This window comes from Bactrocera tryoni, chromosome 5 (assembly GCF_016617805.1).
Source record: "Bactrocera tryoni isolate S06 chromosome 5, CSIRO_BtryS06_freeze2, whole genome shotgun sequence".
NCBI classification, from domain to species: Eukaryota; Metazoa; Arthropoda; class Insecta; order Diptera; family Tephritidae; genus Bactrocera; species Bactrocera tryoni.
In genome coordinates this window covers 68,784,870-68,916,181 of record NC_052503.1, presented here as the reverse complement: position 1 = coordinate 68,916,181, position 131,312 = coordinate 68,784,870, and the positions used below count along the sequence as shown (strand labels likewise).

General features: G+C 35.7%; 10 protein-coding genes and 1 long non-coding RNA gene across 17 annotated transcripts in view; 6 read left to right on the top strand and 5 right to left on the bottom strand.

Moving 5' to 3' along the window:
• The window catches only part of LOC120776814 (rab11 family-interacting protein 3), a 131,148-nt gene extending 104,778 nt beyond the window's left edge, over positions 1-26,370 (bottom strand). For 3 of the 5 annotated variants that reach the window (XM_040107823.1, XM_040107825.1, XM_040107824.1), the window contains exons 1-4: positions 26,116-26,370; positions 25,790-26,042; positions 25,628-25,702; positions 23,627-23,671 (exon numbers count right to left, since the gene is read on the bottom strand). In XM_040107823.1, the coding sequence (XP_039963757.1) occupies positions 23,627-23,671; positions 25,628-25,702; positions 25,790-26,042; positions 26,116-26,230 (488 nt within the window). In that variant the 5' untranslated portion in view covers positions 26,231-26,370. The remainder of the gene's footprint in view (positions 1-23,626; positions 23,672-25,627; positions 25,703-25,789; positions 26,043-26,115) is intronic. The other 2 variants (XM_040107826.1, XM_040107827.1) reach the window with 1 other exon arrangement.
• A 33,839-nt stretch (positions 26,371-60,209) lies between these two features.
• On the bottom strand, positions 60,210-63,159 carry LOC120777617. Its single transcript, XR_005705520.1, has 2 exons — positions 62,621-63,159; positions 60,210-61,406 (listed from the first exon to the last, which is right to left on the bottom strand). It is a non-coding gene; the product is annotated as an uncharacterized LOC120777617 (long non-coding RNA).
• Positions 63,160-64,906: 1,747 nt separating this feature from the next.
• Positions 64,907-66,805, bottom strand: LOC120777611 (tryptophan--tRNA ligase, mitochondrial). The gene is made up of 4 exons (XM_040109060.1): positions 66,589-66,805; positions 66,365-66,526; positions 66,017-66,279; positions 64,907-65,958 (listed from the first exon to the last, which is right to left on the bottom strand). The coding sequence occupies exons 1-4, from the start codon at positions 66,724-66,726 to the stop codon at positions 65,040-65,042; spliced, it is 1,482 nt and encodes a 493-aa protein (XP_039964994.1). The 5' UTR covers positions 66,727-66,805; the 3' UTR covers positions 64,907-65,039.
• A 454-nt stretch (positions 66,806-67,259) lies between these two features.
• LOC120777610 (dihydrolipoyl dehydrogenase, mitochondrial) lies at positions 67,260-70,107 on the bottom strand. Its single transcript, XM_040109059.1, has 6 exons — positions 69,962-70,107; positions 69,233-69,376; positions 68,788-69,171; positions 67,937-68,725; positions 67,776-67,865; positions 67,260-67,714 (listed from the first exon to the last, which is right to left on the bottom strand). Exons 1-6 carry the CDS (start codon positions 70,001-70,003, stop codon positions 67,649-67,651), a joined length of 1,515 nt encoding a protein of 504 aa, XP_039964993.1. The 5' UTR covers positions 70,004-70,107; the 3' UTR covers positions 67,260-67,648.
• A 386-nt stretch (positions 70,108-70,493) lies between these two features.
• On the top strand, positions 70,494-72,749 carry LOC120777613 (mediator of RNA polymerase II transcription subunit 19). Its single transcript, XM_040109062.1, has 5 exons — positions 70,494-71,177; positions 71,325-71,473; positions 71,538-71,645; positions 71,708-71,819; positions 71,878-72,749. Exons 1-5 carry the CDS (start codon positions 70,967-70,969, stop codon positions 72,267-72,269), a joined length of 972 nt encoding a protein of 323 aa, XP_039964996.1. The 5' UTR covers positions 70,494-70,966; the 3' UTR covers positions 72,270-72,749.
• A 657-nt stretch (positions 72,750-73,406) lies between these two features.
• LOC120777612 (pyridoxal phosphate phosphatase-like) lies at positions 73,407-74,758 on the top strand. Its single transcript, XM_040109061.1, has 5 exons — positions 73,407-73,641; positions 73,698-73,853; positions 73,905-74,346; positions 74,408-74,595; positions 74,667-74,758. The coding sequence occupies exons 1-4, from the start codon at positions 73,431-73,433 to the stop codon at positions 74,589-74,591; spliced, it is 993 nt and encodes a 330-aa protein (XP_039964995.1). The 5' UTR covers positions 73,407-73,430; the 3' UTR covers positions 74,592-74,595; positions 74,667-74,758.
• A 348-nt stretch (positions 74,759-75,106) lies between these two features.
• On the top strand, positions 75,107-78,044 carry LOC120777616 (glycerol-3-phosphate phosphatase-like). 2 transcript variants are annotated; one of them, XM_040109064.1, is made up of 4 exons: positions 75,107-75,313; positions 75,810-76,135; positions 76,719-77,367; positions 77,431-78,044. In XM_040109064.1, the coding sequence occupies exons 2-4, from the start codon at positions 76,039-76,041 to the stop codon at positions 77,606-77,608; spliced, it is 924 nt and encodes a 307-aa protein (XP_039964998.1). In that variant the 5' UTR covers positions 75,107-75,313; positions 75,810-76,038; the 3' UTR covers positions 77,609-78,044. The 2 variants fall into 2 exon arrangements, with proteins under 2 accessions (XP_039964998.1, XP_039964999.1); XM_040109065.1 differs by lacking the exon at positions 75,107-75,313 and adding an exon at positions 75,320-75,419.
• A 97-nt stretch (positions 78,045-78,141) lies between these two features.
• Positions 78,142-79,545, top strand: LOC120777615 (glycerol-3-phosphate phosphatase-like). Its single transcript, XM_040109063.1, has 3 exons — positions 78,142-78,366; positions 78,440-79,088; positions 79,171-79,545. The coding sequence occupies exons 1-3, from the start codon at positions 78,270-78,272 to the stop codon at positions 79,346-79,348; spliced, it is 924 nt and encodes a 307-aa protein (XP_039964997.1). The 5' UTR covers positions 78,142-78,269; the 3' UTR covers positions 79,349-79,545.
• A 3,699-nt stretch (positions 79,546-83,244) lies between these two features.
• LOC120777630 (glycerol-3-phosphate phosphatase-like) lies at positions 83,245-84,865 on the top strand. The gene is made up of 3 exons (XM_040109083.1): positions 83,245-83,530; positions 83,764-84,421; positions 84,484-84,865. The coding sequence occupies exons 1-3, from the start codon at positions 83,434-83,436 to the stop codon at positions 84,656-84,658; spliced, it is 930 nt and encodes a 309-aa protein (XP_039965017.1). The 5' UTR covers positions 83,245-83,433; the 3' UTR covers positions 84,659-84,865.
• Positions 84,866-86,416: 1,551 nt separating this feature from the next.
• On the top strand, positions 86,417-87,639 carry LOC120778126 (glycerol-3-phosphate phosphatase-like). The gene is made up of 3 exons (XM_040109829.1): positions 86,417-86,556; positions 86,702-87,356; positions 87,418-87,639. The coding sequence occupies exons 1-3, from the start codon at positions 86,463-86,465 to the stop codon at positions 87,590-87,592; spliced, it is 924 nt and encodes a 307-aa protein (XP_039965763.1). The 5' UTR covers positions 86,417-86,462; the 3' UTR covers positions 87,593-87,639.
• A 2,318-nt stretch (positions 87,640-89,957) lies between these two features.
• Positions 89,958-115,680, bottom strand: LOC120777418 (gamma-aminobutyric acid receptor alpha-like). 2 transcript variants are annotated; one of them, XM_040108718.1, is made up of 7 exons: positions 114,805-115,680; positions 107,176-107,243; positions 106,385-106,605; positions 104,926-105,008; positions 94,186-94,506; positions 92,934-93,656; positions 89,958-91,209 (listed from the first exon to the last, which is right to left on the bottom strand). In XM_040108718.1, the coding sequence occupies exons 1-7, from the start codon at positions 115,274-115,276 to the stop codon at positions 90,977-90,979; spliced, it is 2,121 nt and encodes a 706-aa protein (XP_039964652.1). In that variant the 5' UTR covers positions 115,277-115,680; the 3' UTR covers positions 89,958-90,976. The 2 variants fall into 2 exon arrangements, with proteins under 2 accessions (XP_039964652.1, XP_039964651.1); XM_040108717.1 differs by having other exon boundaries at positions 94,162-94,506; positions 114,805-115,679.
• Between the last annotated feature and the right edge of the window lie 15,632 nt (positions 115,681-131,312).

Sequence of the window (131,312 nt, the reverse complement as noted above, 5' to 3'; positions counted from 1 at the left end):
TTTTTTTAAATTTTATATATTTTTACAAATTTGTCATATATTTCTATATATATTTTATTTAGTATTTTTTGTTACACAATTTTTTTATTTTTACTTTTAATGTATTTACAATTTTTAGACTTTTAAAAAATTTTTCAAAATATTTTTTTTTAATTTTGTTTTTGTTTTTAAACAATATATTTTCTTCATTTTTAAATTTTTTCTTTTTAATTGTGTTAATACATTTTCACACTTTTTATAATTTTTCAAGGTATTTTTTGTATATTTTTTATTTTTAAATACATTTTTTTTATTTATTTTTATATTTCCTATATATTTTATATATTATTTTTACTTTTTTTTGTAATTTTTTTTATTATGTAAACACATTTTTGGACATTTTATGTTATTTATATTTTATTTCTTTTTATATATAATTTTTTATTATAGTTTAATATTTTTTTGTTACATACTATTTTATATTTTTTTTTTAATGTTTTATTTTTAATATACATTTTTTAATTATGTAATTTGTTATAATTTTTTTTGTTTCGTTTTTTGATATTTTTCTCATTTTTAAATATATTTTTTTCATATTTTATATTTTTTTTTGAATATTTTTTGTTATGCTTCAATATTTTTTGTGATATATTATTTTTATTTTATTTATTTATGTCGTGTTACAATTTTAAACAATTTTATATACATATATGTACATATGTTTTGTTTTTCTATGCGCATTTTCATTTTATTTTATTTTGTTTTTATATTTAATTTTTGCTATTTTCCTTGCACATTGTTTGTCTGGCATTACATTAGTTACGCACCACAAAATTAGTTACACTTTCACGGCACGTAGCCTGACAATTAAACTAATTACGCGCGTGTTGAGGCATAAGCACTTCGTATAGGAGTGCATACATATTCTTTATTGAATTTTTATCTTTCGTTTTTGCTTCAGCAGCTTTTAGCAGCAAAAACGTTAATTTGTGGAACTTTGTTTTACTTTTATGCATTTTTTCATTGTGCTTTTATTTATGCAGTCAATTATGTGAATATATACTCGTATGTAGGTTATAAGTATATTTACACATGTACATATGTATATTTGCACATTGTACTCACTTGCACTCACAACGTGATCAAAGTAATATACATACATATGTATATACAGTTTATTCTCGCGTTTTATCTCATTTTGACAGAATGGAGTTGATATCTTTGGATATATTTATTATAGGATTATTTTGTGTGTGCATATGCATATACATATAGAATATTTACATATGTATGTTGTAATAATTGTGGTATTTTATTGTATATATGTAAATGTTTCTCTTCGTTGTGTGAATAATTCTCATTTATGCACATGCTCTTTAATTTTTTTTTATTAAATTTTATCACTTTTATTCTATTTATCGCTTTTAATTCAAATGTGATTTTTTATTGGTTTTTATTTATTAGTAATTTTTTTATTTTTTTTTTTATTTTTTATCGAATGTTGTTTATTTTTTTAATTTTTTTAATTACATTTTATCATTTGTATTTAATTTATTATTTTTAATTCTTATATAATTTTTTTTCCTCATAATTTTTTAATTTCTTTTTTTTTATATTACTTTACTTTAGTTTATATTTTATATTCTATATAATTGTGTTATATTATTTTTTTATAACGTTTTTCCGTTATTATTTTTTTATTCTTTTATCATTTTTTAAATATATTTTTTTAATAACATCTTAAATTTTTTTAATTAAGTTTTAAAATTTTTATTTTTTATTATTATTATTTTTTTTTACTTTTTCCATTTACATCAATTTCAATTTCTTTTTACTATATTTTATCACTTCTATTTTGTTTATAGTTTTTAATTTTTTAATATATTTTTTTTATTTTTTAATCATTTAGTAATATTTTTTTAATAATTTTTTTAAATTAATTTTAAATATTATTTTAATTAATATTAATAATATTAAAACAATAACTTTAATTATTGTCTAATCTTATTTTATTACTTTTACCATTTTATTTAATATTTAAATTTTATTTTTAGTATATTTGTTTTCAACAATTTCGATCATCAGCACTTTCATGTTCTGATATACAGTTATATATGTACGTACGTATATGCAATAAAGCATAGTTGACTATACTCATAAACACAGCTTCTGCCATTGTGATTACATTTCAGCTTTTTGCCACTTTTGTTCTTGTTTTCTGTCCACGCAAATGTCTGTTTTAACGCACTATAAAGCATTGTTGGTGTTACGAAGTAACACATTGTGCTGACGGTGAAATTGCGGCACGCAAGAAGGCATAAAACTTTTTCCGCTTAGAAATAACTATATTTATGTCTGCATATGCACATACATGTGTGAATGAAAGTGTGTTAACAAATTTCTATATAATTAGTTTCGCAGTTAACATATTCTTTAACAAGTTATTTTCGGTTTTTTTGTACATATTATATGTATGTACTACATATGCTCATATGTCAGTACTTTTAGGTATGTTTGAGTATGGAAATATGTACATTCGTAGAAATCAAGAGCGACCTTCAGCGCTGTTAAAGAAATTTTTTGGAACTTATGATGCATTGCTAAAGTTTGTCAAGAGAAATGAGTCAAAAAAGTAGTCCTATAAGTTTTTATATGTATATTCTTACATATCAAAACAGGTTTGTTGAAGATTCAGACCAATCTACAATAACGGCCTTTCGAAAAATTAACATGAACAAGTTGATGAAACTTTCAATAGAAAACTATCTTATTCACAAAAGTGTCAACGTTTTGGGGAAATGATCCGAAATTTTGCCCACGAACTTTTCTTTCAAAGAAGCTGCTCATTTGTCGGAATCAACGATAGTGGACGACTCTAGCACATAGCTGTCATACAAACTGACCGATCAATATCAAGTTCTAGTATGGAAAACTTTTTTATTTCACAAGATATTTTCACGAATTTCAGCACAGATCATTTTCTAAGGGAAGATCATAACTCCTGAAGAAATTTTCTCGACCAAACCACTATAGCATATAGCTGCCATACAAACTGAATGATCAAAATCAAGTTCTTTTATGGACATCATTTTTATTTGACAAGATATCTTCACGAAATTTGGCACGAATTATTGTTCAGGACTGCACTACAATATTTTAATAAATTATGCAGATCGGAGCACTATAGCGTACAACTGTCATACAAACTGATTGATCAAAACAAAGTTCTTATATGGAAAACTTTCACATTTGATGAGATATCTACATGAAATTTTGCATACATTGTTGCACAATATAACGTTATAATCTCCGTAGTAATTGTTCAGATCGTACCACTATAGCATATAGCTATCATACAAACTGAATGATCAAACTGAAGTTTTTGTATGGAAAGCTTTTTTATTTACCGAGATATCTGCACGAAATTTGGCACAAATTATTTTCTAAAGGAAGGATGTAACCCCTGAAGAAATATTCTGGATCAGATCACTATAGCATATAGCTACCATACAAATAGAACGCACAAAATCAAGCTAAATGTCGTTTTATACACTTTTATGTTATAAGAAATGCAGCTGTGAAGGGTATTAGCACCTAAGTAAATGTTTTTACTTGTTTTTGTTAATTTTTCCACAATTTTTACACGGTCTACTCCAAATCTAGTCTTTAACACCTTTGTCTTAATTTCATTTCGTCGCTCATATGTTGCTAAAGGCAGCCAAATTACTTTTATAATATTGTATAATTTTATTTCATTTTGTTTATTTTTATCACCTTTTCTTTTTGCTTTGGCTTACACACAACTAATTTTTACATTTCACAGCCGAAAATCAATTCGCAATGCAGCGGCGATGCCGATGGCAGCGCAAGAAATTGAAGCGCGACTTTCGCACATATACAAACAAACATACATACATATGTATGTGTGTGCATATGTTAGCAACAGCATATATATACATATGTATTTGCAAAAGCACTTACATATATAAGGTAAATGCAGCAGCGCGCATGGGCGTGCAAAAAACGGCAATGCAGAGGCGCCGACGCAGCGGGGTGTCAGTCATTAATGATGAGTTGCGCTTTTTTACTTCGTGTTTTTGTATTTTTGTGACTTTTTTGTTTTTTTTGTATTTTTGTAACTTTTTTTGTTTTTTTTTTGGATTTTTGTTTTTTTTTATTTTTTCTTCTTTTAGCCCGCATATGGGGTTTGTTTAATTTTTTGCTGTTTGGCTTTTTGTCGTAGTCATTAAGGCGTAACAAAACTCCACAAGAAATATTTGGCACAACTAACAATGGATTTTTATAGATGAAGAGCTGCTAAACTGTTTGCAACAAAAATTAAGTTTTGAAAATTTGGTAAATCGTTTGCAGAAACACAAAGCATGAAAAATTAAGCGAAAAATAGTTTTAAATTAAGTTTCAAAATGATTTATTGTTAATTACCTCAATTTTTATAAAAGCTTTTGATTCAAAATAAAGAGCTTTATTGTAAAATAACACAAAAATCATTGACTTTAGTTTGACTTAAGCTATAACACCCTCAACTAATAAACAAATTTCCAAACAAGAAGTTGTTTTTATATAGCGGTTTGTATGGCAGCTATATGTTATAGTAGTCCGATCTGGAAAATTTCTTTAGAGATCATAAAATTGTGTTAAAAAAATAATCTATAATTTATATAAAAACATTTTAGCAAATAGAAAATTATTTAAAGTCAAGATAAATTAAAAAAAAAAAAATTATTAAAATAATAAATAAATAAGTTAATTTTTTTTAATTTTTGCATTAATATATTTTGGTTTTAATTTTTTTGATATTTTTGGCAAATAGATATTTATAATATTTAAAGTGAATTGTAGTCAAGTTAAATTTTTTTAAATATTTGGCGTTTATAAATAAAATTTATTATTTTTATTTTTATTAAAAACTTTACTTCAAGACATTACCAGGTAATATTTTTGTTTTGGAACTTGTTTTTAAAAAAGTCGATAATATTCTATACTTTCAACACTTTTTTTATTTTATTTCTTTTGTATTTCAATATTTTTTTAATGCAAATATTGTGCATGTTTATAAATTCATTTACTTATTTTTTGTTATTAATTTTTTCCGTTTCTTTTTTTAATTTTTTTAAAATTGTATTATTTTCATATTAAAAGTTTGATGGTTTCCAAATATTTTAAACATTTTTTTCTTATTTAAAGGCAATAATTTTCTATTCAAACAACACCTTACCCTTTGTATCTAATATTGTTTATGCAAATATTATATGTATTTTTCTAAGTTCATCTATTTATTTTTTTGTTTGAAACTTTTTTTCGGTTTTAAGTTTATTATTTTTACATTAAAAGCTTAATTTTTTCATAACTTCATGATTTGTTTTTTGTATTTTATTTTTTTTCCTTTGTCTTTGAATTTTTTGTTGTTTATGCAAATTTTGTGTATTTTTTTAAGTTCATTTATATACTTTTTGTTTGAAAATAAAAAAAATTCGGTTTTAAAGAATTTTATTTTAAATTTTTTTTATTTTTATATTAAAAGTTTATTTGTTTTCGTTTTTTTTTGATTTCATTTTTATTTAAAGTCGATTATTTTCTATCTAATCAATAAATTTTCCTTTGTATTTTAATTTTTGTACAAATTTATGCCTTTTTAAAGTTTATTTATTTATTATTATTATTTTCCAAGAAATTTGTTTTAAATTTTATTTTTTTTATATTAGAAGTTCAATTGTTTCCACTATTGTTTTTTTATTTCTCTTTTAAGTGAAGTCAATAATTTTCTATCCAATTGACACTTTTTCCCTTAAATTTTAATTTTTGGTTGTTTTTTTAATGAAAATTATATAGATTTTTTAAATGTATCTAATTTGTATTAAAAAATCTTTTTGTTTTAAAAATATTTATTTTAAATTTAATAATTTTCCAGCTAATTAACACATTTTATTTTAAATAAAATTTATTTGTTTTTTTGTGATTAAAAAATTTTTTTTTCTTACATCTCTTAGTTTGATCTTGGTACATTAATTAGGTTTTACTATTTATGTTTTATTTCGGTTTCAAAGAAATATATTTTAAACTTCAAACTCGGTAATGTTTCATTGTTAAACAAACATGTTTTTTAAACTAATTATTATACATAAATTTAAATTTATATTTTTGTATAATTTTATTTTCTGTTTTTACTTTAAAGGCATTTTCATACGATTTTTTTCATATTTAAAACTTTATATAATTTATCATTAACTTTTTTGAGTTATTCATTTTAATATTTTACATTTTGTTTGCTTTTAACAATGAAAATATATTTTCAAAGCATTTAATGCAAAATTTTTCCATCATCATTCAATAATCACTATAATTTTGCACATTTTCTCGAAATTTGTATTATTTTTTAGTGTGGCTAAAAAAACGATTTATTTAATTTTTTATCAATATTTAGGAATACTTTTGTGTTATTTGTTTATTGCTAAGAAAATATTTTTATACATTTTTTTATTATTTAGAACTTTTATTTTTTTATTATTCTTAAAAAATCTAGTTTTTTCAATTTGTTTAATATTTAGAAATATTTCTTTTACAAACAATTCTTTTAATTTTTATATTATTTAGAAAAATTCTTTTAATACCACTGTTTATCATATATCATGCTTTATGGATTTATGAAAATTTACTTTCGCTTGTCATAGCGAAAAAATAAAACATAAAAGAATAACAGTTAACGCATTTACTATGCTTCCGGTTTGCACAAAATAAAAATAACATTTCAGACACTGAGGCGCGCGACAGGAAGCTAAAAAGCCGACACAACAACAACATACATTTTTGCAGACATAACAAACAAAAACTATAATAACAAAGACAATAACAACAACATTAATAGCAATAACACAAACAGACGCAGAAAATCTTATTAGACCTAATTTCGTTTTTACTTTCAGCGATTTCAGCAAAATCTTTCGTCACTAATAACTTTTCGCTGTATTTGCTTAATATTTCACGCACACAGCATTTAGGTGTAGCGTATTATATAAATAATTTGCTTTGTTTGGTTAAATTCGCAATTGATTTTGTTTATTTGCCGGCAAACTCTCACACTTTTCCGCCGCCGCGCCAAATTTCCCGCAAATCTTACACCAAACAGTTATATAAAAATATTGGTCACGTTTTGCCGCCCGCTTGAGAGTTCTACAATTCACTTATTTATTTCTTTTTTTTTTTTTGCTTTTTTCGCTACCAAAACGCTCACGACTTCGTTTACCGCGCACGTTAAACCCGCAATCCACACGCAACCATTTCGCTTTGCCGCAAACTCGACACTAAAATATGCGAACGCATTCGTTTGAGCTGAACGTTGCGAGGCGGGTTTAAGCCAACAACGCTGACACAATGAAAATAGTAGAAACAACAATAACCACATTGGCAAATAAATTAAAAGCAGTTAAAAAGCTTGAAGCTTCGAAAGCTAACTTGCTTGCTGCGTGCTGCGGTTCGTTGTGCAAGGCAACATGTTCGGAGCCGAACCGCAACGTATTGCCGGTTGGCTGGTTGACGGTCTGGTGATTTGTTTTTGTTGAATTATTGGTTATAAAAATAAATTCGACCGATATGTTTGTATTTACAATATTTTGTGTTCATAATTATTATGGGCAGCGATTTGCGGAAATGGGCAGCAGTGAGCTTAATTAGAGGGTCGCTAGGAAATTTTTTAGCAACATGCATGCAAGGTTTGCAGAGTGTGGGAGATTTTTATGGAAAAATATGGTGATTTTTTAATTATTGGCTTATATGTAACTTTTAAATATCTTTTTCTATAAACAAGTTTCCCAAACAAGGACTTGAGTTGGCCGATTAGTTCATGTGGCAGCTATTTGCTGTAGTTGTCCGATCTGAACAATATTTTAGGAGATTATGCCGGTTTTTGGATAATACTCTATGCCAAATTTCGTGAAAGTAACTTGTCAAATAAACCAGTTTGCCATACAAGGAGTTGAATTTTACTGAATTATTTGTATGACAGCCATATGCTATAGTAGTCCGATCTGAACAATATCTACCGATATATAGCTATTTTTTGAGAAATTATATATGCCAAATTTCCTGAAAGTACCTTTTCAAATAAACAAGTTTTCCATATAAGGACATGAGTTGGCCGAGTAGTTTGTATGGTAACTATATGCCATAGCTTTCCGATCTGAACAATTTTTTCGGAGATTAAAGCGATACCTTGTATTATAATTTATGCCAAATTTGGTGAAGATACCTTTTCACATAAAAAAGTTTTCCATACGAGGATATTCAACCAATAGAGCGGCCTCACCTAACGAAACTAAAAATATGTGCCCAGTTCAAAATCTCATATTTCGGAACTAATTACTACCTAGGACGTCATTTTTTGACGTATGTAGATTCCATTTAAGAAATAAAACAGAATTTTGGAATCTTTTTTGAGGTCTTCCAGCATTTTTTCATTCGATAAAACTCAATATTAAGAGTCAATTACGAGTTGTCTATGGATTTGTTGCTGCTTTAAATAAATGATATGTATGAACCGCGTAAACAAATTCACTATTTATATGGTCAGATAGGTCTAATATTCAGGCGTCTCCCATATAATATACCGAATGCGCGCAAACAAAATGAAGATATTCGCCTTTTTTCAAAGTTATAGTAACGGTAACTATAAAATCCGCGCCGATAAAACATTTCACGCCACACCTCTTATAGTTATGTTCTAATTCGAATTTAAAAAAAAAGTAATATTAAAATGTCGCATATTTCGACCTACGTTGTCAATTTTCAACTTGTCTTCGTATTGAATAAAATGTTACTCATACGCCACGTGATTAATTTTGCAACGTTGCCAATTTTCAACTCATATGACATCAAATTAGAAAAAAAAATTTACTTATACGCCGCGTACATCATTTTGCATCGCTGCCAATTTTCAACTTGTATGACTTCGAATTTAAAAAAATTTTACTCATACACCACTTGCATCATTTTGTTTTGCCTTTAACTCCATCGATTTGCTAAATTTTTTGTAAAACTCAAAAACAAAAAAATATAAAGAAAACTTTTAATTTACTAAATCTAACAAAACATACATTTTCACCTAAAAAACGATTTAATTAGAAAAATCGCAACAAATTACCATAGCCTTAAGCTCAACTAATACTAACTACATTATAAAAATTCACTTTCAGCCACTTACAAGTGTACATACGTATACATGATTTTGCAGCATCTGGCTTGATAGCGCGCCTATCATTTCAATTCATCGCGCATTCCATTTTCACAAAAAAATCATGCAAACACAAGCGGAAAAAAGTGAATCGCTCAGCTTCAACCAGCTGTTGCTACCGTTTCGAATGTTTTTTGTTTTGCCTTTCATTATTTCAGCATTAGCACGCTAAATTTTTCTCACCCACTTTCACATTACGCCGCATTGATGCATCTCCGCAGATATGGTGGAAATTTCCATATTGCGAATTGCTTTACACATAAATATGTATTGGTATGAATGCCTATAAATAACTACTGTATAAATAACTACTTTTCCGCTTTTGTTTTTCAGCGCTGTAGTATGGCTTTCTTGTTGATTGCCTCTTGATTTCTGTGTTGTGATGCTCACTTTCGTATTTCCCACTTTTTTTAATGATTTTTCAATGCGAAATTGAGTGGCATTTGTTGGCGTGTGGCTGGCAGTTCGGCACAATAAACTTTTTAGCCACTCTTAATTATATATTTTTTTGTTTCTTCTTTCTACGTTTTCATTGCATTTGGACGGTAATCTTCAGTAGCTATTTTTGTTGTTATTGCTGCGTTGCTTTTCACTACATTGTTTTTCATTTCATGCCACTACTTTTCTTTCACCACTAACACCATTTCGTTGTAGTTTTTCCGCACGGAAAAACATTTTTCTACTTAATTTTATATTTTTATACTTTTTTGTTTAGTTTTTTTTATTTATTACACTCCATTAGATACCATTTCGTTTCATTTTATGTAAAGTAATGTCACTTTGTGCTACATTATATTATGTTAAGTTATTTTACATTATTTAATAATATGTTAGAATGGGGATTTTTTGTTCTGTTATTAGTATATTTATTTCGTTTTATGTTATTTTAGTTTATTTTATTTTTTTATTTTATTTATTGATTTATTTTAATGTAGTTTAAATTTATTTAATTTAATTTAATTTAATTTAATTAAATTTTATGTAATTTAATTTATTTTAATTAATTTTATTATTATTTTATTTATTTTTTTATTATATTTATTTAATTAAGTATAATTTAATTTATTTATTTTATTTTATTTATTTTAATTTTATTTTTTTTTACTAATTATCGTTTCTTATGGGAATTTATCAGTTCCTAGTATAGCCAGTAATTGACTATTAGCTCAAAATATTTCTCTTACGCTCTCTCTCTCATTGCAAATATACACGCAGAGTGAAAACAGTTCAATAACCTCTAAAGGTTAAATTGCCTTTGCACTTAATTTACTTTCAAAATTGCACAGAACTAATACAGATCTAAGTATAACTCTTAATTAAGAATATATATTGCTAGTGAACTTATGAAACGCTTCAAAAAAGTAAAGTCGTCAAATTGAACTTGTGAAACGCTTATGTAATTAAATTCTTAAAATGAACTTGTGAAACACCGGTCAGCTCAAAGATTTTGTATTTGTGAACTTGTGAAACACCTTAAATAATTGAACTCGTAGAACTGGATTTGTGAAACAGTGGATAACTCAAAGTTTTTCTATATGTGAACTAGTGAAACACCTTAGCCAATTGAATTCGTGTATTTGAACTTGTTAAAAATTGGCTGGAGCATAACTTATGAAACACTTTAGCTAATTGAATTGGCTGGAGCATATATTTTCAATTTGTGAACTTTTGAAACACCTTGATTATTGGTTTATTATAACTGATTGGATTTTCATTTAACAACGAAACATCAAAATGATAATATGTTTGCAAGCTGAAAGCCATATTTTAAGACTATACTAGAAATGAAGTCCTTAAACAAAAATATATTTTTTAAAACTATACCTACCTCTCCTCAATAAGGAAGTTTTAGTTTTATTATCCACTCATAAGGCATGAGTAAAGTGTGATAAGAACTCTCTCTCTGTGATAAGAACGCTCTGTGATTGACTTTCGACATCGAACTGAACACAGATGGTTAAACGATCCTACATATGAATACATGGATCTCCTCAACTATGGCAATATCTATGTAAAGCAGATTTGCTTCAAAGCTATAAATAATTGCTTATGAACTTGTGAAACTATTAATTCAAATCATGAAATTGAACTTATGAAACACTTTAGCTAATTGAAATGGTTGGATCACATTTTTTCGATTTGTGAACTTGTGAAACACCTTGAATATTGGTTTAATATAACTGATTGGATTTTCATTTAACATCGATGCATAAAAATGTTTATTTGTTTACAATTTGAAAGCAAAATTTTGAGACTACAATAGAAATGTGAACTCGTGAGGCATACGTAAAGTATTAATAAAAACTCTCTGTCATTGATTTTCGATATCGAACTGAACATAGTTGAAAAACGTTCTAACATAAGATACTCCAATTTATGTGTTTTTGGCAAAAAAATGTGGAAGCTCGGTTGACTTGGTACTTAATAAATATTTTAATTTATGTACATATTCTCACGACTATAGCATCCTTTGCTCGAGTGCACACAAGAAGTTAGCTCTGGCTGGAACAAGTAGTAACAAATAATAAACAAAAAGCATTCCTTTAACCCTTGCAGTACGTTTACCCTCTATTTGCATTATTCCCACATATAAATTACAACAAATTTAAATGCCTCTGTTTCACATTTCCTAATTGCTTTCGCAATTATGCACAAATTTGCTTTATCGAAGAAAACACATGAAGAAGCCTCTGTGTGCATGAGTCATGGCAGCAAATTTTTCTCAGTTTAGGCATTATGTACGCTTTGTGCAATTTTTTTCTTTACTTATGTTATTTTTTATTGCTATCGTTCATATTTTTTACATTTTTGTCGCATAATTTCTTGCTCGTACCTGTGAAAAAGTCAGTCAAGTGTAGACAACAATGCCATGTAAGGCGGTGAGAAGTCAACGAAGATGTGCACTGGAACTCGTTTTACGTGACTGTCAAGTGTGGGAAAATTGTATTGTAGTTGTAAGCACACACAAACATACATATGTATATACGTACATACATATGTATTTTGATCTATATGTGTAAGAATATTATAGTGACGCTTGGTTGAACTTTTGTTATATTTATTTGTGTGAGTACGTGCGTGCTTTTGTAAAGATATGCAGATTTATTGGCATGCAATAATGCAAATTGCGATTATTAGCGGATTATGATTAGCTAAAGCTGCTGTATTGTAATTTATTTAATTAGAAGTAATTTATTATGTTTACTTAATTATGTATATCATTAAATTCAACTATTTCATCGTTTATTGTGGGAACGAGAGGTGGTGATAAAGACAAACAGAGACAAACAGACAAACATTGTGTTTAATTTGTTACAATAAATTATTTTATTGTATAAAATCCGCAGAAAAACTTAACTTTTTATATAAAATTTGTATCGTGCCTTTCATAGAATCATTAAAAATGAACAACGAAAAGAAAAACTAGGTCAGTTTAAGTATTGAGACTTCCCGTCCTCTGGGAGGATATCTCTCGGACTGCTGCAAGAGGATTGCGCGACCTTTGTCGACCTGCTGGATGAATGTCACTTGATCTGGGTGATAAATTCGTTCAAATCTTTCAAGTCTACAGGACCGGATGGCATCATACAAGCGCAGATGCAGCGGGCTGTCATGCATTTGGTTGTCCAAAGACTTCAGTCCCAACAGTCTTTCCTCCTTCTTACTAAAAATTCAGCAAAGACTGATGAACTAGTGGAACCATTTAGCAGGACATTATTATTGTAAAAGCAGGTCGGTGGATACTGGCCTTTATACTATCGTGTCATGGCTTGAATAAGTCATTAGGATTAAAGAATTCGCTGTCAAGATCTTCCATCATATTGAGGGAGTTTTCAGTAACGTCCCCCCGAAAGCAGTTTTTACTGCTCTGGACGATCTTGGGGTTAAATCAAACCTCAAACACCTCATTTTCAGCATTTTATGCAAAAGGGTGATTGGAACGGAATGGGGCAACGCACGTACTCGGTGAAATGTGAATAGGGGAACCCCACAAGCTGGAGTTCTCTCTCATTTTCTATGGATCACGGTCATTAACGACCTACATAAAAATCTTTAGGATCGTGGCTGCCTGCTGATTGCTTATGCAGATGATGTAGCACTCATTTTCAAAGGAAAGTTCCTGAGTAAAGTGAACGAGTTGACGCAAGGGTATCTCAGCGTCGTAAAAAATTGGTTAGTCGGAAGTGGTCTCGCCAGCAATCCAAATAAAACCGAGATGGCTCCCATTTGCGGTTTTATTTACTCAAATATACAAGTTCCTGGTAGCACCGCTGCCTCAAATGGGAGACTGTATGCGTCTGTAACCGACAGATACATTGAAATATCTAGGACTCATCCTGGATAGGAAGCTTTCATGGAAGCCGAATATCGAAGGCATTGATTTCCTTCTATTGCTGTAAAGGACACATTAGCAAAAGGTGGGGTTGCACACCCAAATTGATCCTCTGGCTTTACGATACCATAGTCAAGCCCATTATTTTCCATGGAATCTTTATGTTGTGATGGGCTCTAGAAAATACCACACTTGCAAAGAAACCCGAGAGCGTTCAACGGAGAATCTGGGTTCCTAAAATAAACTCGGAAATCTTCACACACTGTGGCTTTATATCGGATCACTTGGAACATAAAGGACACATTAGCAAAAGGTGGGGTTTCACACCCAAATTGATCCTCTGGCTCTACGATACCACAGTCAAGCCCATTATGTTCCATGGAATCTTTATGTTGTGATGAGCTCTAGAAAATACCACACTTGCAAAGAAACTCGAGAGCGTTCAACGGAGAATCTGGGTTCCTAAAATAAACTCGGAAATCTTCACACACTGTGACTTCAAATCGGATCACTTGGATCATGGAGTCGCCAAGCTGAACTCTGGCGGCTCTTTCTCTACCCATATACCGGCGAAGGAGTTGTGAGTGCGAAGAAGCCGCTGAAGGAGATGGCAGTGAGCTTCTTTACGTGTGGCTCAAAGCTTGGAGAGAAGGTTGGTGGAGAGTTTCACTGTCAGGAGCTCTCTATTAACTCCAGCTTTAGACTGACCATTGCAGTGTTTTCCAAGGCGAAGTTGCAGGCAGCAGTAGAAGGTATTATCCTACCTCTGAATGCGCTTTTAAATATGAAACACTGATTACACATTTAATACAATCACGCTGCCTATATATTTCGTTTTTTTATTTCCATAAAATAATTAATTAAGCTTTACGGCTCAATTAGCTTTAAGTTTTTTTTATTAGCCTTGACTTAGTAGGGAGTTAATAGTAGTAACTAAAAACATATATATAAGTACATATGTGAATAACAATGCATTGGTGAGCTTGCAAAAACGGATTTAGTTTTTAAGCTACTGCATTAATGCGCTTGAAAAAAAGATATATATGTATGTACAAACACACCCAACCCCAGCTGCGCATTTTTGATAGCAGTTCGGCACTGTGAATTGTATAGTTAATTAATTTTTGCCAATAATTAATAGAATTCAACAATCTTAATTAACAGAAAGTGGGTAAATATCGTTTAGATATTAGTAGTTGCCAATAGCACAAGAGCTTGCAAGCAGTCGGTGTCTTTCAAGAGAAATTTTTTTTGTATGAAAATAAAAATATTGCAAAATTTCCATAAAATTTTGGCGAACAATAAGCTTAGTTTTGAAAAATGTACAATAATCTATTTTAGTTGAAAGTAGCCATTGTCGAGATTACAAAGTTGGAATAACAAAACGTAACTTCAATCTAGAACCTACTCTTGACCTTATCAACTTAAACAATATAAAGCAAATCTGCTTTAAAAGCTATGGAGAATTGCACCGAACTTGAGCAACAGCTTAGATAATTGATTAATTGGACTTGTGAAACGCTTATGTAAATGAATTCGTATAATGAACTTGTGAAACACCGGTTAGCTCAAAGATTTTCTATTTGTGAACTGGTGAGAACCCTTAGATATTTAAATTCGTATAATTGAACTTGTGAAACAGTATTTCTATTATTGAACTTGTGAGACACCTTAAATATTTAAATTCGTATAATGGAACTTATGAAACACCGTTAGCGCAAAGATTTTCTATTTGTGAACTTGTGGGACACTTTAGATATTTACATCCGTATAATTGAACTAGTGAAACACCGGCTATCTCAAAGATTTTCTTTTTGTGAACTTGTGGGACACTTTAAAGTTCGTATAATGAACTTGTGAAACACCGGCTAGCTCAACGATTTTCTATTTGTGAACTTGTGGGACACCTTAGATATTTAAAATCGTATAATTGAACTTACGAAACACCGACTAACTCAAAGGTCTTCTATCTGTGGACTTGTGGAATATTGAAATTCGTATAATTGAACTTATAAAACACCGGTTAGATCAAAGATTTTCTATTTGTGAACTTGTGAGACACCTTAGATATTTAAATTCGTATAATTGCACTTGTGAAACACCTTAAATCATTGGTTTTATTGAAAGCTTAATAAATTTAAGATAATTTTGAATTTAATACATATTTTACTTGGACTAATGTGTCAATAAATCTGAAAATTTCACAAAATAATATATGCTTTAAAAATTTTAAGATATTGTCAACTATGTGCGACTAGTTCAATGACAACACTAAAAGAATGAACAAAAATATAAATACTTCTAAAGAATGTTTAGTAATTACAATAAAAAAGCAACATATTGCGAAGCTAAGCAACATTTAATGGAACGAAAGCTGTTTGCATGTGGTGGTCTAATGAGTAAGAAAATATGTGGTGGAGAAAAATAGCCAGAAATATGTATGTAACATGAAAAATGAGTAATGAAAAAAGAATATGGAACACATTTATCAACCGCAATTTTAAGACTTTTCTCAGCTAAGCCTAGCATGAAATAAAAGCGACGATGTGTCATTAACAAGCGCCGCAAATCTCAAGCTCAATAGCCAAAAAAATGCGAGCGACTAAGCAAAACTATGAGAAAGTAAGATATACGACTAGAAGATTAGAAAAAAGGAATGTAAATGAAAGCTTGTTTTTATGTTTCTACTATTTTAAACCACTAAAGTTCAAAAAAAAACCTCAACTAACTGTATATCGTTATTTATAGGATTCTTATTTCTGAAACCTTTTCAAGCATTTATGTATAATTAAGTAATTTACGTAATTCTTTTCCCATAAACAATAATAATAGAAGCTGCCTAGTACTTCTGCGCTTAAGTGCTAAGTCAAGATCAACGGAAAAGAAATTTAAGTTGCGCAGGTTTGACAATAGAAAATGCTAACAATTTGTGCTTGAGGCAACATAATTTGATGACACAAAATCATTACTCATCATTAGTTTCTCATTCATACAGCTCCACGATAGCAAACGATTTAATGAGGAGTTAATTATAGAAATTTATGGTAGTTTTGGCGAAGCTTTATCAATTAGGGTGCATTCAAACGATAAATCTTTTCCATTTTTCTGTTTGTCAGCTTTGCTGTTTCACAAGTTCATTTGGACGTAACTGTTCGATGGTAGGTTAAAGCTAGAAGGTTGTATAATTTTTAGAATAATTTTTCATAGAAACTTGTTTGATGCTGAAACTTTAGGTGTTCCACAAGTTCACTAACAAATATTGATTCTTCTTTGGTAGCTTTTTGCCATTAAATTCGATACCCTCTACTCGAGCTTAGATTAGGTTAGGTTAGGTTAAATCGTCGATCAAAAATGGATACCACTCGGATATCTCAGAGCACCGGTCCATTATTATATCCAAATACTCCAAAGTATTGCTAGAAAAGACTCTAAAAAACCGCCAAAACATTTTGAGCTTATCACAAATGTATTGAAATGGCAAAAAGCAATTCCAGTTATCTCGCTAGGTGCGATGAAGTTAATATCTACTAAGAGTAAGCTGTGGATCTCTGGGTTCGCAACTAGACCAGAATTATTCCTACTGTGAGTGAGCAGTTCAAAGGATCTCTGGGTTCCGAACTTGGCCAGAGTGAGCTCGTTGTAGCGCAGGAGTTATTTGTTGACCAGCGCCTACTAATATCAGAGGTTCAGCGAATTCAACGGAGACCCGTTAACAATCCAATGTAATCGAGACAAGACTGTCCTCTCTTACAAGCTTTTTGATTTTACAGTTGCCAGCGGTTTCGCGAAAACCATACGAGCAGACGAGACTTGGACTTCAAAATATATAAATTGAATTTCCCTTGACATCTACCCATATTTATAGAAACTGTTCCACAAGTGCACAGGGGAAAAAGTTTAGTGAGTTGAGATTTTATCTAAAATTTGATTAATTTTCTTGCGACGGTAACTCAAAAGCATCAAAACCGAGCTTTAAAATATAACTGAAAAGCGGCTAACAGCATAAAAATGCGTCACCGCAGCAAGAAGCCAACATAGTGCGGCACACAAGCCACATAACTTACTGCCAAACGCTAACCAACCTATCCAAGCAAACATTTCCCCGCTACCACGCAACCGTCACACTTTCATGCCATCACCAGGCCAAACAAAACAGGCAACCGCGACGGGTTTTTAAGAGCGCATGCGCGCACGTTCGCATTCCTATGTCATGACGCTGACAATGATGACGTTGTTGAAGTTGTGGTTTTGCGCTGCACCAAACCACCACATACATAACTCTTGTAATTATTGTGGTGGCAAAAGCATAGAGCCAAAAAATATGCACTACACGAAAAGCAATACAACAACAAGCGCATGCAACAGCCTGTTGAATGGCAGCTAACGCAAGCAACCAGCAACCGCCACCACCACCACCAGTTGCATGCCGCAGCGCGACAAATGCGAACCAACGAAGCGTATAAGACTTCGGCGAAAAGGTCCGTTGTTAACTGATTCTTTGGCCATTGCTCTGGCAATCGTATGCGCTTCATATAGGGGAGTCTGTTGTTGTTGCGCTCTTCCCGTTCAATCCCAACACAACCTGGCACTTGAACAAAGCGATCTATTTGTTGGCTGGCCAGCTTCAATGCATTTGCCTTCACGTACATGGGCTTCGTTTAACTGATCACCTTTATTTTTTTCTCCATATACAGTTTTCCTTGACTCTTCACACAGTTCGGATATTCTTTCGCAGTCTTGGGAACCGGTTTCGGACTACAACAGAAGTATTTGTTAAGCAAAATGAAAGCTGGTAAGTATACAGTTGGCGAAAGAACAATAAGACGCTGAAGGGCCAAGTTGTCATGGCAATGGCTTGCGAAGTCTTCTTGCCTTTTGGTCTTGTATTCTTGCTTGCTTGCGGCCCAACAGCTATTGGTCTTTTGTTGAGACGAGAAAGAGGAGTGCCATGAAATTCGCCAAGCAACTTTTAATGAGTTTGTTCTAAATTCCAATGATCTGTCCGCCGCGGGGCAAACAATGAAAAAATTGTGAACCGTAAAGACAAAAATTGATGAACTAAACGAAATTGGATCAATTCAAAAGAGCAGTGAAGCTGTAGCTCAGCGCAGGCTTAATCAAGTTAAACATTGTCAAAATTTTGTATTTTTATTTATGTTTTGTTTATACAGTTAATTTCAACGAACAGTTAGAACTTTGAGTTGACTGAGAAGAAAAAAGAAAAAAAATATTGACAGCGGATGGCAGATAGAAAACAGTTTAGCTATGCTATGAGGCAAATGCGTGCGAAACCATGATGGTCATTCGAAGACCTTTGAATATTTCTGGCACAAAAAAGCTCGCCATTACAATTCAACAGAGATTCTGAGGAACACTTCCTATTGGTATATCCTTTGACAAGTGATATTGCGATTAGTATATATTCCAGAAGGAGAATGGGGCTATGTGTAGAAGCTCACGCAAGTGAGAAAACTTCTCTGAGCGCCATTTACTTGGAAGTGTACAGAAATGATTCTTTTACATATGGCTCAAGCAGCTCTCAATTTTCGGTCTTAGACTAAGTATACTCTGGGAAGCCAAAGAACATCCGATTGGAGGCGAGCTAAAGTGAGAAGGTGAACCACCCATCCCCTGGATTGTGCGCTGGGTTTGGGACCAGCCACGTAAAAAACGTCATCAATGAAAAGGAAACAAGGATTACGATTTAAGGACATAGACCTGGAATGTCTCGTTCCTTAACTGTGAAGGTGCCGTCGCCCAGCTGGTTGATATCCTCCTGTAAATGCTGATATCACCGCCGTCCAAGAAGTGCGATGGACAAGACAAAGACTGAGACGAGCAGGTGTTTGTGGCATTTACTGCAGTGGCTATATAAAGGCGGAAAATTCGGTGTGGGATTCATGGTGAGAGAGAGACTCCGTCGCCGACTCCTGACATTCATCACGGTGGATGAACGTCTAGCCAAAACCATATCAAAGCGAAATTCTTCAACATATCGCTGAATTGTGCCCACGTCCCGAGGGAAAAGAAGGATGATGTGATCAAAGATGTCCTCTATGAGCGCTTGGAGCGCACCTATGAGAGCTGCCCTTGCCACGATAACAAAATCGTGGTACAGATACCCGACTTTAGCGCCAGGGTGGACAAAGAAGGTATCTTTGGCACAACGGTCGGTAAATTCAGCCTCCATGATGAAACATCCGCAAGTGGGTTGGGGCTGATCGATTTCGCCAGGTCTCAAAATATGGCTATATGGAATGCGGTGCTACAATTCCAGCATAGGGAATTCATCAAGCTGCCCGGCTGTCTCCAGATCGAAAAGCCACCTGCCAGATCGATCATGTTGTGATAGACGGAAGACACGTCTCCAGTGTTTTAGATGTGCGTGCGCTCCGAGGTCCTAACATTGACTCGGACCACTTTCTTGTTGCAGCCAAGATTCGCACCCGCCTTTGTGCAGCAAAAAAACCACGTCAACAAGCACAAGATAAATTCGACGTCGAGAAGCCTTAATCACAACAGACAGCCGAACGATGTTCTACTCGACGTGTATTCCCGTTCTTTGAGAGCACTCATCAGCAAAGAAACTTTGGGACGGAAATGCCGTACTTATGTACAGCTGCAATAGAAACCATTGGTTTTAGGAAAAGGCAAAAGAACAGCTCTTACGATTTGGAGCATCGTGTGGCAGTGGAGAGAAAACAGACTGCCCACCTCGCAATGTTACAATCGACCACAACACGTATGGGATGGGACTGATACCCAAAGTTGAAGAGGCAAGTGAAACGCATTTGCAGACAAAAAAGAGAGGCCGAAATGCGGCAGTACGAAGACCTTGACAAGCTGGCCGACAGGGGTAATGCTTTAAAATTTTACAAAAAAAATGCAGCTAACGGAAGGTTTTGAGACCGGGGCATACTTTTCGGTACTTGCAGTACTAATCGACCAGTCCGGGTTATATTTGATTTTGAATGCCTTAATAACTTTTATCAGAGCTCGACCCGGAGGTTTGATAGCGCCTTCTAAACGCTTTTAGAAATATAATTTTTCGCTATATGATTTCCATAAGACTATTCTAAGTCTACTTTCTCACAATAGAGACCAAACATACAGCAATAAAAAGATCTCAATTACAACCAAAAATAATCTTGAAGATATGCATATATTATGATGTCATAAAATTGAGCAGAAGCAAAATCATTAATAGAGACATTTCGAAAGTGATATCATCAGAATTGGAACCGAAGTAATTTCATTGCAAGCAGATTCAATGAAAGAAAAATAAATATATAAAAATAAATATATACATATAGTATAGATACATATGTACTATATACATACATACATACACATATGTTTTATATGTTACTAACTCTCTGTGTTACTCGTATACCAACAACAAGCACAGCACGTAGCTAATATCTTGTGTTTGTTTGTAACAGCGCCAGCTAATCACTGGCAATTAATCTGGCTCTAAGCGTTTCCGAACGCGATCTTAACGCAGACACATTGGAGTTCAAACGAAATATATGCTATTTGCTCTTTATGCGATTTTTTCTGCGCGCCGCTACACCAGCAACAACAACAATAATAGCACACATTCACCATTTATTTATGCCGTTTGCTGACTTCGATTGCGCAATGCCAATTCTCGGTCAATATATTGGCCACTAATTTAAGCCGGAAATTGCGACATGTCCATCGTTGGCCAGCAGAAATTATCGCACAAATAATTGCAAATAAGCGCAGACGAAGAGAAGGAGTGGAAACAAGAAAACTACAAAGTTGACATTTTTATTAGAGGAGCGTACATTTCTCTTGCGTTAATTGAAAAAAGCAGAAAGCGAAGGCGTAAATGTTTATGTTGTGGCTAGAAGAAAATTTATAATAAAATCAGGAGCGACGTGGTGAATTAGTTGAAGTGGGAGATGTATAAAGAGATATGTAAGATTTTATAGAAAAATAATTTTGTGAAAAAAAGAAAATATATTTTTGAGAAACAATACATTATTCTTAAGAAAGAAATAGTTTTGCAATAAAAAAAAATATGTACAAAAAAAATAATTTGTGCGAAAAAAATTTCTTATGAAGAAATAAATATGTATTTCTGTATAGAAAAAAAATATTAAAACACAAAATATTTTTATTAGGAAATAATGTTAATAACAATATATATATTTTTGTAAAGACTGTTTTTTATGAAGAAAAAAATATTTTGTGACAAAAAAATATGAAGAAAAAGTATTTTTTTAAATATATTGATAACGAAAAAAATATATTCTTGCGAGAAAAAAATCTTTTAAATATTTTATGACGAAAAAACTATTTTGTGAAGAATAAATATTATAAAAGGAGGAAAAATGTTTTTATAAAGAAAAAAAATTGTTTTGTGAAAAAAAAAATATTTTAAAATTTTCTGACAAAAAAATTATTTTGTGAAGAAAACAGATATTTTTATTAAGAAAATAAATTTATGCAGAATAAAAATACTTTGTGAAGATAAAACAGATTTATAACGAAAAATATATATTTTTGTGAAGAAAAAAAATTATATAGGGAGTAAAAAGTATATTTTTGTGAGAAAAATAATTATGTATGAAGAAAAAAATAGTTTTGTGAAAAACAAAAAATATATTTTGTGAAGAAAATAAATATTTGAATGAAAAAAAAAAATTTTTTGAGGAATAAAAATATTCTGCGAAGCTAAAATACATTTCTAACGAAAAATATATATATTTGTGTGAGAAAAAAATTTATGAGGAGAAAAATAAATGAATAAAGAAAAAAACAGTTTTATGAAGAAAAAATTTTTGCATGGCAAAAAAGTATTTTTTTGTGGAGAAAAAACTATTTTTTTGAAACAACAAAACAATTTTCTCCATTAAAATTTATAACGAATAAAAATACTATGTGAAGATAAAATATATTTATAACGAAAGAAATATGTATATTTTTGTTAGAAAAAAAATTATATAGTGAGAAAAAAATTATACAGGAAGAAAAAAATATTTTTTTAAAGAAAAAAAAATGTACTTGTTAAAAAAAAAATATTTTATGACAAGAAAAATATTCTCTGAAGAATAAAAATATGTTTATAAAGAAAAAATACACATTTTTGTGAGAAAAAATATTTTACAAAGAAAAAAATTGTTTTGTGCAAAAGATATGTCTTAATGAAGAAACAAAATTTTATGAAGAAAACACTAATTTTGTGAAAAAACAACAATTGTTAAGGAAAAATAACATATTTTTTTTGTGAAGTTTAAGTAAAGAAAATATGTTTTTTATGGAGGAAAAAATATTTTTGTCAAAAAAATATATAATTATAGTGTGAACAACTATGTTTGTGAGGGAACATACATATGTATGTATATTTTTGCAATAAAATCATTGTTAAGAAAAAGATATGCTAATAATGCAAAAATAATATTGTGAAGACAAAAATACTTTTAAGAAGAAAAAATAAATTATTGTGCAGAAAAAAATATTTTTTAAAAAAATATAGTTTTGCAAGAATAAAAACATTTTTGTAAAAAAAAATGTTTGTGAGGCAAAACAAATGTTGTGAGAAAAAAATTTATGAGACCCAAAAAAAATAAACCATAATTTTGTAAACAAAAAACAAGAGCATTACGAAATTAAGTTAGCTTTCACAGCAACAAAGACGGGCAAAATAATAAAAAAAGTTATTATTTACATTTTTAAGGCATATCGGCTATAAAAATATATGTACATATAGAACTATTGCTTAAAAGTAGGATGCAAGCAATTAAAAATATCCAGACACATATTATAGGTCCGTATATTTGCATAAATATTTAAGTGCATTTTAAGTTAATGAAGCAAAAAATGACCGCAACCAATTTTCATTCATGTCAGTGCAAAAATAATAAGAAATGTAAAATATTTTAGTGTGTACAAAAGCAAAATTGTTGAGCAAGCTATTTGCAAGTGCTAAGTGCATTATTAAGTTAAGTTGATATATAACTCATATATACTTTATTACATATATTAGTTAAGATATATGCTTAGCGTTAAAAATTGGTTTGCTTTAGTAAAATTTTGCTTACTGTCTCATGGAACCCCAACGACGATTCGTTAGGCTGTCAGGATTGCTGTAATGATAAAAACCATCAATCAGTAAAATAGCAGTACAGTTGACAGTTTGAAGAAATAGTGTTTTTCTAACGGTAAAATTTGATATTGATGTGAGATGTTCAAAATATATGAAATAATTAAAAAATTAAAGAAAAATTATGTTATTAAATGGGTACATAACACTTGAAATAGATAATATATACAATTACCATAAGCACAGGGTGCCTCATAACCACAAAAAAAAGTTATTGAAGTTGTTATCCCCCATAGTATAACAGATAAAGTAAACAACTTAACTTACAACTTAAGAAAAGTAAACAACTCAACTTACAACTTAAGCTAAATTCGAAAACTTTCAGCCAGTTCACGGTATAAAGAGCATATTGGCTACTCAAGAGAGCTCAAAAAGAGTGCGCTTTCAATTGAAATTGCTCTTGAGTATCTTTTTTATGAATGAGAATATGAGTGCAAAGATCTTGCGCGCTCTTTGCCGTCACTATTGGCGCTCTTTTGACAACAAATAGCTTATTTATGACAGAAAGTGGTATATAAATAAAGAAAAATAAACAACAAAATATATTCGTCTTTATTTTATGACCTAAACATAACTAAAATACATATTCAAATTGGAAACCAGTTTTTTGTAAAAGTAAGACAGACTGGTGGATAGGTGTATATATGTTTATTGTATATATGCTTTAACAAATAAGCGAGAAGACAAAGAGACAGACAGACAAAAGCAAAAAAAAAGCTGACTGGCATGAAAAATTAAACAATATGTAGTCATGTTTGTTTATAGGCAGGTCCTAATATGTAGGCATACATATAAACGAAGGTGATCGGCATATTAGGGAAACGACACTGACATATGACGCTATACCGAACATATATGTATATGTGTATATGTAATATATAAATATATTGCATACATATATATTTGATATTTGCATATATAGTAAACCAGTCTTTAAATTATTACGTTCGAGCTTTTGGCGAAAATTAATACACACACAGACGGCAAATAGTAAATATTGCATATAATAACTAGCTTAGAAAATGGCGAGCTGTCACTTTGACATTTATAGACATCGCTAACTAATGCAGTCGCATTAGCGAGTGAGTGAATTTCTGTGAAGTGTCTAAAATTATTGTATAGCTATTTCCATTTAAAGTCAACTAAGCAATCGGCAAACCATACATTCAGCGAGTAATTTATGACTACGCTGGCGACACTTGACAAACAAAAAGAAATAAATTGTTGGTGGATAGTTCAAATATGAAAAAAAAACAGTTAACTACGGCTCTACCGAAAATATAATACCCTTCAGAGGTGCATTTCCCATAGCATAAGCGGTTATAAAGAAATGTATCTTGATTTCGCTCAAGCAGTTTGTATGGCAGCTATATGCTATAGTGGTCTGATCTCAACAATTTTGTCGAAACTTGTGGCGTTGCCATGGATAACAATCTATGCAAAATTTCGTGAAGATATCTCGTTAAATAAAAAAGTTTTTCATACAAGGATTGTTTTTGGATTGAGCAGTTTGTATGGCAGTTATATGATATAGTCGGCCGATCCGAACGATTTCTTCAGAGCTTTAAGCATTGTCATGGGTAACAATCTCTGCAAAATTTCGTGAAGATACCTAGACAAATAAAAAAGTTTTCCCATACATGAACTCGATTTAAATCAATCAGCTTGTATGACAGCTATATGCTATAGTGGTACGATATCGGAGATTTCGACAAATGAGCAGCTCATTGGCGACAAAAGAGCGAGTGCAAAATTTCAGATCGATATCTCAAAAACTGAGGAACAAACGGACATGGTTAAGCGACTCAGCTCGTCACATTGAATAGCCTCCGACGTTTTCTTCTGTGTGTTACCGCTGCACAGGGTATAATAAAAATTGCACTAAATGACACTACAACTAACACGCTATTTCTGAATATTTCTATATATAAAAACTCACCTGGAGGAGGTGGTGGTGCGACGTAGGCTCATGCGTGCCCAATTGTCGCGCGGAATGATGCTCAGCTCGTCATCGCTAAAAATGGCATGTCGGTATGATAGAAATAAAACACAAATTAATAAATGACAACAACTTTCTTGCATGAAATTTTGGCAAACTCACTTGTTCGTTGCTGTTACAGCGTTGTCGTGTGGCGCCAGCTCCAATTCAACACCGCCAACACCACTGCCACCAGCGGCAGTGTTGCTATTATTATTATTGACAACATCGGCACCCAATAAACCGGCCGAAACGCTAGATGCAGTACGTTGATGATGATGATGATGGCGCTGATGCAGGCCGCGCACTGCGTTTTCGCCGTAACCCTCATACGATTCGCCGTCCGAGAGTGAGGAGCATTGCGATTTTGCGGCGTCTACACAAATTTACATATGAAGAAAGACAAAATGAAATATTTCAATCGAAAATTCACACTTCGTTTAGCTCACCTGTGCTGGAGGGTGGCGTTGAGGGCGTTGGACTTGAGTCACCCGGCGATTCGGCCTCGACATAAAGGAAATCTCCGTTGGGCTTGGTGCCCTTCATGCTGGGCATCGGTGCCATTTTGCTGGATTATTTATTATTGTTTATTTTTTACGGCGTGCTTTAAATATTTTGTTACTTAAAATACTTTGTGCTGTGCTAATTTCGCTAATTGTTGCTCACTGCTTGTGGGTCCAGTCTGACGGTGATTTTTTTCTTTTTAAAAAAAAGAAAAAAAGAAAAATATTATAAATTTTTTTGTGTTTCGAAATGTCAAAAAAGCAATAAAATATGATTGCTGTCGCAACAATAATATTGGAAAAGGTATTTTACAGGGTTGCAATTATTTCAATTATTGTAAAATTATTATTCTTTGATCTTATTCATTGCATTTCATAGAAAAATAATTGGCTCTTATGAAATTGTTGTATCTTCTGCTCAGTTAAGTGCTGGTTTTCAGCCACCAACCAACGATTTTCTACCACTTAACCAAGTGAAAATTGAGGTTAGGAGCTGTTCTCAAAGTCGATTTTTTCTAACGATAACAACATAATATTTTCGACACAACTCTAGTGGATCTTAATCTAATATGATCATAACCAAATATATTTTTAACGACCTGAAAAAGAAACTCAGTCTAGAAGCCGCCTGACCTTCCCAAGCGTCATCGCTTCGATCTGTGAAAAAATTCCAAGAAGATCTGATGTTTTTGAGACAAATTTTGTTCAGCGATTAGGCTCACTTTTGGCTCAATGGGTATGTAAATAAGCAAACTTGCGACATTTGGGACGAAGAGCCACCGGAAGAGATTCAAGAGCTTCCATTTCATGCAGAAAAAACATCGATGTGATTTGTGGAATGGCGGAATCATTGGAAACCCACTATTTGATGCCTGAAATTGAAGCTTGTGATCTCGGTGAAATTTGGTTTCAACAAAACGGTGGCACTTCCCACACATCGCATCAATCAATGGATTTATTGAGAGAATACTTCGGTGAGCGGATAGTTTCAGGTTTTGGGACGGTCGATTAGTCACCAAGATCGTGTGATACACCGTTATACTTTTTTCTGTGGGTATATGTAAAGTCTAAAGTCTGTGGATTCCTTAAAAAAATGTCGTACTCCTCCTTAACAAAAGAGTTCTATAGGTTAGATTAGATTAAAATTTTGATCCTAACAGGGATCTCACTTGAACAGCTTAGAACGATGGTCCGTTGTGATATCTAAAACTTCTATATAATTGTGCAGAAACTTTGAGGGTGTTCGGCAAAGCGCCTTGCGGCGGCGAATGTCAATTTCAGCTCTGTCTTCTGGTTCGTCGAAGGAGTGACTGTTGAAATATTCATACTGACAAAAGCTGGACAATTTAAAGGCGCCTGAATGTATCCACCTCAAATTCTTTCATACAACGACAAGATGAGAAATACGTATAGAGAGACTGAATTGTCAAAGGTTTAAAATGAGGCGCCAAACAGACCTCGGTGCGGAGAGGGCCCCGTCTATGTCAGCCACCAGCAGGCTGTCTCTGGCAACATTGTCTTGCTGCTGCTGCATTGTTCTGCTCTGTTCCTTGTCTGCAAATGAAATCTCAATTCATCCCTTATCTATGGTGCTCGGTGAAGAGAAATTCTATATTCTAATATTCTATAAAAGCCACCAGCAGGCTGTCTCTGGCCACAACGCTGAAGTGTTTCATCACGGCTGCACCATTTTGCTCTGTTCCTTGTCTGGATGTTTTGGGCAAAGATCTCTTCGCTTCATTTTGTGAACTAGCCGCTTTGCCCACTGGTTTCAACAGGAGTTTCTGATTGTTTCTTTTTCAGCAAACTTTTATACTCTTCCTCTATCTGGTTAAGGTGCTTTATTTACTCTTTGTCTGTTATCGGCTCAGTAGGCAGTACGATTTTTGGCAATCTTAACCAGTATAAAGACAGACCTCTGGTGCCGGTTTTTTCTCACTTGAAATAGAGTGCACAATTGTTGTAAGAATTGCGGTGCAAAAATTGTATAAGCTTTTGGAAAAACGAATTCACAATCGTTTGACGGTACTAAAATGAACTTTCCACCGATTTTGCATTACTATGTCCCACTTCTAACTCAAAATTCAACTATAAAATTCAATTACTGAAGGAACCCATACTCATATATGTATATGCATGCACTCGACCGTTTATATCTTCCAATTTCGAGCAACTTTATCCAAACAGACATTTTCAAAGGCTAATCAAGTTTAATAATGTCAAGGTTTGGAATGTTCAAAATGTGTTGCAGATAAAGAAAGGCGCACACGAAGTGGAGTACGTAACTTGAACACAAGCACAGCCACAAGCAAAGTGAATGCGATAGTAGGTAGGTAGGTGCGTACATACGTATGTGATATATCTATATTTAAATAGATTATGGGGATATACTTACAAATGTATCTGCACACAAGCTCATATGCGCTCGTACTCATAAGCAAAGTACCGAGTTTGACCCAAATGGCTTTGAATTGGAGTGGCTACTGTCACGTGAGTGTTTGTTGAAAAAAAAAACTATTGGAAATGGGACACTTAAATGCAGTCAACTGAACGGTCAAATGTGCATATGAGAATTACGCTTGGCATAGCCGATCTATTGGCATGTTAGGCTGGAGACATTTCTTGAATATGTTTATGCGCCTTGGTGAGCTTTTGGAGCATTCACGTAAAGCACGTTTCGAATGCGCATTGTGCGCTTTAGACACATGAAAAAAATGTATTTTGTCACGTGTGTATTATCTAGTATGCCGGTAGTTTATACAGTGGTGTATAAAAGTATGCAGACCATTCAAAAATTATTATAAATTCAAGCTTGATTTAAAATTTGAAATATATTTTCTGCATATGGTGTTGTAGGTGTAATAAATTCATTGAAAATATTAAATTTTCTTACACAGACACAAAATTTTCCTTAAAAAAAATTGATTTCGATTGGTCAATCGAAAAAGCTTTCCATACAAGCACTTGTTACTGATAGTTCGGTTTGTATGGCAGCTATATGCTACAGTGATTCGAGCTGAAAAATTTCGTTGCAGATGTCAGCAATACCTTAAACAACAGCCCAAGCCAAACTTCTCGAAGATAGCTCGTCAAATGTAAGATCTCTCCATAGAAGCACTTTATTTCGAACTCTCAGTTTGTATGGCAGCTATATGCTATAAATGTCCGATATCGGCAGTTACCACAAATGAGCCGCTTCTTGAAGAGAAAAAGACGTGTGCAAAATTTCATAACGATAACTCGAAAACTGAGAGACTTATATGGAGACGGACAAATGAAAATTTAATAATTTTTTTTTTTTGATTGTCCGAATTTTCATGGTTGCGACTGTTCCATGGCTAAATGTCGATATGTTTTATGTTATGTTACTTATTTCTGAAAGTATGCCTCCAAACAAACTTACATATAATAAATAAGTACCTATGTATGTATATATACATATACATTTATCTGCGCTCATTTTTCGGCTGCCCTGAATTCACCGAAGTCTAAAGTGTCTAGTGCGTTGAGGAAAAAACACGAGACAAAAGTATAAAGCTATTTATTGCAGTTACGAGTAACTTTTGTGCCAGTTTTTTTAGCGAAGAATAAGCGCAGAGGCATATCGAACTTAATCGCTTATTGATTCTTTGTTTTTGATGATAATTGCTTTGTGTTTATTGTGCTTTTGTGACTTACTTTTCATTGACCAAGCAAGTTAATTGATTATTATTTTAGGAGGAAGGAAAGTAAGGTTATAATTACTGGAAATAATGAAACAATAATTAAAGTTATAAGAATTGCTGAACTGAATACCAGAGATTAGACGCCAAAGTTAGACACTAAATATCAAGGATTGCGCATATAAACTCTAATGGTATATCTTACTTAAAAACGCCGCCTAGGGATAAGAGAAATTCCATAAAGAAAACCGAGCTGATCAATAAATAGAGAAAAAATTCCTTCAAATATGAAATAATAGATTTCAACAAGATTTCCAAAATCGAGATCAACAAAGAAAACGTCGAAAGAATACTTAGCAGTACTACGGTATTATTAGATTTGATGGACTAACATAACACATCCGGATATAAAAGTTGTAATGTGTTATAAATAACCCGAAGAAAGCGCGAAACTCCGCTATGGAGGTTTCCTTCGCAAAATGGGACACAGAACCTTGGAATAGTTTTGGAAGCATAGTGAGAGATGCTGTCAATACTTTATATGCGTGTAGGAAGATACTCAGCACAAACTGTGGGCTCTCTCCCTCTCTCATGCACTCTTACTACACAGCTATTGTAAGACCGATTCAGCTCCGCGGTGCAGTAGTATGATGGACAGACCGAAATCCACCTACCGAAGGCCACTGGAAAGGGTTCAGAGGCGCGCCGCGCCGTACATAAATGGACCTTTAAGAACAACTTCAACGGAAGCTGTTGAACTGGTACTAAACCTGCCACCTATAGACCTCTTCGCTGAAAACCGCGCAGCAAAATCGGCGGCACGACTACTGGCTGCAGGAGAATTTACACATAAAACCTTCAAGCAGAGCTCGGTGGGTAATGGCGATTTGGGAAAGAACGACTACATGACTTCACTTTTCAAGTGGGAAAAAATGTTAAAAGTAAACATAACTGTTGAAAAAGATGGAGGGCTCGAAAATAGAGGATGGAGTTGGTCCGGGTTACACTGTTCAGAGTTAGGCATAAGGCAACCTTTTAAGTTGCTGGACCACTGCAGTACATTTCAAGCTGAGGTCTTTGCGAAAGCCGCAGAGCTGGCCTCTATTGCACCTCCAACATCTACATAGACAGCCAAGCAGCAATGAAGGCAGTAACCTCGTATCCCATATCGGCCAGAAGTGTGTTGGGTAGCGGAGCAGTAGTGAAAACTGTTGCCAGAAGCAAGCACAAAGGGATCGAGAGCAATGAAATACTGGACGAGAAAACGTGATTAACATTGGAAACCTATGCATTGTCTATACGACAATCTGGACAGAAGCATGGTAAAGAAAATCAAACCCCGATTGTACCTACCTAGGTGCAAAACAGCAAAAATCATGTGCAAAGCGGAATATCGGATGTACACAAAATTTCTATTGTTACTCGATAGAAGAGACTGTAGGAACATGATCGGAATACCAGCTGGTCACGGTCTGGTGGCGACACACGCCCGCAGAATTGGGCTGACAAATCAAGAAGGCTGTAGAAAATATCTAGAGCAAGGCACCAAGGAAACAATGGTGCATCTCTTGTGCACTTGTCCCGCATTGGCAATACTACGCTGTAAGCATCTGGGATCCCCACGGTGTGATACACTGGAGGAGGTATCAATAGTGAGGTCACAGAGTCTGTTAAAATTCGCGTCAAGCGCAGGCATCCTAAAGGATGACTACTCCGCATGGACCTAGTAACCAAACTCCATCTGGTATCGCAAAGGACCAAAACTAGTCTATGCGTGGCTCACGACCTACCAGGAGGAACCGAAAAGAAAAGGAACCGAATCTGTATATGAATATAGTTCAAGTATATTTAATGAAGTAGCAATGAATTAGGAATATGGTCCGACCGGATCTCGATAAAAAGCGACACAATATATAGGACGATTTCGTAAAAAACAAGTTAGCCATGAAAGTAACACACGATCTAGTATATAAACGATACATACAATATTAGCGAGTTCGAGAAGTAAGAGACTTTGAAAACGTTATCGTAATATCTGATGAAGGAAGTCCCAGCTTCTGTGTTAATACACTTCCTATAAGTGTTATAAATTGAACAGTACTCTACCTACAAAAAAAAAATATTCCAAATAATCTAAACTACTAACAACTTTGCACAATTTTAAACGAACTCGGTAGAGTCGCTGACCCACCCACGAGTGAAAACAAATCAAGCACGAAACGACAAACTTTCTTTCACAATAATAATAATAAAAGTGAATACTTTTACTCCAAAAAATTTCGTTTCGGTGCAATGAGAAAATCAATAGCAATTATAAGATAAGACCACAAACTATGAAATCACAAATATAGCTTACTAAGTGCAGCACAATAACTGAGTCGTTCATTCACTGTCGGCGTGCAAGTGAAAGTGCCCAAGACCACTTGCAACTAAAGCAACTTATTTTTGGTGACTTTAATATTTTTTTGGGGAATTTTTGTTTGTGGGAAATCGTGTTTAGCAGTTGGAAATTGCCGGTGTGTCGCAGGTGCCCTGTAATTAGTGAAAAACGAGTTTCGCTATTTCTATTTTCTCCGAAATTTTCTTTTTTGCTTCTCACTAAAAATGTAAGCTGAAAACTAGGTATGTAGTGGCTTAGGTGATATGTTTATGTATTTAATAATTGAAATTTAATGCTTATAATAACTTCGAAATCGTAGATAATTTCGTTTATAATAGACATCAACACCAACAACAATATCAGCCTTGAAATCCAAAACAGGATCAGCCAAAAAGTGTATGGTGCAGAGACATAAACGATGACGACATCTAATGAATCGGCGTTACGAGTTTTCGAGAGAAAGGTTCTGCGGAAATATGTTCGACGTTTTCATCGACACTGCTGCCGGATGAGCATTTTATGTTGTCATCTTGGCCGAATCTGTGGAGGTACTCCCTGAAACAGTCATGGCCCGTCAAGAATTGCGTCAGATAAAAGTGTGTTTCCCCTTGTTGTCTCTCAATCCAGGCTGGTACGTTTTTAATGAGCATATGTATCCATCTTCATTTTTCGGTTGCACCCATTGTCTTTGGCACTTTTCGAGGCTCGCCTGTCTCTCCTTTTTCGCTCGTCAGCCGTTAGATATATTCACAGCTTTTGATTTTTGATAGACTCTGCTTAGCTCTGAGGCCATTAAATCCGGCGGCATAAGACCAGATATGATACTGACCGGTTCATGTGAGACCGTTTTGAACACACAGGTCACTCTAATGGCGCATAACCTGGAGGCTGACTTTGACTTATTGGCATTTTACTTTTGGCCCAGTGCAGTCCCCCATAAAGAAGCCGCATACTTCAGAGTTGATTGACTGGCTTTACTGACCGGCGCTCGCCGTGGGCAAGGTATCCTGCGCCCAATGCACTCTCCCAGACCAGGGACCGAAGTGACTGTTTACTGATACACCACGCAGCTGGCACCTCGGCAGCGCAAACTCACATCACCCTTTCCATCTTACCAGCGGAGACAGACAGCGGGTTAAAGAGGTTGCCTTTATGGCAGGGGTTCTTCTCGCCTCGGTCAATACAAGCAACCCTGTATTTTATACTTATGCTCTGTGTGAATCATAGTTCATAGAGACTTTTCGGTAACCACACTAACAAAATGAGATTTTTGTTAAGCTAATTTCATATGTAAGCTCTTAATCTTATCTCCACAAATCTCATAACTTTTTTTCTACGCCATGAAACTTCAATGCTCACAGCATCTGACCGTCAAATAATTTCAAGCGTCTAGCATGCGAAAGCATACGAGTATGAATACATAGCATTAAATCTCCTAAGCCGTCATACGCTGTGAAACCGCAACACAAAATCTTTTCTAATGCAATCTGAAGTGTGGAGCCGCAAAAACCGACGGCGCTGCAATTGCGGTCGCTCGTTGAAGGCAATTAGTGGGACCGTTTTGAAATTTGCGCATAATAAAAAGTAGCTTAATTGCAATACTGGCGATGGCGTTATGTGTGCAATAAATGAAATTATTGTAATTATGAGAAAATGCCGACTGCAGAGAAGCCATAGTCGTGCGGTAATAGAAGACACTCGGAAAAGAGCTAACGAAGATCAATTGTGCAGTGGAGTTGAAGTTGCCGTAGCAGTGCTGGTACAGCAAATAAGTGATAGCAATAAAAAAGGCTGAAAATAGTATAGTAAGTTGAAGAGCCACGGCAGTAAAAATTAAAACGTGTGCTTAGAAACAATAATTGAAAATTATAAAAATCAAATAATTGTCGATGAAAAGAGGTGGAAGGAAGTAAGTGCCACAATATCGCAAAATAAATATTAATAAAAACAAATATGGTTAATTTTTTGGAATATTAAAGATTTTCTGGAGCAAAATTGAAGTAGCGAACCGCAGCGGATACCTTTTTAGCGCTACAAGTGTTCCCAACTCAAATACAACTGTGGTGCCATTGCATGTGACATGCAATATTATTGCAGCTATTAGTAAATAAAGAATCAGCAACTATTAACAGTCAAATAAAAATAGTCATTTATGGAAAAATACCACGAAAAATGCTTTGTAAATGAAAAAAATGCAAAAAAAATGCTTTGCAAAACAAAAAGCAGCATCAGTGCACTTGCTACATTGATTGCACATGCTATGGTAAGAAAAAAAATTTACGTATACTCTCGTGTAGACACCTCATTAGGTTGCTTAAGTACCAATTTCTGCAAAATAAAATGCGTTGCACTGAAACTGTGAAGATTGACGACTTCAAGGCAGCAAAATTGTAACCGTAAGACGTAAAGACTTTGACTTGAAGCAGCAGTAGTTACACTTCTAATTACGAACTAGTTTATTTTTGAGCAATACGTATAATAGCTTTAGACTTAAAACTAGGCTGGCATCGAAAATTAATCACCATATTATTTCTGAATTATATAAAGAAATTAGAACAGCACAAATTAGATCCATACCGACTTTTCATCACAGCATTATCAGAATATATAAAGCATAAGCGAAGCTGCTACAAAATAATCAGGTTTTAATTAGAAATCAATCGGCTTACTAATATGAGTTTTCTACTGACGCACTGAAAGTCTAAGAGAGCGCATTTTGATTTTAAATAAATTGAGAACTCTCAATACTGAACACTTCAGAAGCGTTTATATGGAGGTTGCCTATTATATTTCGGGATTTGGCAATCCTAGTGTAGCAATCCGGCAACACACAACTTTATCTTAAGGTTTTGACATATACATAAGTGCTTTTTGTGTTGTTTACAGTAATTTAAAATATTCATTTCGGCCAAAATGTGGAGTTAAATGGCGAACATTTTCGCGTGATATTCTTTTTACAACTTTGGAAGTGGATTAACTCAATAGCAGGGTAGCTTTGTACTGAAATACAAATTCAGGATAAAACGCCATCAAGAAATAGTGTTTATCGATGGTATGATGAATTCAATCAAGGTCGTTGATCACTCCAAGACGAATTAATTGCGTGAAGGTCGTCCAAAATCAGTTGTTCTTCCGGAAAACTATTGATGCTGTGCGCAATCAGATATTGCAAGTTCGTCAAGTGATCTTTCGTGAGATATACATGAATAGGACCAGCATACACTCAATATTATACGAAAAAAAAATCAGTAAAAAAATTGGGGATGTTGGATTCCACACAATTTGTCATTTGGTGGAGAGATGCTCAAAAAAAGTAGTACCTAGCAAATGCTTGCTTGTTTTTGTAGAAAAACTGGTCCTTTCGCAGCCATACCATGAGAACAATACAAAACAGTCAATTCTGAGTGGTATACCACCATTTCTTTGGCAGTTGTCTTTCAAGAAATCAGGAAAGCCAACCGTTAAAGATGGAACACTCTTCACCACGACAATGCGAGCTCTCATACATCGACTGAAGCAACTTAATTTTTTTAGCACTCAAAATATCGAGTTGATGTGTCAACCGCCGTATAGTCCTTACTTGGCACCGAAGTCATAAATTTTATTTCCGTACGAAAAAAATAAACTAAGAGGTCGACCTTTTTCAAACCCTGAAGAGTCGGTTGATGCGTTCAAAACGTTATTTTGGAGACAACTCAATCAGAGTGGCAAAACGGCTACGACAATTGGTTCAAACACATGCAAAAGTGTTTAGATCTTAATGGAAATATTTCTAAAAACAATAAAGTGTTTTTCGATGATTAGTATTGGTTTCTGTTCACTAATCTCGAAGTATAAAAGGCAACCTACATACTATATAACCAACATTGATTCATATTATGGTTAGATGACGAGCTCAATTAGAATTTTGTATGGCCTTGCTCACTCTACAGTTAAAAATATACCATTTCTAAGCATAGGGTGAGTCATTGTAATATTTTTGATATCTAGGCGGAGTACAAGTATGCTCCCAATTTCCTTATAATATGGTAAATTTGACTTAATGAGAAGCATAATAAATACTTTATATACAATACTAAGACTTTACGTTATTTCTTCCAGCAGATTTTTGTTATATTTATGATAACGAGTATATATATGACTTTATTACTTTGTGAATAAAATCCGATTATATTTACTTTTATCAATAATTTTGGTTGTTCGAGTTTGTAGTTGAGTCTTTGGATAATGTAAGAGGAAGTATTGTTTAACATTAAAAATGGAAAAAATTAGCTACTTCCCCTAAACCACAACTTAAAATGCCTATGTTTATTCAGTGATGAGTCAGTGGTGAAATATATATCATAGCTATGTAGGTATATTTGACAAATGGCTTTAAAATAAGCCTTCGTTCACAATATTAAAGTCTGGGAAATTCGACGGCGGCAGTTTCTCATGTAGCGAATAAGCTGAGGCCGAAGACTATGAGGTAACAAAGCTTTGTTGTTTATATGTCCATGCTTCTTCGTTTTTTATATCAATATTAGGATAATATATATGTAATAATAACATATTTGCTAAACTACAAATGACGATTTACATTTTTTCTGCAACAAAACTATAATACCCTTCACAAGTTAATTTTTTAAAGCTTAAAAGGGTATAAAAATTAATTTTCCTGAGTTTCATCGGTTAGTGTATACGGCAGCTATATGCTAAAGTGGTCCAATCTGTACAACTTATTCGTAGATTGTAGCGCTGTCTTGGATAATAATATGTGCCACATTTCGGGAAATTATCTTCACAAATAGAAAAGTTGTCCATACAAGGGTTTGAGTTTGATCGGTTAGTTTATATGGCAGCTATATGATATAGTAGTCCGATCTGAACAATTTATTCAAAGATTACAGCGCTGCCTTGGGTAATAATCTGTGCAAAATTTCGTGAGCATTGCTTGTCAAATAAAAAAGTTTTCCAAGCATTCGAGTTTGATGGGTCAGTTCATATGGCAGCGATTTGCTATAGTTGTCCGATATCGACGGTTTTAACACATGAGCAGCTTGTTGAGGAGAAAATGACAAGTGCAAACTTCAAGATCGATATCTCAAACACTAAAGGACTAGTTTGCGTAGACGGACGGTCAGACGAGCATGGTGTTATAACTTCCTTTCCTTCCTTTTGGATGTTACAAACTTGGGGGCAAACTTGATATACCTTATTCAGGGTATAAGAACACGGCGTTAATTGATGTCTATTTTAACATTCTTTACTTTCTATAATATATAGTAGATACAAATAAGTATGTTTCTTCGATATCGATACCAAACAACAACTTTATTGTTGACTTTATGTATGCTAGAAAGTCTCATCAATATTAACCTAAAACAAATCGATGAAATTGTAGCACATAAAAACAGATAAAATCTACATTACCTTCTTAATGTAATTAGCAATGATTAAATTTGTTGCACTAAGCACCCAAGTAGCAGAGACACATAGGAAAGCAGACAGTAGCAGAATAGTGCATGAAGTTGATGAATGGTTTTGTGTCAAGTTAAAGTACAACTTCGGCGAATTCATTTAATATTTATAGCACAAAGTTGACAAGAAAAGCAACGTGCACAAAGGCAATAAAGTAAATATGTATACAGGTAAATGGATAAAGAAATCTAGTACAAATTTACTCGTATTGTGAGACACAATTACCAGACACTGCATGTGCTGGAATGCACAAGTGTCTAAAATACTAAAGAACAAGTAACAATGAGTAGAATAGGTGAGTAGTAATGTGGCATTAGAAAAGAGCGTCACACCAATGTAAATAAGCTGACAAATGTCAAAGAAATTGGATTGCAGTCAACCTGAAATGACGTGGAAGAAGTTAGTTGTGTCTGAAGTCAATGAACTGCTCAATATATAAAGCATTGTAGAGCTTTCATTTTTGAGAATTCATGTTTTCGTTGCATAGCAATTGACATTATTTAAATTAGCAGTTAATTGGTATGAAATATTTGTAAAAATAGGTACTAATTATATGATATTTTCGAAATGTGCTAGTTTCCAGCTAATAATGTAAAAGAGAATAATAGTGTAGAGAGAAGTTGATTCTTTGAATGTCTTAAAAATATTTATTGTTGAATTTACAAAGAACGAAGCTGGTCTATGAATTGCTTTTTGGTCTACCAGTTTAACCTAAATTCGTTATCAATCGTCTTTGTTCCCAGCCTTAGATTATTTCCACACATGCCAAGGTAGAGTACGTTAAAGTGAAGATTTTCTTGGCATATAGAATCGTATAAGCACAAAACTTTGGATATTTTTTCTAATAATTTTTTAGTTAGGTGTAGAATCAGAATATTTAACAAAAAAATTAGCACAAAGCAAGAGATAAACATTTCTTTCAAAAATTGTAAAAAAAAACTTCTTCCAATAATATGTCAGCTGTTTCCAATTGATTTGGAAAAGTACTTTCTGTAAGCATAATCAAGTCACACACCAAAAATAATGTAGAAATGTATTAACATAACATACTAACCTATAAATCTACCGTCAAAATAAGATGAACTGCATCTTTAAGTGCAAAAGTTTCTGATAAAAATATTTTAACTGTTGTCAAGCGATTTTGAGTAAAGTCACCAAATTACAAATATTATTGAATTACATAAATATAACAAACTAACCTATAAGGTAACCTATACCCTCAGTACAAATTGAAATAGCTGCATCTTTCTATGTTCTCATAAAAATAGATTAACTATTCTCAAACGGTCTGAAATTTTATTTTTAAGAATTTTTAGCTTAGAGTAATCGGCAGCCACAGTTTTAAAATAAGCCTTTGTTTGACAAGGCTGTTTTGAGAATCGGTGAAAAAATTTTCTCCGAAACGGCTGAACCGACCGATTTGATATTTTTACACGATCTTCATAAATATATATGTCATATTCCATCATTACCTGTTTTCATACGTTTTAAGCGGAACACTCTCTCTCACCGCCAGACATTTTGTTTCAGTGGTCATCCAGAAGATCGGCTATGGGACCAAGTGAATTGACAATTTTTCAAAATGTGGACTATTAAAGTACTTTAAGTGCTATAAATTTATATTATTCTTGCTTATTCATTAAGTAAAATGTCTTTTCAAAAACAAAAACTCCGTTTTTTTCTGACTTAAAATTGGGTATATCTAACTTCCCTTAAAGGAAAACTGCGAGTGGGGTGAAAAGCGCTGTCTAGTTGAGATGATTTTTACTGAACTGTGTAATAAGAACAAGCAGAAAATATGACATTATCTAGAGTCATCTAAGCTCTCTCCCAACAACTAATGAGGAGATTTTTATGTACCTGTTGAACCGGTATGAAGTGAGCGTGTTATTAGGGAACATTTGCTGTGAACGAGTCTTAATTTTTTTTGTTTGGTGAGCATGACATCTGTGAAACATATTCTTACAGTCATTTTACAAACAACATCATATTTTTTCATTGTGTTGTACCGAAAAGTGATGATTTGCGGAGAACTTTAATTTTTTGTTTTCATTTGAAGAAAAGTGCTGCAGAGTTGCATCGAATGCTTGTCGAGGAAAAAGGTGATCATGCTCTATCAGAAGCAACATGCCAAATATTCTTTCGACGTTTTAGTGAGAATTGAAGAACGTTAAAGATCACAAAAAAAGTTTGAAGACGCCGAACTACAAGCAATATCGGATCAATATGATACTTTGAGTCAAAAGAAAATGACAGCAATGTTAAATACTGCACACACACAATTTCAGATTGTTTGAAAGCTATGGAAATGGTCACAAAGTGTGGAAAATTTAAAATTATAAGAAAGACAAATAGAAAAACGAAAAAGCACTCGTGAAATTTTGCTTCAAAGACACGAAATAAAATCAGTTTTGCATCGAATTGTGACTGGCGATGAAAAATGGATTTATTTTAGGAATACTAAAATAGGAGAAAATCATGGATTAATCCGCGAAAACCATCAACATCGACTGCAAAAATAAATCGATTCGGTAAGTGGGCAATGCGCAATATTTGGTGGAATCAGTAAGGCGTGGTTTATTATGAGATGCAAGATACTATCAAAGTACTTGACTGACAGCTGCTAACCCACCGCCGTATTCATCTGACTTGGCCTCTACCGCATTGGTTGAATAGCACTTCGATCCCTACGGGGAAGTTAAAAATTGGCTGTCTGGTTTGTTTGCTTCAAAAGCCGAACATTTCTATTGGCACGGTATCCACAAATTGCCAGAAAGGTGGTCAAAACGTGTAAAATGTTAATACTTTTTTTCTTTCCCATTCAAAATTAGTTTTTAATTTTCACAAAAATATGCTCAATTCATACCAGTGCTCCTGGTAAGCAGAGCAGGAGGATTGACAGTACATTCTACGCAAGGATTGCTTTTAGAAAAAATAAAATTTTGGATTAAGCTACCACCACGGTACTGATAGTCAAACTTTCTAGTCACCCACATGCAGTTCTTCGAAGAAGTTGACGGTAACCTTCATATGGATATCGAAAAAAAACATTACTACATTATTTTTATATTTATATGTATACACATCACAATAAATTCATACAATAATAAAATACGCCCATAAAATCACTGCCCATCCACATTCTTTCAAATACACCCACCAAATGCCACGCTTATCAGCGACAGCTGTCAAACAAAACATATGTTTGTCAGTACATAAAATCCGAAAGATCCACCCACCAACGATGCCGGCCAGCTGTTGCGCTAAATACTACAAAAAATAGCTGTCAAGAGCATAGATTTCGTTTAAAAATCAACAAGTCCATTTCTAATGCTCCAGAGGCCTATACAGTAACAACAATAAACGAAGAACAAAGCGCACGCCAGGCAGATGGCAGTTGGCAACATGGCAAACGAATTTCAAACCTACAAGTATAGTAACAACAAGTGATGCGCTAATGCAATTAGGATTTGTAATGTACGCTGAGCAATAAATTATGGCATAGATCAAGATAATCAAGAGAGTATGTCGAGAAGCTACGCTGATGGACAGCGCGCAAAGCGCACGGCAAAGAGGCCACAAGTTCAAGTTTGCCAACGTCATTGCCGCTCTCCATGCAACGCTCGTTTCATGTGCTCCAGTGTAGTTGCTGGCGCATAAATCAGAAACATATTGAAATTGTTTAGAATTTGTGCGCATTAGAGACCGATCTTTTTATGACTTGCCGGCTCAGTTAATGATCGAAGGCTGCGGCGTGAAGATTTTCATTTATTTTCTTGTGTTTCTTGTTGTGCTTCGATTTGTAGCTCATTTGCGCCAACTGTTGCATTAACTTTTTTTTTGTTGCAGCAGCCATTAAGCAATTTGTAATTTTTCGACCATTAAATCGTTTTTTGTTTTATTTGGCTTTCTGTGCATCTAAGTGTGTTTCATGGTTTTATTAGTGAAAGGAAAATCATTTTGATTACAACGAAACAACACTCAGCCGATTGTGGCATGCAACCGCAAATTAGAAATTTAATCTCCAAGAAAGTTGAAGCACGAGGCCTTCATTTATGGATAATCAAATATAATTTTGCTTATGGATTTGGCGAAAAATAGTAAATAGATAGTAGTTCAAAAGCAGGTGAATATTAAGTTTTTAATTTTAGATATTTAAATCTAGGTAACAGCAAGAAAGATGTTAAAAATCGGTACCTAAATACCTTGGAGGGTGTATTTGGTAATTTTAAAAGCAATAAAAAAACCTTTTTTCGTCTTCAGCTCACCATTGCCCGATATGGACACGATTTCCGGGTCGTAAGCTTAGCTCCAAGACTCATTGCCAGTAAAAATACGTTTCATGACATCCTGGTAGTCGGAAAGCATTGTTTCACAGACGTTAACGCGACGTTTTTTTGAAAAAATTTAGTAATTTTGGAACCAATCGTGCTTTCACTTTTCTTAGGCCCAAATGATCTGTCACAATGGTTTCTGATTCTTTCGATATTCCAAAGAACTCTGATTGTTAGTCGTCGGTTCTCAAGCACTCAAGACTTCATTTTATTGACATGTTGACATTCTGAACGTTTCAGCCCCAGAAACTTGAAAATTTAATGGAAAAATGTTGGCGATCTTATAATTTCTTCAACCAAACATTGTAAACATTTCCGTCTTTTTTCTATTAGTTGCTGTTCCTTTATTAGCATCCACTTCAATTCTTCAACATTATCTTATGTTATAAGAATATATATGTTATGTAAACACTATATTTGATTAGTTTCACCAATACGTTTCTTCTCCTTTTCGCAATTTGCCTGTCTACTTAGCCTATAGTCCATAATTATTTACTAGAAAACCATAATTATTTTCTTCCACGTATTCTTTTTCGTTTCTACCACATTTTATACGTGATTACATAAACTCCGTACCCAAGAGTATGCTTTACTCTACACCACTTACCAATAAACGAACGTGTCTGACATAAATATTCTGACTCTAGGCAGTCGGCCACTGGCGTAACTTATTTACTCTCTAGTGGTTACCTCTTCAGTTATTAATTATGCAATTTTTCCATTACGCACATCCGCAATAAGTATCAGTCATGATAGCTTCGAAGACAGCACAGTGTGGAAATAAACATGAGCAATATATAAATTTTCTTGATTTATAATTATGCAACGGCTAATGCATGCCAATTGAGAATAATGAAAATCGAAAGATTATGGCTATTAGATAACATATTACGCTTGAGCCATAATATGGACAAATGCAAACTAAATGGAATACGTAATGAGTTATGTATTAATGCAGTACAATTTCTAACGGTGGTTTATATTTGTAGTTGGCAATGAGAAGTGAAGAGAATTAATAAGTTTGAACTCAAATTTTACAAAAAATACAATAAGTTTACAGTTTTAAAAAATGCTCTACACCTAACGTTCAAATATTCTCGTGTCTCATCCCTTATACATCTCTTATACATATGTATGAAATTAGAACCTCAATTCGTACAAACTGAAAAAAAACTTTCACTCCGACATTTAGATTATCTGTAAATCAAGACCTTTACAAACCACTTGTAAATTACAAAAGAAAAAGTCTAACAAAAATCCAGCTGTTTCCGGCAATTGTTGCACAGCACTTGAGAGCATCTCTTCGCAGCTTGTAAACACATGTAGTAGGTTATGTAAGGGCTGCACGAGAGTGCAGATCGAATTTCCAATAACTACCTGCTAGTGACATGAGCGTGTGCGATCTTTCAATATGCCCTTTATCGATATCTAATAAGTATTGGGTGCGAGTAGTAGGCATTTTCAAGTGCAATTTGATAAGAGCGCGCTACCTGCAGTGCAGAACCAGCCCTGTCTACAGTGTACAAGCATTTACGATTATCTATGTGGTGCGCATGAAGTGGCGATCCAGCTGTTTTTCGTCTCTTTAGTTTTCCTCAGAATCGCTGAAGATTTATAACTTATTTGCTATTGAGAAATTAATATTTTTTTGTTCTGCGTTTCAAACACATGTTTCCACTATAAATACATATGTACGACAACTAATTTAACAACTGTTATGTGATTTTTAATGGGATGACTTGAGTATTTGAAATTTAGGTATGTTGAGTTTGTACAAAATTATTTTTATGGAGTGTTATGCAAGTACAAACGTTAGTTTACTTTGACTATGGTTTGTTAGTCGTCTGTGATTCGTCACTGTTCGGCTAGTAACGTTCGCGCTTTGTTCTTTTGTCAAAAAAGCAAAGGTTTACAGTTGGCTTCAGTAACAAAGAGTACCCTGATTAATAATTTGAAACAAATGTATTTCGGTTTTCCAACTCTTTGATTTATGCTAATAGCTTGTTCGATTCGACACTTGTTTAGTTTAAAGCAAATCAAAATCTAAAGTATTAGGAAAGTCATTTGCAATTTTTGTGGGTATTTAAACAAAAGATACAAATTTAACAGTGATTTCCCCAAACAAATCTCAGTTCACTACTAGACTCTAGTTATAGGAATTAAGTTGAAAAGCAGCTTTTTGAAAAGTTTTTCGTGAGTTTTTTAAAGAGGTATATTATTTAATAGATAAAGAAAAATATTCTACATTTACTGAATTTGAATGTACTTTAATGATTTGTAACTCATTTGGAAACTGTTTTTAATTTTAGTTCCTATAGCCGATCTACTGGAGAACCTCCGAAAAAAGATGTCGGACGGTGAGGAAGATTTTTCTGCTTAAAACCACATCTAATCCAAATAAAATACAAAACAAATACAATGACTAGATAAATACAGATCGATCATTAATCGAGGAACTTATAAAAATTTAGGCTTTTTTAATAATTATTGGTAAAAAATTTATTTAAAATATCAAAGAAAGAATTTGTCTCAAACTTTGTATTTCTAACCAAATTTCGTGTGCGAAATCGTTGCGAATGTTGGATGCTTACGGTGATTCAGTTTTATCAAAATAACAAGCACACGAGTGATACAAAGCCTTCAAAGCCTCGAGAGATCGTTAAAGACTTGCCTCGTTGTGGGCGACCTTCGACTTCTTCAACTGATGAAAATATTAAAAAAAATGAAGGATATATGTAGTTCTTAAAAATCGTTAGGCAAGTGTTAGAGAGATGGCAACAAAGCTCGACATCTCTCACCAGTTCTTTCGAAAGATTTTGATGAATATTTTGAGTATGAAACGCGTTTTTGCTCGACTCGTTAAGGTAAAGTTGAATTTTTTCAAAAAGAGTTTACGGTCTCTTTGGACATGCTTAATCGTGCCAATTCCAATCCCACATTTATGAAGAGTATTATAACTGCCGATGAGACATATGTTTATGAGTTTGACATGCAAACAAGTCAACAATCATCGGAAAGGGAAAAAAACGAGCCGAAATCAAATAGACCACATCAAAGTCGCTTAAAAATTAAGTTGATGCTCTCTTTTTCGATAGTCGTAGTTTGGCGCATCATGAACTTGTTCCGGAGGGACAGACGGGCAATTAAGAGTTCTATTTGGCCGTGCTGAGGCGTATGTGTGAGAACATCCGTCGAAAACGTCCGGAATTGTGGAATAACAATTCATGGATTCATGGATGATAATGCACTATCGCTTTGAGTCACGATTGTGGCCGAATTTAAGGCCAAAAACGCAATGAATAACATCGATCAACTACTGTATTTACCAGATTTTACTCCGTGGGATTTTTTCTTGTTCTCCAAAGTGAAATTGCCGCTTCGTGGAATCCGTTTCAGTCGATCAAAAAGATGAAACCAAATTTGCTGAGAGAGCTGAAGGCCATCCCAAAAAGTGCTTATGGGAAGTGTTTCGAGGAATAGAAAAATCGTTGGCATAAGTGTATTACATCTAGCGGGGATTACTTTAATTAAATATTGATCATCAATGATTAAAAATTTTGCGCTTTATTTACAATTTTCGGGTACTTTTTTGTCAAAAATCTGCAAACTCTCAGAGTTGCAACTGAATTATACCACTGCAGTAGAACTAAAAAAATATATTTTGATAACTAAATTAGATATATACATATAAACATGCAAGTAAAGTATATGCTAATATAAAGAAGTATATAAAATAATTCACCGCCATGAAACAAAAAAAAAAAACAAATGAATGCCTCTCAAGAACGAAACCAAAAACAATCTGGCTCACCCTCGCTCTCAGCACCAATTCTGTAAATGAAAACATACTGTATATGTACATCTAGAATCATTAATGTAAATACAAACATGCTGTGAAATTACAAGCTCACATACAACAACAACTGTAACTGTCAACACACCAAACAATCCACCACAAAATTTCGATAACAACCCAGCCAAATATATAATTTAATCAAAATTAATGGCCGCAATCAAAGGGAATATAGAGCAATACGAAAACAAAATGAGCCGGAACACCAAAATACACAAACTAATAGTCTAACGAAACTGAAAAAGAGCAAAACTTGAGACATATTAAGAAAAACAAGCCACCAAGCTTTTAAATGAATATGGAAGAAATTTACTAACAGCGGCGCTTCGGTATTAAATATGGCGGAAATTGGGTCGGGGGAAAATATAGCTAGACACAAAAGCGAGCATTTAAATATTTCAAGTGTATAAATAAAGAAAACGACTCAATTCCGATTCTTGCAGAGAATTCTGCCATTTACACAGACTGGGCGCCTATAGAGCACCATGGATCTTAAAGTTTTTTCAAATAAGAAGCTCTTTAAAGTGGAATTGACGAACTACATATTAGTTGTTAACACAGTACGCAGCGAAACAGTGAAATAATTTCATGAGAAGCAACCTTGTAGTTTTAATTTACAACAAACGGGTCGGGAAATGGACGGTAGAGAAAGCTTTCACCAAAATGAAAGCCTTGGCAAATCTTCAGCTAAAGATTATCAGAAGTTGTCAATGAGAATATATACATTCATACTTGTAAATGTACATATACTCATACTTATAACTTAGTCTCAAAAACTGAGAGACACAAACCAGTTAAAAAAGCTTTCATCAAACTGAAAGCTTCAGCGCATCTTCAGCTAAAGCTTTTCATAATACAGCGGAGATAACATGTAACATATATACTTAGTATATAATAGTATTCACATTCGCAGAAAAAATTTACTAACCAACTTTGTCTCCAAGAAAGCAAGCACCAAACAACCAGTCGAAAGAGGCTTTCGTCAATATGAAAGCTTATAAACGTGAAAAGAATAGAATACAGTAGATTTTAATGATTATACATTATATACATATAAACCTTACATTCGTTCAGAAATAGAATCGAAAATATTTGCTCAACCAGTTCAAAAGAGCTTTCATCAGTTCGAAAGCTTAGACATATTATATAGAAAAACAACCCAACAATTTTAATGAAAATATTTACATATAATTTACATTTAAATTAAGTGAAATTATACTTCATACTGTGAGCTTTTATATATTATTTCGAGCTTTAATATTTTCTTTGTGATCACTTTTTCATCTGAGGATATATAACATGAATTTTCATAATTGCTGTGATTTTCAATATGAAGAGCTTTCACTTAAATAAGTAAATTTAAAAGCACTAAGAAACTTTGAGCTTTCGGTCATAATTACAATACAGCTATACTTATATTGAAATTAACTAATTCATTCGTAATTGTAATCGAAAAAGTTGTCTCATTATTCAAAAACCAGTTGAAAGCAGCTTTCACCAATATGAAAGCTTAGGCATGTTATTACATAGGAAAAACTATCTAGCAGATATTAATGAAAACTTATACATATAATCTTTACATTCGTTGTGAAATTTAAGCGAGAAGTCGTCTCCTAAAACAATTTATCAAAGAACACTTAGAATAGCTTTCTATAATATGAAGGCTAAGGAATTCTAATATATACACATTCATGAAATAACGATTATTCGCTCAAAAATGTTGGTAAAAACTGTTTCCTTATAAAACATATCTTCAAAAACTTATTAAAAGAAGCTTTCGTCAGTATGAAAGTTTCAGCAAGTCAAGAAGAAAAGCAAACTAGCATCCAAATTAAAAGAAAATGCATTCAATTTCCAAACAAGAAATATAAAACTTGATCCTGCATTTAACTGCCGCACTTGTCGGAGACTACTAAATTGAGTTCCATATAAGAAACTTTGTACAAACAGCTGCCGTCTTCTCCAACTTTAGTAAAAAGCGGAAATTTATATAATTCCCAAAGCACTTTTTAATTGCGACTAGACATGTTAGCAATGCTTTTTAAAACAACATGTTCACAACTTTGCAAATTGGCTTCTACACAAGAGCCTCCACAACTCCCACTCAAGATGCTGAGCACCAAAAAAGTTGTAATGAAGAAGAAGTGAAATTAAATATTTCAACTTAAGAATTCATCAAATAAACGAGCATGAGAGCGGCTATTTTGGGAAGAAAGCGCACATGGCGCACCACTGCAACAACAACAACACTAACAGTTCTGTGCCACTAGACAAATGGGCAGACAACAAGGCAGAGCGGCAATCGGGCAACACGCCAGCTACAATGGTACTTAATGACTTGCCGGCGAATGGCAGCGCGAGTGAAGCGACTAAAGACATCAAAAAAGCATAAATTCTGCGATTGTGGAGCACATAAAATTGGAAATTAAAAATACATGTAGCGGTGCAAAATTTGCTCGGGAAACTATGCCTTCGCGGCGTTTCAAAAATTTCTAGTGAGCGGGTGTCTGCGCGGCACGATGCGTGAGTGGCGGCAGGAATGTCTTGTGGCATGCGGAATGGTGTGGCATATAGAGCACAAGTGAACTGGAGTAAGCATCTGGGCGGGTAATTAAAAGGAAATAAATGCGAAAGATATGCGCAAAAGAGAAAAATATATGAATTTACTTTTGATGAAAAAGCTGTGAGTGTCAGCGGAAAATTGGAAACAAAGATTTATAGCCTACTAATTGCAACACAAAGCCTGACAGCAAGAAGACTCAAAGAAATTGGCGCAAATTGCAGAGCCACACTAATTGGTTGCCACTAAAGCGGGATTTTTTTTTTACTTTTTTTATGGCAAAAGGAATTTTTTTCGCATAAATTTTGCAACGATGAAGCAAGCTGTTTGGAAAACCAATGTCGACACAGCTGTTTTCGCTTTATGAAATATCGAAATTGCAGCGGAAATTTTACCAAATAAAAGGTGACGGCAATAACCGTTAAAATATTTAATAGCAGCAAAAACAATTGTTTGACGTTCAAAAGTTAATAACCGTGCGGCAATTCACCTATTTAGGCACGTTTGCTATGGTTTTTTTAGAAAGGGTTTTTTTTTTTTGTAAAAGTAAATTTTATTGAACTTGCTTATAATTTTTATTTCAACTCATTTGCTTAATAATATTATTTCAAATTTTCACTCACTTTTGTTTTATTTATGCGCGTTAAGACCTAGAAAATAAAACCACTTTTGCGGCTTTCGAACAATCGCCAAGGTAAACCAGTTTGTAACTTTTGTCTGTGTTAAATTGAGCCGAAATAAAAGCTGGTGAGTAATGCGGCGTTATAACCAAAAACATATACATATACATATGTATGTATATATGGTCAGACATATGAGTAGAAACAGCAAAACAGCGACAAAACTTGAGATAAACATCTGGAAATTAGCAAAGTGAGCAAAGGCGTAGACGAAGCCGTAGACAAAAGCTTGTGGTAGACAACAGCTGTTTGGCATTGAAGACTACCCACACAAATTTGATTAAGTAATCAACTAAATTGTTGAAAAAGAAATTCAGTGTAGAAGTTTATATTGAATATGTTTAATATATAATTATTTTATTTATGAAATTTTTTTTTTTTGTTAATTTCACAACACACATTAAGAAGATCATTGAAATGATGATAATAAAAGTTTTAGCAGAAGAAAGAGCTTTCATTCCTTTGAGCTTTCACATGCTATTACGAGCTTTCATATTTTCTGTGGGATATTCACATTCATTCATTCATTTATTCACTTTCATTGTGATTTTCAATATGAAGAGCTTTCACTTGTTAATTAAGTCATATCTACAATTCAATAGCATCAAAATGTTGTATTTATTTTAGAATAAAAATAAAAATTTCAAAATAAATAAATAAATTATATTTAATACAATATTATAAGCAATGTAATAACTGCGGAAAATAAAAGTACAAAATATAGCAATTAATTTCTTTGAGCTTTCACTTCTTATTGCGAGCTTTCACCTGTTTGCTTTTGTGTTCGATTTTTTTCTAAAAACATGATATATTGATATTTTCTGTTTCTTAGCTTTCACTGGTTTTTGTGAGCTTTCATGTTTTTAGAATATTTTTTCTGCTGAGAATAAAATATATTTAATTTCTCTATTATTTTTGTGAATTTCAGTATAAAGAGCTTTTACTTGCAGTAATATGTAATATATACAATTCGACAGCATAAAAAAGCTTAAGATTTTCAGTCATATTTACAATTGCTTAAAAAAAAGCTCAAAAAAATTAATAGAATAAAATAAAAATTTGTAAGGTAAACTTGAAATTTAAAAACTAAAAAGATATAGAAAGTAATACATAATTTAATTGAGCTTTCACTTTCATAGCAAGCTTTTATATTTTCTTTGGGATAATTTTTTTTTGTTTTTTTTCAGAATATTTTCGCTGTTATTGATTCTCAATATGAAGCGCTTTCACTTGATATTTCCAGCTTTCATATATTCTTTGCGCTTTTTCTTCTTTCAGTTATAGCTTCAATTGAAAAACAAAAAAAAATACTTTATGTAATACATTCACAAAATAAATGAAAATTTGATTAAGTGAAACTCTGTTTGCTCTACGAAACCGCATATATCCGTAAGGCAATACCGGCGACAACAACAACAACAAATGTGTAAGATAATGCAATCTTAAGCGCAGAAGACGCCACTTCCGTTAATATAGACACAATAAAGTTATGTTTCTGAGCCGAGCACGTACCAATTGTAATTAAAGTACAGACATACCAACAACTGTATGTAAGTAGCAGCATCTACAGTAGCTTAAAACCGCAGCTGCCACTTCCTGCACCTACAAACTCACGCGTATATTTGTAGAGCAGCGCAAAATCCACTTCATCTTTTTAGTGTCTGCATTTCTCTTTTCTTCATCGGCAAATAACATATTAGCGGCTCATTGGTTGATCGGAAAAATATCACCGAAGAGCACAATCAACAATATGTGCGAGTGTTATAATCACCGCCAAGCACGCGCAGACAGGAAGTGGCGATAAAGGATGTTAAGCATTATGTAATAAAGTAAGAAATCGATGGAAGTATTATGAAGAGACACGATACAACTTAATGGCAGGAAATAGGGAGAAAGACTCCTTTAAGATTTTTTTATTAGCCGAAACAGTTTTTTAAACCAAAAGCGAATTGTGAAGTAGTTCAATTAGGCAACTCGAAGCATATCAGATTCGCAAACAGCATTTTTCAATATCTGTAATGAATATTTAACTATACATATGTAAATTGAGATTAGGCAGTATAGCTGAAAAATGGATGCATACAAATTTTGAACATTTTGCGAATACTTTTAAGATATATTACCAACCCAAAAATAACATTTACCTAACCGGGACTAGTTCAATCACAGGGCGACGTAACACCATCTGATCAAATTTAACCCGGATTGACAACTTACACTTGTTATAAGGCGCGGCTGAGATGGCCTTCAGTGCCTACGCGAACTTTGGTTTTTTCAGTTTCAGGTAATTTTTGGTGTGCCATTTGATTGTTGTCATATTCTCACAAAACCTACATCTCATCAATACAATGAATTTAATGAAAGTAAGGTGCTCAGCTACGTTGTCAAGCATTCTTTTTTAGTCCCCGACTTCGTTTGTGCAAAACATCTTTCGGTACGAGTCTAGTATTTACACGCTTCATGCCCAAAGCATTAACTAAAATGTGTTGAGCCGATGCATAAGATATGGTGGGATTCTCTGCTATCACTTTGCGGCCGACACGACGATTTTCAAGCACTGTTTCTTGAACATTTTAGCAGAAGTGGATCGGCTGCTCGCCTGAGGCAAAGTTTAATGGCTTCCCGACCACAATATGGGCGGTGTGGGATAGATACCGAGAGTTGAAGAAGGAAGCGTTACATATATGCAGACAAAAAAAGAAAGGAGGCCGGAAAACGAGAGTATAAAGAGTTTGAGAAGCTGGCCGAATAGGGTAACGCTCGAGAATTCTATGAAAAGATGCGGCGACTAACGGAAAGTTTCAAAACCGGAGCATACTCTTGTAGGTTCCAAAGTGCTGATCTATTGGCTGATGCCAAAAGCATAAACCAATTTAATTTATTCAAAAAGCACTAAATACCAGGTAAAATCAGGTGTTATTCCCACAAACTAAAAATAACCCAGGTTAAGTTTACTATAAGATATCACACCAAGCTTCCTTCTGTGTCGCAAATAAGTCAAAAAGGCCGCCAAATAGATGTCAACTGTCACGACCACAATTCGTCAGTTTGGCAGATTAATTGCAGAGGTGAATTAATGCCACAAATCTCACATACGAAAACAGCATACGAGAGACAAACAGAATTCCTAAGCCCAAATGACAACGACTAATGATAATGCGACAGACAATGGAAGCAAGATGCATTGCAAGCAATTAAAGCCACAAATAGCAATGAAATGCACGTACAGGAATTATGCTAGACAACGAGATCGAAACAAAAAAGGACACAAAGTAACAGCAACAAAAAACCGGGAACAAACACGAAGCAATGCAGTAAAAACGTGCAGTGAAAGTAGAATAAAGCAGAAAGTAGAATTGTGCAGAAAGTAGCTAAGATACTGGTGAGACGAGTGATTTACAAAGCACGCAAGACGGTTCGACCGGCATTTTTGGACATTTGATTACTAAATATTGGATTAGGGGGCAAAGAGGAATAGTATAGCAGGGTGTATGAGGGAGAGGGCGATTGAGAGAAAGTTATTGAGTGAGAGAGAAAACGTGAGCGAGCAGAGTAGTATGTTTCTCACAAGTTTAAAGGACAGATAAAAGAAGTTGAGGGTGCGAAAAAGATAAACACGTGCAGGTGCGGCAAAGGCGCTGTATTTGTTAAAAAGCAAGTGCGATGAATTTTTTTGAAAACACATGTTACTAATCAAACTCTGGCAAGGAAATGTGAGTGCAGTTTTCATATGTACATACATACATATACATATAGCGAGTATAAAGGCAACGCCGCCTTGACTGTCTTGAAGGTGGTCGAAAGAAATTCGATAGTAAAAACGCGCCCATAAAAAGTGCTGAGGCAATAAAAACAGATAAAAGGCCGCGTACATAAATACGAGTATAAAGCGAAATTCTGCAGTGCAATGAAATTGTGCGCTTCCGCATTGTGGTTATGGAGAAGCACTCAGACATAAAAAAGGAAATGAGAGGTAGAAAAAATCACCAAGAATTTCGTATGCAACTAAACGACAGCGTCGGCAGCTAAACAAAAGCGTTTCGGAAGCGAGTGGCGGTCTTCAAAGACAATGGCAACACTAAACACTTGTAAATTACCAGCGGTGAGCGACCGAAGCGAAACGCATAGACAGACAAATGGACGGACGTACAAACGAATGGATGGCTGATTCTGATGGTTGGTTGGTTGGCTGGACTTGTGCTCGTGGGCTTTGCAAAGTATGAATGAACGCGCTGACAAGTGCAAGAGAGCCATTACCTGCGCATGCCCGAAAATTATTCAAATAAAACTGCATACCAGCAACATACATATGTACATGCGTATGTATATTTGTGAATAACAGTCTCTTAGTGGAAGGCCGTGTGTTTGAGGTACTTCAGTGCTTTAGTACTTTTCTTAGGCAAATCAAAAATGCTTAAATAAACAAACAAGCGGCGGCATGTAAGCACTCATATTATGTAGTAGCGCTTTGTTGTTGCACAATTGCCGGTTTGTTCTTGGCTCTTTGCCGCCGCATAGCGTGCTGTAAACTACAACAACAACTGCAATAATAATAAGTACATGCGCGGCAAAATCATCTTGTGTTTGTAACTGTGCCAAGGAAACGTAAATAGCAGCACACCAAAATGACTACAACAACAGCAAATAGCAACAGCAGCAACATCGTGTCTGCAAAATAAGCAGCAATTTTTGAAGTTATGACAAAAACGACAGGAAAAATAAAAGAAAAAGTTAATTTCAGCTGCAACGTAGCCATAGCACCCTTCACAGGGTATAAAAAGATCTCATCATGATATTGATGGGTCAACTTGTATATAGCTATATGCTATAGTAGTCCGATCTGTATAATATATTGGGAGATTGTAGCGCTGCCTTCAACAATAATTTATGTTAAATTTCGTGAAGTTATATTGACAAATAAAAAAGTTTTTCATAGAACAACTTGATTTTGAACGTTCAGTTTGTATGACAGCTATATGCTAGAGTGATCCGATCTGAACAATTTCTTTGTGAATTATAGCAACGCCAGAGACAATAATCTGTACCAAATTTGGTGAAGATGCTTCGCCAAATAAAAAAGTTTGTCATACAAAAACTTGATGTTGCACGATCAGTTTGTATGGCAGCTATAAGCTATAGTCGCACGATCAGAACATTCTCTTCGGAACTTGTACAAATACCTTAAATAATAATCTGTGCCAAATTTGGTGAAGATACCTTGCCAAATAAAAAAGTTTACCATATAAGAACTTGATTTTTTACGTTCAGCTTGTACAGTAGCTATATGCCTTAGTGCTCCGATCTGAACAATTTCTTCAGAAATTGTAGCAATGGCTGAGATAATAAGCTGTGCCAAATTTGGTGAAGATGCTTCGCCAAATAAAAAAGTTTGCCATACAAAAACTTGATGTTCCACGATCAGTTTGTATGGCAGCTATATGCTATAGTCGCACGATCAGAACATTATCTTCGAAAGTTGTACAAATACCTTAAATGTAATAAAAGTGCTCGTTTGCTATATACAGACAGACGGACGACTTAAATTAACTCAACTCGACAGGATGACGAAATCTCGAAATTCGCCATAACTGGAGCTTTTCAATTGGCAATAACATTCAAATTTCATACAAATTTAGTGCCATAACTCGAAGTCTCTCTAATTCACAGTTTTATTGTAAATTATTTTATTTCAAGTATGGAAGTTCAACTGTATTCATTTTAAAGGATCTCCGAAATTGTCTTCTGGATATTATAAACTCCATGCAAGCTGTTCAGGGCATACGAAAAATATTATGCAAATGTGGCAATGCGTGCAAGCTTTGAAAAAATTACAAAATTTTGTTTTTCTCTCTTTTTTGGCCACCATGCATGCTTCTATAAAAGAAGGAAATGAAAAAAGTACCGTTTTGCAAGTATCCGCCAGTTGGCAGCTCTTTGGCCATTTGTCGTTGTCTGTCGGCAAATAAAAAGCGTGTAAATATGCAGCCGCTTGCACTTTAGCAAAAATATCAAATTTCCATAATGACTATGTTGCCACCGCCACTTAAGTTGCCCAAAAGTATTTGCGCTACATACTCATGCACTTAAGCACACTCCCACTTGTTTAATTTGTAGTTGCGCACATTGCTTGGTACCTTCTGCTTTTTTAGATGGCAGCCAGCTGAAGTGCATTTCCTTGAACGTTTTGCGAATTTCAGTGGTCTCTCTTTCTTCTCTTTTCCATGCGCTGACATTCCGCCTTAGTCTGCAGTCTTCTTCATACCTTTTTTAGTCTCAACTTTGCTCTACTTGCGCGCTTCGGAGTCCCTCATATATTCTAGAATTTATGGTTATGACTCTCTTAGTGCTGTAGATTTCTTTAGAAAATGTTTTAGTGCCATGTCTTTTGTGACATTTATGCTTGAGCTGTCTGCCCTACCCTTATGTTGTCATTATGAAATTTTCTGCTGCAGCGTCGATTGTATAACAAGTGGTTCTTGGCTTGCAACGCAGCTGCAGGAAGTTGTGCTGCAGTTTGACAAGTACTTGAGTAGTTTCTCAGGAAAGTGAAGTAATGTCTTTGGTAAAATTGAAACAAAAGAATACCCTTGTAATAAAGAGTTGTCTGAAGTTTAACGATTTTAAAAATTGCTGAAGCATGTTAAGGCCACGACCTCCTAAAAATAATGTGTTGATTGTGGCTTGGAAAACACAAGAACATCCTGAAGCCTGGATCGTCAAAAAGAATCAAGTGTTGATTGTGGCTTGGAAGACTAAGCACGTCCCGAAGGCATGGTCTTCAAAAACTAAATTGTTGATTGTGGCTTGGATAACCAAGAACGTCCACACACTTGGAAGACTAAGCACGTCCTGAAGTCATGGCCCCCAAAAAATAAAGTGTAGATTATGACTGGGAAGACTAAGAACGTCTTGCGCGACCAAAAAAGTTTGAAGATGAGGATGTGGTAGCATTACAGGGTGAAGATTGCTGTCAAACACGAGAAGTACTCGCAGCATCTTTGGAAGTCACTCAAGCAGCCAAATTGGAAGACATATGAATGGAAGCCAAGAGACCGTGAATGTCGTTTGCCAAAAATGGTGCTTGAACGCTACAAAAAAGTCATGTTTGAATCAAATTCTGAACGTTAATGAAAAGTGATTTCATTAAGACCCAACGGCAAAGCCAAATATACATCACACCACGATAAGGTTCTGTACTTGTGGGATAAGAAAGACATGAGCTACTAAAGACGGTTAAAATAATAGGGAACGCTACTGACAATAACTAATCCAATTGAAGTGAGAGATTGCTGGCAACGATCTGAATTTGCGACAAGACACGAGGCAATAATTTTTCTTTATGTCTATGCTCGACCTCATGTTGCAAGACCGGTTAAAAACTATTTGGAATACAGCGGTAGGAAAGTTTTGCCACACCCGCCTTACAGACCAGACATTGTTCCTTCTGACTACCACTTATTCCAGTCGTTGCAGAACGCCGACAACGGAATAAGAACAGCATAACAAAAATTGGCTGGATACATGCATGACAGCCAAGTCAACGCAGTTCTTTTGGCATGGAATCCAAAAATTGTCACAAAGTAGGTAAAATACTATAGCTTCAGTTGGGCAATACCTAATCTGGATGATGAAATGGAAACAGTCTAAGGTTAAGTCGTAACCAAAACAGGATTCTAGCAATAATATCATAACTTGGAGCATCGAAGGCGATGAATCTGCTGTATGAAAAAAATAGGCCGAAAAAGTATTATCAAGCAAAACGAAACGACTTGGAGGAACCAAGATTGAGATTTATCGAGATTGATGTATTTAAAAAATAGGCTGTTACCGAAAAACCAGTATCAACAAGCACGAGACGACTTGGATGACCCTAAAAAGAGGTTGAACGAGACAGCTGATTCTCTATTAATATTACGGCAACGTGTTACATAATTTATGAATATTTGGATAAGCGACGAATCTCACAATTGATCAATTTACTACGCCTCAAACCAATGAGAACTATAATGTAATGCATACCGGCTGTAAGAATCTCTGAACTTCTCCTTAATTTGCCAGCCGAAGCAACTGTTTTAGCTGATGAGTGCGACACCTTACGGGCACTAAGTAACCTTTACAACAACATAGCATATGCTCCGCCACTGGCTGCCGACTTTTTCCTGTTCCCAGGCGTTAAGAAAATGCTTATACGAATGAAATTTAGCGACGATTTAGAGATAATCGCCGAGGCCGAGGCTTATTTTGAAGCAAAATCCCGATCGTATTACAAAAATATTAACGAAATATTGAAAGATCGTTTCAAGGAATATATCGTCTTCGATGAACACTATAATGAACAACCAAAACAAAGTTTTAGTGAAAAATTGTTTTTTCTTTAAAACGCCATACAAATTTTCAACTCAGGAGCCATCATATTAGCTCAAGCTCACAAGCAAAAGAGTATCTTGTAGAGGAATCAATATAAGTCAACACTGGAAGCTTGTAAAATTGAGAACGAAACGCCATGGAAACGTTATTTTTCTTCGATCAATGCACTAAAATAGTGCAGGCTTAGGAACACTTAAGCCTAAAGTAGAGTCAAACCTCGCTTCAAGGCAACTTTAAGTAAAATACTAAATTAAAATATATATGAACACTGTATAAAATCCTAACAACTTCCTTATAATGAACAACAACAAAATTTAGTGCAAGAAAACATTAATCAAAAACAAGAGAAACTATAAAAATAAAGTCTGTAGTTATAAAATTCGATATAAAAAAAATTACAAAAAAATATTAGAGAAATGTTTACTACAGGAGAATGGGTGTGAAAACTAGTATGCACGTGGAACGTAAAAAAATATATACAAATTTCATATCTTTATATACACAACAAAAGAAAACATAACCGCTATTAACAAAACGAAAAAATTAAAAAAGAAAATCACACAAACTAAAGAAAAAACGAAAAGAAAACGCTGGTGACTAGTACGAAGCCAAAAGCGAAGATCCACCGGTAAAATGACAAACATAAAACCAGCGAAAACAAGCAAGCAGTGAACAGTAGCAGCAGCAATAAGCAGCAGAAAACCGCTACCTACCAGCTTTTGGGCAACACAAACCCTAAATCACTACTAACTACCACGCCACATTTTGTATGCATGTTGCTGTGCACCGGTGTGTGACGGCACAAACCACTAACCATTACATACAAGTATTACATACATACCAACATATTAACTAACGAATAAGACAAAAACCAACACTAATAACAATAACAAAAGCGACAAGAAAAGTCATTAGAGGCGCACAACTGCCAACAGCCAACAGTCGACAAGTCGCAACGCCAAGCGCTCTTACCAATTTTAGTGGCTTACCAACAGCGCGCACTGTTTTGTTGGTGTTGCTGCTGCTGCAACTGTTATATGTTCGCGCATGTTGCCGGTTACAAATATGGCTGTGAGCCGGCGATATCGCCAATTGGTACGTACGAATACCAACGCCTTATCGCTGCCGCCAACCGCTCCACCAAGCTCAAAAACGCCTGCTCATTCAATGCACCGTGATTTACTCTCGCTATGCACGCTCCACACGCTCTTTTGGCATGGAGCACAGCAATAACAGCTCAGTTGGCAATTGCAGCGGTGCATGCTCGTGGATTACGGTTTTCCTTTGATTGCATTTGCTTCTTTTTACTTTATTTCTTTTTCTTTTTGTCTATTGAATGCTAATCTCCGAGGTGTAAGTGCATTTTGATGCTGAATTTGATTTCTCCATAAATGCTAATTTTATGTTGCGCTTATGCGCATGAAATATTGCATTTTTTCTCACACTCGTCTTCATTTCTGTATGTTTACATGTCAAGGGGTTGTGTCAGTAGAGAGAATTATATAAATTGAGCTGAAAGCAATCATATTTTCAGCACTCTATGAAAGACTTAGTTTTTGAAAACTTCTTTCGAATGCTTGATGTTTCCATCCTGATGAAAGAGCTGTAAGTTGAAGAGCTTTTCTACAACTTTTTCGAGTAGTATGCTAACAGTTACCCATAAAATACTTTCTCTTTTCATTAATCTGTATTTGGGAACTAAGAAACCCAACCTCTAAATTAAACTTCAAAAACTCTAGATGACAACTTAAACGTCTTGTATCGTATTCCAAGAACAAAACTAGAAGACGTATAGCAATTTACAATAAAACTTATTAATAAAAGCAACACTCTCTAGGAACTATTCTGAAAACGCATTAAACTTTCAGAGATGTTCCTATGAAATTTCCTTAGCTGAACCATATATGATCGAAAGATTGTGATTCATTTGTAAATATAAAATTATTACTTAAATGATTGCCAGACAAAGTGTATATCTAAAAAGAACGTATGAAAATTTCAGATCGGTCCAGCCGGACCGGAGAAATATTCCTCACAGCTCTGAAAACAACGTTTCGAGAAAATCGCGCTTAAGGTTTTGAAATTTAAAAGAAAAAAAAATGTTTTCCTTATTTTTTTAAATGTTATAATATATCTAAAACATTTTCCTAAAGTTTCAAGGCAATCGCAATAAAAGTGTCAATCTCATATACCTTTGGTTTTTCCTGAAGGGACGGCTACTTTAATATTTGATCGTATTCTTCTCGAAATTATGCTTTCAAACTCTGTGCTCATAATTTCTTAGAAACTAGTGAAAAGACTTATTGTAAAATTTCACAGTTCTTCCAAATAGGATAACCTGGTGACCTCGTGATTGATCGGAAGAATTTTTTTTCGATACTACTAATTTATTCCAGATAATTTATGATAAAGATTAGACCTAAAATCATAATCAAAAATATACATATATTTTTCCAAACAATTTTTTGAATCCTTCGTCTATTCTGCCGACCACTGCGCAATGACGTTTTTGGGCGATGTCTCCGAAAAACAGTGAACAATGGATGGATTTTCAATTTTTTTTAATGAAAAATTCACAAAATAATCAAATTTGCTTTTTGATATGCTCAAAAGTTGGAATAAATTAATTCATTTAATAACCATTTTATAAACAATGCAATGAACACAATTTTAGGTTCATAAAATGAGTTTTACGAATATGAGAAACTGACTAAAAAATGTTAATAATTGTGCATTTCACTTACCGTTCTCAAAACAAATCTGCTTCCAATCCAACTAGAAAGAATTTGTTTACACTGCTTTGCCTTTCGATCGCTTTTTTGACCGCTTGTTGCACAGGTAGTTGTTAGGTAGTCTTCCGTAAATTATGTTTGAGTCAACAGAAAACGGGTTCTGGCTATATTTTGTATAACCAAAAAAAAAACAATACACACAAAACTCGAACTTGCAACACAAAAACAAGAAATTTCAACTAGAATGCCAACGAGCACTCTTCACACACACTATATCTTTTCTGCACTCTTTCCATGAATTTGTTAGAACTTGTACACTCTTATTTCTTAGATATATCTGTATGTTTGCGAAAGTTGTGTTTGCGCTCGCTCAACGCACTTTGCTACACACTTTAATTGTAAATTATACACAGAAAATTATTTGACATTCACTGACATCGACTGCCTTTTTTTCGTTTCGGGGGCGTATTTGTATTTTATTGACGCAGATATTTTTGCACTGAAATGGAATACACTTTACACCTTTGTTATTGCAATGCACAAGTAAGCAGTAATTATAAATATATTTATGTATTTGTAAATATAAGCAGCAATATTTTATTGTTTCACGTTTTTTATCAGTAACTGGTTGATTTTCAAACCTTTTTTTTTTTGTAATTTTTGCTCGCGACACACACTGCGTTTATCCGCCAAAAAATGCGCTGGAGAAGCGCCGAGATCAACAGCTACGTAAATACTTAATATTTAAATGTTTTTGAGTGTATGTGTGCACACTGAGCAGTCCACTCGTGGCTGTTTTGAGAGTCCCAGGTTTTCGGGAGTGAGCACTCGCAAGTGCTTTGAGCGAGTGAACAGGTAGTTTTGCAATGCTTGTATACTTTATATAGTAATGTGGTTGTTGCTGTTTTATCTGCTGTGAGATTTGTTTGCTTTTAATTTGTAGTCGTTGTTTAATTATTATTTTTACTTTATTGCTGGTTTTTACGTTTTTGTTTGTTATTGTATATGTATGTATGTAGTTGTAGACGTTATTTTAGATTGCTGATTTTTTCGATGTTGTTGCGTTTTTAGTTAACTTGTTTTTGTAGCTTTTTGCCAAGTAATGTTATGTGAAGTATTTAATTTTGCTTACACTTTTAAGCGTTTGTTGTTTTTTGTTGCGCTGAGACTATATTCATTTAAAGTTTCCTTTATGTTTTATACATTTGACTATGGAAGAAAGCAAATACTTAAATATTAGACATTTGAAGTAAGCAATTTATTATAAATTCTTACATTTGTTTGAAATATGCATATAGTATACATACATATGTATGTATGTATGTAATTATTCGATTTAAGAAATTGTTTATATTCTATAACTTAAATTATTGAAAAGTTTTGAAACTTTAACTTTTGCACCAATATAGGTTAATATTTATAGAAATTTTTGAAATTTGCATTTTTAAACTATTTTTAAAGTATTTTTAGTCTCAAATTTAGTTTTTTCCTGAATAAAATTTATGGTCATTTTGAAACTACCTTTTGCCAATATATTTTTTGCTAATTATTATAGACGTTTTAGAAAATTAAATTTTTATAATAGTTTTGATTAATTTTTAAAGCATTTTTAGTCTCAAATTTAGTTTTTTCGTGAATAAAATTTATGGACATTTTTGAAAATTAGTTTTTTAAATTATTTTTTAAAGTATTTTTAGTCTCAAATTTAGTTTTTTCCTGAATAAAATTTATGGTCATTTTTGAAAATAATTTTTTTTAATATATTTTTCTTTAATTTTTTATAGACATTTTAGAAAATGAAATTTTGTATTATAGTTTTTAATAAATTTTAAAGTATTTATAGTCTCAAATTTAGTTTTTTTCGTGAATACGATTTATGAAAATTTCTGAAACTTCCTTCTTTCATTAAATTTAATTTTTATAGACATTTTAGAAAATTATATTTTCATAATAGTTTTTATTAATTTTTAGCGGTTGTATGATCTTAAAACTCATTCTATTTACTGTATGTCAGCGCAGACTTAATTTAAGCATAATCTGAGCTATACATTACAAGTGAAGAACTTGATATTTTAAATATAACAAACGTAAACTGGTTAAAAATATGTATGTAATAAAGCATTTTTCATGTTTATTATTTTATTTTTCACAAAGAAATTAACCACATGAAAATTACAGCAATTTTTTTTTAAGTCTAAACATTGTTTAACCATATTTTTACCATAATTTTCACCACATTTTTTTTTTTATTAAAACCAAACATACTTTGCTACAACTTTTATCACTATTTCATTATGCTCAAATATGCATAGCATAAAAATTCGGCTTTCACTTTACACGCACGTCTTCACACATACATACATACATATGTACATACTTGTACACTGCACTTTACTCGTTCACTTTTTTCTCGAATATCTTACCTATCATTCATTGCACTTTAATGGCCATTTTTTTCTTTTGCTTGCAACATTCGATGTACAATTTATTCAAATTTATATTATTTACAAACACACACACTACATTTACATACATATGCGCTTATATTACTTGCAAAGTAATCACCACAACTGAGTATTTGTTTAAAACATCCGATCTGTGTCTGCGCTGTTATAGATTCTGTAGCCAAACAACTAGTAAAGGCCAAATAAATAGTTTGTACAAAATCACAGACTGCACTTCGGCTCGCCCGTGTTTGTTCGCGCACACACAACAACACTTTATGATTATTATTTTACCAAAATATGTTTTTCATTTTGTGCTAAACATTTACTAGCTATTTGCCAAGTTACTTTGGTAACAACGCTTGCAGTATTTGTATTTTAATAATTTTGCTTTTACTCGTCACAGGCAGCCATTTCACAAAATCAGTTGCATTTGCCGAAAATTTACCTTTTACCTTTACTCGCGCGCGTCTGCCGACAAACCGAACACACTAAACGCATTGAGTAGTTACCGCAAACTGTGGAGCTCTCGTAGCCAACGATATTAACCATCCGGCTAATCGGGCAAGTAAACTACTAGCTGGCCATAAGTGCAAATGCACTCAATATCTGTACATGGTGGTTTTCTATGTGTTAGTGTGCCAGCCATTGAGTGGCGGATATAATTTTTCGGTTAGTAAATGCTCTTCGTAGCAAGAGGGTAGAAAGAAAGTGTGTGAGAGTAGTCAGTGGATGGTGTGAAATAAGACGACTTTATTTTGAGCTACGGCATGAAGAATGAGGGGAGATGCTATCTAAGTTGTTAACACTAAATATTAATGATAAATATATTAAAAAAGGATGCGGATGAATTGTCGGATGGATAATTTAAACTCAGCATAAAGATAATTTGTTGTGATTGAAATGATGTTTTTCGTCGATTCGCCAAAATAATTTTATTTTGCGAATTTTTAAGTACAGAAATTTGGGATTTAAAAATTGATTCTCAATTTTAATTAAACTTTTGGGATTACAAAATAAACTTTCAATTATTATATAATAAATTAAACTTCAGCTACTGATTTCAGAACTAAAAATTTAATTAAAAACTATTTTCTCTTTTAATCCCACTTTTTGGATAACAAATTAAATTTTCAATTTTTAATTCTGATTTTGAGATAAAATTACAGTTTCTTTCCGGCATTTGGATTAAAAAAATTAATTAAAAATAAATTTTTTCTACAATTTTGAGATTAGAATTTTTTTCCTTTTCTTTCCCGTATTATTGATTAAATAATTATTTTTTTCGGATGAATTTTTTTTTCATTCCGGTATTTGTGATAATTTTTTTTTATTCAGGTATTTGAATTAAATTTTTTTTCAATCCAGCATTGGAATTAAAAATTTAAATGTTTGAATTAAAGTTGTTTTTTTTTAATTAAACATTGTTTTTGTATAATAATTTATTTTTGTTTTGAGTTTAAAGTTTTTTTCATTCCGTTATTTCCAATTTAAAACTTGAAAATTATTTTCAATTAAGGTTTTTGTAATCACAAAATAACATAAAAATTATTCAAATGTTAATTCAATTATTTTTTAATGCATTATATACATATGTATTTCCTCCACGCATTAAAGTTTTTTAACCGAGTGTAGCTTGCAACTGAGCGTTGAAGTAAAGAGAATTCGTATTATTAAAGAAAGAGAGAGCCAAAACTTGTTTACTCGATGCATTCAGCATCGTGCTCTCTTTAAGAAAAACTCCATGAAATAGGCAAACCTTTAACTGCCCACTTAATTGCACAGGTAGCCATAAAATACGAGCATTTCTTAACGCTCTGCTCCAGTGCTTTCGGTGAGAAACGAGTATAACATAGTTATGCGCAAGTGAGAGTGCGCTCTACTGCAGCAAGTGCAACACAACGAGGACGTCGTTTTGGTTGGCATCTCTTGCGAGTGCAGCAGCAACAACAAAATCAGGACACAGATGCTTTATATTGGGCAATGTTAAAAAGGCGTTGTCATCTCCAAATTTGTGTTAAAAATTTGGTAGTAATATAAAAATTCTGATTTTTTTATTGAAGTTTTTTTATAGTTTACTTTTTTCTTTACAATAAAACACAATTTTTTTCAATTGCGCAAATTTATTTTCCGCATCAAAATTTAATTATAAAATAAGTTTAGAAAAAAAATTGCATTTTTTTAATTTGTTAGCTTAAAGCTTAAGTAGCAAAATTAAGCTTGCTACTTATTACTGTTCAAAACAAAAATAAGCAGAAAATAAAATAAACGCTCTAAAATAACCTAACGCACAGAAAATTTATACAATCAAACGCTCCTAAATACACACGCACGCGAAAATCTCACTCACAGCCAGTGGAACAACTTAACGGTACTAAAGAATTTGCTACATTAATACCTAAATCTTGATCTCTTTTTGTTGCTTGTCTCCCTTTACTTCATTGGCATCCATTGCCTTCTTTGGTACCAAAGCCTTCGTCGTAACCGCTAACGATGCTTCCGCTGGCTTGCTTGTCGGCGCTGCTGTTTTAATGTCCAATTTCGGCGGCACATTTAAGTCCATATCCGTGTTTGTTTGAATTTCAACACGCATTTGTTGCTTTTTCTCGACGCGCAATTGTTGTTTCGGCACTAGTGGCACCTCGACGTCGCCTATCTTTTTCGTCTCAACTACCGGCTTCTTAGCTTTCGGTATAACTTTCACCTCTTCCTTGTGTTCTAATATGGCTGGCATATTGGGTAAGGCACCCATGCCAAGCTTTTGCTTTACTTCTGCTAAAGTAGCAGCAGCGGTTTCTCGCGCTTTCTCAGCACCCATCTCTAGCAAATATACCAATTCGTTGCGCCGCAACAGCTGTTGATTGATTTTATTACGTATGGGACGCAGATGTTCGACAATCTCTTCGGCTACTATCATTTTGTATTTTCCGGTATCTATGCTCTTGGCCTCATCGCAAATTTGTTGCACACTCTTACCAGAAAGAAGTGAATGTATGCTTATTAGATTACTAACGCCCTGGCGGGTTTCAGGACTATAGTGCACGTCCGAACAAAAGTCTGTGACGGCCTTTTTGACTTTCTCTATTATGACGTCGGCATCGTCGGTTAGACTTATAACCGCTTTTGGATCAGCATCGGACTTGGACATCTTTTTGCTGGGATCACGCAGGGAACGTATGCGCGCCGCACTCTTATCACTAATGACGGCGTGACAAATCGGGAACGTATTTCCGTATTTGGTGTTGAATGTGCGTGCTAAATGTTGCGTAAGTTGTATATGCTGTATTTGGTCCTCACCAACAGGCACATGGGTTGATCTGCAAAATAGAGATTATTATCATACTTAATAATACTGTGTATTGGAGATTAATATACTTATAAAGCATGATATCCGCTGCCTGTAACACTGGATAAACAAATAAGCCCAATGGCACCTCTTTCACGGCTCGTGTCTTCTCCTTATATTGTGGCAGATGACCCAAACGTGCCATAGTTGTCATGCAGCCTAATATCCATGACAGTTCTGCATGTTCTTTCACAGCAGATTGCACAAACAATGTAGACTTTTCGGGATCAATGCCGCATGCCAACATTGCTGCAGCCATATGAAATATGTTTTCACGCAAAGTGATAGGATCCTTTAACACATTTAAGAAAAATCGTCGATATTTTAGCAAACATGTATAAATTGAGGTTAACTTTCGTAGCTGTTAAGCAACTCACTTGTGGCACTGTTAATGAGTGCATGTCGACAATGCAAAATGATACATCCTCTTTGGCATTCTGTAACTTTGTCCAATTTTGTACTGCACCAAGATAATTGCCCAAATGCAAAGCACCAGTGGGTTGTATGCCAGAAAAGACCTTTCGCGGGTATTCAGAGTTCTGCAATAAAAGTTCTTACATAACATATTTTGTGTTAATTTCCAAATATGATTATTATGTACATCTATGGTATCTTTGGTTTTATGCACTGGACGCATGGATATGCCCTTTCGCGGCTGATTTTGTAACAGCAATGTTACACTGCTTCCACGCAGTGCATCGCGTGCGGCGACACTTGACAACACCTTTAAAGAATTCATTAAGTTACACAAAAAAATAAAATATATATTTTAAATGTTTTATGCTTTTAGTTAAATAAAATTGGATTATTTTGCCAAAAGAAAAATTTCTGAACTGAAAAATTGAATTGGACAATTTTTTTTACATTGACAGTTCTGGTTGCCAACTTCATACATTATGTAAAATTGAGGAATTTCTGAGTAGCGAAGAAAAACAGTGTGAAAACAAAAACTGAAAAAGCCTGACGTAAATAGTAATTTCTTTTTAGATTACTTTTGCAGAATATATTAAACATACTATTCTTAAAAAGAATTAATATTTAGTTTAAAACCATTTACTAAACACATGTATTAAGTTACTCTTGAATAAGAGTACATTAATTTGTGAATATATGAGATATTCACCAAGCAAACATACATATATTTCCTATTCAGTAGAACAATCTTTGTCATTATTGCTGTAGCGGTATTGGTAGTTTTCCAGAATTTGGGCAGTACCGATTCCAAATTAATTCTCTACATACCTCAAGATATAGAAAATAAAACAAACCAAGTAATGGATTATCGCTGTGTTTTCCATTTTTATTTTAAAATGTTTCCTTTTCTATACTATTACCAATAAGTTTCGTAACTGGTTTCGCATATTTTGTTAAATTTTACATTGTTTACACTCATTAGACATGTTCATTGATTGAAGAATCAGTATTAGCTAAACTCATTGAGACCAAAACTATTTCGCAAACGACCGTCACAATCCGTACTGTTGAAAGGTTGGAATTAGGAGATGTAAAACTCTTCGAGCGAACACTTCCAGCGCAGAGAAATCACAACTTTTGCGACTTTTTATTACATAATAAATAAAATTTAACGAAATTGAAGGCAGAGTGAGTTTTCTAATAAATGTTAAGTGAATATTGCTTCGCTAACTTAGCGCTGATTGTGATTAGAAGTTGATGGGTTTGCCGAACGCGGCCGCAACATTCGCTTCACGCAGAGCTTCAGCGCATGTCTGTAAATGAAAATGTGTGAGCAAAATATTACAATGTTTATAAACCATTTTTCGAACTTACAGGATGAGCATGGCAGACACGAGCAACGTCCTCAGATGCGGCGCCGTATTCCATCGCTAAAACGGCTTCGTTGATCAGTTCACCAGCGCTCTGTTAAAAATAATAGCAATATCAAACATTATAGTTTCAAACTGAAATAGATTCATAAAAAATCTACTTACGGGTCCAATGATGTGTGTGCCCAAAACGCGATCGGTAGCCTTATCCGCCAACACTTTGACGAAACCATCTGTCTCGTTATTGGTCTTTGCACGCGAGTTAGCCAAGAATGGGAATTTACCAACTTTGTATTCAACACCCTCTTGCTTCAGCTGCTCCTCAGATTTGCCAACCCACGCAACTTCGGGATGTGTGTACACAACACTTGGCACACAGTTGTAGTCAATGTGCACATGACCACCAAGAATGCCCTCTACGCAAATAATGCCCTCATCTTCGGCTTTGTGTGCCAACATAGGTCCGTGAATGCAATCACCAATAGCGTAAATGTTTGGTACAACAGTTTGGAAATTGGCATTGACCGGCACGCGTCCCCTATCGTCTTTAACAATGCCAACAGCGTCAAGACCAAGGCCCTCGGTGTATGGCCGACGACCAACAGACACTAGCAAAGCATCGCAGGAAATGTCTTGTTTCTCACCAGACTTTGCATTTTCCACAGACACGGTTACGTTATTACCACTGCGCTGAGCTGCAAGCACTTTGGTTCCCAACAAGAATTTCAAACCTTGTTTTGTCAGCACTTTTTGGAAAGTTTTGGACACTTCAATATCGATGCCAGCACCGCCAATAGTTTCCATGAACTCGACAGCAATGACTTCAGCACCTAAGCGGGACCAGACAGAGCCCAACTCCAAACCGATAACGCCAGCACCAATGACAACCAATTTTTGGGGCACCTGCTTGAGTGAGAGCGCACCTGTGCTAGATACGATAACATCTTCGTCGATCTAATTATTGAAAAATACGTGAGTTTTACCAAAAACTGCAATTGGTAATTTTAAGTACTTACCTCAATACCAGGGAATGGTGTAACTTCACTGCCGGTGGCAATCATAATATTTTTCGTATTTACGGTTTCAACGCTGCCATCATCTTTAGTAACTTGCACTTGATTTGGGTTGACAATGCTGCCCAATCCAGTTAACTGTGTAACTTTGTTCTTCTTGAACAATTGGGCGATACCTCCGGTAAGCGCTTTGACAGCATTCACTTTCTGCTGCATCAGCTTGTCCAAATCCAAAGATACACTGCCACAGTTAATGCCGCGATTGGCTAAATCACCAGAATGTGCCATGTGGTAGTAATGTGAATTGTTAAGCAAAGCCTTTGAAGGAATGCAACCAACATTAAGGCAAGTGCCACCCAATGTAGGATTTTTCTCAACACTGACGGTCTGCATAAGATATAATTAAATTATTTTATTGGAATAATAAAATGATTAACGCTATACATACTTTCAATCCCAATTGGGCGGCCTTGATGGCAGCGACATAACCACCTGGACCGGAACCAATAACAACCAAATCAGCTTCATGTGTACTCGAGTAGAAGCGACCATTTAAAGCTCCCAAAATAGCGCCATTCGTACGCAAAGGCGTCTGCAATTGATAAGAATTATATGTAGAACAACAAAAACAATATAACGTGATCACGAGGTCATCACTTAAGTGACATATCCATCAACTAGGCTAAAACTAAACGGCACAGTCGAATATTGAATAATGTGTGGTGTGTGCTTACGATTTAAATGATGCTTATCAGTAAAAAATATACACATATTTTATATTCACCCGACTTTGCGGAATATGAAAGTCAAAAAAAATTGGTTGGAAATTTTCTTCAGATTTTTAAATCAATCAGCTGTTATGATAAGATTACATTTATGTGTATATGCATTTTTGCACGCCTGCGCCCGCAGTTGTGCTTCACATTTGTAATGCATTTAGTTGCAATCAATTATTTTTGCATTTCAACACCAAAAAAGAAATATTTAATAAAAAATACACCGCAAATGCATTAATTTATACAATCTTTTTAGCTGTGGCTCTGCATAGTTAATGTCCACGAACCCGTTGAATAGGTTAATTCAGATGAATTGCATAACCACAAAAAAATTCCACTAAACCAGTAAGAATCCCACGTTCACATTCACTTTTTCATGAAATTTTTTTGGATAATCTCACCTTAATGGCTGCTGCCATGGCATTACGGAGAGTACACTGCATTTTGTAAAGGCTTTTGTTATTTTATTATCTTAACTAAATGGCTGAGATATAATTTCTACTTCTACTCGCGAACAAGAAATTCCTCCGGTGACAGGCGAATAAATTGTCGAAATATTTGGCAGCGAAGTGACGTAAAAAGCGAGATGTCAAAATGTAAAGTGAATGTCAAATGAGAAATTGCAAAAATGTTTGAGTTGGCAATAATTTGATTGTTTTAAATCAACGTTTCAGATAACAAAAAAAATGTTAAAATGTTATTTTTGTTATTTTTATAATACTATTTATGCACAAATATTAGAAATATTTAATGTGTATGCAATTTTAAAAATTATTTATGAGATATCTGCACATTCGTTAACTTTAGCCAGTACACAAACCTTTTGCTTTCTTTTCAATCTTCAACATTTTTCTACACACGTTAATTTGTCTTTTCTGCCAATTTTTATCCCACTTTTGACAGCTTTAAAGTTGGTCTGACATTCGCATTTGGTCAGTCTTAAGATGGCGATAAAATCGAAATCTTCTGTGTATTTTTCGCAAATTTAAATTTCATTATTTATGTTCAAAAACACGTAAAACGTACATATAAATACGTAAATATTGTTATTAAGTTGACTGGAAAACAAATATTACACCGAAGGCGCAGAAAAAGTGGCCTTGGAAGTAAATTCAGTGCAGCAAAATTTACCGTCGCAGCAGAGCTAAATGCTCAAGTTGGCAAACGCTATGCAGACGAAGCAACACTAGCAGTACGGGGAAATTGTAACGGCAGACAATTTTTTAGTGCAATTCGGAATAAAATAATTTGTAAAGTCCTTGGTGTTGAAACACGCAAATTAACCTTTATTGTGTGCGAGTGTGCGTGTTGGGAGTAAAAATTACACATATTGGATGAAGAATTTCTCGCCCCATCTTGTATTACACCGATGAAGTGGTAGCACTACCTTCTATATAAAAGCCAGCATGATGAACAATTATAGCAACATGATGATTGGCGATCAATTTCGCAAAATGGAAAGTACAACATATTCCCCAAAGTCATCACCACACGGTGGCCGATCACCTGTGGTGTCGAGGCAGGATTCATCGGGCACACTTAAGACTACGATATCGCTTGGCAAAACGCCAACGATTATACAGACAGGACCTTTTTACTTATGGAAAGAACCACCAGGTGTGTACCATTAGCTTATGCAAAGTTAGATACAACGAATGTATGGTTTATAATATTTAAGTAACGAGCATATTTAAACTTACTTTACAACTAAGATATCATTTATGATTATCAAGTAACAAGGAATATTTGAATTTACTTATCTAGGCAAAGGCGAATTGACGGGTGATAAAGACTTAATGACCGAATATGGTTTGCATCACACACTAACTAAGTTTAAGGATAAAAAAGTAAAAGAATCGCTAGCATCGTTTCTACCCAACCTACCTGGCATTTACGACACCACAAGCAATCTGGTTAGTACTAAGTTGTACATAGAATATGATTATTGTGATTTATAAAATGCCCCTTGTAATGCAGGAAAACAGCACACTGCGTAGTGTTATTGAAAAACCGCCGATTGTGGGCAAGGAATTAGTGCCATTAACTGCCGTACAATTAGCCGGTTTCCGCCTGCATCCTGGACCTGTGAGTACTTTAAAAACACACTGCAAAAATTGCAACTATTTGACATTGTGTTCTTTTTCTAGCTACCTGAACAGTATCGTGCGCTGAATACGACGCCCGCACGTAAACACAAAAATAAGCATAAAAAGCACAAACACAAAGACGGCGCTGTGCCACAAGAAACATCACTCATGGGTAAGAATTACAACGCTACGTTATACTAACACACGTTTAACTCTCTGGTTGCTTACAGATTCCGCTGGACTGGAGACCTACGAGCGTAAACATAAAAAACAAAAACGCCATGAAGACGATAAAGAGCGTAAGAAACGGAAAAAGGAGAAAAAACGTAAAAAGAAAAGCCACAGTCCAGAGCCCTCAGCCGCAGGATCCGTGGCAGGTGGCAGTGGCAGCGGCGGCGGCGGTACAGGTGTTGGTGTGAGTGGTGGCAGTGTGGGTGGCGTTACAATGGGTGGCATACCGCCAATGGTTGGGGGTAGTGGTAATGCGGGTACAGTAGGCAGCGGTGTAAATGTTATGCCCGGCACAGTGGTAGCTATGCAACAGCCAGTGCAACAACAACAAATGACACCAGCGCCGATGCTAAATGACATGGGCACGATATCACAGCAATTAATGCTGTAGGGATGTGACAAAATGCACTCGTGGTGCAAAAGTGAATGCAGCAACAAAAAGTAATGAAAATGTGAATCAAAAAGAAAACAAAATAAAAGCGTCGCGCTGAAACTTAATATTGCAAGAGACAACACAAACACACATTTTGTATCCTCACACAATTAGCAAACTAATATATGCAAACAACAACAAACTCAGCAAATGTTTATTTTGCAAATTGCAATTTTCTTATGTAGATTTAGAAACTGTAACTTAATGATTAGTTTAATTTTAATGTAATTTTGTTTTTCAATACACAATTTCCAATTCAAATAATTTATTCTAATCAAAAAAAAAAGTTGTGTATAAACAAACAGCTAGTAAATATTATTTTATTTAAAAAGTGTGACCGCATAATTAGTTTAGTGCCGTAGTCGTTCAATGAGTAATTATCTATGGATGTGTGATTAAGCAAGCATTAATAATAAAATATTTACAATTTAATATTGACACCATAATTTTCTAAAATAAATAAGTTTGGAATTTTGCATATTTGTAAATTTGAATACGACGACTTCCAAATACAAAAAAAATTGAGAGAATTTTTGATCGCATATTGATGGGTATGTGTTGAAAAGTAAAATCAATTGCAATTTTCATTTGAATAAACTTTTTATTTTATTGTGATAACGATTGAAAAATTGCACATGCATGGATAATTTGGAAAGCAAGCGACTGGTAATTTGTAAATTTAAGAGCATGAAAACCACCATTGTGTCAAGAGCGCTGCACAGCAGCACTATTGGGCCAAAATTTTACATACATACATATGAAAAACGATATACATACATATATAAATATTTACAAAACATTTTAATTAAAATTACCGTTAGTTTATTTTAATTTAGTTTAGTATAAAATGACGTTTTTCTTTTTAGGGAGTTTAATACAAAATAATACTTTAGCAATTAATAAGAAGTACTAAGAAAATAAAAAAAATAAAAATGTATGAAAGTAACTTTAGTGACGAAAAATTAAAATAAAAGTAAACAAATGAAGTTACAAAAAGCGCAATTTCAATATTAAAAAAATAGAAATTATTTTACATGAAAAAATTGAAAAAAATTTTATAATTTTTAAAACAATATTTATTATTTTCAAAACAACATTATTGATGTTGGTTTTATTATTATGAGTTTTCTATACCGTTTCGCTGATCTTATTGGCCGTCTAAAAATCTGTCAAAATTTGCATTCAGATACGAGCAAACCTTTCTCAAGGCAAACTGAAAACGCAGCTAAGAAAATAGCCAGAAAACAATGCACAAATTTATTGCTTCAACCAGCAACGGAGGTGAGGTCTTGGTTAAATTCATTCAATACGATCATAGCAGACGGCGAAGGTAAATTTCAAATAGTTATAGCCATTAATTGAACTGTAAACAAAATTTACTTTCAGGTGTTCTCTGGATCTACGACAAACCAATACCGGGTGCAATTGATGCTCTAAACCAATTGAAAGCAAGCGGAAAGCAAATCTATGTTTGTACAAACAATTCCACACAAACGCGTCAACAACATACTTTTAAAGCAGAACGTTTGGGTCTCAATATACGTGAAAATGAGGTGCTTTGTACGGCGCATGCAACAGCGCAATATTTAAAAGATTTGCAATTTCTTAAATATGCTTATGTTATTGGCGCTGAAGCGCTCACCACAGAATTGGATGCGGCTGGTATAGTTTTACATAATGACAGCGGGCCAGACATAATGCATGAAACTGTTGCAAAGTTTGCTACCGAATTCCGAAAGGAAGCGAATGTGGGTGCAGTCATTGTTGGTTATGACACGCATTTCAGCTTTTGTAAGTTGGCTAAAGCTGCGACTTATTTGAAAAATCCGGATTGCTTATTTCTTGCCACCAATGTGGATGCAAGTTCATATACAGGTGATATGATGTTACCGGGCACAGGTAGTTTTGTTGCGGCTATTGAGTATTGCACCGGTCGAAAGGCGTTCGTTATTGGGAAACCTAGTGCAAATATGTGCATGCAATACATCGAAACCGGCCTTATACAACCTGCAAATACTCTAATGATGGGCGATAAGTATGTGTTTTTAATTTTTTGTACTGATTATATTTTTTTTACATAATTAATATACGTTTAGTTACCAAACGGATATGCCATTTGGACACAATCTTGGCTTTCAAACACTGCTCGTTGGTACGGGCACACATACGTGGAGTGATGTGCTGCACTTGAAGAAGTTGAACGGTAATTTGGCAAAGCATTTTATGCCAGATGCATATATACCGAAATTTTCCGATTTGAATTACTTCCTGCGCCGCTAAAGTGGTAACTGCAAAGTGTCATAAATAATCGCAAAATATCCGCTTTCATCGATTAACGATTACATTTATTTATAGCCAATTTGCCAAATAATTTGTTTAGAGAAAAGTGATGGGAAGCAAAAACTTATAAATCACAAGAAACGCAATGTCATTAAATACCAGAGAAGAGAGCGCTGTTAAATTTTAGCGGAGTATACGTCACTGTGAGCAATTTAACAATCTACAAATTTAAAACAAAACTATATGTATTTTTTTGTAAGAAAATATAAAAATAGTGAAATTAACTTGCGTAATAAAAAGTTTCCTTTTCACTTTACTACAAATCAAAACGTAATTAAATTTCCCGAAAAAAATTAATAAAATGCGAGAATTTCCACTCGTTCGCTTCTGTTTCATTTATATACCAGTGTCAGAGAATGAATAAATCAGCTGTTACACACACACCAAATACAGTTGGAAAACGATGTTAAAAGTAACAACAAAATAAATGCAATTAATTGCATTCTGCTGATTTTGCATTTCCTTTAATTATAAAAAATAAAAATTAAGTTTGTGCTCAATTTTTGTCTCTTTCTGCGCGTAAATAGTGAAATTTGATGAATGGAGCAAAGGCAAGTGGAAAAGCTGAAAACGCAAACGTCAATGTCAAACAGATACGCGGACTATTGAAGAAAACGTTTCCTTATCACTACCCGAGGGAGGTGCGCTGTACTCTTGGATGAGTAAGTTATTTTGTGAAATTCAAGAGCAACTTAGAGTTAGAAGCTAAACTCAAATAGCATTGCGTAAAGTACAGCGGCAAAGAGCAAACGTAATATACCAAAAAAGGTTAGTTCTTTGTTGTAGAGGCAAAAGTGGAGCAGACGGGGCCATACATAATTGTAGAAAATCGATAAGTGGTTTTGGCACAGCAACGCACGTGTTGAGGAGCCAGACATTGGACTGACATTGTCCCATATGTATAGTACATAAATGATTTAAGTGCAGCGCGTTATGGAGCAGGCGTGAGAGAGCCAATCACTTATGATTGCCTGACTCACCAAACATTTCGAAACCGAACCGCGCCACTTTTATCGCTGTGTTCTCTGCTAATTGCTATTGGTGTGTTCTGCTTCTTCAAACGTGATCGTGAATGGCAAAAGAGCAAAATAAAATTTATACATTATTTTTTCTCAAAAAAAAAAAAGCTAAAGCAAAAAATATTTTGCCTCCCAATAGAAACTGTTTGCGGCAGATTTAGTGGTGGAAGCGAAAGTGGCGACAGTAGTAGCGGTAATATTGGCAGTCAATAGAACAGTCAACGCAGTGGATTCTACGCCTGTGGTTGTGTGCATTTAATACAGTGGACACGCAAAGTATTAATAATTGTACGTCAGTTTAGCGACGCTTATATACTAGCAATACGGGTAACAGAGGCTATAGCGTACTTAGTAAACACTATACAAATATGTACAAACAAACTTGTACGAATCTGCTGGAGCAGCCGCCGGAGAAGGTCAAGGAATGGCTGAACGGTTTCGACGCTGTCATCACCGATTGCGATGGTAAGTATATTAAAATATATAACGTATAGAACACATAAATAACGTAAGGCCGAACATAGCAAAGTGCAAAAAGTTTTGACCTTAAAGGTCACTTGGTTGACTGTTTCACAATTGCATTGCGATAAGTGTTTTGTGCGGCATATATGGATTTGCGTTGGGTACTTATAAACTATGAGGCAACATTGCGTAATTCGTATTGGTAGCGGTATCCTAAACTTTTTTTATAATGTGTGCTGCGGAAATTTTCGCGTGCGTTTTGTTGACGTACCAACAATCTATTCATATACATATGTACATATGTATGTACGTGAAATGTGTAGTGAAGCCAAATGTATGTATGTACATACTATCCACATTGATAATGTGGTCAAGGTGTCTATTAGGGCATTGACAATGTCACGGTTGCAAATTCTGAATGACAGTATACATACTGGTTAACTGGAACTAACAATCGCTTTGTGTGTGTGTATGTATTTATGCATATAAAGTTTCTTGTCTTATAAAAGTAATGAGTCGGCATTCTTCTGCAGTATGACTTTTGATTTTTATTTTACTAATTATGTACCCACTTTCTACCGCCTAGGTGTGTTATGGGTTTACAGCAATGTCATCGAAGGTGCTGTGGATACAATGAATCGTTTCAAAACGATTGGTAAAAAGATATTCTTTTGTACCAATAACTCGACTAAAACACGCCAACAGCTGCTTGAGAAATCGCACAGCATGGGCTTCGACATCACAGCCGACGGCATGATCTCTTCAGCGCATTCAACCGCTGCATACCTGAAGGCGCGCAATTTCCAGAAGAAAGTGTATGTGATAGGCGCCGGCGGTATAACAGGCGAACTGGATGCTGTGGGCATTAAGCATAGCGATGTGGGTCCCGATGTAATGACCAGCACATTGGCCGATTATCTGGCGACCAGCTTTAGCAAAGATCCCGAAATTGGCGCTGTGGTTGTGGGTTTCGATGAACACTTTAGTTTTTGCAAAATGATCAAAGCCGCTTCGTATTTGGACAATCCGGAGTGTCTGTTCATTGCAACAAATACGGATGAACGCTTTCCGATGCCCGGCATGGTGATACCCGGTTCGGGTAGTTTTGTGCGCGCAGTGCAGACATGTGCTGAACGTGAACCTTTTGTAATTGGCAAACCAAATCCAAGCATTTGTGAGTGGTTGATAAATGAGGGTACAATTGATCCGGCGCGTACACTAATGATTGGCGATCGGTGAGTGTTGCATGTGGTGTTATGTGTATTACATTTGCTGACAATACCGTTATTTGCTTTTAGCTGCAACACCGATATACTGTTGGGCTACAATTGTGGTTTCCAAACGCTGCTTGTCGGCACCGGCATACACAAGCTGAACGATGTGGAGGCGTGGAAGCAATCGGATGATCCCGAACAGAAGAAACTAATACCCGATGTCTTTTTGCCCAAATTGGGCGATTTGCTGCCATTTATGTAGTGTTAGTTTTAGACAATAACATAAATATGAAATCAATTCCCACAACAGCCGGTTATACGTTACCGGCCAAGGGCTGTAAAACAAAAAGAAGAAAACAATGTAATAACAATAGCAAGCACTAAACGAAAGCAAAAACTAAAACCGAAGCAGAAACACACAACATTGCTACAAATTTATATATATATTATACTTTACCTTTATTTGGTATTATAATTAGTAAATATTCTTTTAATATGACAACAATTTAGCTAACCTAAACTTATACGCTAACAATTTTTAATACATTTGCATGTGTACACCAAAATATTTTTTAATTATAGTTGTGTATTGATGTTATTTGCATTGCTGTCCGACAATGTTCTTTTGTACAAATGGTGTTATGAAAGGTCGAGTGTGAAAAATTGTGAATAAACTAAAAAGTTAAATAATAACAAGATTTCTAAAATAACAAATTTCATGTGATATGCGCTTATCACAAATCAGATCGAAAAGGGTTAAAGGGGCATCACGGCTCCAGACTATATACGGTGAATTTATTCCCTTATAAAAACCGTTGGAGGTTCAGAAACGTTTTAGAAACAAAAGCCGTTGCAAGTTGTAAATAAGCTTAAGCGCGCCTATTAACGTGAATTTTTCCAAGTAACAGTTTAGAAACGCAAATATGTATCAAGGAAGTTGTGTAAATCTGTTGGAGCAGCCTTTGGAGCAGGTGCGTCAATGGCTAGACAGTTTCGATACCATTATTAGTGATTGTGATGGTGAGTACAGCGCATTTGCCACACGGCCTTAAAATACACAAAACTGTAATTTAAAATATCCTTTCGACGCCAGGTGTTATTTGGCTGGGCGATAATGTGATTGAAGGCGCCGCGGAAACTATGCGCCAACTCAAACGTTTGGGCAAACAAATTTACCTATGCACGAATAATTCCACGCGTACGCGTCAACAGTTATACGAAAAAGCGCACAACATGGGTTTCGACATTAGCGCCGATCGCATTATATCCTCGTCCTACGCCACTGCCGCCTACCTAAAAGCCCGTAACTTCCAGCGCAAAGTGTACGTTATAGGCACGGCCGGCATAACGGACGAACTGAAGGCGGTGGGCATTAAGCACACTGAAGTGGGCCCAGATGTTATGTCCGGGCGGCTGACGGCATATATACAGTCCGGTTTGCGTAAGGAAACGGATATTGGCGCTGTGGTTGTGGGTTTCGATGTGCACTTCAGTTTTTGTAAAATGATTAAGGCTTCCGTGTATTTGTCGGATCCAAAGTGTCTATTTATCGCTACAAATACGGATGAACGCTTCCCAATAACTGGCATGGTGATACCCGATGCGGGCAGTATTGTGCGCACCGTGCAGACGTGTACGGCACGCGAACCGATTGTGATTGGCAAACCGAATCGCAGCATTTGTGAGTGGCTAATTAAGAATGGCAGCATTAAGCCAGCGCGTACGCTTATGATCGGCGATTGGTGAGTGGTTTCGTTGCGAGTTTGACATTTTTGTAAAATTACTCATTTTATGTGATTATTATTTTTTATTTACAATTTTTAGTTGTGGCAGTGACATAGTGCTGGGCCACAATTGCGGTTTCAAGACGTTGCTTGTCGGCACTGGTGTCAATCAGCTGAGCGATGTGCATATTTGGCAGAAATCTAGTGACCCAGAGCACAAAAAACTCATACCTGATGTTTATTTGCCGAGACTTGCCGATTTGCTGGCGCTTATTTAAACGCAACCATTAGCAAAATATGTTGTTAAAATTAATATTAATTTGTCATATTATATACTATATTTACTTTTTGCTTGCTTTTGTATGAAATTAATAGGTGAATACTATCAGCATAACTGTATAAATAATTGTAGAAACATTTTTTATGAACTCTGTATGTATATACATATATTTTATGTAACCTCAAAATATCAAAAAATGTTTATGTATGTATGTATATACACAAAATTATATATTTTTTCAATGTTGTTGAACAACAAACTATATACATACATATGTATACATACATAGACACATGTACTAGGTCTTTGGAATGCGGCTGGCTTGACATTCCGTGACTAAAAACATGTAAATCGCACAAGATTGTTGCGTGAATAATATATAATTTTAATTTATACAAAAATATGTAAATATTTGTTTAAATTTCCAGAACAAAATAATAAATTATATTGAAAACAAGTGCAAATATTTATTTTTAGCTCGGCAATTTATTAAAAATGGTATATATAAATATGGAAAATATTAAAAAATTAAATTTAATAAAATATTTTGCAAAGCAATATCTATTATATATAAAAAAGCAAAATAAACATTTTACAATCTTCTGCTTTTCCAATCACAATAAAATTATACATATGTATGTACATACATATATACATATACATACATATATATATATATGTATGCACATTTTTATATATGTAAGTTTGTATTTTTAGCATATACATATGTACATATGTATGTAAGTACGTTATAATTGATTGATTTCCTTAACTATTTATTGTGAGAAATTCGATTTTACTTAATTTTAAACAAAAATAATGTATGCACGTTTGGCTCAGGTGATTGCATCAACTAATTTCTAATCAATTAATCATTAGTACCAGCAGAAAACAGAGTAATCAGTTAAAAAAGATTAGATTTTACAATTGTTATTTTCATTTGAGAACCTTTAGGAATTTTCCCTTTTCTAGAATAATAAAAACGAGCAGCTGTAGGGGCTGGGCTGTTGTCAATCACTTTATCGCAATAAAATTAATTGACGTGTAAGATGTTTACGAGTATGTATGTATGTATATATTTATAAAATATATTTTGTTTAAAAATAAAACAAGAAAAGACCCAACCAAGTTATAATACCCTTCACGAAAAAAGTTTTCATACAAGCACTACAGTTTGATCGATCAGTTTGTATGGCTGCTATATGTTATAGTAATCCGATTTGAACAATTTTTTCAGAGATTATAGCGGTGCCTTGGAGAAAAATTCATGCCAAATTTCGTGAAAATATCTTCTAAAATAAAAAAGTTTTTCATACAAAAACTTGATTTGGATCGATCACTTTATATTGCAGCTATATGTTATAGTGGTTCGATCTGAAAAATTTATTCGGAGATTATAGCGGTGCCTTGGAGAAAAATTCATGCCAAATTTCGTGAAAATATCTTCTAAAATAAACAAGTTTTTCATACAAGAACTTGATTTTCATTGATCAGTTTGTATGGCTCCTATATGTTATAGTAATCCGATTTGAACATTTTTTTCGGAGATTATAGCGCTGCTTTGGAGAAAAATTCATGCCAAATTTCGTGAAAATATCTTGTAAAATAAAAAAGTTTTTCATACAAAAACTTGATTTGGATCGATCACTTTGTATGACAGCTATGTGTTATAGTGGTTCGTTCTGCAAATTTTATTCGGAGATTGTATAGTGGCGCTGAACAACGATACATGCCAAATTTTGTTAAGATATCTCGTTAAATAAACAAGTTTTCTATACAAGAACTTGATTTTGATCGATCAGTTTGTGTGGTGGATACCGGCGTAACCGCCAGATAGGTTACTTTCTCACAAAATCTCAAAAACTAAGGGATTAGAACGCGTATATACAGACAGACAGGTAGGCCTAACTGAATATACTTTGTTCAGGGTATAATTAGTTTTACTTATACAAATCTAGTGGGGTCTACTACGACGACAAATATATTTATTTGCAAACATATGCATATGTTTATATACATGATATTTTCTACAATACTGACTCATAATCGACTATGCAAATAAATATAAATGCATATGTCTAACGGCAAAAACTTGTTTATTCAAAAGTCGGCAGTTGCTTATCACAGAGACATGACGACAGTTTTGCATCAACTTGCGGCACCATTTCGGAATCTCACGTAGTCTACGTTCAATTTAATATTCAATTAAATATGGATCGCCAGGAATCGGTTATTAATGTAGCTTGAGTAGCTTTAATTTCTAACGCAACGCGTGGTACACATTATCATGTTATTTCTGTAGTTATAAATAATCCTCAATAATCTTAATTGGATGCTGCCGTGTGGTTAGCCCTTCGGTTGGCAAAAATCTGAGCTCAGTACGGGCACAAAGATCCAACTGTCGTAGAAACGGTGGAGAAGTGATAATGAGCCCACCGGTTTTGTATAAATAGTTTCTTACAGAGTTCCCTCCAGCATAAACAGAGATTACACAGGAAATAGGAAGCGTACACTAAACTTTGTAGGGTCCGTTCCGGATGTGCAGACCAGACCGTTTTGGGAATGTTGGTGAAGTGATAATGGATACATTAATGTCGTGTAAGGCGAGCACAGTCATCACACTTCTGTTCCTCATTAAACATAATCCACACAGATAATAAGAAACCTATACAAACTACAATTAGGGTTGTATGTCGGCAATAGCGTGCCGAATATTATCTTCCTTTTAATCGTTTCGGACAAGCGACTTCACATAGCCCCACAAAATTATTCCGGTTGTGTTAACTTTTTGAGGTTATGTAACAGACCAATGTTGCGGAGCTATATTCAAAAAAATGATTTTTTCGTCGTCTTGTTGGAACCAAAGTTCGTCTAGATCAACATCCTCCAATTTAGGCACGAAACAGTCATTAAATATGGCGTTATAGCGTTCCTCATGAATGTAGCATTATGGCTGGCATCATTTTTGATTAAATATTGATTAACGAGCCATTCAAACCAAAAGTGAGCTTCACTGCTGAAGAAAATTTCCTTTGTGAATTTCGGGATCGGCGACCATCTCTTTTTGAACTATTTTACCGAACTTGCGATATGGTTGATGATCGTTCGGCTGCAATTCTTGCTCAAATTTAATTTTTAAGCCTACAAACAAAGATCCTTCCGCCAAATTTTCCATAAAGTGGATAGGTACAGCTCTAATTGTTGGCACGGCAGCAGAACTCATGCGGGTCTTCTTTGATATTCAGCCACACAGCAGTAATAACCGGTGACCCGGTGCGCGCTGTATGGCGTGTTTGAGGATGCTAGACACTAGAGTAAAGGTGGAGCGAAACGGATCCATAGTCGCTCGAATTGCCGACTTTGCTGCGCGCTTATGTCGACCGAATATCGGACACAACGCGCGGACCGAAGCATTATTTTGGTAGTAAATTTGCACGATTTACAAAAGTTGTTCCAGTGTAAATCTGTTCATTAAACCATTTGGCAAACTTAACTGAGTATTAATCTAGTAGCGGTTGTCAAAGAGACCAACTCCGAAAAAACTATAGCTTCATGGAAAACCGCACATCTAAAAAAACAACCGTTAAATTGATAACATAAGAAAATTTCCAAACTACTTTTAAATTATTGTCATATTGGCCAACCCAAACTGTCTACTTGACATAAATTAAACTGTTTATGTTTATCAGTGTCTCTCAACTGTTTCCAGAACCGCTTGATCGGACTTTTCTTTACTTTATACAAACTACGAAAGAGAGAAATATAGATTGCGACACCAAATCTAACATTGATTATATTCTTGAGTAGTCCAATGACATAATATGCCTACTTGGATACAATGGGGGAGAGCTAGGTCTCTCTACTTTGTGTTCAAAAAGTCACAGAAGCGCCAGCTGGTCTCTCTTCGATTAGTTATCATTTCTTCTGTAACTGCTGCGGGTATTTTACGAACATTTGTGGCACGTAATTCCACGCGTGTGCTGGAGACAGTGTGTATTATCAGAAGTAAAGCCAATAAGAAAATATTTGGTTAGTTAAAAGTTATATTTAATAAATAAAAAAAAGAACGAGCAAATAGTAAAAATGCACAAAAGTCAGCCTACGAATTTGACAGAGCTAACAAAAGCCGAAATTGCTGTTTGGCTCAACAGCTTCGATACGGTGCTCACGGATTGCGATGGTGAGTGCGGATGGAAGAGTTTTTTGTTGATTTCATTATTTGCACAGCGCAAACAAAAACTGTGCGATAGTAAAAGTGCTGAGTGCTTTGTGTTGAGCGACGAAGAAGTGCTGAGTAAGCGAGAGCTTTCTGTTTGCGCTACTTGCTCTTCACAAACGTTAGCAAGCTAAAATGCTCAGTCGCATTTGATTATTTCACTTTCACTTGATAAATTTATACTCTAACACGCATAGGTGTGCTGTGGCATGAGGGCGTCGCCATAGACGGTGTACCCGAAGCTATTGCATTACTCAAATCGCTCGGCAAAGAAGTGTATTTTGCCACCAACAATGGCGTCAAAACCAGTCGTGAAATCTGGCAGACAGCCACCAAGATCGGCTACGATATAGACGAATCCCACATTTTGGCGCCTATAAAGGCTATTGCTGAGTACCTGCAGGCGCGTAATTTTCGCAAGAAAGTCTATATAGTAGGCTCGGAAGCCATAAGTAACGGTTTAGCTGCAGTGGGTATTGAAAGTTTCGGACCCGGTCCCGAAGTACTACAGGGTAAACTAAATGACTATCTGGCACAGCAAGTAGCCACACAAGGCGCTGATGATGTGGGTGCTGTTGTTGTGGGCTTCGATGAACATTTCACATTCGCAAAAATGTTGAAAGCTTCCAATTATATTTGCTCGAATTCGGAATGCCTCTTCATGACCACCAATCTCGATACGGTACATCGTTATCCCGCATTTCGTATACCTGGTACTGGTGCGCTTTTGGCCGGCTTGGAGACATGTGTTGAACGTAAAGCTTTGCAGTTTGGCAAACCGAATCCGGAGATTTGTCAGCAACTGATCAAGTCGGGGAAAGTGGTGCCGGCGCGTACGCTCATGATCGGCGATGTGTAAGTGGAGACGTAAGAAAAAATACGATTAAGTGTAGTTTGTTATAAATATACCTTTTCAGTTGCAAGGTCGATGTCTTATTTGGTCACAATTGCGGTTTCCAGACTCTGCTTGTGGGCACAGGCTATAATAGTGTGTATGAATTGAACGAGGTGCTGCAGCAGCCCATTGAAAATCCAGGTTTTATACCCGACTACTTCGTGCCTTCACTGGCTGATATAAAGAAGCTTATCTAGGAATATCGGAGAGAATATATATTTAAAACGGACTTGTTTGTTTTGATCAGAGCGTGTGTGAGAAAGTAGTCTCGGAATATTGCAGCGTCTGCTGAGAAGCGTTTGCTATTAGTGTTTATATTTCTCCTACATTTAAATGATTTGACTTTCGCTGAAATTATCCAGGTTATGAAAGAAATAATAAAGACTTTCTCTATTATGGAAGTGAACGAGTATTAAGATAAATAAAGTTTTTTAATTGTAGTTACGAAAAGGTGATCCATTTCGAAGTTCCCTACTTTTTTAAAGAAAAAACACAGAAACTTCAAATTAAATGATAATGTTTATTATCATTCGAAAGAACATTCTTTTAAGATTCTTCTTCTTTACTGGCGTAGACACCGCTTACGCGGTTATAGCCGGATTAACAATAGCGCGCCAGCCGTTTCTACTTTTTGCTATGTGGCGCCAATTAGAGATTCCAAACGAAGCCACGTCCTTCCACATCTGGTCTTTCCAACGGAGTGGATGTCTTCCTCTTACTCTGCTTCCCCTGGCGGGTACTGCGCCAAAAACTTTCAGAGCTGCAGTGTTTTCGTCCATTCGGACGACATGACCTAGTCAACGTAGCCGCTGTCGTTTAATTCGCTGAACAAAGTCAATGTCGTAGTATATCGCATACAGTTCATCGTTCCATCGAATGTGATATTCGCCGTGAGCAACGCGCAAAGAACTATAAATATTTCGTAGAACTTTTCTCTCGACAACTCGCAACGTCGACTCGTCAGATGTTGTCATCGTCCATGCCTCTGCACTATATAGCAGGAAGATTTTGAATATTATCTCTTTCAAATATTGGTCGCGGCTACGTCTCAAGTGGTCCATCTGTTGAGACCAATTTTCGATGACTCGTTCGAGCATTGCGACTGGTAACTGGCGAATGACATGCGTGATGTTTCAAGGCCTGAATCGAAGTGGGATTGTCCGCGTAGACTTTAGACTTTACATATCCCCTCAGGAAAAGCCCAACGGTGTGATATCATACGACTTTGGTGGCCAATCGATCGACTCAAAACGTGAAATTATCTGCTCACAGAAGTGTTCTCTCAATAAATCTATTGACTGATGCGTTATGTGGGAAGTGGCGCCGTCTTGTTGAAACCAAATGTCGCTGAGATCACTTTGCTTTAATTTCACGTATCAAATAGTTCACGGCGCGACAATGGTCGCTATTGACGATTACGTGCTCACCGGTAACATTTTTGAAGAAATATGGACCGATGATTCCACCGGTTCACAAACCACGCCAAACCGTTGTTTTTTCTGGATGAAATATTAGCTCTTGAAGCTCTTCAGATTGCTCTTTGTCCCAAATGCGGCGATTTTACTTGTTTACATACGTACTGGGCCTCATCGCTGAACAAAATTTGGCTTGAAAACGTCGGATCTTCTTGGAACTTGTCTATAGAGGAAGAGTCTTACAATTTGTTGCCCACAGTAGCATTTAATCATATACTTGGAACCTTTATTTCCAACTTCCACAAGTTTTGCTTGCTGGGCTTTGACAACGATGAAAGTTCTAAGTAAATACATACATCTTGGATTTATTAGTTTAATTAACTTTTTATCAAAACGTTTAAGTAACTAGTAAGGCAGTGAGCTTTCGGTTATCACTATCTAAACACGATCTTTTCGGTCAGTTATCATTTATATGGTTATTGTTGTGAGTAGCTTATAAGCATTAGAGCAATGTTATTCAACGCTTGGTCAGGCACTTATAGTTGTTAAAAAAGTATTTGGTTTCTCAAATAATAATTTGTAAGAAATGAACAAGAAGCCTACAGATTTGGTGAAGCTAACAAAAGCCGAAATGGCCAAGTGGCTCAACGGCTTCGATACGGTGTTCACGGATTGCCGTGGTGAGTAACTGAAGTTTAGTTATTTATAAAGCGTCAGTAGTAAAAGTACTGAGTAAACAAGAGCGCTTTTTGTGCAGACTCTTTTGCAAACTAAAATTGTACTTCTTTTCTTTTTCTTAACAAATATTAACTCTGACTCATTTAGGCGTGCTGTGGCTGGACAAGGTCATAGACGGTGCACCCGAAGCCATTGCATTACTCAAATCGCTCGGCAAGGAAGTTTATTTTGTTACTAATAATAGCAAAAACACGCGTCGCGAAATCTGGCAGAAAGCTACGGCAACTGGTTTTGAAATAGATGAATCGCACATTAACGCGCCTATAAACTCAATTGTTGAGTATCTGCAGGCGCGCAATTTTCGAAAGAAAGTCTATATAATAGGCGCTGAAGCTGTAGGCAATTCATTAACCGAAGCTGGTATTGAAAGTTTCGGACCCGGCGCCGAACCAATACCAGATAAACTAGACGATTTGATTGCACAACAAGTGGCCAAACAGAAGGCTGACAATGTGGGTGCTGTTATTGTGGGCTTCGATAAACATTTCTCTTTCGTGAAATTGTTTAAAGCCTGCAATTATATTAGTGCAAATGCGGATTGTCTCTTCATGACTACGAACGCAGATAATATGCTTCGTTTTCCCGAATATCGTATACCTGATACTTTTGCGATTACGGCTGCTGTGGAGGCGTGTGTGGAGCGTAAAGCTTTGCAGTTTGGCAAACCGAATCCAGAGATTTGTCAAGAATTGATCAGGTTGGGGAAGATTGTGCCGAAGCGTACGCTCATGATCGGAGATGTGTAAGTTGAGACATGCTAAAGGCTTGAATATTTACATATTTAAATATATTTGTGGTTTCAGTTGCGAGATTGACATGTTATTTGGTCACAAGTGCGGGTTCCAGACTTTACTTGTGGGTTCAGGTCCTAGTAGCGACCATGAATTTAATGTGGTGCTAAAGAATCCCAATGTAAATCCAGACTATATACCCGATTTCGTTGTGCCTTCTTTAGGTCATATAACGAAACTTATTTAGACTATATTTTATTTATGTACCATATACATTACATTATGACAAAAAAGTACCTGGAAATTGTAAAAAACGCTAATTTTTTAATTATTGATAAATATTTACTTGTATGTTGTCGCCTTCAAAGTAATATCCACCAGATGTGATGCACTTATGTTAACGATTGTTCCAGTTTTCAAAAAATATTTTCATAGGAACTTTTTGAAATGATCTTCAGTTTCTTCAGCGAATTTTGTTTTATTTTTTCGATCGACTGAAAACGGGTTCCATTCCGATGATTGTTTAATTTTTTGCATGTCAAACTCATAAACCTATGTATGTCTCATTGGCAGTAATAATGCTCTCCATGAATATGGGATCGGAATTCGCACGATGGAGCATGTCCAAAGAGACTTATTTACGGTACTTTAAAAAAAAAAAAATCAGCTTTATCGGAACGAGTCGAGCAAAAACGCTTTTCATACACGAAATATCCACCAAAACCATTCGAACCGACTCCTGAGGGATGTCTTCTCTCTAACGGTAGCCTGGTGATTTTGAAGCACCATATCCTACACTTTTTTAAGCTGTCATGTCATTTTTGTTCACTATTGCTTGGCATTTCATCGTGTAAAGACTTCCCTTGAACAACGTTTACAAATAGTTCAACTTTATTACGAAAATTCACGTTCTGTAATGTAATGTAATAGGTTGTCAAAAAAGTCTTGCGGTATTTTCGCTAGTTGGCGCTGAAAGCGCGTAGTTCTAGTTTTATTCGTCGCATCGGGTCATGCTATACCTTTTTGGAAAGCTCATTTCACGCGCTAACACGTGTATAATTGATTGCGGTGTCTTTAAAGTCGTTCGTATGTTATAGCGTCGCAAACATGGAGCAAAATAAAGAGAAAATACGGCATATTTTACAGTACTATTACGATAAAGGCAAAAATGTATCTCAAGCCGCCAATAAAATTTGTGCAGTTTATGGACCCGATACAGTTAGCATTTCCACCGCACAACAATGGGTTCAACGTTTTCGTTCTGGTGTAGAGGTGGTCGAAGATGCGCCACGCTCCGGAAGGCCTGTCGTCGAAAATTGCGATAAAATCGCTGAATTGGTCGAAAGAGACCGGCATAGTAGCAGCCGTAGCATCGGTCAAGAGCTGGGCATAAGTCATCAAAAATTCATTTCAATTTCAATAAAAATATCGCAAGACTTTTTTGACAACCCATTATGTACAGCAGCCGTAGCTGAAAGTGTACTCGAAGATCGTAAAGGATCGATTCGGCGCCATTCGCAGCACCTCGGACTGGCGTAAGGTACGACCTGGCACATTTTATGTCGAGATCTAAAATTGAGAGCGTACAAAATACAGCTTGTGTATAATCTGAAGCCACTCGATCTTCAGTGACATTGGTTTGCTCTATGGGTTCTTGAAAAGTTCCAAGAAGACCTGACGTCTTTGAGTCAAATTTTGTTTAGCGATGAGGCCCATTTCTGGCGCAATGCGTACGTAAATAAGAAAAATTGCCACATTTGGGACAAAGAACAGCCTGTAGAGATTCAATAGCTGCCATTTCATCCAGAAAAAACAACGGTTTGGTGTGGTTTGTGGGCCGGTGGTGTCATCGGTCCGTATTTTTTCAAAAATGATGGCGATGAGAACGTAATCGTCAATGGCACCCGTTATCGCGACATGATAACCAACTATTTGATGCCTGAAATTGAAGCTCATGATCTCGGTGACATTTGGTTTCAACAAATCGGCGCCACTTCCCACATATTGATGCATTTTTTAAGAGAACACTTCGGTGAGCAGATAATTTCACATTTTGCACTGATAGATTGGCCGCCAAGGTCGTGTGATATGACACCGTTAGACTTTTTACTGTGGGCATAATGTAAAGTCTAAAATCTATGCGGGCAATCCCATTCAGGTCTTGATATCATTCGCCAGTTACCAACCGAAATGCTCGAATGAGTCATCGAAAATTGGTCTCAACTGATGGACCATCTGAAACGTGGCCGCGGCCAAGATTTGAAAGAGATAATCTTCAAAGCATAAATGTAAAAAAATTTTCTTTCGAATGATAATAAACATTTGCCATTAAATTTGAAATTTCCGTGTTTTTTCTTTAAAAAAGTAGGAAACTTCGAAATGGTTTACTTTCTGTCTCTATACATGCGAACTAGTCCCTCAATTTTTGAGATATCGATCTGAAATTTTCCACCCGAACCTGTTCATTTATCAAAGCGTTCAGATCCATTTACTATAGCATACAGCTGCCATACACACTGACCAAACAAAGTTCTTAAAACGTTTAAAACGATTTTCTTGTTTTAATTTGAATATAAATATTAGTTAATAAATTATAACACTCCATATGTAACAATAATATATATTTTTTGTTGTTGTCATTTTATAATTCTCTACAGTTAAATTAAAGTTCTTACAGTTTCATAAAACATTTTAACTAATTTATTAGCCATCTGAATTTACAAGTGGTTAAAACTACATTACTTATGCTAAATAAAGCTAGCCAATACTTTCTCCAGCCGATGATGGGCAGTTTTTCGATATTTAGACTTAAATATTTAAACTTCGTTCTGCACACTTTATGCACAAAAACATTAAATTTGTTATGTTTTTATAATTTTTTTATTTATGGTTTATAACATTACTTATGTATATATAAACTTAAACTTTTACAAACCATTTTCACATAACGCCTCCATTTCTGGTGCCTTTTCACTCGCTTCTCTCGCACTTTGCAGTAATTGCCTGGAAATACAGCAATGCTTTCAAAAGTATTTACAATATATTGGACACAGACCGACACACAGAGCCTAGTGGCTTTCAAACTGTTTCACAAATTAACATTATTTTATTTTTTTGTCTATTTAAAGCTAATATTTACGTCATCACGCTTGAGCATTTAATCATGCATTACTAGTTCTCAATTACTCATTAAATTACGCTTTTAATTACATATCAGTAACTCTCACACCCAGTTAACAAAGCCCTCTTTTTTAGCGTCTAGTATTTTCCTTATTTTAGCAATTTAGTTAAGAAGAAAAGAGTTGCGCGCTGTTGAGCAAAAACGTGGTAAGCAGTGACAGCTGATGAAAGCTAACATGTTTTATGTCTGTCTGGAATTTTTTTCGCTTAATTTAATAGCATTATTTTGATTATTTTCTAATTTAAACGGCAGCATTTGTTTTCATAAATTTTTCCTCCAAAAATATGTAGATTTTTTACTTAATTTACTAGCCAAACAAGTTCACCAATGGCTTTTCACATCATTATCGAATTATTTTTGTAAATTTAACTTTTTGTTGCCTTCAACGCCACCACGTAGCCGTTCGTTTGTTTTCTTCTCGGACTTCATCTAAATTGCTAAAAGGTAACATCAAGTGGCCGACGGTGTGTTCGCTAAGATTCGTGAGCTGCGCGACAGGTAGCCATACCAGTAGAAGACATTGATGAGTAGGAAGAGCATTGGGAAAACTATACGTGATGCGCGATCGATTTTCGATACCGAGTTGTATTGCGGTACACGTTTGCCTTTGCGACGTGCTTCTAGTTCCTCGCGCCGGTAGAAGGACATGCGTCTTTTGCCGCTGCCGCGATGTGGCGTGGGCTCTGTGGCAAAAGTGAGAAAGTAGAAAAGTGAGAGTTAGTTTATTTTAATATAAAATTAGTATACAAGTAAGAAACAGAAGTACGTTGAAAAAGTCGGTATGTTTATTACTATAATTTAAAGACGTGTTTGGACAGACTCAAGTTGTAAAGCGCTAGTGGTTAGAACAAAAAATACTTGTAAGAGCAAAAACTTAAAAGTCTTGAAGTTTCTTGGAAAAGGTAGTTGTTGTTTTCATAGCGGGTTTCTTTTCGAAGCAACCATAATACTTTGCTTCTTCATCCGATCGCGCCAATATCGCATTAACTATCGTGGAGTACTTGCAGATGGCTAATGTTCAAATTTCAGCTGACTCGGACTCGCAGTTTTGGTTTGGTTTTGCTCACTCTGGACAGCATAAAGAGTAACCATAAAGTCAGCTAACAGCTAGGTTTGACGCTGTTAAAGCGTAACCCTAGGAAGATTCTGTTTGCTTGCGTGCTCGTCGACAAGTATTGGGACATTTGGAGCTAATGGAACACACCAGAGAGCAATGAAAAGTCAAAACAGTGGAGTTCACTCGATAAACTTGCTCCTAATGAGGTGTAGCCCATTATCTCGACGAGAAAAGTGATGCTCTTCATTTTCTGGGATTCACAACATATGCTCTAGAATGACTATCTGAAGAAGGACTGTGAAGTAGACAAGGTCACTTAATATGTAGTCAGGTTTGACGTTGTTAAAGCGCAGTCTTAAGACAATTATGCCTGTATTCGGGCCAGTCGGCGAATCATGAAGCCACTGGTACACTCCTGAGAGTAATGAAGTGTCGAAACAGTGAACTTCTTTCGATAAACTTGCCCCGAGGTAGGCGAAGCCGGTCATAACGACCAGAATTATGATGGTTACCATCTTTTGGGTTTCACAAGATGTGCTTTGAAAGGGCTGCCGATTGGATGAGCTGCTTAACAGCTTGGTTTAAATTTGTCGAGAGAACATGGGGCTATTAGTACACACCCGAGAGTCAAAACAGTGAAATTGATTCGAAAAAGGGTAGCCTGTTATATTGTCCGGAAATTTGATGGTCACCCTTCTGTGGGATTTACAAGGCGTGATCTTAATCGAGTTCCTGAAGAAGCCCAGCTAATTCGACGATGAACTGCAAACGCTTCCATTTATCTATTAAAAGTGTGCTCTTCTACCATGACAACACATCGGCTCACATCCTCGCTATCCTGTTTGCCGAATTGGTCTAATTAAGCTTAGTACAGCTGCTCCATCGACCCCGGCGTTATGAGACTTCTTTATATTTTTAAACTTGAAACAATCACCGGATAGAATTTTAAGTCGAATGAGGAGATCATCTTTTCCACGGAGGTCTACTTTAAAGAGCTCCAGCCTTTTCATACGTGTTAAGGAAAGTGAGCAAGGCTGTATCAAGAAGGGCTGAGGACTAAATCGCCAATTTTTCTTGCTGGACCATCTCGGAATATTTGTCCACAATCCTCACAACTTCGAAGTAGGAAAGTAAGATTTGAGATGAGCTTCAAGCGCTTTTATAAGTAGCTTAAGGAAGTAACTTTCGGCTTCTTAATGAAAACGAGACTGTGAAAATTCTGTAGGGTAATTTAAACCTATAGTAGAACAGAATATTGGCGATAAGCTTGTCAAAAAAATTGATGATACTTTTCAACGAAGCAAATGAAAATCTTAAAATGTACTATTGACTCTTAGCTTTCTTCCTTACCTTCACCGGCACGCAAATGCGCTTCTTCATCATCCTCATCCGACATATCGAAGCCAACGCGACCACGTTTGCGCCGACGAAAACACGACCAAGTGAAACAATTCAAATAGTAGCGACTACCACCAGTACTGCTCTCAACTCTACCACCACCACCTAGTATGCGTCGCTTAGTGCCCGAATTGCGACGTGCACGCGCACCAACACCCACACCAATACCGCTGCTGCTCGCCGACGTCGAACCCTTGCCCGTGCTATGTATCGGTATCGAACACATCGACAACGGTATCACCTCGTATAACTTCGACTCGGTGCTAACATTAAATTCGCTCTTCAGCGTGCGTGCGTCCGCTTCTGATTCCGTATCCGAGTCCATCTCTTCGATTATGAAATAACATTCACCGGAACCATATTTCGTGAAGTAATGCACGACGGCGAATTGTAGTATGGTGGCGAAAATAAAGGCGAACGAAAGAAACACGAAGAAATCCAAAGCAGTCAAGTAGGGAACCTTCGGCAGGTCGGTGCGTGCTTCCAAGCCGAGAAATGTCATTGTCAGCACAGTAGTTATGCCCAGCGAGACACGATCCGCGGTGGCCTCGCGATTAAGCCAAAATGAGACCCAAGAGAGTACGACAAGCAAACAGCAGGGACCATAGACTTGTATGAGAAAATTGCCCATGTGACGTTGGAGATGGAAATTGACCATGAGCATTGAGTACTCGGCTGTTGGGAAAGAGATGAAGGGTTAGTGAGAGGAGTTAAAAATTACCCATAATTGTAAAGTAGTGTTGTGCGCTGTTGGTTATTTATTATATTGTCTGCTACTAATCAATTGTTGCTTGCTTAAAGCTATTTACATTGTTGTTGGTGCAAATTAATCACTGCAGTGGTTCAATGCGTTTTGTATGAGTTATTATCGCTAATACTCTGACTAAATCACTTCGACGCATTCACTAGTTGACCTACATGACATATGAGCAATCATAAATTACATAAACCAAAAGAGAGAAACAAAAAATAAAAATCAAACTGCAAATAAAATCACCCCAAAGCCAAACTAAAGAGAAAATAAATTACTTACACGCCCGGCTCGACTCGAAACGCACTGAACCCGGCGCATCCACACTAATACCACCAAAACCATCAACACCACCACCGCCACTGGCACCCCCCAAACCACCACGGCCCGCACCAACACCCACACCACCACTACCACCTCCAAAGGCACCTTTGTCCAACTGCAATCCCGTACCGCGTACATGCTGATTCTTCGCGCCCGGTCCCGCAAATGTAGTCATCGATTTGCCGCCATACTTCTGACTCTTGCGATTCGGATTGTAATCGTTGCCTGCATTTTTGTTGTAATAATTATTGCTGTTTCTGTTAGCATTGCCCGGTTTGTGGCTGTTGTGTGTGGCATCATGTGGCGCGGCTGCTTTGTAGATCACATCGGTGAGATTGCCCGCCGGACAATCGACCAAATCGAATTGTGACAACTTCATATCCTCGGCGATGGCAACAGCTGGGCGCTCGCGATTCCAGCGATAGACAACGTCCGCTGTCGTGTAGCCAACTGTAATGAGGAGCAGAGGAAGGTCGAGTGTTTTATTGTTAATATAAAGTGTTAGAAAATTGAATTATTTGTGGGTGTCAACAAGTTTACCGTTAGCAATTGATGATTTAAATGAACAAAGTGGTTGAGTGAGGTGAGTAAGTACGATATTTGAATGCGCTGTTGCGGTTTTTATTGGGTTACTCAGATCTGTGAGTCCAAAAAAAAATTGTGTGCTTTCCATTAAAACCCAAACGAATTTAAAAATACTTCAAGATCAACTTTACCATTCACTTAACGTTACCTCGCGATGACTCCTCTATCACAAGAGACTGTGATTATCGTTCAAGGGTTACTGACACCCAAATCGGATTCGTAATTCCGTTACAGCTTGTGGAAGACGTCATGTGTGCCGATTTTAAATAAGAAAAAAAAAAACAACATCCGGTCATTCGGTTCTTGTTTTAGGACAGAAAATAGCACAGTGGAAAAAAGGAGACCTTTGATCTTTTATACCTTGATTTCTGCTTCGATAGATATCATCAAAAATTGGTATAACGAGTTTAAGAGTGGCATCACGTCGGTTTCTGATGAGCCCATGCGTCTGTAAGCGGTGACTACGAAAGATAACGAAACAGAAGTCCACAATCTCGTATTAACAAACCGCCCAATGAATTTGTGCGAGATATCTGAGAGAGCAACGCGGTAAGACGTATGGAAGCATGCAAAGAGCTGCTCCTATATGCATCAGTAGAGCTCTTAGAACAACGCAAAGTCAGGCATTAAACGTAACGTCATTCTACATTTACCGCCAATAAACTTGTACTGTAAGTAGCTGGCAGCTAAGCCAGCTCTTATACTGTGGGAATCCTCCCTATTAGACGCCTATAATAAGGGACATTTTAAGATATGTTACCTGTTAAGTTTCTGCTTCTACCCCATACCAGGGATTTTCGAATTCATGTAGAATTGAATTTCAATTTGGTCCCCTTCCTGAGAAGAATGGGAAGCAGGCGAGATGGGCCGCGATAAGCACCTATACGAGTGGTCAAAACTAGATCTTTTTGTCTTTTCAGCAAAATTCTATATCAGAATCGTATTTCGTCTACCAGAGCACAGCAGTGTCTTCCAAGCGGAGATAACAGCAGTTAAAGAAAGTCTTCTTGTTCTGATACAAGCTGTTTAAAAGTTACTAATAGGGTTTCGTAAAAGATAGTGAAATAATACCTTGATCTCTTAGTCCCAGGACTTATTGATATTCCTGGTAACTGTGAAGCAGATTAAATAGCTAGAGCAGGCACCATCCGTAAGAGAGGGAATTTATGTGCCTCCGGCTTGTAGATGTTTATTTTATCGAGAAACGGAGTATGAGCCGTATACGCGGACAGTAGCTAAAAAAAATCTAAAGGAATGACATAAGAACTGTGGTAAGAATGCCAATAGGTCACTTTCAGATTGGCAAACATGCCAGCAGACTCGGAACACTATGCAATGACTATTGTTAAAGCTATCGGTAGGTGGAAGTAGGCTAGACTATAAAAAATCTGTCATTCGTATGGAAAGGTTCCTTGATGACGTCTCAGAGGTTGCACAAGTAAAACTTTTCGTACAGATGAACTTCATAAGAAGTACGGATTGTTTAGAGAGGAGTCAATAGAGTGAGGGGATTTTAGTTTCGGTGTTTTTACAATGGATCTCCTTAAGGGCTAGGTGCGTCGTCAAACCTACCTAGATGACAAGGCATGTTAAAAGATTAAGTGGGTCAAATTCTGCATGATATACTACATATGGGCAATAGGAAGCTGTCAGAATGATTACGAAACACGCTTACACTTTCCGAACAACAAGGGTAACATCTCACCATGTTAAAGGTAGTTTTGACAATGTTTAGGTGCAACTCGAAAGAGATTCTGAGTCGTTTCGTGCCCGTCGGCGAACCATGAAACCACTGGTACACATCAGAGACCAAGGAACATTCGAAATACAGGACTTCGCCCGCGGATCCAACTAAAGACAAGGTGATTGTTCTATTGGCGAGAAAGAAGAAAGCCACCATTTATTGGGATTCGCTGGAGATCAACCGACTACCTGGAAACGGAAAAATGATGACGGGGCTCTGATATAAAGAAAAATTGGGGAAATACTGAAGCAAAACGGATCCATTTGGCGAGGAAAAAAGTGATATTCTTCTTTGACAAACACCGGCTTGAGGTACGAAATTCCTTTGATTCCTTGAGATTTATTTTTTTCCTAAACTTTACAAATTCAAACGGCGGCCAGAAGTTTGAGTCGGACGAGGAATTTAAAATCCATTGACAATAACGGTGTCACCAGCTTCATTTTGAAAAAAGTACGAGCCAATGATTCCACCAGACCAAAAATCGTACCATTTGTGAATGTCTGCTTACGTTGCAAATCCAGGTGATCCCATTAATCCTCCTCTATTCATTATTGTACGCCCAAATCTCTGACGTTTCTTTAATACATTACCATCAACATATGTAAGTAGGTATGTTTTTGTTGTAGTGCATGTGTTATTGGTACAGTTAGATAATGTGTTTGCATGTTGACACAATTCAAGTGGCAGACAACATAAAATTGATTTGTTCAAGCCACTCAATGCGAACTGGTGAGAAGATGCTTGCCAATTGCAACAATTCGTTTACAAAACAAATGAGTTAAGAAGGAGAAGAAGAAGTAGAAGAACAAGTAGAATGAGAAGAAGTAATAGGCGAAGGGGAGAATAACAATTCCTGAATATGTGTGTGCGTTAGAATTTATGGTACAGATATGTTTGGTGTGTTGTAATTATTTTGTAGTGTCTTCTATATTCTTCTCTCCTGCTTCCATTTTTCGCTTGCAACATCAAAATGAGAAAGTTGTTACAAGAAAGAAGTTAACAGCAAATGCCAATACAAACAAACGACTAGACATCACTGTGTCGTTACAAATGATGGTGGGCTATAGATGTTGACAATAATGCGTGTATCGAATTAAGCTGTCGAGTTTTCGGGGGTGTGCAAATGAGTATTCTAAGAAGCTCACGTAAATATTTATTACTTCGATTTGAAAAAAAAAAAACAAAATTAAAAAACTTAGCCACGACATAGCTTCAAGTATTTGGTATTATTCATAGCAATTTTATAAAGCTTGGTTTAAATTAACAAATCAAATATTTTTACTTTTTCAAGAGCTTGGTAAATCAGTCTAGAGTATAGTCTATTCAACATTAAGTGCTTACTCTGAACTTTTGGACCAAGTACTCAAACTCTAGAAGAGTTTAGCGCGTTAAAAGAAAAAAATGGCATCATACTGGACTTCAAGTCGTCCAAATTCGTAAAACAATGGAAAAACGTCGCAGTTGTTGAAACGTCTGCACACTAACGAATGCTAGAAAACGGCACTTGCGACGAGTTGTGGTTATTAAGAATGGGAAGTACGAGTAACATAACTAAAATTAATCCGGCTTGGAAAGAATTGGTTAGACTCATATAGAACACGCAGTGGCATAAGTTAGAGCATAAATTAAAACCCAATCCAGAATAAAAATGCAATCGTACGAGGGGAACTCCAGTTTCGATAGGTAACTCAAGTTCTCCGTAAGCAAAGCATAGTATTTCGATAGACAGTTTGCACGAATGAATACCAAAACGTTTCGCGTTAGGAAATCATCGATATTGTCTAATGGTGTGCTGTTACGGTCTCTTTGGGGAACCTTTGGTTATTAGGAAATGGATGTAAAATGGGTAAAGTAAATGCTGCTTGTAAAGAAGTGGTTAGGGTCTTATGGGTTACACAGAGGCATAAGTAAAAACCTAATTCAAAACAGTATCCGGAATAAGAACGCAATTGTATGAGAGGGACTGCAGTTTCGATAGGTAACTCAAGTTCTCCATATGTAAAGCATTGTTCTTTGATAGCAAGTTAGAGGTATGTCTACGAAATCGCTTTGGCGTTAAGAAATCAGCGTCATAGTATAATGGTAAGCCAGAGAACGGTTTCTTTAGGCAAATTTGATTATTAGAAATTGGATGTAAAATGGATAAAATGAATGTGGCTTGCAAAGGAATGGTCAGTGTCATGCTGGACACGTTGTAGAAGCTGTATGCAAAACGATATCTAGAAACAATACGACATAACGCCAAGTCTACTCCAGTTTCGAGAGTTTGCTTAAGTTCTTCATAGAATATGGCTGCTATTGAGACATGCAGAGGAAAGCGTTATTGAAGGTGTTGATACCCAAACTAGAAATGATAGCGAAACTTAGTTTGTCAGTGCCTTTATGGATATAATGTTTAGTAGCATTAAAATACAGTCCGAAATACGATGTTCTGGTAGTCATATAGCTACGGAAGTATTATACATGACAATGCTTATTTATCGTTAGTTATGTTGACTTAAAAGAAGGCAAATTAAATTTTTAGAAATTTAGATTTTTCAGAAATCATGGTAGGCGATTAACTCAAAAATTCACAACATATTTTTCGTATTAAACATTTTTCGAATATTTTATATTTTGATTTCTGAAAAACTTAGGATTTTATATTTTATTATTACAATATTTTTGTTTTATCATTTTTTTTAGAAAGATGGCAACCTTATTAAAAATAAATTTTCTTAGCTTGTTTCCTATGAATACTCAAATTCTTGGATTTTTTTGTTTTAATTAATTATATGCTTCACTATAGAACCAACCTGCTATTTTTCAATATAGACATAAATTTCGCTTATTAGTTCATGCTCTGTGCAACAATTTCATTTTAAGTGTGTGACTCTGGCAATTACCCCATGCAAACTTAATGATTTCGGCACCAATTTTCCGACCCTTCGAAGTCACATTTGAATTTCAGAGCTTTTGGTTCATCAAAATTTGCATATGTGCCGTATATAAGTATGAAAATGACAGCAAATTCACAAACAAAAACCCCAGAACAACAACAATGCGTCAGTTGTCGGCGGTAATAACAGGGAGCAGACGCTTAGTAAATAAACACACACATATGTGTTTTCTTTTCTGACGCCGGAAATACACAAAATATGGCAACACAAAATATGGTAACACCAAATATGGCAACACAAAATCAAACGGCAAAACAATAAACAGTCAGTTGCAAATGAATCAAACACTTGACAACAACTTAATTATTTTGTATTGAGGTTGCGTATACGCCACGACACCCAAGCTAAGCAATTCAGTTATGCAAAGCTGTGTAACCGCAATAATATATGCATGCCGCAGACATACAAACAGGCAAAGACGTGATGTGTATAGGCAGTAGTTGGTTATGTAGGGATGGAAAAGATTCAAAACCGTTATACAAAAATGGGTACCGAAGCTTTTGGCGCTGGTTTTGAGGCAAGATAGAGAAATATTTTAAAAAAAAAAAATTTTAAATCGTAAATCAATGTGAATGATATATAGTACATTTGCACATTTCTACCTACAATTATCTTTGCTTTTTCAAATTACTGCCATTGGATGCTTACTGTTGTCACATTTATACTTGCCTCTCTCTATATAACTACACACATATGTTTGCATATAATTATGTGTGTATGTGTGTTGCTCTGTTAAATTGTGTCACATTGCGGTTTACTATGCGGACATGTACGCATTAAAACCCATATACATCAGTAACAATATTACACGGAGTAATGTGTAAATTGATTTTTAATGACGTTACGTATACGCCTCGTACGTCATGGAAATCAAAAGTGCACATTGAAACGGCAGAAATCGATTTGGGACTGCAACACATGTTTGAATTAGACAAATAATGATTGAAATTAAAGCATTACAGACGTTGCTGGCGTAACACAGTTAGATTTTGCTTATCAATAATTTGTAAGAGCGCAAGGCAAATGGCTACATTAGGCTGATGATACAAATTTTAATGGGATTTGCGTCGAATTTTATGGTTAGTAGGGAAATCAGTTAATTGAAAATTATTATATTTAGTGCATGTTTGTCATATTTCCCCAATCGCTAAGTCCCTTTCCTGGTACCTTGCTCTAGACATTTCCTGCAGTCTTCTCGATCTGTCAGTCTCATTCTGCGGAATGAGTGAAAATAATGAAGAAACTTGCTATATTTTTTTTTGCATTTTTTTTATAGAAAAAGGGAGGAATGCCACGCAAACCACCAATGAAATTTGTGGAGTTTATGGAAACGATGCTGTATCAGTTCGTGTAGCACAACAATGGTTCGCTGGCTTTCGTTTTGCAAATTTCGATCTACACTAATGGAAAATGACAAAAAGTGGTCGACCAAAATGGTGCACACTTGTTTATTTATTTAATAGTAAAAATATGAAAAAACATAAGTTTAAGTATGGTTAGAAATACGAAAAGACTTTTTCGACTACCCAATACTTTCCACTGATTTCCTGCTTCCCAAAATACTTCTGGCCAATATTCGATACGAGATTACTGGCTTCAACGCGGCTTGGATGTATACGTAAATATTGACTCTGAAATTATCTGCAGGTGCATTAGAAGCCAGCTACGTAGCTATCGCAATAGCAAAGACCTCAGCTTGAAATTTACTGCAGAGGCCCGGCAACTTAAAAGGCCTAACTCTGAACAGTATATCCACGCATCTACTCTATCGTCCATCTACGAGCCATCCGCAAAAATATTTAGAGTGTTGCGCATGGCTAACATACCTTTACGCTAACCATCTTTTTCTATGCTTACTTTGAACTTTCTCTCCCAGTTGGAAAGGGATATCATCCATTCCAATGTCGTCTATATTAGGGGCTTTGCCGTCAGAGTTTCTTAGCAGTTTATTCACAACAAATGTCCATAGAGGTGGAGATAGCACACATATTGACTGGATACTACGAGTATTCAAAATAGATTCCATAGAGACGTTGTTGAACACTTCAGAAATGTCCAGGAATGCTCCAAGAGCGTATTCCTTATATTCAAGAGCCTTCTCGATATTAAATACTAGTGTATGGAGTGCAGTCTCTACTGATCTGCCTTAGACAAGCTTTTAGGAGGCGCGCGGCCCTAATGTGACCGTGCAGCCGGTACCGGGAGATTTGTGTGGATCAAATGAGCGAAAGGCCTATTCTATTTTATTCTCCGTTAATATGTTTTCTAGAACATTTACCGCACTACTTACTTCATCTATACGTCGTCCGTACAGCCTGAAAAGAGCACACTGACTACATCTTCCAAAGAGTCCTGGCAGTTGTTCGTCCACTCTCCGCTACTTTTGTGAGTTAAAACGGATGAGGCGAGGCTTTTGGTCATTACTTTCTTAAGTCTCGCCACTACGTGGATCTTTTTAAATTCACTAGAAAAGTTTTTCCACGATTCTCGCTTTGTCCTGCGCACCAACTTCTTGTAGCTCGTTAGAAGAGCTTTATATTCGTTTCAACAGTTCTCGCTTTCTGCTAGCTTGGCCCAGTTGAAGCATTCCCGTACTTTGCGTCTGTCAGACCCAAGTTCCTTGTTCCACTAAGGGGCTTCGTTTTGTACTTGAGTCGCAGCGTAGGGCATGCTTTGTGAAGATCTGTATTTAAGGCATTCGTAAATACAGTCACGGCCTTTTCAAGCGCTTCATCGCCAGTTGCATACAGAATAAGTCTGTTCGCAGAAAATGTGAAACACGCTCTAAAATTGCGGATATTTTGATCATTTTTCGGCATATATCAAAAGACAGCTCTTTTGATTGACAATGGAACTTTATATTGAAGCGAAAATTCTTTCCTTCCGAAATCCTAAAACAATGCACCCTTTTTCATCTCATATTTCCTTCTTGCCCTACACACTTACATATAAACATAAATAAAATTTTCTTTGAACCGACTTAAATTCTCCACACAAAATGCAATCAATTAAAGCCTTGAATGCGCGCTTGAATGTCGGACAGGCAGGCAGACAAATTCATTAGAAAAGCCGCTGCATGCTCCACGTTGCACACAAGCTTTCAAGCTCTACGACCGCCAACGGCGCACAACAAACAATAATGATTATGTACTTGGGGTGCAACAAGCAATTCCTTACAAATATGCATAGCCATGTGCATGCATGAACATATCAACATACATACATGTGTGTGTGTGTGTTGTTGATTGTAAGCGTGCCTTGCTTTGTGCGCCACAAACGAATGAGCGAATAAATGAACTACAAACGGCTAACAACAGCTTAACTTGTTTCCATAGTTGCGCTTTTACAAGCGTGCATTTTTTGGTTTTCGTTTTCTTATTGCCCATTTGTGGCGCAGTTTGTGTTGCACTAACTGTAAGGACATTTATAAGGACGAGCGCGCAGCAAAAGAGCTATTTAAATCATTTTAATATCACAAATCGCAGCAGGCTTGGCGAAAAATCTGAGGCGAAAAAGCAGAAGGGAATAATATAAACCGGCAGCAAAGTGAAGCAAAGCGATAAGCGTTCAGGGTGGCCACACATGAGACTTACATGTTTATATATTTATATGTGGGCAATTACGTATATGTGGTTGTAGTGTAAATAAATAGTCGTGTCTGTATGTATGAGAAAGCGTAAACATTTCGTTGAATTGCATTTATAGTAAGATTGCACTAACACAAATAAAATACAAATGTATATATGATATATATTAGGAAAGTCACATGTACGAGGACAATTTGATAAATCAGTAGCATTTACATTGAAAACGTTTCCTTCTTGAATAGTTTTACTTAAAGGTTTCTAAAAACCTTCCAAATAATTGCTGATTTCAAAGCTGACCTCAACATCTTTTTTTAGTATATTTCTTATAAACTAGTTTATGAGATTTATACAGAACACTTAGCTAGATGTATTCCAATGCCGATGAATTTCAAATTGCACTCAGATAACTTGAAGCGGCGCCTTAAATAATTACTTTGTAAGGTAAACTTTTTGCAAAACACATCTAATGGTGCATGAAGACATCTTCCTTACTCCTCTTGTCAAATAATTATTTAAATATTATAATCAACCCAAATCAGTATTCCGAATAAGAACAAAATCGTGCGAAGGGTACTCCAGTTTCAAGAGGTTACTCGCATTCTATTGTAGTAAGTATGGTACTTTGACTTTCAGTTGCAGGAATGACTACACAAACTCTTTCTAGCGTTAAGAAATCCTTGACATCGTTTATTAATTGGTATATTTGTACGACCTTTCGTTATTAAAAATATAATGTAAAATTACTAAAATTAATGTGGCGTGCAAAGAAGTGGTTAGAGTCATATAGGACACGCATATGCTTAAGTAGTAGCTTAATTCAAAGTTGTATCCAGAACAAGAACGCAAACGTAGGAGGAATACTCCAGTTTCGAGAGGTAACTCAAGTTATCAGAAAGCAAAGGATAATATTTTGACGCTCATTTATAAATTGTCTATTTCGACGACTTTTGATTATAAGAAAAGTTATGAAAAACAGTAAAAAAAAAATGAATTGCAAATAAGTGCTTAGATCCATATAGGTCATGCATATGCATAAGTAACAGCTTAATTAAAAGTTGTATCCAGAATAAGAACGCAATCGTAGGAGGAATACTCCAGTTTCGAGAGGTAACTCAAGTGCTCCGTATGCAGAAGAGAAAATTTTGACACCCAGTTTCAGTAATGACTAAACAAACTTTTTTGACCGTTAAAAATTCATTGACGTAAACAGTCTATTTGGATGATTTTTTACTATGTAAGGAATATATTTGGCCTGCAAAGAACCACATTGGACATACAAATGCATAAGCAGAAGCTTAACTCAAAACAGTATTCAGAATTAGAATGCAATCATACGAGGGGTACTCCAGTTTCGAAAGGTAAATAAAGTTATACATATACAAAAACAACCACTAAATAGTGTTTTTAAATGTTTTGATAACCAATCTGTAAATGATACCAAATACATGTTTGTAGAACTCTTTTATGGAAATAATGTTTAGAAGTTATCAAAAGATTGTCCGAAATACGATATTCTGGCTGATCTGTAGGTAACAAAATGCAAGGCAATACTTTTCTGAACTAAATGCATTTTAATATTTTATGAAATTATGGTGCACGTTTAAATCAAAAAGTCACTGTTCTATCAAACTTCCCTCAAGCGAACATACACACAATATGCAAGATGCATTTACTGCCCTTCCCTTCATAAGCATCTTTGCGACTTTGTGTCGCCAAGGTCAATAGGTAATAAAAATAATCACAGACACATATTCATTCATACAGTTAAAGCATAATATACACAAGCACATAATGCGCTTAGCTGCCTTAAGCATTGCTCAGCTGAAGAGATTACGCTGTATGAGTTTAAGAAAATTAAACAAATTTCATACAAACCATATCAGCCTAAATTCATACCCAGTTTTAGTATGGTGGTATGTTTGTCGCTGCAATTGCATTTACTTTACAACTTTGTGATTTGTTATACAACTTATGCAGTTGCTTATAAGTTTTTGGCAGTTTTCATTTCACTTACATGAGCCAAACTTTAGTGGACACTTTTGTATATCCATGGGGAAGTCTTCCAAGTTCATTGGGCAGCCAGCTTTAATTGTTAATCTGAAAGTAGTGAGAAAAAAAAAAAAAATTGTGAAAGAAAGTTAAGTTAGGACAGAGAAGGCGGTTTAGCTACTTAATTTTTTCTTAACTCAAATTTTATATACGTTGACTGAGTAATACATGTCTAAGCTCTTCGATCGACGTTAGACCCGTTTATATAAATCATATCTGCCAATGGCGATAACATGGAAAAAGTCAAAGAAACAGGGATTGAAATTTGTCATGTTTGCCTTAGAGATATAGCAGAGGACCTCAACATCTCTTATGGATAGACTCAACACATTTTGGTGAAAGTTCTGTGTATGAGGCGTGTCAATGTTAGACACGTAGCAACAGACCTGAATCTTTTACAAAAATATCGCCGATTAGAGATCGCAAAAGGAATGCGACGTAGCTGAGGACTATTTATTCATCAAACATATCATTACTGGTGTCGCCGAGGTGTGAATGCAATGAAGCTCTAAAAATTATGCGAAAGCCAAAAAATCTCGTCTAGTTCGGTCCAAAATAAAGGTGGTGCTTATCGTATTCATTGATTACTGCGATGTGGTTCGCCATGAAATTGGGTAAGAAGGAAATATTCCTTTGTTGGTTTGAGCAGACTACGTAAAGCAATTCGTTGTAAACGATCGATTTTTTGGTCAGAAAATTCAAGAATTTTTCATCATGATAATGCGCAGTCTCATTCTATCATGATTGTTACTGACTTTATGTCAAACACGAAACAAAAGTCTTCGTTCAGCTACTATGTATATTTGCCAGATTTGGCTCCGTGACTTTTTCATTTTCGAAACTGCCGACGGATTTACCTGCGATTTTCCATGATTATAAAGTTCGATGAAATAAGATTTGTACTATATTTTTAAGGAGAGCTCTAATGCGAAACTTTGGTGTTATTGCCCCTTAACCTAAAACCTAATTGCGGACCTAAGCCTAATCAAAATATACTTACGGATATCGGCCAAACTGGATGGACTTTCCTTTGCAATTTCCCTTAATAAAAGCTTTTCTTCTAGTAGGGTTATATACTACTGTGAACAGAGTTAAAAAAAAGTCGAAGTTACGATTTGTGCATACATTTTTATATTTGGCAATTCGGCTTTGAGAAACTGATAGATACCTTAAACGAAATAACTGGTAGCACTCTTGGGTAACTAACCAGTATATTTACAGTTAGTTGGCTTGCAGTGTATATAGCTTTTACCACTCACTCTCAACACTCTGCCATACTGAGAACATTTTTATATTTGCCAATTCGGATTTGAGAAACTGACCGATACTTTAACCGAAATAACTGGTAGCCCACTTGGTTAACTAACCGGCATATTTACCGTTAGCCTGCTTACAGTGTACGATATATAACTTTTACCACTCACCTGCTCGAATACAACACTCTGCCATTCTGATAAATGCGCACAAACTTATTCGGTGTCGTTATGGTATGCAGATAACTCTGTTTGCCATTATAGAAATATGTATCGGGTTTCCAGATGCGCGCCAACATCGAAACACTCAACGCCAAGGTGTCCTGTGCGCCTTTGAAGGCTAAACGCTTATCCACCCATGATTGACGGAAATAACAGTCCATGGAATAAGTCTGCAATGAAATGAAGAGAAAATATTGAAAATATTTGCTTTGAGGCAATAGAAATCTGCCACAGAGGAAATCCACTTGTGAAGTGTTAAGCAATCAAATCAAAAGGCGTCGCGTTGATTAAATAACACAAATAGATTGGATGTTTATGAAGTTATTAGTAGAGCGTGTCGCTTGCGGTTGCTCAATCAACAAATACTAAATTGAAATAAGTCAGTCAGAAGCATAACGGCTCGGCGCTTAAGCGCTGTTTGACGCTCCCACACGCCATTTGTTGCTGCTTTGACTGAGTGACTTTAATTGGTTTTGATTTGTTTGGCTGCAAATAAATAAATTTTCTTCTTGCTTTCGCGAAAAGCTATTATTATTACGCGCGAGTTTAACGTAAGTGTGTGGGGTTTTTATAGCGGTTGAGTTGCTGTGGGATCTTTTTTATACAGACTTTTGATTTTTTATAATAAATGTGCGTTGAAATGTCAAGCAATTTTTTATCTTTAAATAAAAAATAGATGTAAATATTTACAACTGTAGTCTGTTTGTGATTAATGTGCAGTGTCTGATGCATTGCCTTACCATATCGACTTCGGAGATAGGTCCCATACTCCGTACCATAATATCAACCTCGACTGTAGCGGGTGGACCTGAAAATGAAATAAATTATTACTTGTTTAAATTTTCATTTACGAGTATAGATAATAAATATATTAAGGAAAGGCGAATAGAAGAATAAAATACATACATATGTATGTATCAAATGCATATGAAAATGTTGGAAAAGTGGTTCCTACGTACATATGAATCCGTCACTATACTCTTTAATAATTAATATTTATATAAAACGAAAATGAAGGACGGAGTTCATGTAGAAATGTGTGTTCAGAAAAACCCGTTACCTCCCTTCGTATCTCGACCAGAAGTGTGTCGGGAAGCAGGGCAGCAGTGGAAATTGTCGTCAGGAACAAGCGATTTTACTAATACTGGCTTTCAGATCACAAACGCATCGATGGCAATGAGATTGTGATTACCACGAGTGCTAGACAGTTGTGATCCATAACGTGACCCACATTGGTAAATACATGCATTGTCTTTACGATGATCTGGACAAAAGCATGACAAGGAAGTTTAAAATTCGATCGAAAATGTCTAAGGTTGTGTCAGAGAACGGTCTCTTTTGACTAATTTTGGTTAAAGGTATATAAAATAACTAAAATTTATTTGGATTGCAAAAAAATAGTTATAGTCATACGAGACACACATATACATAAGCAAGAGCTTAACTCAAAACAGTATCCAGAATAAGAACGCAATCGTACGAGAAGGACTCTAGTTTCAAGAGGTAAGTCAAGTTATTCGTATGTAAAGGATAATATTTTGACATTCATTTTAAGGAATGTTTACATAAAACTCTTTTTAGCATTAACAAATCATTGACATCGTCTAATAATAAAACGTCTTTTTCGACATCTTTTGGATATAAAATAGTAAAATGAATGTGATACGCAAATAAGTGGTTGGATTTATAAATATATGTAGGTCACGAATATGCATAATAAAGAGCTTAAATAAAAACTGCGTTTAGATTCAAAAGGCAATTGTGTGGTGGGTGCTCCATTTTAACGGAATGCGCGATCGGGATGCAAAACTACAAAATTCATGTACAGAGCAGTATATCAAAAATACACAAAGTTCTTACTCATTCTCGACAGAAGAGACTGCGGGAACATAATAGGAATACTGACAGATCGCAGTCTGACGGCGGCGTACCCCGGCTGAATGAGGCGGATTTAAATGGCGCAGGGACAGAGAAGAGAAAATAAAAAATAATTGAAATCGTCGAGTCGGATTGTCAAGTAAGCTTTGTTGAACCAACCGTTTAAAACCATTTATAATAGAGACACTAAGAATCTTGGTGTTACAAGAGCTAAGACAAAAAAAACTTCATGGACTGTATTTTGCTCTGTGAAACATGTACTGTGAGCTATTCCCTTACTGTCAAACTCTTAATCGGAACCTGTACTGAGAAAATTAGACCGCCTTAGACAGCTTTTGATTAATAAGGAGGACAGCTTTTGATTAATAATGTTTTTCTTCAAGACAACGCCAGACCACACAAATCGATAGTGTCTCGCCCGCTGCTCTGGGATTTTGATTGGGAGGTTCTTATGCATTTCTGTTATATAAATACTAAAAATTCATCTCTAGAGAAGCTTGTCTAAACCGATTACCTCAACTTTTTCCGAATATGGACGAGTGTTTATATGAGAATAGCATTAAGATTACCTTCAAATAGGACTAATCTAACTATGCTAAATAAAATCTTCAATTTAATTTAAAAAATAGGGATCTCTGCGGCTAATTTCGTTTCCGGTCCAATTAACCCAGTTAACTAAAGTTGTAGCATAACTAAGACTTTTCAATTTCAGTCCAGCTATTGAATACTTTCTGGAATTGAAGTGTTTCACCTCCAACTGTTGAAGATAAGCCGAAAATTTCTATGCATAGAAGCTCGAGATACTAATTTCAAATTGTTTCGATCCACTTAAAAAAATTAGTCTGATCTTTTTCCAATGGCAGTCCTTCAAAAGCTCTCATATAAATAGTGTGTATCATTTTAAACCTTCAAACAACTGCAAAGCTGTGAAGTATATGAGATTATGTGACAAGCCCTAGCACATTCAAACACAAAGGCAATGTACAAGAGTAACTGAAATGCAAAGCGGATACGGAAAAGCACGGCTATGTGTAAAAAATACTCAAATACAAGTTTGTAAATGAAATTATTTACAAATGCTGCACAGAAATTGCTGGAACATGTCTGTATGTATACTCGCATACTTGAAGCACAGGTGACAGAAAAATTGAAGAATGCTCTTAAAGGCAACATTTGTATGGCAGCTATGTTTGATATGAAGGCTGTTCGATAAATCAATGATTTTATACAAAAATTTATATAGTTCCACAGAGTTCATAGTTAGAGTTCGGTGATCCAGCAGATGAATAGTCGCCAAAAAGGAAAAATAAGTTTTTACCAAACTGCAGATTTTATCAATATTATACACGATAGTCTTCGTCGATGCATAATGAGATTATAACGTCACATGGAATCTATTGAACCACCAAAGACGATAGTGAAAATAATTTAAGTATGCTGCTAATTGTTCCTTATCTGAGTACAATATTATTATTAATGTTGCGTAGTATTTGGATACGCCAACCGGATGAACGATGTTGTGGAAAAACCACGGATCCATACGATATTGAATAACTGTTGAGTAAGTTAAGTTTTCTGGGTGAAAGGGCGATAGAGAAGACTTTAAATAGTCTAACCAGTAATACAGCTTTTTTTTGGGGATTCCGATGTCATATAATACCGAACGTGGTTAAGGAAAGTTTAAGCGGGTCTTCCACCAGGTGATAGCGATATGCTTAGCCAGCTCATAACATATTTTATATAAATCAGACTAATCCTCCCAAGGTTGGATTTTAGTAATTAATTCAATGAGATAATAGCCTCTAGACGTGAAAGGAAAAGAGGTTTAGTAAAGGAAAAGGATTTTATCTCAATCTATACCAACAGGGTGGACTGCGGAGGGATTATACTTCAAGGATCTTGACATCTTCTTCTATCTACCAAACTCAGCCATCAACTTCCAAACGGAAGAATTGGACTAGAGAAGTCCAGTGGAGCTCTCTTCAGCAAGTATGATAGAATACTGTAAGCAACCATATGCACAGTTAGTCAGGCGGCATTGCTGCTCTGTAGACCCAAGGATCCGAGCATCGAGCGCTAATTTAGCCCGTGGTGACAAAACTTCCACCTACCTACTTTTCTAGGTATAGGCGCAACAGAGTGTTGCGTTAAAGGGTCTCTTGGGGAATAAAATCCTATGTCTGGGGACTCCGAAGATATATGGTAAATTGCCGTTAGTGTTTATTGAGAAGTGCTTAAAAATACGGTTAAACTCAGGCTAAGTTCTTGCTTCGATAAATTGAGCTAAAACTCAAGAATTTATGGTGAAAATTGACTCAATACTATTATCTACGACTGCTGGTGGTTTTCTCTCGTCAATGACATGTTACATGTTACGAGGGCTGCTATATATATTCTGGCCTACGGCAACACTAAGTGTTGCCAGGTGCAATCTGACATTTCCATTGGAAAGTTTGATATTTTTTAGCATAACATCACTCAGAACGTTTTGTCATTTAATCGTGAATTGTTTTATTTACAGGGAATTTAAAAATTCATCTCGGCCAAAACATGGAATTAACTCGTGAACATTTTCGTGCGATCATTTTTCACAACTTTCGACGTGGATTATCACAACAAGAGTGCATCGATGAACTAAAATCTTTGTATGGCTATGAAGCACCATCCTATACCACTGTGAAAAACTAGTACAACGAATTCAATCGTGGCCGACGCTCGCTCAAAGACGAATTCCGTGAAGGTCGTCCAAAAACAACCGTTGTGCCAGAAAACATCGTTGCCGTACGTGAACTGATAATGCAAGACCGTCATGTAACATACCTTCAGATAGAGGCATGCCTATGTATTTCTCCCACCAGCATACATTCGATATTGCATGAAAACCTGGCCGTAAAAAAGGTTTGTTCTCGTTGGATCCCGCACAATTTGACAATCGCTCAAAAAAAGGCTCGTGTGGATTGGTGTAAAGAAATGCGGAAAAAATACGATCGCGGTGCTTCAAAAGACGTTTATAAGATCGTCACAGGTGACGAATCATGGATCTATGCGTATGAGCCCGAAACAAAACAGCAATGGACAAAAAATAAAAAATAAAAAATAAAAAAAAAACATTTTCGTTGATAAATATGCCTATTTACATTATTAGGCCAGAAATATATATAGCAACCTACGTACAATTGCAATATATTATCTTAAGCCACTGAATTATCCAGCAGTCCTCTTTTTCTTTTCAGATGTCAGAGTCAAAGAGAGCCGTGACAAAATCGGAAAATCGGTCAAAGTGAATTTGCAAACACAAGCTTATTTGACACAAGCTACAATTTACATTTTTGTATCTTTCTTTACCTCTAACTGCTTTTGAATAGTATTTTTTTCTGATAAAATAAGCAAGTAAATTTTATTTCCTCTAAATTGTAGCAAAAGCTGCAATTTCAAACGAAAATTGCAAATTGACAGCTTCCTGCAACATTTTGTTGCTACTTTCATGACAAGCGTTTTTGGCTGTCGAATAATTTCCGCGCTTTAACACCTTGAGTACATAACTGAAGCTGTCGCATTTCCCACAACAGGAAGACCAAATGATTGCCTGATCACGGCTTCAACTGGATAGTCGATGCGTAAAGCCAACGCGCTCTTTCCTACACAGCTTGTCACCCTGAGCATATCTTATAATACATTCACGCTTCGGAATTACGCGTATCAACGCTTACGTGCGCTTAGTTGCAACCCTCTTACGCGTTAACGTCGCAAAATTGACTTGTCTGGCTTCCTTGCAACGCCTGTTTGCCACATGCTTCCAACTAATTTGCATGCCACCGTTTGAAGTATGTATAACGGCGCGCTGCATATGATTGCCTTTGTTGACATTTTCATAAATGTCAGTTTTCGAAATTGTCGGAAATGTGTTGTTTTCGCGCGTTGGCGCCTTAGATTTTCGAAAATTTATGCGTGGTGCTTAAGCGGATGTGGCGATGCGGTATGAGTACAATGGAGTGGACAGTAAACGAGTGGAGGCCGAGAAGTCTCCAATTGCCATTTAGAACGATTTTGGGTATTTAGTGGCTTAAGTTTGTATATTTGAGAGCATATGGTGGCCTTTGAGATGCCTATATATTTCAGCGGCAGCTCGCCGTTGACAAATTACACGCCAATTACTGGCGTGTTAGTGTGAGTGAGCGCCTGCATTTAGCGCCAATGGCGTCTATTTAATCAGCAGCGCGGTTCATTTTTGATTGAGTTGTTCTTGCTAGCGCCATTGCTTTATTTACTTTCATATTTCCAGCGCTTTTAAGTGTATTGGAAGTAGAACATAAAAATAGTAATTTGTCGCAGCACTTTATTTGATTAACTTGAAAGCAACCGTATTTGCCATCATTGTATTGATAATCACTTCCGGTTTATTTATGTATAGAATGAGCTATATTTGAATAGCATAATGATTCTTTTTTTGATAGAACAATTGAGTTGTTAATGTCAAATAAGACCACAAAAGAAGAAAAAATTAATAAAGAAGTTGAAATAAAATTGCGATTATCGAAGGCTGTATAAAAGGGCCTTACTTTAAATTTGAAAAAAATCAAAGCACTCTGACAAGTCGCTAGCCGATTTTAGAAGACTTAGCTCTCTTTGATAAGCTCTACGGAATACTGAGAGAAAGACGCTGATTTCTTATTAAAGTATGCTCTTGAGTGTAAGCAATGTTCTTTTATAATTTCTTTTTTCTACAAAGGAGGCTTGTATGGTCTGCAGGACTTTGAAACAACAGTAACCGTCTTTTAAACCAGTTCCAGAGTAATTTGTTCTGTGCTATATTTCCAACGTTTTGCATGACTAGTGATTTGTTTTGACAACATCAGGATTTCGATATAATACACTACTTCAGAGTTGTAGCAAAGTTTATATAATATACGAGAACTTAAAACTACTTCGGTGGTTCCTTCTGATTTTTCTAACAATAGATGAGTGAGAAAAATGAGATTTGGAATGTTGTGGATAAGAAAACTATGTCAAAACTTCATAAATGCGGATGGGAACCGCCAATAATGGCTGTTACAGCACTTTAGCTAGACTACGATTCCATCCTGAATCATTTAGCCGACATTTGGTTGAACTGTGTCGTTGTTCTAGTGCCAGAAAACATCCGAGTTGACAGTCAGGTAGACAGTCTGTAAACTGACGTTGAGCAATACCAAAAACTCCGTCAGGATTGGGAAGGATCTCTTCGAGCCGTTCGATATCACACAAGGTTTCAAGCAAGGCGACTCCCTCTCGAGCGACTTCTTCAATCTACTGCTGGTGAAAATAATTCGCGCTCCAGAACTAAATAGAGAAGCTACCATCTTCTATAAGAGTGTACAGGTGCTGGCGTATCCGGATGATATTGATATTATTGGCCTCAACAATCGCGACGTTAGTTTTACTTTCCCCAGAATGCCAACAACAACGTCAGGTTAGAAATCCAATGCAGAATAGCTCATGCCAACAGTTGCTACTTAGAACTGCGTAGGTAGTCTCTCGACGGACAAATACCAAATTCTACAAGTCACTCATCATCCCCGTCTTGCTATACGGTGCAAAGGCATGGACGATGTCAACATCTGATGAGTCGGTTTTACGAATTTTCTAGAGAAAGGTTCTCCGGAAGATTTAAGGTCCTTTGCGCATTGGCAACGGCAGTCATCGTAGTCGATTCAACGATGAGCTGTATGAGATATACGATAACGCTGCCATATGTTCCGTCAGTTCTGAACTAAGAGCTAAGGTTCAGCAAGCTCGAAGCTCACGACTTGGGTGCTACATAGCTGTTACAATCAGAATCAGTAACCACACTTTTTAATACTGATATACGTGCCGTGGAACATGAATTGAGAGCTGAAGTTCGATGAGTTCGAATGTTACGAGTTGGCAGTGCTCTGACTGATTAAAGTTCGGGTCATTTTTGGTTATGAGAATCAGAAACAAAATTTGATCTAAAGCTCGTATAAGACCTAACCTAGGAGTAAAAGTTATGTGAGCTCGAAGCTCTTCATTACTAAAAGCTCAAAGTACTATTTGAAACGCATGAATCGAGTTAAGAAAACACATCCTAATCAAATATAATATAACATGAATTCTTATTGACAAAAGGAAGATGAGATGATAATAAGTTCACACAATGCATAATTGAAAAGAACAATATTTTCTCTTGACCTGGGGGAGATATAATAATTACAGAAGGGACCACTACCGACTAAATTTTGAGAAAGAAATACTTAGATTTTTCATTAACTGAAAACACTAAGTGAATAACATAAAAGACTTTGGATTAGATGAGCGCTTTGACTCTTTAAAAGTTTGAGTAAATAGAAAATTACAATTCAAAACCAGATTCAATTAAAAATGATACAAATAATACTAATGATAAAAAACTACAAAGAACATAATTTAGGACATTCAAAGCTGTAAAAAAATGTTCTTTGCATAATTATAAATGTGAGATTGCATCCACTTACCGCCGAAACCCGGTCGTATGCTATTATCATAGCCACGTAATAAATTATCCAACAGTTCGGAGATATTCGCATGATTATTGCGCTGTGTCAGACGCATATGTGAGGCAGCCACCGACCAGGAGGCTGGAGCGCGTGCACCCAAACCGGATAGAGCTGCTGCCGCCACAGCAGCCATGCCAACGTCCAGCTTAGCGGTGGGCGCCGTCACGCTAGAAACGCTAGTTGAGTTCGTGGCAGACAACGAAAGCGAAAGCGAGATAGTGGATGCATGCGCAAGTATGCTGGACGTTGGAGATGTTGACATTGGAGACCAATTAACGTGGATGTGATGCTGCATGGCCGGCATGAGAAGGCAGCTAATCAAAAGTTTTAATAAGCGACGCATAAGGCTGCTTAAAAGGCCAATTGTGCTGTGATGGCCACGGCTGGACGTAGCGGAAGGCATGCTGGGTGTAGTGGGCGCCGAATGCATTTTGCAATGGTTCTTTATTGTTTTTGTTTTATTTTGTTGTGTTTTTTTTATATTTTAGTTTTTGTAGTGGTGAGGACAGTTATGTTGGTTAAATGTCAACGCGACGCAGAGCTGTCAACTGCAAACTTGCGCCCGTGTTTCGTAAGCTGCGCACACGCTCCCAGCGCGTTTATCGTTTAACACTTTTCTAATTTATTTTTGGTTATTTTTCCTATTCATTGTTTAAATTAAGTTGGTGTATATATTTTTTGTTGGATTTGCACTTTGTTTGGTGTAGCTTGGTATTTAAAATCTGGGAAATTTTGAGATGTCACGTTTTGCGAATATTTTGATTTTGAGTGAGTTAAATTTACTAATAAGCGATTTTCAAAATTTTTAATTTGCTTATGCAGATCGTAAATTATTGGTATTTTGCGCCTAAAGATATACTACATTTCTTAATTTTTTAATTGGTCTACAGTTTTATCTTTAAAAACTTTCCAAAAAAATTGTGCCATCAGCCTAAAAGTATGCAAATTTTTAACGATTTTCAAAATTCTTAATTTACTTATGCAAATCGCAAATTATTGGTATTTTTCTCCTAAAGGTACACTCCATTTTTTAATTTTTTAATTGGTTTACAGTTTTATCTTTAAAAACTTTCCAAAAAAATTGTGCCATCAGCCTCAAAGTATGCAAATTTTGAGAGATTTTCAAAATTTTTAATTTGTTCATGCAAATCGCGAATTATTGGTATGTTGCGCCTAAAGGTATACTACATTTTTTAAATTTCTTCAATTGGTCTTCCATTTTATACTTAAAAACATTCCAATAGACAGCAGACAAAGCAATTTTATCCTAACAAAGACCATAGTAACATTACTATACTCAAAATTGTAAAGTTGCACCTGAACTTTTCAATGCTTTACACTAAATCTCATAACTCTCATTAACAACTTTTAAGTGGCTCTTCAATAACAAAAAAAAATACTTTCTCCTTCAATTTACTTCTTCACCTCAATTACGTTGAAAATCACGCGCCGTAAGTTAATTTAACAAAAATTAATAACTTACTCAAAAATACTTAGATTTATGTGCTTTTATTTGCGTGGCACGATTTTGCACTACGCGCTGAAAAGTATGCTTAGCGTGAGAGCGAAAATTTGTTTGCAAACAAAAGGCGCACAAAGAATATGCAAAATTGCAAGTAAAGCAAAAATGAAAAGGAGTCATGCTAATAGCAAGTAGACGGAAGCCTGGTGAAATGCAGGAGTCCAAGAAAGGAGGCAGCAAAAGCTATGACAATGATGATGATGATCATGAGAAATTAGCGCACATATATATGGTATACTATAAGTAGATTATTATTAGAAGGAGTGCATAGCTCATCAATTATGCAAAAATTAGAATTTAATGACAGTAAGAAAAAGGAAAGAGGAAGAAAGGAGAAAGAAGGGTGAGCTCATGTATAAAAAATATATATGAGAAACATATATTTCTATGTGTGTATATACCAGCAGTAAGTATTTATTGAACCTTAAACAATCTGATGCTTCAATCGAATAAACTTGCTTACCCACTAACCTCATTTGAAAATATGAAAAATTTTAGCTCAGAATTTCTTTTATTTCTCAGATCATGATATATTATTAACCGAGCTCGGTTATCGTTAACTAGTAATCTTCATTGAATTTCACACTTGCTTGTGCGACAGCAATTTAAAGACATTACACATTGGGAAGGAGTTATTGCGGGGACACTGTGCAGAGTTAGGCCTTTTAAGCGCCGGACCACTACAATATATTTCAAGGAGAGCTCTTTGCTTTAACTAAAGGCGCGGAGAGATCAACAGATAACTCCAGAGTCTACATCTACGTGGACAGCCACAGCAATCAAGGCTTTAACATCATTTTGGGTATCGGGCAGAAATGTCTTGGAAAGGATGGCGCAGTGGAGAGTGTCGGCAGAAGCAAGCGACTTCATCTCTACTAGGCGCCAGGTCACAAACGCATCGACGGCAATAAGATGGTGAACGAGATTGCCAAGTGTATGGTTGTCATTCGAAAACGTGATCAATACGGAAATGTTTGCATTGTCTAAACGACGATCTAGACTGGAGTTTGACAAAGAAAATAAAAGGCGATAGAGCGATCTAATTAGGTGTAAAACTACAGAAAGTTAGATCGAAAATATACAAAGTTTCTATTGGCACTCGATAAAAAAAAAATTAGACAACATGATTGGAACACACACTGGTTACAGTCTTGCGGCCGCTTACGCCTATAGAATGGGACTAACAGATCGAGAAGATCGGAAATTTCAAGAGCAAGGCACCAGGGAAACAATGGTGCATCGCTGATGCACTTAAATCTCATTAGTAAAAATTTGGGAGCATTGCGGTATTATGGTATGAGACACTGTAAGAGGTATCGTCAGTGTAAGAAGTAATATATCGTCAGATACTGTTGGAATTTGCATCAAGTGTAAGCATTCTAAAGGATGACTGCTCTTCATGGACTTTGTTGTTGAGCGCCATTTGGTATCGCAGAGGATCAAAACTGGTCTGAACGTGGCTCGTTAGCCTAGACGAACCTAACCTAACAAGTCTAAAATTAGTTCGAAATTTTAATATTGGGAGAGTTCATTAGAGGGATACGTATATATCAAACTGCATGCTTATATCCGATGAAATTCTCCACTCTGTAATACAAGTCACGTTCGATTCGTCAGTCATCTGCTCGCTAAGTTTGAATTCTACTAGGCGCTGGCTATAACCGAAAAATTTAGTCAATATTAAGGGATATCGAAGAGAGTGCTAAAAAGGCATCGTCTTGTACTGCTGTAGAGGAGCCATTGGCAAAAGGTCGGGTCTCTCAGCGAAAAAGGTCCTCTGGCTCTACGACATGGTAGACAAGCCCATTATTTTCTATGGAGTCTTTGCGTGGTGAATGGTTCTGGAAAAGATCATACATCATCATCTTGCACATATTACCCGTAGACATCATCGGAAGGTGTATGGCTGCCAAAGTTGCTATTAGACTCAGAAAATCTGGGTTCCTAAAAGAACACGTGCCTGAAGACTCGGAAATCTTTACATATTTTGATTTCATACCGGATCACCGGAGTCGCCAAACTGAACTGCGGCGAGGGAGTTGTGGGTGGGAAGAAGCCGTAGGAGGAGAGGAGCAGTGAGCTTCCTTCCGGATGGGTCAAAGCTTGGGGGAAGGTTGGTGGAGGGGTTTACTGTCAGGAGCACTCTATCAACTCCAGCATGGAGTGTCTTTGTAATAAGACTGTTATGGGTACCAGGCCACAGCGGAAAGCAAGGAAAGGCACCCTAAAATCGCTATCGGTAGAATGGGAGCGGGTATGGGCCCCGTATAATCTTATTTTCTACTACTAGATTGCAGGGCTTCGCGAAAGCTTAGCCAGCTTTGGGCCACCATCGGTTTCTTTGTAAGACTAGCATCTCCGGCTTTTTGGTGACACAAAAATGAAACAGGGGACGAAAAAATGCACCGATGATACTACCTAGCCATTTTCCAAAAAACATCGACAGTGTAAATCACGGCCTTACAACTTAGGTAACAATCGTACAGAAAAACAGACTTGCAACCCGCTGTCATATAAAATCAATTTCCACATATGCAACACTCACTCTTTAACTATGCGTTCACAGATATCCGTTAGCTGCAGTTACACAAACCTAAACAATTGTACGAAATACTTGTATATACATATCCATACCTACATATGACATATGCGATTATGTTAATGATGTTCTTACTCGTACGCTTACACTTGTGTGAAAAATCAACTTGAACACGTTCAGCAAAATTTATTCTCAACCCTCAAAAATCGATGTATGTATTTTTGCCTTCAGCTAAAACGCATATACGGCATAAATTTTCATAGCCTACACTATCCAATATTAGTTGTTTCTTTTAGTTTTGTGGGCTCGTATGTATACTCAGGCAAAAATATTCTTAAAAGCATTCTTAGTAGATTATCAGACGCTCATTGCTAAGTTGGTCTACTGAACTTGGCCTACTTACTAAAGTATTGTTTTTGCTGGGCTGATGAATTGATTGATTTATTGTGAGAGAAAGATTTGGTAGAAGTGTGTATAGTATATATTTAGCTTAGGTAATTTAATTAGTTTAGTAATTCCCAAATGTTTATAGTTGTTTTAGTGTTAAAAATTTTATTGAAAAACTACAGGTTTTGAGTTTTCGAGGTGTAATTAAGGAATTAAATAACACTCGTTATACCTGAACCTATATAAAGTTTGCGAGTTTGACGATGAGTGAAATTATTCCACAAGAAGTTCCATTAAATTTTTTGTGCGGAATCAAATTTCTGGTGCCAAATGTTCAGAATATTGAAAAAGACCTTTGGTGATAATCGTTTGTCGCTAATAAGTGTTTTGGATTGGTACAAATTACTCAGAGAGGATCAGGAACGACAAATCACGTCCAGGATGGCCTTCGACATCAACTGATAATCAACACGTCAATAAAATAAATGAATTGGTGCTTGAAAATCACTGATTAACCGTCAGAGATCTTAATGGCATCGTTGGAATATCGGAAGAATCAGTGAAAACCATAAGAAAAATAAAATCACGATTGGTTCCAAAATCATTAAATTTTTTCGAAAGACAGCATCGCGTTAACGTCTGTGAAACAATGCTTTCCGAATACCAAGATGTAACGAAACATATTATTACTGGCGATGAATCTTGGCTCTGTGCTTACGACCCGAAAATAGATAATCAATCGGCAGAATATCGTGGCAAAGGTGAGTCGAAGTCGAAAAACCACGTCAAAGCGGGTCGAAAATTCAATGTTATGTTGAAAGTTTCCTTCGCTTATCCACGATAATGCACCGTCACATACTGCATTGATTTTTCATGAGTTGTTCGCCAAATTTTCATCCAATATTGGGCCGCAATCACCGTTTCGCCTGATTTAGATCGTTGACTTCTGGCCACCGAGCAAACTCCGGGGAATCCGTTTTGAGTCAATTGAAGACACTAAACGAGAATAGCTTGAAGCATATTGCGGAAAGTGACTTTAACAACTGTTTCTAGAATTGAAAAAAACATTGACACAAATGCATTGAGACCAAAGTGGTTTACTTTGGGAAGGACGACATAGATTTTAAAGAATAAATTAAGAATTTTAAAACTATGAACAAAATCTTACTATTAATTATATTATTGCTCATAGTAGTATATTAATGAACAGCGTGACGAGTTAAGCCGATTTTTCCATGTACATCTATATATACGCGAACTTCATAGTCTCTCTCAGAGTAATCGATCTCAAATTTTGCACAGGTTCCTCTAACACCAAGAAGTTGCCCATTTGTCGGAATCAGCGATATCGGACAACTATAGCATATAACTGCCATAGAATCTTACAGTCCTTGCATGGAAATTGTGCGCGGATTGTTATACAAAACCCCTCTACATTCTCCAAATATATTATCCAGATAGCACCTGTATAGCATATAGCTACAATACAAACTGAAGACAAAAGGAGCCAGTTCTTACAATGATAAGATTTTACAGATATTTGCATAGTTAAAGAATAATCGTCGATCGAAAAATGTTGTGAAGAGCATTATGAGGGTATTTTCAAAGTAACAGGTTAGGCTCCCACAGACTTACAACTTCTTTGTAATGTCAGATGGCGGTTCAGTTTCATACGAGCAGGGCTTTACGTCTTCGAGGACGTCAACGCTTTGTGCGAAGTTTAATGGAGACTTGATAGATAATTCTGATACTTCCTAGTTCCTAGAACTTCGAAACACCTAGATATCTAAGCCGAGCTGTAGATAAGCCGGACAGAAGCAAAGGAGATGTTCTAGCCTCTTTTTCATAACTACTTCCCTACACTTTCGGCATGTGTCATCGTTAATATATATGTATATCGCTTGTGATTCCAGTAAAGTTTGACCTGTGACTAGGCTCACAACTATCCTGTAGTCTTTACAAGACTGTGAGTAAAAGCATGAGAGTTTTCCTTACTTTTCCTCGCACATATATTGCCGATCCTGCAAGCCGTTAAGGCAATCCATCTTGCCTTTCCACATGTCAGCCCTTTCCGAAATTTTGTTATGCATCGTTTTCAGCTAAGTGACAAGTTCAACGACAAAATTTCAAGTGGATCTGAAAGTATTAAATATGACAGTATTTTGTCTCAAATTCGATGGTTCAAACTACCGATCGCAAGTGGCTGAAATTAAACCACCAACCGTTTTAGTACTATTTTTGGTGAGTCTCAGTTAGATACCATTCAAAAAGATGCTCCGCTTTACATAAGTTTCTTTCGCTCCACCAACCCAAATTCATTTCAGAAAGCTGTGGATGATATTGCCCTCATTATGATGAAAACTGAATATTCGCAAAGTCAAAAACTCCAACAACTAGTCATCCTTAGCCAAGTCTCCGCCTACTGACACTCTTAGTTCCTAGTTTCTGGAGTTGAAATTTGTGTATGATATGCTCGGACATAATTCCAATCATAATACTGTGTTTGTACTGTCTGAAGGTAAAAGTACTTTGACCGGTTTCTCACCTGTGATAGCACCAATTAAGTTTGTCAGACATTATATATTAGAAAGTAATGCTCCAAAAGAGAGGTGCTATAGTTTGCACTATTTTAGACAGCATTTGGCGGAGCTGAATGGCTTTGGCCATTTGCGAGTATTTTAAGAGTACATATAATGGAAAGCCACACGTAGAAATGCGTTTTCTACCTTTAAGTTTTTACTTGTGGTTTTTTAAATTTTTTACTTAATTTCTGAAAATCGATTTAGTTTTTTTAGGCCAACATTCAATACCTATGTCCCTTACACAATTTATATATCCTCTAAAGTAACAAGAAACCCAATTAAATTTTTATTCATGTTTGTTAACCTTACGACATCATTATCAAGTCTCTTATTTTATTCTCAATAGCACAGTTTGTCACTCATCAGTTATTCAATTTAGTCACATTAAGACCCTAGTTAAATTACAAACTGCTTAAATGACTCGTTTCGGCTGAGTATTTTGCTTTACGCAACAGCGCCACAAACAGAAAATTCATGGTCAAGGGCTTGCTTAGATTTCTTTTTTTGCATAATGAAAAAAAACCTTAAGCGTAAGCGCGATAGAAGAAGAGTGGCTGAGTGGCAGAAGCAGGAGATGGATAGAGTTATGCAGCATTGATGAGATTTGATCAACAAATTCACGACCAAAGCAGGCGAGCAGTACAAATTCAACCGCACATTTATTACCACCACACCAATACATGCTTACGTACATATGTACATAACTTGCAAGCGGCAGTAAGCGGACTAAGCGAATTCCCAGCTGACGATGGTCATGTCAGTTGTCACAATGGACGACAAATACACACTTCGCCTACCAAGCGACGACTGTGCCTGCGCCGCCTTGCAATATACATAATCATAATTATGCAATACAGCAGCAACAACAGCCACAATGCTATGGAAATTCGTTGCATCAAAGTTGCAACAACAAAAAAGACACGGAGCGTAAAGCTCCTGGCAGTTGAAGAAGCAGGCGTATAAGCGACCAGCCTGTAAACATTTCTAATGGTCGCTGCCGGTGGCGAAGTCTCAAGCTTCAAATGTTCTACCCTCATTCACTCAACAATCCAGTTGACCGTCACCACAAATCCCCTGATACAGAGGCTGGTCACAATATGAGGTGCCAATGTGGCTATGAAGTTGTGTGTGCGCTGGTTTGTTGTTGTATTGATGCAGATAATTTAATATTGAATATTTCATTTCATTTCCATATGTTCGAAAAATGATAGCAATGATAATGAAGCTGCTAATAGCAATTATGCCTTTCCATCAGCGAGTGGCGTTTCCGTTTGTAGCTGAAGGCGTCTGTAGGGTGTCACGGTGCCATGTGGTTCAAATTAATTTGATTAAGTGCATTCGATGGCAATGCAAAGCGAATTTTTAAAGATCTGCGTGCTATGACTAACTTGGAGGTTGGTATGAGGCTAGGCTAAATGAGGAATAGGTTGCTGGTCGTCTATTATGGAAACTTATTCTAATGGCGTTAGTGACGATAATCGTGACAAACTTAATTTACTGCTTCCCGATCCAAAACGGGTTAGATCGTCGAAACAAACTGTAAACTGAGCTATAACAAAAGCTCTGTCAGGAACGGGAAGGAAACCTACCAAACGAGGTGCGACTTGTTCAATCTACTCCAGGAGAAAATAATTCGACTTGCTTTGATCTTGATATCATTAGCTTCAACAACCGCGCCGTTAGTTCCTCTTTCTCCAGACTGGATAAGGCAGCGAAGCAAATGGGTTTGGTAGTGAGGCAAGATGAAATGTCTGTCTTCAAACAAACAGTCGTCGCACTCGTTACTCGGCTCGCACGTCATTGTTTACAGTCTTAACTTCGAAGTCGTGCATCGTCCTGCTATATATATGGTGCCGAGACGTGGATGTTGACAACATCGGATGAGTCGGCGTTATGAGTTTTCAACAGAAAGGATCTGTGAAGAGCTATGGTCCTTTGCGCATTGGCAACAGCGAATACCGATGGATGGAACAATGAGCTGTGCGAGATATACGATGACATTAACATAGTTCAGCGAATTAAGCGACAGCGGCTACGCTGGCTAGGTCATGTCCGACCGATTGAATGAAAACACTCCGGCTCTGAGAGTGTTCGACGAAGCACCCGCCGGGAGAAGCAGAGGAAGAGGAAACTCCACTCCGTCGGAAAGACCAGGTAAAGAAGGACCTCGCTGCACTTGGAATCTCTAATTGGCGCCAAAGAGCGGAGAGGAAAAACGACTGGCGCGCTGTTGTAAACTCGGCTATAACCCCGTAAAACTATTATACTCTGTAGCAACATGTTGCAAGAGTATAAATATTCGTCAGTACTAACATAAGTAAGTATATAACCTGCCTCGTACATTTAAGCAGCGCATTTCAGGCTATACGAGCAACTGCTCTGTTCTATACATAATCTCTACTACAGACTGCCATCGTTTCGCCATTCAACCACACTCAATCATTTAAAAGACGCCTGCAGCCCAGGAACTGGTCAGCCGAACATCTGATTGAGCAACGATTTTTTGCTTTTAGTTTGAAGAAACGTACACTTTTTTCGAGGGAAGCAAATCTGTATCAAAGGAAAGAAAACTGAGCCGCTTACTTGCCTAAAAGCTCGCAGTGTAAGAGTATTTCTGCTTTTGTTTTGCATTTCATGTGTACCGTTAGTTATTGCGTGGTTCCAAACAAAGAACAACCAAAAAATCAGAGTTAGATTTGAACACAGTTCTCGTATTGTTGCATGAAAGGAGTATTCATAAATATGCTGGCACGCACTTCAGCAATCAAATGGTCGTTTTATGCATTACTTCAAGAATCCACTGTTTTAATTATTATGTACCGAACTTAAATCTTCTTCTTACTATCCAAATAAATTGTTATCCTCTGACACATTTGGACTCAGATTTGAGGCAAATTTTGTTGCTTTGCTAATTGTTGTCCTTATAAAATAATTTTTGAAGGTTTTTTATAAAAGAACTAGTCAATCCTATTGAGTGTTGAAACTATAAAATTTTTGATATTGAAGAATGAGAATTTTTCATATTAACTTCTCTTCTATAACAGAGAAAAGATCATTCTAGTTGCTAACAATTGAGTTTTCGCTGGAAGGGGGCAGTTTCATATTCATAATCCTAAATGACCTCCGCATCAAAAGCAATGATTGTATGGTCTGGGCTGATGGTTACCATGAGTCTATAGATGGCGGAGCAGAAAACATAAATCTTTCGGATAATCTCACGAAAAATTGAATAAATAATGCCGCTCAATATTGTGATAAGCGCTTTCCGAACCTCTTCAAGGTACACTGTTAGTCAGTATAGCTTCCATTGACATCCAAGGAAAAGATTTTGCGCTTTTACACTGGCTATCAGAGCCATCTACAGCAGCAAAAAGAGAGAAAAGTAAAATAAAACTATCACAATGTGGCAGTAACGGTGGCAAACCTCATGCAAAGGACGGTTAGATCGACAACATGGATACTTGGATTTCCAGCTGACCCAAATACTCAGTGGCCATGGGTGCTTTAGAAGCAACCTTTAGAAATTTCGGCGTGATTTTAGTCTGTACACTGTCCGACATGCACAGCATGTATAGAAGACTCTGAAAACGTATTATTGTGTTGTCGTCGGTTTTTAAGTATGAGGAAAAAGCTGAACAGCTGCAGATTTCGGTAGGGCTCCATTCTCCAGCGAATAAAAAATGAAGTGGTGTAAAACCATGGGCTCTTCTCTCAAGGGACGGCATTACCAACATGATAAACTTCACCAAGAAGTTCATTGTTACTCTTAGCAGCAAGTCTGAATGGAATGATTCCAGTATCGAAACTGCTTAGGTATAGTACAACTAAGTGGTAAGCTGATGGCTCAAAAACGGCTGAGGAAATTTGTGCAGAAGTCGCAGGGCCACGCATGGGAAGTCCTCCGAACATTTTTCAGGCAGAAGCCCTTGCCATAAGTCGGTGTGTGGAGATAAATATCAACTATCGTCACGAACGTATAACCAAACTTAGTGATAGTCAAGCGGCACTTAAATCATCTCTATCTCTGTCATCTAGATCAAATCGCTACCGGTGCAGGAGTGTAGAGAACGGCTGAATAGTCTATCGGAACGTAATCAAGCACATCTCATCTGGGCATCCGGTCACAAAGGTATAAATGGGAATGAACTGGCTGATGAGCTCGCCCGCTTCGCAGCATCCACTAACATGGTAGAACTTAAACCCTTCATCGCGGTGGGTTCTCATACTATAAAGGAGCTGCTCCGCAAGAAAGTAGAAGTAAGCAGAGAGAAGTATTGTCAACAACTCCAAGGCATGCGCCATGCTATGTTGATAAGTGGGGGTTATAACATCACTTATTTAACATTGTTCTTCTTTCGCAAATTGATGGTTATGTGACAGGGAGCCTGAAACTACGGAACACCTGCTAATTGACTAAATAGCAGTCTGCAGATGCAGGATAAAGTTTCCAAGACTAGCCCAGCTGTATATTGGACTTTATCAATATGCTGGAGCTAGAATAGCCTTTGTGATCTAGGAGAGCGCACAATTGACCTAAGATCGTGGTGCAATCCTCGTCTATTTATCTTATCTTATGCTAACAATCTGAGAAAAAAATTTTGTATAAATTCGGTCTGCAGTTTAATGGAGTAGTCCGAGTCAAATTTGATCAGAAAGTCGGCATTATGGCTTGGATATTTATTTTTAACCCTAAGCATTAATTTGGGTGGATGATGTGGCCACCTCTCATTCTGAAACTCCTTTTCGCTTCAAAGTTTGGGTACTCAATCCTATTCAGGGGAACGAACGCACGAGTGATCTGGTTTTTCTAGAGAATGTTGGCTCAAGGCTGACAACCTGGTCCCACAGAAAAGTCTCGAGCACATAACTACCAATGGCGAAAAATATTTTCCTAAGCAAATTCTGCTGAGCAGATGCAGAAATAACAGAATTATAGTTAGTTCAAAAGTTGAATAGATTGATGGTGGATGGACTAAAGCGTTGGAGCTATTGTGCTGGCAAGAAATAATTGGAGAATTCCATTGCATTAAGCCAAGACACGCACCGGGTTGTGGAGCTAATGGCGATGATGTTAGCGTCACCGTCAGAGAATATAATTTACATTTATTGAATATTTATATTTATTTTCAAAGATTACAATACATTTATATTATTGTTGTTTCCCTTATTTACCTCCATCCATATGCTGCTGTCTATGGTACCGAAAAAATTCCCACGCCACAAACACTAAGTATCATTTAAAGCGTTCATCGCGCCGGTGCTGGCATTATTATTCCCAAAAGTAAAATAAAAGCTTGAGGTAGTGTTAAGCAGGCATTCAAATATAGACAAAAATTAAGTGGTTTGTGGTTGATGCGAGCAAAAAATGAAAACAAAACAAATAAAATGCAAATAAAAAGCGCGAAGGCAAAAACAAATAAAAGTGCGGTCACTTCGCATAAATTCGACGCATTTCGAAATCTTTCAACATTCTGTAGTGTTCAACAAAGAAAGGCATTTAAAAAATATGCCAGCCTGAATATGCAGCATGCGCTGCAGTCAGCGCGGCCAAGTAAAATTCAAATTGAAATGAAAGTGAAACGTAATTGCTGGTGCCGCAGCGCTGGATTTTCTGCTTTCATCAGCGCTGAAAGCAACTGCGGTGGCACGTAACTGAACTAAGAGCACCTTTGGCAAGCTATTGTCTAAAGACAATAAATACAAGCTTGATAAAGCGGCGTAAAATTTGGCGAAGATTTGGAACACAATAAAAAAAATAAAAAAAAAAGAAAAAACGTTAACTTCGGTTGCACCGAAGCTAATATACCCTTCACAGGTGCATTTCTTTTAGTAACTATGTGTTCAGTTTGTATGGAAGCTATATGCTATAGTAATCTGATCTGAACAATTTTTTCGGAGATTACATTGTTGCCTTAGAAAATAATCTATACCAAATTTGGTGAAGATACATTGTCAAATGTGAAAGTTTTCCATACAAGAACTTGATTCCGATCGTTCAGTTTGTATGGTAGCTATATGTTAAAGTTAATCGATCTGACCAATTTCTTCGGAGATTACATTGTTGCCTTAGAAAATAATCTCTACCAAATTTGGTGAAGATACATTGTCAAATGGGAGAGTTTTTCATACAAGAACTTGATTCCGATCGTTCAGTTTGTATGGTAGCTATATGCTATAGTTAACCGATCTGAACTATTTCTTCGGAGATTACATTGTTGCCTTAGAAAATAATCTATACCAAATTTGGTGAAGATAAATTGTCAAATGTGAAAGTTTTCCATACAAGAACTTGATTCCGATCGTTCAGTTTATATGGCAGTTATATGTTATAGTGGTCCGATATCGGTCGTTCCGACAAATGAGCAGCTTCTTGAAGAGAAAATGATGTTTGCAAAATTTCCAAAGGACATCTTAAAAACTGAGGGACTAGTACAGACAGACGGACATGGTTAACTCGACTCAGCTCAACATACTGATCATGTATATATATACTTTATAGGGTCTCCGACGCTTCTTTCTGGTTGTTACAAACATCATGACAAACCCTGTTCAGGGTATAAAAAAATAAAAAATAAAAAAAATGTAAATAAAAAATTAATAAAAAGAAAATTTAAACAAAAGCAATTAATAAAATTGGTAAGCCTACCAAGCAACCAGCAGACAAGCCTTTGTGGCATTGTTTTTATTTTTATTTTTTTATTGCTGTGCGTTAACGTCGTGATATCAAAGTAGTCGCCGATATGCTTACATTAATTGTCTCACATTACTCATACCACCTGGCGGCCCCCAGCGCACACAAGTGTTTAGTGTTGCTTCACACACATACCTATACACACACATATTTAATGTCAACTCGTGCATTAATTTTTCTGCTGAATCTGTTAAATTTAAAGAAACTGCCTGTTTATTGTTGTTGCTTTTTCCCCATTGGTCCGGCCGACTGTTTTGTTCAGTGAAAATTATAAGTTGAGTATACGCCCGGTTGCACAGCCATTGAATGGCGAGCAAAGCCGCAAAAGTTGAATGAAAGTTAATGAATGCGGTTGGCATTTAAATTGACTTCTTCGCTTTGGTGTTGTTGTATAAAAGGAAATAATAATTCTTTGCAGATTTTGAAATCACACGAAAATATCGAAATGTAATTTACGCATAATTTCAATTGGCTTCTGTGTGTGCGTAAGGCGGTAATTGCCCTTTGTATTTATATATATTTGTATATATGTATATATTTGTATATATGTGATATTTCAGCTTTACTATTGGGGTGTTAATATGCGCTTAAAGCGTATTTTATTTCAGTTTTATTTTATTTGCTGAAATTTATACTTTTTGATTTTGGTTTTTTGCATAAATTTTCTATGCAAATAGCTTTGGTGAGCCGCTGAAAACAGCTATTTGACCACAAATGCTTCAATTTTTTTCGGGTAGTTTTAGTATCTGTTTATTATTCAGCGCTTAATTGCAGCGGTTCACGCCATTAACAGCTTTTAGTCAGTTAATTGATATATGCTCTCTTAGCAATCGTAAATTTTGAAAATTTTTCACTAATAAACTCATAGAAAGTCTAAATATTTATATTGCTATAAGTGTGTGATGGGGAAGTGTTCATATATGTATATATATTACACTCCATTAAAAAAATCAAAGCACCAAACTCTCACAACAGTTTATTAAGTGTAAAGTGCCCATTTGCAATGGTGCCAACTAGCAGCAATTCACACAACAAAATGCACATTTCGCAAGTAACTTTGGCATTTGCATTTAACGCTTTCCGCATAAGTAAAAACTTAAATGCTTCTGCAAATGTTCGTACACATTGATGACTGTATACTTTTATTGATATCACTTGAGTAAGACTTCAATCTCCGTTATGATGTCTGTTATGTAAATATTATCAGTGTAGTGGTGCCAAATTGCAAATGTGCAATTTTCCAAGTGATTGTCCAGTTATGCTTTTTACTTGCGTTTGCTTCATTGTGTTGTTGCTGCATGTGCATATGCTGGCTTATTTGCATAATATTATATATGAATATATGTGAATATCTAATGATGGTTATATACATATACATATATATGAAACATAAGTAAGTTTAAGTAATGCTGGGTTATCACAAGCTGGCTGCTGTTATACAATTTTTGCTATACGTGAGTGATAAGACTTCTGGTTAATTGCTGGTGACTAGTGTCAGCAAATTTGACAATGGTTGTAAGAAAAACGAAAATCATTATGTGTATGTAGTTGGGAGTTGTGGCAGCATCGACCTGATTTTATCTATTTATTAACTATTATAATGTCACATACTAAAATAATGGTATCTGAGTTTCATTAAGATGCCTCACATACGATCACCAATTACATATATGAAGTAAAATCGGAATCGGAAGTTCGAAAATCTTTATATTAGGTATGTATATGAGCGCTCGGGAAAGTATTGACCCGTTTTAATCCATTTTTGGTACATACAGTTACTATTGTCAGGAAAGGATTCTCTCTGAATTTCAATTTTATATCCCATATCTTCTTCTTAATTGGCGTAGACACCGCTTACGCGATTAGAGCCGACATATTGACCGATATTTTTGGTCAAAAGTCAACTATAGATATTCGATACCGAAAATTACAGTTTTGATAAAATTTGGGAAATTTTTTGTTTTGAGGTGACATACATTAAAATAATGTTTAGTGAAAATTTTAATGTCGTTATATTAACTATTTCTTGATTAGTGCACTGGAAAGTGAAAGAATCGAATAGAATTTAAAATTTTTTTATATGGGAAGTAGCGGTAGTTTTAGTCGGATTTCGCCCATTGTCGCATCGCACTGTGATATAATAAAATGAGAACAATAGTTTCATCGAAATTGGTTTTTCGGTTCGCGAGTTATGTAATTTCTCTAAAAAGTGGACGATGCCATGCCCATCGGCCAGTTTTCACGCCGGCTCCGATAAAGCCCTCTCATACTATCGCGGAGGTAAATTTTAACGTCTCTGGCTTATTTATTTACTGTTTTATTGCTCTTTTAGTAGTTTCTAACAGTACCATTATATGGGGAGTAAGCGAGGTTTCTATCCGATTATATACATTTTCACAATGTCGGTAGAAACTCTTAATCTATTTGAGCTTAGCAATTTTGTTTGTTATAGATTTAGTGATTTAAGGGATATGTACTTTAGACTTATTAGAGGGAGTGACCATGAGCACTTTTCCAAAATATTTTGCCCAAGAGGGGCGTCTTGCTAGTGCGATTACCTAAGTCAATTATCGGGTTTGCGGTTAATGGAGTTTTTGTGGGCAGTGGTCCGATTGCGATATTATGAAAATGAGAGACCGTATTTTACTCATAACGGTGTAACTTTGTGACTAAAATAGATAAACTTGGGCGAAAACTTGACCTAGGCCTCAAAGGAAATATATAAAACTCGGCCATTACGATTAC

Excerpts from the sequence above, each read along its gene's own strand:
- LOC120777611 (XM_040109060.1), bottom strand. The coding sequence starts at position 66,726 with ATGAATTCTTTAAAGGTGTTGTCAAGTGTCGCCGCACGCGATGCACTG. Across the intron at positions 66,527-66,588 it reads AAACCAAAGATACCATAGAT|AACTCTGAATACCCGCGAAA; the intron begins GTACATAATAAT and ends CTTTTATTGCAG. Across the intron at positions 65,959-66,016 it reads GCGGATATCATGCTTTATAA|ATCAACCCATGTGCCTGTTG; the intron begins GTATATTAATCT and ends TCTATTTTGCAG.
- LOC120777610 (XM_040109059.1), bottom strand. The coding sequence starts at position 70,003 with ATGCAGTGTACTCTCCGTAATGCCATGGCAGCAGCCATTAAG. Across the intron at positions 69,172-69,232 it reads CCGCCCAATTGGGATTGAAA|ACCGTCAGTGTTGAGAAAAA; the intron begins GTATGTATAGCG and ends TATCTTATGCAG. Across the intron at positions 67,715-67,775 it reads GTGTCTGCCATGCTCATCCT|ACATGCGCTGAAGCTCTGCG; the intron begins GTAAGTTCGAAA and ends TTTCATTTACAG.
- LOC120777613 (XM_040109062.1), top strand. The coding sequence starts at position 70,967 with ATGATGAACAATTATAGCAACATGATGATTGGCGATCAATTTCGCAAA. Across the intron at positions 71,178-71,324 it reads CTTATGGAAAGAACCACCAG|GCAAAGGCGAATTGACGGGT; the intron begins GTGTGTACCATT and ends TTACTTATCTAG. Across the intron at positions 71,474-71,537 it reads ACGACACCACAAGCAATCTG|GAAAACAGCACACTGCGTAG; the intron begins GTTAGTACTAAG and ends CTTGTAATGCAG.
- LOC120777612 (XM_040109061.1), top strand. The coding sequence starts at position 73,431 with ATGAGTTTTCTATACCGTTTCGCTGATCTTATTGGCCGTCTAAAAATC. Across the intron at positions 73,642-73,697 it reads GATCATAGCAGACGGCGAAG|GTGTTCTCTGGATCTACGAC; the intron begins GTAAATTTCAAA and ends ATTTACTTTCAG. Across the intron at positions 73,854-73,904 it reads ACGTTTGGGTCTCAATATAC|ATTTGCAATTTCTTAAATAT; the intron begins GTGAAAATGAGG and ends AATATTTAAAAG.
- LOC120777616 (XM_040109064.1), top strand. The coding sequence starts at position 76,039 with ATGTACAAACAAACTTGTACGAATCTGCTGGAGCAGCCGCCGGAGAAG. Across the intron at positions 76,136-76,718 it reads TGTCATCACCGATTGCGATG|GTGTGTTATGGGTTTACAGC; the intron begins GTAAGTATATTA and ends TCTACCGCCTAG. Across the intron at positions 77,368-77,430 it reads ACACTAATGATTGGCGATCG|CTGCAACACCGATATACTGT; the intron begins GTGAGTGTTGCA and ends ATTTGCTTTTAG.
- LOC120777615 (XM_040109063.1), top strand. The coding sequence starts at position 78,270 with ATGTATCAAGGAAGTTGTGTAAATCTGTTGGAGCAGCCTTTGGAGCAG. Across the intron at positions 78,367-78,439 it reads CATTATTAGTGATTGTGATG|GTGTTATTTGGCTGGGCGAT; the intron begins GTGAGTACAGCG and ends TTTCGACGCCAG. Across the intron at positions 79,089-79,170 it reads ACGCTTATGATCGGCGATTG|TTGTGGCAGTGACATAGTGC; the intron begins GTGAGTGGTTTC and ends TACAATTTTTAG.
- LOC120777630 (XM_040109083.1), top strand. The coding sequence starts at position 83,434 with ATGCACAAAAGTCAGCCTACGAATTTGACAGAGCTAACAAAAGCCGAA. Across the intron at positions 83,531-83,763 it reads GGTGCTCACGGATTGCGATG|GTGTGCTGTGGCATGAGGGC; the intron begins GTGAGTGCGGAT and ends TAACACGCATAG. Across the intron at positions 84,422-84,483 it reads ACGCTCATGATCGGCGATGT|TTGCAAGGTCGATGTCTTAT; the intron begins GTAAGTGGAGAC and ends ATACCTTTTCAG.
- LOC120778126 (XM_040109829.1), top strand. The coding sequence starts at position 86,463 with ATGAACAAGAAGCCTACAGATTTGGTGAAGCTAACAAAAGCCGAAATG. Across the intron at positions 86,557-86,701 it reads GGTGTTCACGGATTGCCGTG|GCGTGCTGTGGCTGGACAAG; the intron begins GTGAGTAACTGA and ends TGACTCATTTAG. Across the intron at positions 87,357-87,417 it reads ACGCTCATGATCGGAGATGT|TTGCGAGATTGACATGTTAT; the intron begins GTAAGTTGAGAC and ends TTGTGGTTTCAG.
- LOC120777418 (XM_040108717.1), bottom strand. The coding sequence starts at position 115,276 with ATGCATTCGGCGCCCACTACACCCAGCATGCCTTCCGCTACGTCCAGC. Across the intron at positions 107,244-114,804 it reads CATACGACCGGGTTTCGGCG|GTCCACCCGCTACAGTCGAG; the intron begins GTAAGTGGATGC and ends TTTCATTTTCAG. Across the intron at positions 93,657-94,161 it reads GGGATTGCAGTTGGACAAAG|CCGAGTACTCAATGCTCATG; the intron begins GTGCCTTTGGAG and ends CTTTCCCAACAG.